General features: G+C 32.1%; 3 protein-coding genes and 1 long non-coding RNA gene across 10 annotated transcripts in view; 3 read left to right on the top strand and 1 right to left on the bottom strand.

Annotated features, from left to right (window-relative positions):
• Positions 1–6,984: 6,984 nt before the first annotated feature.
• Positions 6,985–75,470, top strand: LOC143054058 (extracellular sulfatase Sulf-1-like). 3 transcript variants are annotated; one of them, XM_076226922.1, is made up of 21 exons: positions 6,985–7,051; positions 17,889–17,992; positions 26,127–26,256; positions 28,817–29,013; positions 29,635–29,874; positions 32,394–32,619; positions 37,454–37,549; positions 40,171–40,321; positions 40,747–40,922; positions 43,396–43,524; positions 44,289–44,354; positions 50,995–51,154; positions 58,395–58,578; positions 60,836–60,910; positions 64,976–65,127; positions 65,606–65,745; positions 67,092–67,249; positions 69,701–69,826; positions 70,443–70,585; positions 71,437–71,551; positions 73,132–75,470. In XM_076226922.1, the coding sequence occupies exons 4-21, from the start codon at positions 28,833–28,835 to the stop codon at positions 73,197–73,199; spliced, it is 2,586 nt and encodes an 861-aa protein (XP_076083037.1). In that variant the 5' UTR covers positions 6,985–7,051; positions 17,889–17,992; positions 26,127–26,256; positions 28,817–28,832; the 3' UTR covers positions 73,200–75,470. The 3 variants fall into 3 exon arrangements, with proteins under 3 accessions (XP_076083037.1, XP_076083036.1, XP_076083038.1); XM_076226921.1 differs by lacking the exon at positions 26,127–26,256; XM_076226923.1 differs by lacking the exons at positions 26,127–26,256; positions 69,701–69,826.
• On the top strand, positions 51,855–54,006 carry LOC143054059 (uncharacterized). Its single transcript, XR_012971553.1, has 2 exons — positions 51,855–52,550; positions 53,758–54,006. It is a non-coding gene; the product is annotated as an uncharacterized LOC143054059 (long non-coding RNA).
• Positions 75,471–87,630: 12,160 nt separating the features above from the next.
• LOC143054061 (mediator of RNA polymerase II transcription subunit 30-like) lies at positions 87,631–112,347 on the bottom strand. 4 transcript variants are annotated; one of them, XM_076226928.1, is made up of 6 exons: positions 112,298–112,347; positions 106,347–106,374; positions 96,878–97,114; positions 95,917–96,072; positions 94,852–94,962; positions 87,631–87,904 (listed from the first exon to the last, which is right to left on the bottom strand). In XM_076226928.1, the coding sequence occupies exons 3-6, from the start codon at positions 97,112–97,114 to the stop codon at positions 87,806–87,808; spliced, it is 603 nt and encodes a 200-aa protein (XP_076083043.1). In that variant the 5' UTR covers positions 106,347–106,374; positions 112,298–112,347; the 3' UTR covers positions 87,631–87,805. The 4 variants fall into 4 exon arrangements, with proteins under 4 accessions (XP_076083043.1, XP_076083044.1, XP_076083041.1 ...); XM_076226929.1 differs by having other exon boundaries at positions 112,288–112,336; XM_076226926.1 differs by lacking the exons at positions 106,347–106,374; positions 112,298–112,347 and adding an exon at positions 106,455–106,545.
• A 173-nt stretch (positions 112,348–112,520) lies between these two features.
• LOC143054060 (uncharacterized) overlaps positions 112,521–144,179 on the top strand; it is a 45,893-nt gene continuing 14,234 nt past the window's right edge. Inside the window, exons 1-12 of one of the 2 annotated variants that reach the window (XM_076226925.1) lie at positions 112,521–112,590; positions 122,584–124,295; positions 125,102–125,194; positions 125,928–126,077; positions 132,382–132,563; positions 133,268–133,443; positions 137,750–137,891; positions 138,382–138,506; positions 140,471–140,666; positions 141,295–141,406; positions 142,248–142,318; positions 142,688–142,782. In XM_076226925.1, coding sequence (XP_076083040.1) covers positions 122,625–124,295; positions 125,102–125,194; positions 125,928–126,077; positions 132,382–132,563; positions 133,268–133,443; positions 137,750–137,891; positions 138,382–138,506; positions 140,471–140,666; positions 141,295–141,406; positions 142,248–142,318; positions 142,688–142,782 — 3,013 coding nt within the window. In that variant the 5' untranslated portion in view covers positions 112,521–112,590; positions 122,584–122,624. Of the gene's footprint in view, positions 112,828–122,583; positions 124,296–125,101; positions 125,195–125,927; positions 126,078–132,381; positions 132,564–133,267; positions 133,444–137,749; positions 137,892–138,381; positions 138,507–140,470; positions 140,667–141,294; positions 141,407–142,247; positions 142,319–142,687; positions 142,783–144,179 lie in introns of both variants that reach the window. The other variant, XM_076226924.1, reaches the window with a different exon arrangement.

Here is a 144,179-nt window from a genome sequence, read left to right on the forward strand (position 1 = left end):
TTTTTCTCATTTCAGATTTCATAAATAGAAAGAAAATTTCTTCAAACAATTTTTGAGAGGATTAATATTCAACAGCATAGTGAATTGCTCAAAGGCAAAAAAAAAATATTTTAAGTTCATTAGACCACATTCATTCTGTGTCAGAAACCTATGCTGTGTCAACTATTTAATCACAATCCAAATTTACAGCTGAATCCAGCTTGAATGTTGTGTCCATACTTGCCCCAATCGTTCAGGGTTCAACCTCTGCGGTCGTATAAAGCTGCGCCCTGCGGAGCTACTGGTTATAAAGTACAAGTAGTTAGATATTTCTGTTTCATAATTTCTTCTCTGTTGTATGTTTCTTTTTAGTTTTCTGTATTGTTATAATTGATGTTGATTTTGAACCTGATAGAATAGTACTTTCTGGTTTGAGAACTCGTGGCTTGTATTATTGTACCTGTGTATCATGAGGCAAATTTTGGTAGGTATGTGTTTGTCGTTTGGGTGGTACATGTTTGTTACTAGCTAATGCTATGTGATTAAAATCTTTCATGAATTTGTATGCTGGATCTGATGTACTTATATTATTGCTACTTGAAAAATAAAACATTAGTCAGCAAATTTCATGCGTCTGATGTGTTTTTCTGAATTTACCTTTGTCTGGAATGCTCAAAGCCGAACATTTGAAAGCCGAGGATATCTAAGAACCAAAAACCGTTGAAAGAGTTACATGGCTTAAAGGGGCATAGGAAAATTCATTTGGGAGAATAGAACCTTCGTTTCTTTATAATTTCTAATTTTTTTTTAAGTTCTTTATACTGAAAACAACTGATCTTGGGGACTGATGGTCAACCAGCAATGGTAATAACACAAAACTGTCAAACATGAAAACAACACTTTATAAATAATTTTATGCATCTCAAGTACTTTTATTGATTTACTTTATTAAATTAGGAACGTGCAAACCGAATATTTTTTTAAAAAAGCTACGTTAAACTATCAATATTTCTGGCTAAGTGCATTCTATTGTGATCTTTATGGGAAATATTTAGGTGATTTCCTTATATGAACATGCTTTTATATATTTGATTAGTTGCTTGCCTCAAGGTGGTTACTTACTTATACTGTCTAAAAAATCATATTTTACTGGACTTATTGTACATGTTTGAACGATTTTGAGATACCGTCTGTTGATTTTGATGTACTTTCCATTTTTTATCCTGGAGAAGGTGGTTGGCCGTAAAGTGATTTACGTTGCTTGGTAGACATATTCTGCTGCAATTATAGTCAGTTTTAGGAAATTGATTAGTATTTTAGGTTGCTTTCACTTTCATGATGATTTTGGTGGTACACTATGGATGTTGTCATTGGTAGAGTTCCTTCCACCTAGCTTTCTGGGATTTTACTATAGATGCCCTGTTGTGTACTTGCTGTATGCACATGAACTGGATCATTTGTTAAACCTGTTTCACTTTCATTTCAATCATGTAGATTTCTCATGTCTTAACTTCTCTTTACAGTTGTCTTATATTTTTTCCCATGTCTGCTTGTGGTTTGTACCACAGGATATTGTGTATGCGTCTTATGTAGTTAAAGTCATAGGCTATTTATCACCACTGGATAGTATGCCTTGCAGGTGAAAGGAAAGCCGTGTAGCGTAAGTGTTTCTGTCAGTTAATAGTCTCTACACTATTCAAGACTTCTACCATGTCTAACCGCGACAGCACATGGTAACTAGGATTTAGCATCCTAGGCATTATTGTAGAGGATCTCGGAGCAGCGGCCATAGAGATGCAGTTTGTAGGCCCATTGGCACGTGGACACGCCCATTCACTCATCGACGGACATCAACCTTATCCCAATTATGGGTAAATAGTACTTCTGCATTGTGGTTACATTTGGGAAAATCAAAGGCAATGGGAGCAGACCCAGAAAGAAAAGCCAGGAAGATGGAATTCGTCAGCAATGTCAGGCAATCGTCTACGGGAAAGATCTTAGACAGCACAATTCCATCCTACAGGTAGTAGGTTTCTCGTATAGCTAATCCTGGTACTTTTGATAACTAATCACCAGGCAGAGTGAAAAATGATGAAAACGAAAATCCAAGATACATTTAGAAATCAGCATGAGGATAACACCTCTGCTGTACAACATTGTTTAAGGGATGACGCTGGTAGATGAAAGTCCACAAAAAGTCCTCAAGCTGATACCATTGTATAAAGAGATTGTACACACAACTAATGTCTTTAAAAACTAAACTTTTTAATTTCCAAACTAAAATGACTTCATGTTCATATATATAACGTGACTAAAACATCATCAACATTTTCAAATTGCGAATCTTTATTTTCCAGGAAGTTACCAGACATGTCATTTAATTCTTGCAATGCTTTTGCAAACATAAAGAATTTTCTGCAATCTAGCTGCGAACGTCCCTTAATATATTCTAGTGTTTCCTGCAATCCGAGTTACTGAAAACATACTGATTGTTTTTGCCATCTTGCCACAAGCTTGCAGCAAAAAAAAAAAAAAAAGAACTGCAATGTTTGCATGAGATTTGCTGCTGGCTTGCAAGCTTTTTTTTTTGCACGAATCTGCAGCAAACAATTCAGTTCTGTAAGGCAGATTATATCACTCAGGAACTGACAATACTAATTGAACAGTAATCCACATTTTTAAATCAATAAGGTCAAATGGAAGGACATAACATAATATGGTGGAGTTTTGTATATAGTTTATTTACATTTTACCGTTTAAATATACTGAAAGAAGCAACGGCAACCTGTTTATATATATATAAAAGCAACGGCAACCTGTTTATATATATATATATATATATATATATATATATATATATATATATATATATATATATATATATATATATATATATATATATATATATTACGGATTACAAATGTGTCGAGGTTTGTGATTGGATAACAACACAGAGATGTCAACTATTCAGGAAACTGCCGGGGTATATACGACGTTTTTATTCCCAATTGGAACCTCAAAAACGTCATCATAACACTGGTTACTATGTGACGTAGTCAAAAGCTATCAGACTGTCAGAGGCTCACAGAGGGAAAATAATAACGTGCTTCAGTCAATAATACATGTTTGATACAAAATCATGAATTTACGCTTTTAATTCTTAAATTTAATGTTAAAAGTGTTTTTATAAATTATTACATACACGATAAAATTATGTTCACAGGAAATTAGAAAATCCTTCACGTATGCCGAACATATCAGTTTGGGGTTTTTAATATATGTGTTGTCAACAAATACCTGCACTAAAAAATAACATTAAGTCAGGGGTAATCCGTAATATATGTGTAATTCAGGTCTCAGAAAGGGTATATACTGTGGCATTCCCGGCTTAGAGCTTATATCCCCTTCGCCTTCGGCTCAGGGGATATAAACTCTAAGCCGGGAATGTCACAGTATATACCCTGTCTGAGGCCTGAATAACATATATATATGATACTGATACTGAAGCTTTTAATAGGCAGTGTCTGCGCCTTCGTAGGCTACGCGTACCCGCAACTGATTTTCTAATTAAACTGTCATATGATCGGGAATTCAGTGAAGATAAGAATATTTTTTAATTTGTATTTTATGTATTAGTTAGAAAATAGAAATTAAATGTAAATGCACATTTATTGACATTAAAAGAATCAATAATACTGAATTTGGATAAATATATGTTAAAAATTCGGCGGTGGCCATTTTGCCATGTCTGGCAAAATAGTGATTGATATAGAGTCCAGGGCCGTAACTACATTGAGGCAAATGAGGCAAATGCCTCATGTTTGAAATTAAAAAAAAAAAAAAAAAAAAATGAAACAAAAAGATATTTTGTCAAATTGTTTTGACGGAAAGTGTCTTGCAAGAAGCCAGTTTTCTTCACTCTCTGGTGTAGCCCCTTCATGTTTTTCGTGATCCATGTTTCTATTTTACTTTTAGTTATCAGAGTTGATGGTCTATTGTTTGTACTTCTATGTCCCGGGTTTGTCTTTTGTTAATTTATTGTCCTACTTAATGACTTTAGTCTTAGTGTTGATTTTCATTTGTAAACGTGTGGTTTTGCAATGTTGCATGCCAACCGATGTCCAGACAATGTGCGAGAAAATATTTTAAGAATATACGATGCTACAAGACACAGAAATGAATCGTCGTTTCTGCATGGAGAATTGAACTTGATATAAAAGAGAACAAAACTGGCTTTTTTCGTAGATAAAACTAGAAAGCTGACATGGTTTAAATTGAAATATGGCAACCAATTCCACGGTATCAAAAAAATTGAAAATAACCCAACAACAATGTATTGCCATATGACCTTTTACATTGAAGGGTTACCCTTGCATTAAGTCATGTTCAGACTCTTTTAACAGAAAAAAATGAATATTGAGTACACGTGCACGGAACCTAATCGCACACAAATTCAATGTATAGAAAAATACGAATGATCAATTGTTAAAGTTTAATTCCTGTTCTTCATCTTGATAGTTACTGGATGGTCACCAACAATAAAAGAATCATTAATATCGTAAAACAAGGTCAAGATGGTCCCTAGTGTCGACTTTAACAGTAATAGTACTAGTACGGTGACCTATAGTTGTTAATGTTTGTGTCATGTTGGTCTTTTGTTGATAGTTGTCTCATTGGCAATCATACCACATCTTCTTTTTTTATAGTACTCAAAGTATAATACTGCACTGGCACTATATTTAAATCTAGTCATAAAAAATCACCAAAGTCTAAGTACAAATTGTCAATACAAGACAGGAACAGACAGACAGAACCGGTATTAAGGATTATGATAATTACGATTTTTGCTTTATCCATCATATATATATCGATCTTTTTTTAATGTAATCACTAAAACCTAAAAGTCTTAAAATACAATGAATTTTTGTTATTGCTATGAGACCAGAATATTGTTGAAAAAATAGCTCAGAGTGCATGATCTTACATTATTTTTCTCAGAGCGTCTGGGGGCCTTCAGCCCCCCCAGACCCCTCGCCAAAAATTTTTCGCCTCGCTACGCTCGGCGAATATTTTGCCTCACTTTTAAAAGAGGCTAGTTACGGCCCTGGAGTCTTGCTATTTTGCCGGTCTTATTTCAGAAATTTTAATTAGACTATCTAATCCATGACAAATCGCCCCACTGGCAAATCGCCCCACACCTAATCGCCCCACTTTTTCACAAACTCGCTCCACTTTCTAAGAAAACGCCCCACTCTTGTCTACCAACTCGACCCACTTATGAAAAGGGTAAACTCCCATTGCAAATAGGTATGATAACATACCCCCTTATGAAAAGGGTTAAAATCCCGCTGAAATACGGTCTGTCAACAAGCCCCACTCATGACAAATAGATAAACCACTAATAAAAAAGATGCAATCCCGTTGTATATCTTTGTCCCTGTCCACGTCAATACCTTTGAAAATCTAAGTGAACTTGAAGTGCTATAAAATCAAATTGCTATTAAAAACTCTGTTTTTGCAATAAAGTTATATATATAAATGTTAATCAGGCATCAATTGTATGATTATGATACAATTAACAGGTTTCTTTTCAATTGTTATACAAATAACTAAGCTTACAAGTATAAAGTTATTCTCCAATAATGATACGAAAATGAATTTGCAATTATATTTTAAGAATGTTAAAAAAGTTTAATAAATTTCGTGTAGATTACAAAAATCAAAATAAGTTTTCATTTAAGGATGTCTGCTGGTCATGTTTTTGAATTCTTGTCATATTTTCGATTTTCTCAGGTTTTATCCATACAAATGTATTAAAAAATTTTTTACACGAGACCCCACTTTTGTCTTCATAAATCTGTTCAATAGATCATTTATGACCATTTGAATTTTTGTAATGAAATCCTTGTTATTTTTTCTTGGTTTAAAGGGTAAAAAACAATTCCAATGTTAACAAATAGTAAAGTCTGAAGAAAACCCTTTTCCCGCCATCTTCTAAATGTCTCGTATTTTGAAAACTACACACGAGACTATCGATTTTATTACTTTATTTTGTTTAAATATCAAAGTTGTTTTCATTTTAAGCAATCACATGAAATCCTTGTTATTTTAAATTAGAGCAGCAGACATCCTTAAGTGCGGCTAGTTGGTAGACCTGAAAATTGTATATAGAAGTAGATTTTTCCTTTTTTCAATAAGTGGGGCAAAATTTAACTGGATTTGACCCTTTTCACCAGTTAGGCGTTTTTTTTTTTTTTTTTAAAGTGGGACGAGTTGGTAAACCAGGTTGGGGCGATTTTTTAATTTTTTTAATAGTGGGGCGAGTTTGTGAAAAAGTGGGGCGATTTGGTGTGGGTCGTTTTGCCAGTGGGGCGATTTGTCCTGCTTCCTTTCAGAATCTTTTATTGAAACTATGTATGCACAAATGATATACTAGTATGTTTCTAGATGTCAATAACCTTTTCGACGTTTTGATGTTGTTGAATGTTACTTTTTAAGCTTGCATATTAAAATTGATATTTGTACTTTCATGAGAATTTTCTAAAAACTTGTTTTTTTTAAAAACATTATTAAAAAAAGCATAATATCATAAATTGTTAATACTGAAAAGTTTTTTGATAGGAAGTCTGTAAAAATTATGTTAAAAAAATCATAATAAAAAAATTAGTTATAGAAACTGGATTGTATTATTACATAGCAAATACATTACACAATACATACTAAGCAGAGCGTGCAAACCCATATAAAAAACGACATTCTAACTAAAACTTTTAATAAAAAATATCCTATGATTAATCATAAAATGAAAAAAAAATGTATCCTGAAAAGGGTAAATAAAGGTGAAAAAGTCACATCCCAGAGCAGATAATTAATGTTTCCTTTATAGTTGTAAGAGTTTTACTTTTTAAACTAATCTGGAGGATTTTAATCGAATGAGTGAGTTTACACCGATTCGAAGATTTGTGGTTCTCCTGACATTGGAGGAAGTTGTAGTACAGGTAAACGGGTAAAGAGGTTTCTTTCCCCTTTCTCTTACAGGCCCCGACCAAACAAAGCTGCAACAATCAATAAGGTAAATGTCTCTCTATTCGAATTCATACTATTAAACATTAATTGGAAAGAGTACCATACGGCGCCTCTCGAATAAATAATTAAAATTCATTTGTGTTTGTAGCCTGGAGTGTCCTGTGAAACTCATGTCAATTAATTTATCGAACTATAATCTTTATTTTTTTAAATCAAGCTTTGTTTATTAACGTTTCATTATCAAAGCAGTCAGATTTTGTCTGACCGAAAAAGAAATTTGAACTTTTCGACCATACTTTCAACTTTTGAAAAATCCTAAAAAATTTCTATCTGACCAAATGAATTTTTGTCCGACATTTAGTCAGTCAGACAGAGTTTTGGATACAAATACATGTACATGCGGGTTGGTGGTCTATTAGTTAAGACAGATGGCTGAATATCCTGAGTTCGATTATCACTCGGGTGCTTAAAATATCAGTACATCAGAAGGGCAATTTTCACCCTTTCACACACATCTCTGGTACCCAGACTTGAATTTAAGCTAGAATGGGTACTTTGGCATGTTTGGGGGGCCTCGGTTGGTCAAAGCTGTCCCCTACTTTGACCTGGAGATCAATCTTCTGATATCTCTCTGGTTTGTCTGTTTCCACCAAGTGACCCCGTGCATGGTTCCCTGAGTACTTCAGCTTCCTCCATCAATCATAATAACAGACTTCCTGGTGTCCTACATGTAGCACTCCCTTTGTGTTGGGTGGGGATTGATTGTCCTTGTTAAAATATATACTTCGGATAATGGAGGCATTAACCAGTACATACATACATACATGTACATACAATGACAGAATGCATAGGACTAGATTTTATTAACATGTCAAATAAAAAACTTTGGTGTTCTGACCAAAAGTATGGTTCTCAGTGGCTTCTTCCTAAGGATTTCAGGAGACGATTCCATGGACTAGTGTGAGAAAACCAGGAAGCATAATCATGATAACATGCAATTTTATTGCATTTTACAGTCAAACATGGTTAAACAGAAATCTAACTTAACTGTTTTTATACGACCGCAAAATTTTTTTTTGGATCGTACATATAATGTTGTGGTCATCCTCTTTGACATCGTCTGAAGACACATCGGTTTCCGGACAATTACTTTAGTTTAAGTGAATAGATCTTTATGAATTTTTTTCAGAAGGTTTACATGTAATACCACAATAGAAAGGTTGCAGGGTTGGCAAAGTATTACCCGCCCGGGAATTCCCGGGTGGGAAAACCCGGGTTTTCCCGGGCTGGGCAATACTCTCAGAAATGGGGTTCCTGGGCAATACTGGGCAATATGATTTTTTAAGCTTATTTTAACACATACATGACATAAGCTTAAAATAGTAAAGTCTTGGTGTAGTTTCATACATGTAGTATTACAGCTAAATATATACTTTTTATACAGATAACCATTGACAGTCATTTCTAAAAGAATGAAAAATTCAATTTCATTCCCTTCTATATAGACAAAATACAGGATTTGCACATATTTAAAAGGAAACCTTGTTAATTACCAAGCATTGTTTCAATATTAATCCATACTTTGAAAGAAAAAAAAATATTGCAATGTTTTAGTGAATTGTTCATTTCAAATGTTATACATTCATATTGCTAAATAAACACCCTAAGGGGTCATGCCATTAACACATATAGAATTGAAAGGGCTGATTATTGTTACATAAACAAATCTGCATTCTAATCTGAATAATTATTTACTAATTAGTGACAGTACATAGACATTATGTAAATATAATTTTTCTTACATGTACATTTAATTGTTAATCCTTAAGGCGAAGTGTACGTAATTGCACGCCTCTAGCGGAATACGGGATTAAAAACGTTCGTCGTTAGTTACGCAAGTTATCTCCCTTACTCCAAGACAGGACACACGAAAGAGAAACTACTTTCTGCGGTCTATAATGAATCCAACAAGCACGCCTGTGCTGTCTTAAACCTCATAGAAATTATCTAAATAACTCCAACTAGAAATCATAGCATTCTGTGCGTTGTTCTGTGTGCAGTCTGACTTAAAAACACTGTTTTTTTTTTTGTTTTTTTTTTGGTTTTAGACGCGTAGGAGAAGGCATTTCGTGTTTATGATATCATCAGAAAGAAAAAACGCCTCACAACAAAATTATAAACAAATAAACAAATAAACATGTAACATTTTTTCTTCTATTGATATCAAATTAATTAAAATAAAACCTGAATTGACCCAACAATATCGTTTCAAAAAGCCGTAGTCTTGAACGAAAAACACAGTACTCAACGTAAAGTTTTAAAATAGGTTACAAATAATTAATGAAAGACGTGTGAATTTAATTGTTTAATTAAAAAGACTTTGAAATGTTCGTACTTTGTGCAATTGAAAATTTAAGGACATGATTTATATTCATATAAGATATCAGACGATACCAAGAGAATAATTTGACCACTAGTGCAACACTTACAAGTAGGAAGAATAAAGACGGAAAACAAACAAAAAATAAACAAATTATGCCCCAAAATTACTCAGTAACTTAAAAATTGTCTCACTCTAACATTTATCTTAAAATAAGTAAAAATTATTTCATTCAACTCCCAGTTTTCAACTTTTTCTACATGTGCAGAAAATAAACAGGGTGTCTTCTATTCCGTCCGCAATTTATGGGAAAACTAAATCTAAATTTAGAACCATATTGAAATTGAAAGTACACATGTAAGATAAAATATAACATGTCATTTCTTCTTTCACAAATTCCAATTCGAAGAGATATATAGCGAAATCTGTTTTCTTTTATTGTGCCTGTGTGCAGCATTCAAAATTAGAGAATGTAATTTTGAAGTATCAAGTCTCAATTCAAGATTATGAATGAATAGAATATAGAATTACAGGGGGGGGGGAGGGTAGGACCTTTATCGGAACTCCGGGATCGAGTGTTTTTAAGCTCGGGATTTCGGAATTGATCCTTTCGGGATTTAATTTTTTTCAAATTCGGTACCTCGGGATTTCGTGATTTTAAGCCCTAGATTTCGGGATCTGGATCCATCCTTCCCTCCTCTCTCTATTATAGTTAAAGAAAAGAGGTCAGGGAAGTTTTGTGATACTTGTAACTGCAATTTAATATTTAGAGAAATGAGAAGTGAAATGTGTTCAGACTATTACATTTCGATTTTTTTTAAAAATTTAACCCAAGTTTACTGCAAGGGGTGTTTAACGACCTCGATGATTATCCATGAGGATCTCGCACTGGGTTAGCTCTAGGTTTTCACCTAGTTCATGATCATACAAGAATTGAGAAGACTGTGGTTTACTAGTCTTAAAATATGAGACTTTGGAGTTCATATAATTTACATTCAACGTTTTTATCGAATATTTCAAGGCTTTTTGACTATCAATGTTGACCCCCCTCCAATTGATTGGATAAAATGAATGGATTGCCGCCCCTATTTCAAACTGAGGTCCTATAAACTGACTGGTATTCGAATTTGTTAAAAGAAATAATTGGTAGCTCTGACTCATATTGATTCAATACCGTAATGCGAAAAACAATCATTTGTTTCCGCGAATTCCGAACAGTTAGAAATATATTCCCGAGTTTCAATTTGAGTAACTCGAATAATTCAAGCCCTTTCCGTGTCCGATTTTCTCCCAGACGAGAAATGTAGATTGTAAATCCCGAATGCACATTAAAGTATAGGTCCAGCCCGACTTTCGGAAAAGGACTTGTAGATTTCAGATTGATTTCCAGAAATAAAAATCATACAAAAATGTTTCACGCAAATATTCGTCTTCAGACGTGTAGAGTTATACAACGGTTACTAGCCGGTCTGGGTTGTGATAAAAAGAAGATCATGCAATGCATAAAATATATAATATCGTGGCTCAGGGATGTGTTGAATTATAGAGATGCTTATGCGGCACAAAGATAAGATTAATTTACCCAAATGTACTAAGAATTACCACACAACTTAAATTTACTTAAATATTGATTTGTTATCCTGTGCCAGACAGATGGCTGATATTCTAAGAAGAGACCTTGATGGAATGAAGTTTTATGGGAACAAAGATTTTGAAAACACGTCGCAGTGTTTAGATTTTAACAAAAATAAGGCACCAAGGTCGAAAATAGTTCTAGTTCATAATGAAGAAAATGTCAACCGTTTTCTAGCTTGGCGATCTCCGCATGCACCCGAATATAATAGACAAATACAATACAATAGTACACAAAACGTAACTTAAAGAACTAAAGACCGAGCAATATGAACTCCAACAAAACGGTATATATTTCATACAAGTATAGAACTATATGAAGCGTCGTAACTGTTGCAGCGACGTCAATAACGTTGTCGTTGTTTTTTGTTTTTTTACACGCAAAATTCAACTTTACCAGGGTATAGCTTGAAAAGTAGCACGGTTGCTAAGGACTTTCTTTGCACCAATCGATTCCTCAGAAATTTTAGAATCGTCTCATAAATTTAAAAAAAAATCGATTGTCTAATATAATAGAAAATCTTGGAAATGTAACAATTCCTGCCGAATTTCACGATTTTCCCTATATAGCCTTTGTAATTTTGGTGTATGATGCTGTTAACTTCAACAGCTCGTATCTCAAAAACGAAAACGGTTACCCCCTTTTTTTATTTTATTTTCCGATTTATTTTTACAAGTAAAATCTACATGTAAAATTTTTAAAAAATCCATTGTGTAGTTTAATTACGTACACTTCGCCTTAATAGAAGTTATATTTATTTAAAAAAAAAAATTTTGCTTTATATTTACAGTTTTACCAATCCAAACAAACAAAAAAGGTTATATATATCTTGAATGTATAACATTTGTGTTTTATCACTGAATACTCTATAAAATTCAGACCAGTATTTTATATTACCCAGTATTGCCCAGTATTACCCACTAAAACCCTGAAAGGTTGGGATCGATTTTGTGGATGATGGTCCCATCTGTTTAGAAATTAGGGGCCCAAAAGTGGCCCAAAATAAGCCTTTTTCTAGTTTAAGGATAATTAATTGTGTATAAGTTAATTTCAATTGCTTTGAAATTGTACCATAATGTTTAAAACCACAAGTAGAAGGTTTGGATTCATTTATGAAGTTATGGGTCCAAAGTTTAGGAATTAAGGGCCAAAAAACAAGCATTTTTCTAGTTTCAAGACAAAAACTTGTGTGGAATTGTATGGATTTCTCTAAAATTGTACCACAATGTTTCATTTAACAAAGGGGAGGCTAGGATTTAGTTTTGGATTAATTGCCCAAAATATGTAGAAATTAAGGGCAAAAAAGGGCCAAAAAGAAGAATATGCATGTTTCTAGTTTCCAAACAATAACTTGTGTTTAAGTGTATGGATCTCTCTGAAATTGTACTACAAGTTCCATACTACTAAGGAAAGGATGGGATTGAGTTTAAGGGTTATTGCTTAAAGGGGGGGGGGGGGGGGGGGGTTCAATAACTTGGGGGGATTTTTGTTTTTACTATTTTTTGTAAGGGATTCCTTTTCTTTGAAAATTTTCAAGAAGAAATCTTCAATTATGCAATAGATTTTTTAGATCTTAGACCACATTTATTTTGTGACAAAAACCTTTATTATGTCAAAAATTCGATAACAATCCAAATTCAGACAGTATCAAGCTTGAATATTGTGACCAAATTTGCTGCAACCGTTCAAAGTTCTACCACTGCAGCCGTATAAAGCTGCACCCTGCAGAGCACCTGGTCCTGTGTCTTAGTGAAATAATAATTCATAGATGTTCTGCAATTTCATACCAATTGTGTTGTATTACAGTTTGAGATTTTAGATTGTCCAGTGACATGATTGCTTTCTGTAGTACATGTAGATACTTAGCCAGTCCTAGGTGGTTAAGGCAGGATAGTACTTCTTTAGCTCAGTTGGTTAGAGAGCTGCTTTGTACCACAGAGAAAAATCACATTGTTTCCACTGGTTTCAAGTCCTGGTTGAGACAAAGTGATTTTACAATAGAATCCTCCTCCCAGTAACAGTCCCTTAATTGGTATCATTTGTCTAAAATTTTCAAATAGAGATTATGCCTGATCATCTACATATAAGGCAAAACTTTCTGATAGTATTAGATACAACAAACTCTGGCAATATTTCCCAGTAAGTGAATATATAGAATAATTTTGGCAGTTTTCGGATTTAATTTTTAGCTTGCTAGTGTATTAGAGAAGTTTGCTGATGTTTCCGTCATAGAATTGCCTGTTATCAAGTGCTAATCTGATTGTTATCACATGTGATGAAGTCAATCATTGATCAGGGGAAATAAACATCTATTTCAAGACCTTATTCCATCTGGAGAACTACTTTCACATGTTAAATAGCTTTCAATGTAAAGAGATGACATCATAAAAACATATGCAATAAATGTTAATATTGCACATCTGGTGAAATAGAGAATTTTCAAAAGAGATATTCAGATTTAAAAAAAAAGCAAAAGCTATGGCTGACTTTTGACGCTTTTGAAGTCAACAAGCTAAATGCACATTATATCTATAGATTACAACATGGCAATTATTTGCTGTTGATGCAATTGACATAGGCTTTTAATAGGGTACAAATGGTGTTCAAAATTGTATTTCTTAAAGAATGAAGCTAGAAAATTTTAGAGGCAGTTCCTTTTTACTAACTAAGAAATCCCATGCATTTATGATAAAAGTTAATACCAACAGCCCCCCATACCAGTAACGCAGTGGCCTTCAAAAGACTACCACCCCATCTGATTTTGGCTTATTATCATTTTTTTTTCGATTTTGAACTCTAAAAAGGCCAATTAAGTTGTCAAATTTTTATTAACACACATCTGAGTTTATGGACCATGAAATGCATGTTTAAACTCTCTGCTTTCAAGACAGTTTAGCTTGGGCAATTCTAAAAGTAGTATAGAGGGTCATACAGGCCATCAAAGGATGTTGGTTACCATCATGACTACAGGCAGGATTGGGAATGAAGGGGTTAAAGACAATACTCTGATCAACAATACAAGATCTGTTAAAATGACAATACAACCAAAGCAATTGGATGAGTACTCCTTAAGGAGATACTGAGTCAGCCTTAAAAAATCAACTATTTTTTAATAGTTTTTGTTTTCGACATACACATGTTTTTGCAAAAATGCAAGGTGAGAAAAAATGTTTGAGAAATTCATTATAAAAAAAAGATACAATATGATAGGGGTTGAACAGATGGTTTTAACTACCATTCACAGCATTATAATAGTCTTCCATTAATTTAGGAATATTTTGATAAGTTAGACAATGACTCCTTGATTGAGGATATGTTACTCTAAATATCAGCACAACAATGCTAAATCTGCAAATTGCCAGAAGGAAATATAGATAGATATTAAGTCTCCTTTTTATATTAAATAGGCATTTATTTAAGGATAATATCCTTTTGAGAAATCTGGATATCATTTGAATCAAGCATGCATCCCATCGATCTACACTTACATGTACATCAACATTCTTGTTAGCTTGCATTGAACCCAATCTAATTAAAAACCGATCTCTCATCGCTCCTGTTTCAGACTTTCTGATATGTCGCGTGGGAGATCTAACGAAACCGGCTTTGAGGTCACATGTGAGTGAACTAAAAGTTATGAATTTATAAAGATATGCAAATGAGTTGACGACCTATTAATAAGCCAATCAAAAAAGTTTATGAATTATTTTGACTGACGATTTCGTCTAAAATAAAATGAGTTACATCCCTTTGCCTTACGTTAAACTTCCAAGATAGTGGAAGACTAAATTTCATTGGTCGAAAAAGACACACCTACGAGGTCACTCACATGTGACCTCAAAGCGGGTTTCGTTAGATCTCCCACGCGACATATCAGAAACAGGAGCGATGAGAGATCGGTTTTTAATTAAATTGCATTGAACCTTAATCAGATTATTGTGTTAAGAAATTATTACCTCTAACGAACAGTGTTTTAATTGTAAGTCTACTTCTAATGATATAACATATGTATAGTGACAAAAAATACTAGTTATTGTCATCATAAAATTTAAATTAATGAATAAAAACATTTAATTGTTCATAAAGGTATAAATGTGTTTTTTTCTTGACACACTGTACTTCATGGTTCCTGTTACATATACATATAGTAGAATTGAACAATTAATTCCATTATATACTATAAGTACAATGCATTTTTTTAAAAGCTGATGAGGTCTCATTTTTAGCTCATCTGGCCCGAAGGGCCAAGTGAGCTTTTCTCATCACTTGGCGTCTGTCGTCCGTCGTCGTTGTTAACTTTTTACATTTTGAACTTCTTCTAGAGAACCACTGAATGGAATAAAACCAAACATGGCATGAGTGTTCCTTATGAGGTGCTGATCAAGTGTTGTTACTTTGTAGCCGATCCATCATCAAAAATGGCTGCCAGCAGGGGACTTAGTTTAACATAGGACCCTATGGGAAATGCATAAAAATGACATCTTCTAGAGAATCACTGTATGGAATGAAACCAAACATAGCATGAATCTTCCTTATGAGGTGCTGACCAAGTGTTGTTACTTTGTAGCTGATCCATCATCCAAGATGGCCTCCAGCGGGGACTTAGTTTAACATAGAAATGGGAAATGCATACACATGACTTCTTGTAGAGAACACTTGAATGGAATGAAACCAAACATGGCATGAATGTTCCTTATGAAGTGCTGACCAAGTGTTGTTACTTTGTAGCCGATCCATCATCCAAGATGGCCGCCAGCGGGGGACTTAGTTTAACATAGGACCCTATGGGAAATTCATACAAATGACTTCTTTTAGAGAACCACTGAATGGAATGAAACCAAACATGGCATAAATGTTCCTTATGAGGTGCTGACCAAGTGTTGTTACTTTGTAGCTGATCCATCATCCAAGATAGCAACCAGTGGTGGGACTTAGTTTAACATAGGACCCTATGGGAAATGCATATACATGACATCTTCTAGAGAACCACTGAATGGAATGAAACCAAACATGGCTTAAATGTTCCTTATGAGGTACTGACCAAGTATTGTTACTTTGTAGCTGATCCATCATCCAAGATGGCAGCCAGCGGGGGGACTTAGTTTAACATAGGACCCTATGGAAAATGCATACACATGACATCTTCTAGAGAACCACTGAATGGAATGAAACCAAACATGGCTTAAATGTTCCTTATGAGGTACTGACCAAGTATTGTTACTTTGTAGCTGATCCATCATCCAAGATGGCAGCCAGCGGGGGGACTTAGTTTAACATAGGACCCTATGGAAAATGCATACAAATGACATCTTTTAGAGAACCACGGAATTGAATGAAATCAAACATAGCATGAATAGTCCTTTCCTTATGTCAGAGGTGCTGGCCAAGTGTTGTTACTTTGTAGCCAAATTTTATCTGTTTTTATATGATTTCTAAAACCCAAGGAGAGTCAGGTGAGCAATAGTCTCTTGAGAGCCTCTAGTTTTTTCTTTCTGTAAAGCCGTTATTGTATTTACAAGATGAAACTTTGATTATGAATATAATGATAGAGTGTGTTGATTAAGGCCATGATTGAATTGTGTTTTATTGTTTCTAGCATCATCCAGAGATTTTACTGTTGCAAAATTAATTTGCTAACAATAGTCTGTTAATAAAATAAAATGATTGTTTGTGACCATCTACAACTGTCAATGATGTCTTTACACTAAATACATTTGATGTGTACCAATTGATAATTTTAGTTGGGGAAACACGATTTATTTATTAGTTGTAAATAGTTTGAGCTAGGTTTTAGTAATTGTTAGTACTTATTGTTTGGTACTTTGTGCCTCCTATGCCTTTTTTTTGTGGTTATGTGCTTTGTTCTCATTTTTGTAACTGATAATTAGTTAAAGCATTTTTCAACTGATTTTTAACATGCAGAGTTTCCTCTCCCTGATAGTTTAAATTTCAAAACACTTATTATATAAATTTTCTTGTCTTCTATGTAGGGGTTAATGCTTATACACTACAACTCACTAAAGCATGATCAAGCTGTTTACCAACCCCTACATAGAAGACAAGAAAATTTATATAATAAGTGTTTTAAAATTTAAACTATCAGGGAGAGGAAACTCTGTAAAGTTAAAAATCAGTTGAAAAATGCTTTGACTGATTATCAGAATTAAAAAAAAACGAGAACAAAGCACATAACCACAGAAAAAAGGCTTAGGAGGCACACAGTACCAAACAATGAGTACTAACAATTACTAAAACCTAGCTCAAACTATTTACAACTAATAAATAAATCGTGTTTCCCCAACTAAAATTATCAAGTGGTACACAACAAATGGATTTAGTGTAAAGACATCATTGCATTGACAGTTGTAGATGGTAACAAACAATCATTTTATTTTAGTAACAGACTATTACCACTTCCTGTTTGAAGTTTGTTTGTAATTTGCCATTACTGATTGTATAATTAATTTGTTCATGAAAGTTTTTTATGTTTATATATATATTTGCAAGCTTAAGGTAAGGATTTTATAATTGGTCTGAAACTTCATGATTGCAGATGTTCACATGCAGTATGGTTTATTATAATTGAATTTGGACTATTTCAGACCCCCCCCCCCCCTCTTTTCCATCAAACACTGTAAAACAAAACAGGCTGCATTCATTAAATCAAAATGAGGAAACAATTTATTTGATTATTTAGGTTAAAGATTATTAGACCATACAATTTAACTTGACCTCTTCCAAACAGTAGTCTACATACCAGACATAAAGACGTTTACACAATCCTTTGTATCTATAAACACACAAGTCAATACCCTCGGCCTATCACAAGAGTTCACTTGGTGGTAAATAGATGATGTTATTTTGTTTCAGAAGAAAAGAGTCACAGTGGCTGAATAAAGAATTTAATCAGGAGTGTACAATGATCAAATCTAAATTGTTTACTGTCTGAAGAACAGGATAGTTTACCCTGTGGGGTAAGTTGTTTTAGATTACGTCAATTTATTGTATTTTTATTCTACATTTAACTATACAACAAATATTTAAATTATCAGGAGTGTAAAGAAAAGAAACTTGTGTATTTCTTATTTTTGATTTCCTTTTTTTCTCTTGAAGAACTGGAACATACATTAACATTATTTTTAGATAATGTAAGAATGTTAAAAGCTTTGTTAGTTTTATAGCTTATTATAACCAGACATGATTTGAACATTTTTATGAGTAAAATCATTTCATATATGCCTGTTTAAAATTTGGATTTTGTACATTTTCATATTGTTGTGTATTTACAAATGATTTATGCAGAGAAAATATGGATGTAACTTAAGAAATCCAAACTTTTTTTCTAAATAAACAAAAACCAATAATCAGCTGATGATGATTATAGTCTGCTACTAGTTACAAAACAGAATATAAAGTTTGAACTTTTACATATTTATATAGCATAAATTACAACATAAACAGACCCATATTCAAAACTGATTAAGCAAACTATATTGACACAAGGCCTTCATTTGTAACAGGTACATGTATGTATAAAAGACATGCACTTAGTACTGTCAACACTTGATATATTAAAATGTAATAAGTATTTACCCTCTACTATAAAGGCCAATACAGTACTCATCTTGACTTGTTAGTAATTGTAATATGTTGGTGTTGAAGGGTGCCATTCACTTCGTTGTTCGATTGTCTGACATCAATTTTCACAAGATTGTACTCTAATTTTGGAATGTTCAATCTGAATTTATATTTGCACAGGTAATTTCATTTAGTTTCAAAATTTTTGTGAATTGGTCAGAAAGAAAAGAATTAACACAGATTTTAGTTATCTTTAAAGGGGTTTTCCAAATTTAGAAATCTAATTATTTTGGGTAGAACATTTTGATTTCTCAAAGCCTTCTTAGACTTCTTATGTAGCTTTAAATGATAAATGCCTAAACGTTTACATTGAAGTATCACTCCAAAAATTGGCTTGATCTATGTTCCTGCTTTAACTTGTTTAAGTTTGTTATTACATCATTTTTTGGAAACCACTTGAGGTAGATTAATGGTAATTGGTATGATGTTGTATTAGCATTGGCAGATTTCATTTCCTTGAAAATTATTTGGCTGTTACCTCTCAGTAATGGTCGATTGACTCTTAAAATTTTGCATAGTTCACAAGTTTGTGATGATGTCAGTTTTAGTTGAACCAAATTAGCTTTTGTAAGCTGTTGTATTAACATTGGCATTTCTGTTTTCAAGAAAGGTTAGATAGCCCTGCAATTTCAGTTATGCTTCATTGACTTTTAATGTTTTGCATAGTTTACATGCTACAGTATTATCATTTTAATTTCTACATAAGCTTTATACTATTAGAAATACATTAGAAGAGACATATCTATGTTTCAACAGTTTATAACTTTTGCTGTTAGGAAGTTTTGGTCCTTCATGGAATGAAAAATCATGTTTTTGTATTTTCCATTAAAAAACTTGAGAACCAATCCTTTTGAAATTTCTTATGTTGTTTCTAATGACAAAGTGGAAGTCAAGTTTGATTTTGACAAGTATCAAATTAAATTTTACTTTTAAATTACAGTACACTAACCTATAGTTGTTCATTTCTGTACTATGGTCCCTGGTAGATAGTTGTCTCATTGGCAATCATACCACATCTCATTCTATATAGAAATTTTATTTATTAGCAAAATTACCAGAGTTGTCAATGAAATCAAACAAATTATATGATTTAATGAGAGATAATTTTCCTATACAAAATTGAGAGAAAACAGTGAAAATGTATCTTTGTCTGGTTTGTTTCTGTTTGGTAGAATTTTATGAGGGGCCAATACAATGATTAATAGCTTCTATGTCAAAAATGGTCCTTTTCAAATTACCATTTTTTTTGAATTTTAGAAATACAGTTAGGGAATTAATTCTCATTTAGAGAAACTGTTGTGCCTGACTATAGGAAGCAAATGACATGTGCTTGGTGTATTTTGTTGGATATGATAGTTCTTGAAATTTGAAGTGCAGTGACAATACATACAGCCTGTTCTACTTATAAATTGTCTCCTTTGTCCAAGAGTTATAATAGGAAACAAAGTATATAATTGATCTGGTTACATTGATTTACTTTTCTTGATAACAGAGTTATAGAAGAAAAGATATTCATTTTATCAATAGTACAACTCCTATTGCATGTCTCATTCAATGTGCAGGTCTTGAAATATACAAGAGAAGTTGTATTAAAACTTTTATCTTTTATTCATTTAGCATGAAATTCAATAAGGATTCATAAAAGATGCAAGATGTTCGTGGTGTACACTTTTGTGTTTTCATTATCCCTAGTCGATGGAACAAAACATATTATTTTAGTTCTTTGCCTATTTATGTTTATCCTTAGTTGTTATTTATCTATTTATGTTTATCCTTAGTTGTTCTTTGCCTATTTATGTTTATCCTTAGTTGTTATTTATCTATTTATGTTTATCCTTAGTTGTTCTTTGCCTATTTATGTTTATCCTTAGTTGTTATTTATCTATTTATGTTTATCCTTAGTTGTTATTTATCTATTTATGTTTATCCTTAGTTGTTATTTATCTATTTATGTTTATCCTTAGTTGGTATTTATCTATTTATGTTTATCCTTAGTTGTTATTTATCTATTTATGTTTATCCTTAGTTGTTATTTATCTATTTATGTTTATCCTTAGTTGTTCTTTGCCTATTTATGTTTATCCTTAGTTGTTATTTATCTATTTATGTTTATCCTTAGTTGTTCTTTGCCTATTTATGTTTATCCTTAGTTGTTATTTATCTATTTATGTTTATCCTTAGTTGTTCTTTGCCTATTTATGTTTATCCTTCGTTGTTATTTATCTATTTATGTTTATCCTTAGTTGTTCTTTGCCTATTTATGTTTATCCTTTGTTGTTATTTATCTATTTATGTTTATCCTTAGTTGTTATTTATCTATTTATGTTTATCCTTAGTTGTTATTTATCTATTTATGTTTATCCTTAGTTGGTATTTATCTATTTATGTTTATCCTTAGTTGTTATTTATCTATTTATGTTTATCCTTAGTTGTTTTTTATCCCTTTGCTGGTACTTTGAATGTAAATTTGTTGATTTATTTAGATGTCAGTTTCCTTGTTCATTTGATGTATAATTTGTTATAATGGTGACATGAAGAAATTGGATTATCTAACATATAGATTTACTGTCTATAAAAAATGGACAAGAAGTTTTAAATGCCTCATTTAATTTAAGAAAGAAATGATAAGTGTGTTTTCCTTTTTTGTTTTTTTCTATGAAAATGAGAAGATGTGGTAGTATTTCAATTGAAACAGCCTCCTCCTAATAAAGTAGAAGTTAAACAACTTAAGTTCACTGTATCTACTTCAACAATGAGCAAAACCCATTCAGCATAGCAAGCTATGAAAGGCCCCCTAAAGGACAATTTAAACAAAATCAATTAAGAAAACAGTCTGATTTAGATACAAAACAATAAACAAAAACTAATATGATATGCATCAACAAATGACAACCACTGAATATCAGGCTCCTTACTAGGACAGACACATACAAAAAGACAGGGTTTATCATATTTGTGGGAATGACAACTTTCCCCCTTTTTTCTGGGACAGTTGAGTTACATCACAAGATATGAAATAAAACCTATAAAAAATCAGTTGAAAAGATAAATACAAAGCAACTAATATGGAAATCACTTATCTAAGACTTAAATATCAATCAGTGCTTATAGAACTTCTAATTGATTTAGTGTAAAGACATTATTAGCAATCAATGAAAAATATAAACTTGTGCAATATCAAAATATATGTACATGTATCAACAGTTTGTATGATCTGGATGTACATATATGTAAAGCTATTACATTTAATTTGGTTTTAATTTATTGATAGCAAAATCAAATATTTATATCAATAAAAACAATAATCAAAGATAAAAATATTGAACTGGTAACCTTTATGAAAAAGTTTATATAAGGGATCAATAGTTTTCATAAATCGTGTCTATATTTATTAGCTTTGTGAACAACATCCCTGTAAAAATTAGGGTGTGCTTTCCAGTTTTTAATAGTTTTCTACAGCAACAGCCATGATTTCCAAGTTAAATCTTTAACCAACTTGTATATAGCTAGATAATCCGCTTTTGATCCATAAAACTAGTTAATGTTTCTTCATAAATAAGTTCAGCTTCTTTTGATATTGATTCAGGTATTAGATGGAAGGATGTTTTATATTTATAGATACAAGTTGAAATTATCTGTTTTTACAATGTTTACCTTAAAATATTTGATTCAAAGAGAAATAAATATTGATTTCAGCCCCCATAAATGAAAATAACACAAATAAATTTTGAATGTCTTTAACCTGGGAACAGTATATCTTATAATATTTCTGCTTTAACTAGACTAAATAGTTTCTTTTTTCTTTGGAGTGAAACAAAAATATCAGTTCAAAAGAATATTATAAAGTAGCTCTGAATTAATTAGATTAAGTTGTAAGTAAGAGGAATAATATATAGAAGTATCTGACGTAACTTAAGGGAGTTTACATAATGAGGACATCCTGGCTTTATTCCTCAAAGTTCACTGGAGTAGAAAGTAAGGTAAATAAATTAGATTTTTCATAGTCAGAAACATAGCATATTAACTCAAATAATCACTTGGCACACCCTGTCAGTATTTCATTATATAATTTTACCAAACTTGATAGTATTGCAGATAGGGCAAGCATTTAGATCAGCTAGCTCAGCTAGAGCATTCTTCTAGAATTTTTTTATATGTTCCCAAAATATAGTTTTTACACATTCATCATACTTTTTTTCAAAAAGCTATTGTCAAAAGTATTAAAATTGACACTCACAGTGCTTGATTGTTTTTTATACTACAAGAGGTGAACAATTCTCCAGTATATTTTACGTGGAATTTGACTAAATAAAATATTTAAATACTTATAGAAAAGGAATGTAATTATTTGAATTTACAAAACATTATCTATGTGTTTTAACTAGATTATTTGAGATATATATGTCCTATTATAAATCTGTGTTTAAATTTGTGAATAAATTATTACTTATTACTAAATTCTGATGTAAAATTTGATAAGGTCAATGAGGTGTAAAATGGAGATAACATTGATCATCTTTATGGGAACCTCCTTGTAGCACTTGGAAATACCATTATGTATTCACAGGGTATAACATTTTTGAGATGCTGAAAATGATAATTGCCATGACTTTTTGTTTTTCACAATTGCTCCATTAAAAGTGATACAGAAATGATTAAGGTCAGTTTACCTCTATGTAAATTAAAACCACTTCAAAAGAATATGCAGGTATTTAATCAACAGTAATCAAAATATCTTACACTTTATAATAGCAAATGTGTATAGATAAACTATCTAAGAAACACATAATAAGTTAAGGTTCAATGTTACTACAATTTGGGGAATGAATAACTCCACTTTGTTTAAAAACCATTCACTGTCTACATAATGTTTACCTATAAATATGCTGAAGAAGTATTTTAAAAGTTGGGTTTACAGTACATATAGGTAGGTTACAATGAGGGTTATAAGTTGAGTTGAGACCACACAGATGTCATACCATTCACATCACAAATCATACATTTGACAACTGTGCATCAACTGCAATCTGTATATCTTGTCATTTATTATATTTAGATAAAATTCCCAGACAGGCCAAATATAATTGTATATTTTCACTTCATTATCATTACAAAAACAAGTTTTTACTTTTAACATCAGTCTTTGTGTTACTTGGGAATGATTAAAAAAACCAAACAGAGATAGTTACAAAATCAGCTGGTACATGTAAACATGAACATTCTTTGAATAAAATTAACATAGATTTTAAGATTACTTTTTTTAATGTGCTTTGTTTTGTGCTAACATTTTAATGAAAGTTGATACATAGGTCATTGCTATTTCAAATTTATTCCCGATGTCAATTCTTGTCTGTTGTCCAATATTGTTGGAATGGCTTCCAAAATAAATTAAAAAAAAATTAGTGCTAGGATTTTAACGAAATTTGATATTTACATAAACATATCCTGAATTATTTCCTGGTGTAAAAATTTTGACAATTGATATCCCTTGAACATTTTTTACTCTTTGTTTATAAAATGTAAACAATTATAATAAGAAAATCAACATTTTTAGTGGTTCTTTTCTTATCAGAGTTTAGGTGTATTATCATACAAATATAAGGGTAGAAAAAAATTAAACGCGTTTTGTTTTTATAACGTTACTAAGAATAAACATTCAAAATCCACCAGAAAGTCAGTAAAGTTAACAAGAAACAAGGAGATGTGGTATGATTACCAATAAGAAAACTATCCACATATGTTCAAATGAAGTGTTTGTATATCCACCATGTTTCTCTACAGTTTTCTATTGCAATTGACTTTATACTACTTCCAGAATGTTTGATAGGAATTGCAAGAAAAAAAATCCCTGAAATTATATCATTCTGTTTGAAAGTTGAGTTAAAACAAGTAATATTAAAACTAAAAAAATAAATTATCTCAAAATATGTCATTCATTAAGGTAACTTTTCATTGAATATTTCAATAGTGCATATCAGCAATTGACTTTATGTCAAAAGTTTTTGGAAAAAAATACTTCTTTCTGTATCGTATTCCCTTAATGATGATAAATATTTCAAAGGTTAACAACCGCAATATCTTTTCTGATGTTTTGTAAGTCATTACTGATATCAAAAGCTTTTTTTGTGTTATGAAATGTAAATACTATTTAATGAAATTTTTATCTACAATTACATCAGCAAATTCTCATATGATTTCATAATCAGTGCTGATAGATAATTTCTGTGGTAGTTATGGCTTAGAAATGAAAATAATATGGAAAACCCATATTGGTTTGTGCACGCACATATACTTTCCTCATTGCAGATATTGAAGGTTTATATCACTAATATCTCCAATGGGTGCAGATCAAATATTTTTTGTGGGAGTAATGCCTTTGAAAGTCAATATTGTCTGTGCAACCACACATTTATTTCTTAATTCATGTTTATTGGAGGTTATAAAATTTGTGTAAAAAGTTAACCGAATATATTATATATTATAGCAATATCTTAGATGAGCTTAAAAATCTGTGTCTATCTATGACCTTTATGATAATTTTCCACTTGGAAATGTAAGGTTAGAAAATTAAGTTCCAGTATAGCACTAGGAACTTGATTATTCTGTAGTAATCTTGCTAGTACAACTTCTTGGTACATTTTAACTATTTTATTAAGTTTTACACTTGTCTGTCTGTCCATACTGAATACATCCACACGTCTGAAGGTCTGTAAGTCCTGAAATTGATTTCTGTTCTTTAAATTATGTTTGCCTCACCCAAACATTCTGAATCTTATAAGCAAAACACAAAACACAAAACACAGATCAAGTTTGAATTTGGGTGACGCGACTTTTACCGTAGACAATAGAAGAATGATAAAGTTCATAAAACAGGACACAAAAATAAAACATTAGATGCTCTGAATAGGATGGAACAAATGTTTTGCAAATAATGTATTCATTTTTAAACAGCCTGTAAATAATGTCATTGAATTTCAGGACTGTATCAAAGCACCCAGACAAAGCTGCTGAACAAATCTAAAGATCATTTAACTTTAAATGGAATTTCTTTTGATGTGTGATTTATATATGCAATTGCATAGATGATGATAACACAACCATGAGATAATATGAATCATTAACAGGCCAAGCAAAATTTGTACTCAGCATAACCTAATGGAGATTAGTTAATTTTTTCAAAAATCTTGTATTTTCAGAACAAAAAAACGTAAATAGCAAGCAAATATATGTAGCGTTTACTCCTAAATACAAATGTTGATAGCAGCATATATATATTACTGCTATTTCTTACTGTTTGAATGAATACTGCTATTTTATTTGTGTGATATTACATCAAGGAATTATAAATAATTATAATGTAGTTATAATGAAGCAGCTTGTCAGTTTATATTTGTGCCCAAAGTGAGATGAATATTCTATATGAAGTTTAGAACAGTTTAGAACATACTATTATTGTCGCCTCTTTTGTAGCTATAGGACTAGCATTTTGAAGTAGAGAATTAACCTTCTTTAACATTTAAAATTTGTAAATGGATTCAATATGATGTAATATATGTAACCTCTTAGTACAGCTAGAACTGGTCTTGCATAAAAAACTTGGGTAAGTAGTTTTTGTCATCGATTTTTGTGGAGCCTTCGACTTTAGTCGAAAAAGCGAGACTAAGCGATCCTACATTCCGTCGTCGGCTGCGTCCACAAATATTCACTCTGTGGTTAAAGTTTTTGAAATTTTAATAACTTTCTTAAACTATACTGAATTTCTACCAAACTTGGACAGAAGCTTGTTTATGATCATAAGAAAGTATCCAGAAGTAAATTTTGTAAAAATTAAATTCCATTTTTTCCGTATTTTACTTATAAATGGACTTAGTTTTTCTGTGAGGAAACATTACATTCACTCTGTGGTTAAAGTTTTTAAAATTTTAATAACTTTCACAAACTATCCTTGATTTGTACCAAACTTGGACAGAAGCTTGTTTATGATCATAAGATAGTACCAGTATCAAGAAGAAAATTTTGTAAAAATAATTTTCCACTTTTCCGTATTTAACTTACAAATGGACTTAGTTTTTTTGCCAGAAACAAAACATTCACTCTGTGGTTTAAGTTTTTAAAATTTTTATAATGTTCTTAAACTATCCTGGATTTCTAGCAAACTTAGACAAAAGCTTGTTTCTGATCATAAGATATTATTCAGAAGTAAATTTTATAAAAAAAAAATTCACTTTTTCCGTATTTTACTTATAAATGGACTTAGTTTTTCTTCCAGTTAACATTACATACAGTCTGCAGTTAAAGTTTATAAAACATTTATTAGATTCATAAACTATCCTGGATTTTTAACCAAACTTGGAAGCTTCTTTCAATCAAAAGACAGTATCGAGAGGGAAATTTTTATTTATGTTTTTCCTCATTTTTGTTGAGTCTGCGATTAACAACAAAAGTAGGCAAGACACTGGGTTCCATGGAACCCTTACAAATTTTTGTGAATTATTGCTTTGATAGCTTTTTGCTAAGGATGGATGGAAACCTTGTTCATTTAATATTGATATGTACTAGACCATCATCCTGAGCAGGACTTTTAACAATCTTGTCAATAAGGTTTTACAGCCTGAAAAAAAGCCATCTTACCAGTAGCCATTATTCTAACTACAATATTTGCTCTAACTCCTTAATAAAATTGTTCACCCAACACCCATGCACATGAAGCACACTTTATTCTGTTTCTTAAATATAAACAAAAAGACAAAAATTTTCAGGAAAAAATGTAATTTGGGTAAGCTATAAATACAAAATTGCTCTTTCTAAACTCTAATTATGTAAAGGTATGTGTTTAATTATGTTATTTTTAACAGTAATAATTCTAGTTCTGTATTTTTTTTTGGTAGTTAAAAAGGACTGACAAAATAGGTTACATACATCCATGTTTTGACTGAATGTATAATTATAATTGATACATTATTTTGACAGTAAGTGTCAATATTTTGACAGCTTATCAGATGTATTGCAAGTTTTATTATTAAGTAATTTAACAGATATGTGTACTGATATATTAAAGTAGAAAGTGTATTCACCTTTGTAGCAGACTACTCACCAGGTACTTTACAATCAGTGAGAGATGACTGTCAACAAATTGCTAATCAGATTAAGCTGTTTTCAAATATTAGCTAGTTTCATTCCTACTGAATACCAAGAAACCTTGTGATAATTATCTCAAGTTCCTTTCACTTATCCTCAATTTTATAGTACTATCTATATAAAAATATGATATTGAAGAATATATTTCACAATTCATTACTTAGTGGTATGTTTTGGTGTTTTGGTGTGTTTTTCTAAAACTGTAAGCAATAGGACAACTATATTTGTTGTATCGAAGGATTGTAAAGTCTGGCAAGTATCATCTGACATTGACCTCATTTTCATAGTTAAATGGTAAATGTTAAGTTTTCATGGTCAAGTGTGTTTCTTTGATACTATAAGCAATAAGTCAACTATATTTTATGCATATATTGATTGTAAGGCGAACATGCATGTATGTCTGGCATGGTTCATATGACCTTTACCTCATTTTCATGGTTCATTGGTCAATATTTAGTTCTTGGTTAAGTCAGTTTCATAGAAACTATAAACAATAGGTCAACTGTATTTGATGTTTTAAAAGATTTTAAGGTGTACATGTATTTTTTGTTTTGGTTTATCTGACCTTGACCTCATTTTCTTGGATCATGTAATGTTTATGTGATACTTGTAGTAAAGCTTTATACTTAGGACTCTCAACATAAAATCAATTGTGGGCAATGAAGGTGAGACATTTCACTGTGTATACTCTTGTTATTATTTTATAAAAACTATTGATACATCACAATGACTCCAATAAAGAGGACTGGTATGATATGAACCACAAAGCACACAAAAACAGAATCTCAACACGAGCAACTTAACAACAGCAATCATATCAGCACCAACATATGTTATTAAAGAGATATGCTCTTAAAGATACATGTATTACTGTAACTTCATTTATAAATGTGTAAAGCAGACACATGTATAACACCAAAGAAGAAACGTACATGTTATTTTAAAAAATCAATGAAGAGTTATGAACAGTAGAATTACATTGTTAGAAATACCTGACCAAGTAATTAATTTGTCTATTTGAGGTATAAGATAGGGAAGATGAAAGGATTTAAGTGCTTTCTAATATATGAAATGTGCATATTGACACTGATATGTTCATGCATTGCCCAGCGTTCTCCATACAAAGAGGATATCTATAACAGACGTTCAAACAAGAAGAAGAAAAATGATAAACCAAACATTATTGTGATTATTACTGATGATCAGGATGAACTTTTAGGTATGTTTTTTATTTTCTTTATATTGAAATGAAAAAAGTATGGAATTTAAGGTAGATACTAGCTACCACACAAAATAAACTAGAACTTAAAGGAATGGCAAAGAAACAGTAGCAAGTGCAAGATATGTTTAGTTTCTACTTATTTTTTAGTTGCAGTCTGATGGTTAACTCTTTAATTTATTATTTTTTTCCAAATCAGGAATAAATGTTTCATGTAAAGGAGATTGCTGAAGTAAATATCAAAATTGTTGTCAATTATATGGATTGCCGATGTCAGTTATTTATTTTTTTCACAACTTTTGTCACATTTGATTGATCCTTGTTATAAGCAATCACAAACATGTTAGACTGAAAAATGGTCTCAAAGACTAAAAATTAAAAGCAAATAGGTTTTACCTTTATCTCATTAACCATTAATTATAGATAGAGAAAATAGGGGGCAGAAATGTCACGATGTCAAATATACTTTAGGGTTAAAATGCAAGTATGATCTTGAAAACAGCTTTACATTCAATATTTTTTCAGAACCTCTTGCTCTTTGGATGATACTGAACGGTGTTATTTTCTTTATAGGTTCTCAGTATATAGAGTTATACCATAATGTTGATAATTTCTTTTTAGGTTCTATGCATGTAATGCCAAAGACATTAAAATGGATGAGAGATCAGGGAGTTCATTTCAACAATTCATTTGTCAGCACACCAATGTGTTGTCCTTCTCGTAGTTCTTTTTTAACTGGGATGTACACACATAATCATCATGTATATACAAACAATGAGAATTGCTCTTCGCCATATTGGCAGGCCAACCATGAGTCGAGGAGTTTCGCTACATATTTAAGCAATGCAGGTTATCGTACAGGTAAGTGTTGTCTATTTGTATCGTTTTTATACGACCGCGAAAATTTTAATTTTTTGGTCGTATATTGCTATCACATTGGCGTCGTCGTTGTCGTCGTCGTCCGAATACTTTTAGTTTTCGCACTCTAACTTTAGTAAAAGTAAATAGAAGTCAATGAAATTTTAACACAAGGTTTATGACCACAAAAGGAAGGTTGGGATTGATTTTGGGAGTTTTGGTCCCAACATTTTAGGAATTAGGGGCCAAAAAGGGCCCAAATAAGCATTTTCTTGGTTTTCGCACTATAACTTTAGTTTAAGTGAATAGAAATCTATGAAATTTTGACACAAGGTTTATGACCACAAAAGGAAGGTTGGGATTGATTTTGGGAGTTTTGGTTCCAATAGTTTCGGAATTAAGGGCCAAAAAAGAGCCCAAATAAGCATTATTCTTGGTTTTCGCACAATAACTTTAGTTTAAGTAAATAGAAATCAATGAAATTTTAACACAAGGTTTATGACCACAAAAGGAAGGTTTGGATTGATTTTTTGAGTTGAGGTCACAACAGTTTATGAATTAGGGGCCAAAAAGGGGCCCAAATAAGCATTATTTTTGGTTTTCGCACCATAACTTTAGTATAAGTAAATAGAAATCTATGAAATTTAAACACAAGGTTTATGACCATAAAAGGAAGGTTGGGTTTGATTTTGGGAGTTTTGGTCATAACAGTTTAGGAATAAGGGGCCCAAAGGGTCCAAAATTGAACTTTGTGTGATTTCAACAAAAATTGAATAATTGGGGTTCTTTGATATGCCGAATCTAACTATGTATGTAGATTCTTAATTTTTGGTCCCGTTTTCAAATTGGTCTACATTAAGGTCCAAAGGGTCTTAAATTAAACTTAGTTTGATTTAACAAAAATTGAATCCTTGGGGTTCTTTGATATGCTGAATTTAAAAATGTACTTAGATTTTTAATTATTAGCCTAGTTTTCAAGTTGGTCCAAATGGGGGTTCAAAATTAAACTTTGTTTGATTTCATCAAAAATTGAATAAATGGGTTCTTTGATATGCCAAATCTAACTGTGTATGTAGATTCTTAATTTTTGGTCCAGTTTTCAAATTGGTCTACATTAAGGTCCAAAGGGTCCAAAATTTTTGATTTTAACAAAAATTAAATTCTTGGGCTTATTTGATATGCTTTATCTAAATATGTACTTTGATTTTTGATTATGGGCCCAGTTTTCAAGTTGGTCCAAATCAGGATTCCACATCAAGTATTGTGCAATAGCAAGAAATTTTCAATTGCACAGTATTGCACAATAGCAAGAAATATCTAATTGCACAATATTATGCAATAGCAATTAATTTTCAATTGGAGTTATCTTTCTTTGTATAGAATAGTAGTTGATAATATATGTTGGAAATTTGCCAGACATCACTATGATGTCATTTTCTATTTTTATATGCCAATAACTTTATGTAAATAACTTCATTGGAAATTTGCCAATATAAAATGTTGCTGATGAAGCTTTTTTTCCTTATCTTATATAAAATGTTGCTGATGAAGTTTTTTTTATTGTTTTATACAATAAACAATGTATATTCACTTTTACTACCAACCAATCTTTACCATTCAGTGATAACAAGCACTTTATTTTACATTTTAATATTTTATGATGTATTTAAAAGAGTAGTTATTGTTGCAAACTCTGTTAGAAATTTGAATTGATATCAGTTTTGGAAAAAGGGAAACGGGGATGTGAAATAAAAAGGGGGGGGGGGGTTTAAATTTTTCTCATTTCAGATTTCATAAATAAAAAGAAAATTTCTTCAAACATTTTTTTGAGAGGATTAATATTCAACAGCATAGTGAATTGCTCAAAGGCAAAAAAGAACTTTTAAGTTCATTAGACCACATTCATTCTGTGTCAGAAACCTATGCTGTGTCAACTATTTAATTTTAGATTTAAAAAGTTTGGAGAAGAAATCTTTAATTGATTTGTAAAATCTTGACATTTGTTTTGTGTAAAAAAAAACCCATGTAATGTCAAAAATTTGATCACAATCCAAATTCAGAGCTGTATCACGCTTGAATGTTTTGTCCATACTTGCCCCAACTGTTCAGGGTTCGACCTCTGCGGTCGTATAAAGCTGCGCCCTGCGGAAAACCTTGTTTGAGATTACATGAACTGCATTGTGTAGATGTCATTATGTTAACTCAATTTGCAACAGTACCACTACATTTTACATTGTCCATACTAAAATACAACACATTTAAGTTTGGCTGAACCATACTATAAGTGATTTCTTGTAAACAGTAAGAGTAAAACTGACAAAGGTAAAATGATCAGCAGGCCAAACTTCATAGAATTACAAAACCCTATTTGGAGTTATTGCCCCTGAAATATCAATGTTTAAATTAGATTTTCAAAAACTGAATTTGTAAACAAGATGAAAAATGTATCCTCTTGTAAATTGAAGAAAAGTTGTCCCATTGGAATCATTCATTTATTATATCAAACTTTTTTTATTTTGTAGGTTACTTTGGTAAATATTTAAATGAATATAATGGCACATACATACCAGCTGGCTGGAGAGAATGGTTAGGACTTGTCAAAAATTCTCGCTTTTATAATTATACAGTTAATTTTAATGGACAGAAGATGAAACATGAAGATAACTATTATCAGGATTACTTTACTGATTTGATTGCTAATGACAGTGTGACATTCCTCAAAAGAAGCAAACAGTATTTTCCTAAAAGGTATTTGATTATCCTTCTCTTACTTCAACACAGAAAAGATAATGCTTTGTCACAAAAACTAGTTATCATCTGATGTGACCAAAAATTATTTAGTATGTCCAATCTATCAAGAATCACATAAGTGAACAATTGATCACATGACACAAATCAGAGCCTTCCATTAGAAAATAAGATTTTTGGTTTGTAGGAAAATATATTCAAATTCTTTTTTTATCCTCTAAATTTTCCTGATATTGAATTTAAATTGGGATATGTGTGATTTTAGGCACTAGATATCTTGAAAATACAGTATGAAAAACCATAGAAAAGATATATTCTTTGTTATCGGTGTAGGCAATAGGGAGTGCACATGTTTTTACATGATGATGTCCTAGATATTTACAATAGAAATGATTCATGCAGAAGAATGTAATATCTTTGAAACCAAACAATTATTGAGAATGATGATGATTCTCTTTTCAAAATATTGGAGCTTCATCAGATAATGCAGCAAAACTTAGTGTTATTTCTATGTTTTCTGAGAAAATAAAGAGGGTTCATTATGGACTTTCCGAATTGATTTTCCTCTGAGTTCAGTATTTTTGTGATTTTACTTTTCACTTTAAGCATGCTTTAGTGATTTCCTATATAATCAACCAAATTTTACCTGCAAAAGGGGGGCCGGGCCATATGACAAAACTCTGCTTGTTAGTTTCCTGTTACTACCTGTAACAGTGTCTAAATTAATTCCTAAATGCATTGACAAAGAAAAAAACGTTGATCAATCATTCAGAATTAGCTCTGGGTTATCTCGATAAAGCAGAACTGACTGCTGATTGGTCACCTTTTGTACAGGGCACCAATCAAAATCTAGGATTCATGAAGAGTTGTCAGTGTTTTCTGTACATAACAAAATCATTGGAAAACAGTAATCGTTCAACCAATATTACACCAGTTATGTGCTTGATATTGCTTCTTTTGGTTGCTCTTGCTTAACAGAGTACTAGGATGTCCTACTACAGATTACACTATTTGTTGAAAAATTATATAATCCATATTCAAAAGTCTGTAATTAGAAAATAGTTTATTGAAGCTTATTGAAGCCAAGGGTTATCTTTCTGCCAATGAGACCTGAATTTTTGCTCATGTATCTTGCTTTCGAATCTTTTATTCTTGCTTGAACTTTCATTGCTTCTTTGTCAGACTTCTTTTGTTTAGCTACACCCAAAGTAGTTTTAACATGTTTAACCCCGCTGCAGTTTTGCGCCTGTCCCAAGTCAGGAGCCTCTGAACTTTGTTAGTCTTGTATTATTTTAACTTTTAGTTTATTGTGTACAATTTGGAGTTTAGTATGATGTTCATTATCACTGAACCAGTATATATTTGTTTAAGGGCCAGCTGAAGGATGCCTATGGGTGCGAGAATTTTTCGTTGCATTGAAGACCTGTTGGTGACCTTCTGCTGTTGTCTGCCCTATGGTCGGGTTGTAGTTTCTTTGGCACATTCCCCATTTCCATTCTCAATTTTATTCTCTTAGAAGACGTGACACCAAAGCAAAACAAACTCATGGTTTAGCAGTGTTGAAAACCACATGTGAAATAAGATGAACATGAACCTTGACAAAAGCACCCATGAAAATTGTTATCTAAAACGCTGTACTCTTAATGAACTAGGAAGCAGATCACTAAGTTATAAAATAAATTTAAGCACAGTGTCAGTTACTTATTTCCATATCAATTTACAAGTTATAACAAAATGTTTCATAAAGAAATTCATCATATATATGTTTTCTGAAACAATAAAATTGAAAGTCCATCGGGTGCAGCTAATAACCAAACCAGAAGTATGACAGTAAATCTGATAGGTCCTGGACCTCGGACCACCACTAATTTGAAACACTGATTGGCTTTAGTTAACATGTATTAGTTTGTGATAAGGTCAGTTCAAGAGGAACCATTATTGGTAGGCCAATGTTAATTGGTATTCAGTTTTATAAGCATTAGAACATCTCATTTCCATAGAGATTATTTGGCCCTGCTACCTCAGTCATGGTCTATTCATGACTGAATTTTTTGCTTAGTTTACATGTATTAGTTTGTGATTAGATCAGTTTAAGGTACATTTTTATGCCCCACCTACGATAATAGAGGGGCATTATGTTTTCTGGTCTGTGCGTCCGTTCGTTCGTTCGTCCATCTGTGCGTCCGTCTGTGCGTCCGTTCGCTTCAGGTTAAAGTTTTTGGTCAAGGTAGTTTTTGATGAAGTTGAAGTCCAATCAACTTCAAACTTAGTACACATGTTCCCCATGATATGATCTTTCTAATTTTAATGCCAAATTATAGTTTTGACCCCAATTTCAGGGTCCACTGAACATAGAAAATAATAGTGCGAAATTCAGGATAAAGTTTATGGTCAAGGTAGTTTTTGATGAAGTTAAAGTTACATCAACTTGAAACTTAGTACACATGTTCCATATGATATGATATTTCTAATTTTTATTCCAAATTAAAATTTTTCACCCGATTTCATGGTCCACTGAACATAGAAAATGATAGTGCGAGTGGGGCATCCGTGTACTATGGACACATTCTTGTTTTTTTTTTAAATATGCTTTTGTAAATTGTTTAATATAGGGTACAATAAGAAGTACTTGTGAAGAAGAAAAAAATCACAAATATTGAGATATAATTATCTTGTTGAGATTTCAACAAAAAAATGATATATAGATCTAATATGCATTCAAAATTGTTCCTTACTGTCAGAATTATGGTATAAACTTAGTTTTTGTTAAAAGTTATAGATCTTAAGAAACATTTTCTTTTTGAAGATATTAATAAAAAAAATGATATGTAGGTATGATTTGTTTTTCAAAATTGTTCTCTGAATCAAAGATTGTTGGTTTCTCAGATAAGTTAATGTTATTGGATTTTAACATATCTTGTATTTTTTCAATAGAATTTCCTGAATTTTTTGCTGGTGTCAAAATTTAAAGATATTGACAAGCCATGAACATGAATTGCTTTGTATGCATCAGTTTGATGCTGGGCTCCTGATGATGTGTCAGTTACCTAGTTATAATGTGGTAATTAGTACCTTGAACTAAAAATATATGTTTTGAAAGATTTTAGATAAGATTTCTTAACCATGATAAATTGATGCTTGTTTCATGGGAAAATTTAACCCTCTTAAGATATCAGAATTACAAATAATCAAAGCTATGTGATCTAATTATAATGCTTAATTAAGTATTTTAAATGGAAAGCATATGTTGGAAAAGATTTTACAACACTTTTTCTTAGCCATGGTAAACTAAACCAACTATACCTGTGTCAAAATGGTAATTTATGATAGCATTTACACAATATTTTATGTAATAAGTATAAGTATAGTATGCAATAAGTATCTTAAATGCAAAACAAAACATTTGAAAAGAATTTAAAACATGTTTTCCTTGCCATGGTGTTTTGACTCACCTACCTTGGAAAATAGAACCCTTATAGGTCAAAATTTTGACCATTGACATTCTAAACTTTGAAACAATACTGTAATACATCTATCTCAAATGGAAAACATATTATGTTCAAAAAGATTTTATAATTTTCTTCTTTGGCATGATATTTTGAACTTGGAAAATTGAACTCTATTTCATATTGGGTCAACATTTGAATTTATAACAGTTTTAACACAATTTTTACGTTATTTAAGAATAGAATGCTTCTTTTTGTAAATTTATTGGGGTGTAAAAGTGTTGACCTAAGTGCATTTCGTATGAAGTGCAGAAGCCTTTTGTAGAGTTTTTGCCCAGACTCACCAACACACCCACACTTAAACACACATGTATGTTTTAGTTCAGCCTGCAACTTTTGTTGCAGAAAGCTTGACATAGGGATAGTGATCCGGCGGCGGTAGCTATGGCAGCGGCGGTGTTAGCTAACTTCTTAAAACCTTTATAATTTAGATGGTGGAAGACCTGGATGCTTCATACTTTGTATATGGATGCCTCATGTTACAAAGTTTCTGTCAGTCACATGTCCAATGTCCTTGACCTCATTTCATGGTTCAGTGACTACTTGAAAAAAAAGTTAAGATTTTTTGCAATGTTAAACTTTCTCTTATTATAAGTAATAGGATAACTGTATTTGGTACAAGGTCTGTATGCCAGTCAGACAGTTTTCACTTGACCTTGACCTCATTTCATGGATCAGTGAACAAGGTTAAGTTTTGGTGGTCAAGTCCATATATCTCGGATACTGTAAGCAATAGGTCTAGTATATTAGGTGTATGGAAGCACTGTAAGGTGTACATGTCCAGCTGACAGATGTCATCTGACCTTGACCTCATTTTAATGGTTCAGTGGTTATAGTTAAGTTTTGTGTTTTGGTCTGTTTTTCTTATACTGTATGCAATAGGTTTATATATTTGGTGTATAGAATAATTGTAAGGTGAACATGTATAGCTGGCAGGTGTCATCTGACCTTGGATCATGGATCAGTGGTCAAAGATAAATTTTTGAGTTTTGGTCTTTTTTTCTTATACTTTATGCAATAGGTCAACTATTTTTAGTGTATGGAAATATTTTATGATCTATATGTCAGTCGCCTTGATTTTATTTGACCTTGACCTCAATTTCACGGTTCATTGGTCAATATTTAGATTTTTTGGTTAATGTTAAGTTTATGTGACATTTGTAAAAAAAACTTTATATTTAGGACTATCAACATAATATCAATGATTAGTAAAGAAGGCGAGACATTTCAGCGTGTACACTCTTGTTTTATTCCTGTTTCATATTATAAATCGCCTACATTTTAGTATTTTAATATGTGCTCAAATCTGGATATGTTCTATATTTCAGACCAGTTTTAATGGTACTGAGTACTCCAGCGCCACATGGTCCTGAGGATGCAGCCCCGCAATATCAACATCTCTTTTATAATAATACATTTCATAGGTATGTGTTATACATATAACATCTCTTTTATCATAAGAGATTCTATAGGTAATTGTTGTTTTTCTGAAATTGTTTCAGCATTTCACAGGGGGTATAAATAAAGGCAACAGTAGTATACCACTGTTCAAAATTCATAAACGGAGAACTATGACACAACAGAAACACAATACTAAAATGTAATACACACAGAAACAAATTATAATATAACAATGGCCATTTTCCTGACTTGGTACAGGACATTTTAAGAAAAAAAATGGTGGGTTGAACCTGGTTTTGTGGCTAGCCAAACCTCATGCTTTTACGGCAATGTTAAATATAACATTAAAATGACAACATTACATAACAGGACTACAGTACAAATAAATGCAAGAATATTCAGGACCGAGAAATACACAAATAAACATTACAATAGGACATTTTGACAGTTATCAAAGGTACCAGGCTTATAATCTAATACACCATACATGCGTTTCGTCTACAGTGACGTTCAGATCAAAATAGTAAAGAAAGACAAAAAGTACAAAATCGAAGATCAAAGGTGACCCAAAATTCTAAAAAGTTGTGCCAAATACGGCTAAGGACATCTATAGTTATCTATAGTTTAATACTGTTTCTTTAATTATTCATTCCTTATTTTATTTGATTGATTTTGTATATACATTGTATATAAGATCATATTTATTTGCTCAGTGTATGTTTACTTGTGTTAATATGTCTTTTGATTGAGTTAAGGTGGCTCATGGGTACAAAAATTTTAGCAATATTTTAAACCTTTATTTTTTCATTACAAAATTTATTTATTACACTATCAGTTAATTCTTTATGTTATGGTACAAAATCAACCCATGGGATTCGGTTTGGTCCCAGATGACTTTTAAAATGTTTATATCATTGAAAAAGCTCCAAATTATCTCCCTTAGGTGCAAAAATGCCATTTTTTGGCATAAAATTGGAAATATTTTTTTAACTCATCGGTGACCTATATTTTTTATTATTGTTTTCAAATAAAACGGTGACCCCATTTTTTTATTTCATTTTTCTTTTAAGTATATGATTAAGTTGTACATAAACTAAATAATTGTAAAATTTAAATTGTACATAAACTAAATAATTGTAAAATTTAAGCGATTTCTGTAGTTAGGTTATTTTTTTATTTCGATATAACCTCTATTTCTACTATTAGCTCAACAGAAAAAAAGACATCAACAAAAATGTATGCTTCTTCCGAAGGCAGATTGTGAGCTTAAATGAACGGTGACCCCATTTTTTTATTTCATTTTTTTTTTAAGTATATGATTAAATTCATTTATAAAAAAATATAGCAAAATCCTGTATTAGAAAAGAAATTTTATTTATACCCAGGAGCCCCCTTAAGCCATTCCAATTGATATTTTATAGTGTGTCTTTCTATGTTGTGATGTTACACTATTGTTTCAGTTAAAGGTGATGGTTTGGTACTATTATAACGTTTAAACCCGCTGCAATTGTTTGCATTTGTCCTAAGTCATGAATCTGGTTTATTTTTATAAATCGTGACTTGGATGGAGAGTTGTCTCATTGGCACTCATACCACATCTTCTTATATCTATATAATACATGTTTCATAATAATACATTTAGTAAGTTTGTAATATACATAATGTAACAAATGATTTATCAATGTATTAAAATAATGCATTTCATAGGTTTATGCATTAGCATGTGTAATGAGACCCCAGCTTCCTGTATCCCATGTTGAATTAATGTCATTCTGTTCTGTTTTGTATAATAGATTTGAATCTCAGTATCTACTGTTGCCTCTAATTTATGATCAAACAATTTACTGAAACAAACTAAAGTTTTGTAATATATCAGATAAAAACACTGATAGGTGACCTATACACACAAGTAGAAGATTTTACAACAATCAGTAACTATTGCTATAAATGTGTCAAATTTGTATGAGGACTTTCAAATAAAAATAGGGAAAAAGTATGGAAATGTATTGTTCATACCAGTGCAAAAAATTGTTTATCAACAAACATCTGGTTTTCACAATCATGATGATATTAGATAACAGGGAAAACAAAAATGTTTGTCTGAATTTATGTTGTACAGCCAGTACTATAAATCAAAATAATTCAGACAATGCTAGTTAAGGTGGTACCTAACACTTTAACTAAAATTGATTTGGCTCGTTTAATTTTCTTAAAATTTTAACACAGTATTTACTTTGACCCTTTAACAAAAATATATAAAATTCAAAAATTTTGAACCAACTGTTTTATCAGAAAAATTACACTGGTTATATAGCAGTTTGACAAACGCTTATTTTGATCATTGAGAAGCTTAATATTCCCTTAACAACACAACGTAATTAAAACGTTTAGCTGATTTTACAGAGATCTTCCTGTAGTGTTAGGTACCACCTCAAGGAGATGTTGGACATCAACCCAACAACAACTAAACTGGAAATATCTCCCATCTTAAAGTCAAAATTAAGTCTTCAACATTAGCTTTTTGTATATACTTAAAGCTTAAAATTCCATGAGTTTTTTTTCAAATTTTATTTTTCAGGACACCAAGTTGGAATGTAGCCCAGCTCAAAATTCCATGAGTTTTTTTTCAAATTTTATTTTTCAGGACACCAAGTTGGAATGTAGCCCCAAATTATGATAAACAGTATTTATTAAAAGTAACAGGTAAAATGGAACCTATTGAACAGAGATTCACTGATGTTTTACAACAGAAAAGGCTCCAAACTTTACAGAGTGTTGACGATTTAGTAGATAAGGTATTAGTCTTCAGATACTTAATGTCTTTATTAAACAAATTTCAAAGTTGCCCAGAAAAAAGTAAAAAAATAATAAAAAGTGTTGTTCTGTTTAAATTGCATGTTAGGACCAACCAAGATGGATACTGTTACTATATTTAATATTTTAATTTAAATTCTGTTTGAAACCTTTGTTTCACACCATTATTAACTAAACATCCAAGTTAAACAAATTTACAAAATATATGCCACCAATTTAATTTGCACTTGCTTATTAGAACAAATAAATGCTTTATTACTCCTTTTCATATTCAAAACATTTAAATACATTATTCAGAAATTAATGCAAGGTTTTTATTATTGCGAAAAATGCAACAGAGTTGTAAAGTTGGAAAGTATGAATGGTTTAGAAATAGACTAATCGTCTTATTACTATATTTATACAGGTATGTAATGAGCTATGGATGTTAGGAGAACTTGACAATACTTATATTTTGTACACATCAGATCATGGATATCATTTGGGACAGTATGGGGTGATTAAAGGAAAGGCTTTACCATACGACTTTGACACTAGAGTACCATTGTACATGAGAGGTCCGGGAATATTACCAAGGTCAAAGTAAGTTTGTAATGCTGTGTAATTAATCAGAACAAACCAAAAATGTTAACTAATTTAGAGATAAGAGAGTAAAGAAGATCTTAAGATATATATATTAAAATTAGGTATTCACAACCTTGTTAAATTGCCCATAAAACACACATTTGAAGAAAAAAAAAATTGCATTAAGAAATTCTGTCTGGTAAACCAACCAAGACCTTACAAAAGATATTTTGCTAAAAGATACCCTAAAGGAATATGAGGAAATATCTTATAGGCCCAGACTGATATAATACTTTTAAGCTCACCTGTCCCAAAGATCTTCTCCTCTGAAACTAATTAATGAGCCAAATTAAACCTAACTTGGCCTATATATTCCTTAGGGTATTTAGTTTTAAAAATGTATCTGATGACCCCGCCAATCATCCAAGATGACCACCATGGCTGAAAATAGAACATGGGGGGTAAAATTCAGTTTTTGGGATATATCTCTGAAACTAAAGCATTTAGAGCAAATCTGATATTGGGTAATTATGTTCACCAGGTGAAGTTCTTTCTGCCCTGAAATTTTCATTGTTGGGTTGATGCCTAGAATTTGGTAATTTTAAAGAAATTTTTCAGTTTTTGGTTATTATCTTGAATATTATACTAGATAGAGATAAACTGTAAACAGCAAAATTGTACAGCAAGCTATACATGTTAGTAAGCATGATCAAAAGTGTCAATTGATCCCTTCAGGAGTAAATTTTTATGCCCCACCTACGATAGTAGAGGGGCATTATGTTTTCTGGTCTGTGCCTCCGTTCGTCTGTGCGTCCGTCTGTGCCTCCGTCTGTCCGTCCGCCTGTCCCACTTCGGTTAAAGTTTTTGGTCAAGGTAGTTTTTGATGAAGCTGAAGTCCAATCAACTTGAAACTTAGTACACATGTTCCTTATGATATGATCTTTCTTATTTTAAAACAAAATTAGACTTTTGACACCATTTTCATGGTCCACTGAACATAGAAATTAAAAGTGTCAGTTTCAGGTTAAAGTTTTTGGTCAAGGTAGTTTTTGATGAAGCTGAAGTCCAATCAACTTGAAACTTAGTACACATGATTCTTATGATATGATCTTTCATATTTTTAAACCAAATTAGACTTTTGACCCTATTTTCATGGTCCACTGAACATAGAAATTAAAAGTGTGAGTTTCAGGTTAAAGTTTTAGGTCAAGGTAGTTTTTGATGAAGTTAAAGTCCAATCAACTTGAAACTTAGTACACATGTTCCTTATTAGTTGATCTTTTTACTTTTAAGGCCAAATTAGATTTTTTACCCAATTTCACGGTCCATTGAACATGGAAAATGATAATGCGAGTGGGGCATCCGTGTACTTTGGACACATTCTTGTTTACAATGTTTTTTTAAATTTTTGTAATCTTTTACAAATATCTTCTCCTCTGAAACTACTGAGACAAATTAAACCAAACTCACAATCTATCAAAGATGTGTCTGATGATCCGCCTGCCAACCAACATGGGCGACATGACTAAAAATAGAACACAGGGTTAAAATTCAGTTTTGGTTTATATCTCTGAAACTAAAGCAAAGTATAATGGTTGCATTTTTCGTTTTTGTCCTTTAAAGTCAGTTTACAGTTTTTCGTAAATTTTTGTAATCTTTTACAAAAATCTTTTATGAAACAACTGAGCCAAATCATTATAGATAGAGAATGTTCAGTAAAGTTAGATCTACAAATAAGTGAGCATGACCAAAATTGCCAATTGACCCAATAAAAACAAAAAAACAGAGAATTTTGTCATGAATTCTATTTTTGTCTTTGATATTGAAGTGTGTCCTTTGTTTAATATGCACTGCGGCATATAGATCAAGGTGAGCGACACAGGCTCTTGAGAGCCTCTAGTTCCTGAAAGCTATGAGTAAAAAAACCTTAAGAAGTCAAATATGTCAATTTCAACATGCTCATACACCACATGTATATTTAGTTTTAAAAATGTATCCGATGACCCCGCCAATCATGCAAGATGGCCACCATGTCTAAAAATAGAACATGGGGGGTGGGGGGTAAAATGCAGTTTTTGGGATATATCTCTGAAACTAGAGCATTTAGAGCAAATCTGATATGGGAAAAAAATGCTGAATTTTCCCTTTCTGCTCTCTAACTTTAGTTAACATGAACCAAACGTTATGAAACTTATACACAATGCTTATTACAAATGTACCACAAAATACAGACCAAGTGTGAATTTTGGTGGCATCCTTTTTACTGTTCTAGAGGAATGCCCTTTACAATGTTGAAATTTTGTTTCCATTGTCTAACTTCAGTTTGCCTCAACCAAATATTATGAAACTTATACACAATACTTATTACCACAAAACTCTGATCAAGTACTTAATTGGGTAGCATCACTTTTATTATTTTTCAGTTATGTCATTATTCAGCTTGGTTTATATAATTGCTTGTTATGCTAACTGTTATTATTTATGATTTCAGAATATCTAACATGGTTTCAAATATAGATATAGCAGCAACAATTTTAGATATAGCTGGGTTAGAAATACCACATCATTTTGATGGAAAATCAATTCTGAGACTTATTAAAGCTTACAGGGATCCTCAGAAGTAAGATATATTTCAGAGATAAAAGATTCTACTTCCATTTTAACATTTGTCAGTACAATTTGCTTCCTATACATTTTTTTTTAGTTAATAGTGACATCTTAAAACAAATATATTTATGCCATAAATAATAATATGAGAAGATATGATATGATTGCCAATGAGACAACTGTCCACCAAATAAGGAGAAAGTAAACAACAATATTCACCATAGTGAACAAGACACATACTGTACAGGTATTTTTGAAAGATCCACGACTACCAAAAAGTAGAGCTTATTAAAAGGTACAACTATAAGCCTCATAAAAATCGCATGTTAATCACATTGATTGTTCTAATTATGGTCTCTAGCTTTTAATGATAAAGTGTTAAGAACACATCACTTTCATATATTTATTTGACTATATATACTTTATTAATAATTTCACACTATATACACCTTATCGCTATTTGTCCGCCATTAATGGAGATTACACAGGTTCCCGTACAATTTTGACGTCATGATACAAAATATCTGACGCCACAATGGAAAAGTGATTGTTGTATGACGTCAATAGTTCAAGCAGTACTCTGGTCAGCCGAGAATAGCGATAAGGTTAATTGAAACATTCATACAGATTCTGTTAATAATGGAAATTGATATGACTTAATTTATTTTTATAAAAGCTCATGAATACAATGTATATGTGACGTTTTATCATACATAGGTAAACCAATGAACAAAGCAATATTCTTTTTGTTAAACCTATTCCTATTTTCTATTCTAGTGTTGACAGTAAAGGATTTGTAAAGACGAGGAAGCCATGGGGTGATACAGTCCTGTTAGAAAGAGGGTAACATTTCTAGACAGTTCTCTATTGTTTGTTATTTTACAGCCGATTCCATTGAGTGTGTAGCCAAAGGTAATATCTTTGGTTAGCTTGCTTGCTAGCTGAACCCTGAAGTCATTGATAGGTAAGGTATACTACCCTCCTTTCGAAGTAGCCTAGTCCTTAAGACAGATAGATTGGTTATCTGTCAGACCAGTCATCTTTTAAAGGAAGGTAGTTTACCTGACCTAATAATGACTTCACAGTTCAGCTAGTAAGCAAGCTAACCAAAGATATTACCTTTGCCTACATACTCAAACGGCTGTAAGTTTTTGTAAATGCTAGGTGTTGTTGATGGATTGATGAAAAAACTTTTCTCCAAAAAAATTAAAATATTGGATTGCCAGTACAGAAATTACCTATCTTAGAGTGGTATTATCAGATACTTGTTAGGCACAATAAGAACTACTAGTTGTTTCTTCTTGTTATGATTCTAAACCCATCTTGCACATCAATCTCAACGTCATAAGTAGCGTGACGTTACAATACATACATAGCGGTACCGCGAACGTCTAATGAACACAGTCCTGAACATCCTGGGGGCCCGCGAATGATAATTTAAGTAATAAATAAAGAAAAATTCTTAAAATGAAATAACTATTGTCTCTCAAATGAAATAAAACTTTAACTATTTACACTTTAACAGTCTTTATGTTTTACGGAACGGTTGAATCCAACTTTTGATTTTCTCCTTGGCATCAGTTTTTGCTTTTCTAGTTGAAGTAATAGTATTGTCACTAGAATCACACGGACTATCTGTTGATAAGAGTTCAAGTGGATATAGCTTACTTATCGGTCTAGATGTCGTACCATTTTTAGTGCGTAAAATGGCAGACCTACAAAGTCCATCTCTCCCATAAACTAACTTAACGATAATCGCTATATTCCACACTGTCCTTGGGGTATCATCATGAATCTGTACAATGTCGCCCACTTTAATGATCTGGTTGTTATTTCCGGTGTTTCTATGTTGTTCCCTGAGTGAAGTGAGATATTCTCGTCGCCATCTGTTCCAGAAGTCGTGAATAATGTGTTTTTGAACACTAGATTGTCTATTTGCTGTATAATGTGTTAAGTTTTTTACGTTCTCCTGTTGTAATTATTTGTTCCTGAATACGGTAAAGTTTTAATCCGTCTTCCATAGAGAAGATGAGACGGTGTAAGCGGTTCATCATCGGTAAGGTCCGTTGATACGTGGGTTAACGGACGATCATTTAATATAGCCTCTATCTCGGTCACAATTGTCTCTAGCACTCTAAAAGTAACTAGTGCTCGTCCTAACACTTTCTTTATGCAATTCTTGGTCAAGCCGATCAATCGCTCCCACCAACCACCATACCATGGTGCACGCTTCGGAATAAATTTCCACTGAGTTCCATATATGTTGAGTTGTTCCTGAATAGTAGTAAATTTTGTAAGCATTTCAATTTCCTTCGCTGCTGCGGTATATGTTGTACAATTGTCAGACATCATGATTTTTGGTAACGATTTGCGGCTGGTGAATCTCCTAAACGCTAGAATGAATGTTTGTTCTGTAAGGTCTTCAACGATTTCCAAATGCACAGCTCTAGTGTTAGCGCAGGTGAATAGACAAATATATGCTTTACTAATACCGTTGCTTTTTGTTCTCACATTCAATGCTCCTGTGAAGTCGACACCGGTTACGGTAAACGGTGGTGAATCATTAAGTCTGTCGGACGGCAGTGGTGGTGGTTCGGGTGTAAGATAGGGTCTTCCTGTAATTTTACGGCAAGTAACGCAATTACGGAGTATTGATTTCACACATTGTCGAATCGACGGAATCCAGTAAGACTGGCGAATAAATGTCACTGTACTTTCTAATCCAGAGTAATATTCCTTGCGTGTGCATCCATAACAATTAATTTACAAAGTCTGTCTTTGTTCGGTATTAGTACTGGAAATTTAGCTGATTCATCGAAGTCGAAGCAGTCTGAATTTCATTGACACTAAGATTTCCTGTTAGTTTGTCATTATTTCTACAGTTGTTTATGAATCGGTACATGTATGCTGTTATACGCAAAAGTTTTTGGTATGAGCTGTAGCTTTCTATATCCATAATGTTACTTATTCCTTCATAAGATCTGATTTTCTGTTGCGGTTCACTAGTTGATTGTCCTTGCTCAATTGTAGTGCTAAGAATGTGTGATTCTTTATTCTTCCACTGTGGCCAGTTTGATTTGTCAGTGAGCCATTCGGGTCCTTTCATCCAAAGATCCAATTTTAAAAATTTCATTGCAGTTACTCCTCTCGATAGCATATCTGCCGGATTTGAATCTGTCGGACAGTACTTCCATTGGTATTCTTGAGTAATTTCGTTAATTTCCTTCACTCGATTACTAACGAAAACGGGTAATTGTTTCTCAGTAGTAAGCCAACACAAAGTTATCTGACTGTCACTCCATAATGTGACGCTAGTAACATCCAAGTACGATTTCAAATGCTTGACGAGTCTTGCGCCTATCAAAGCTGCACTGAGTTCTAACTTCTGGATTGTTAACTGTTTAAGAGGTGCTACTCGATTCTTTGACATGATAAGTACGGTTTCTTTTCCACTGACTAAATATGCGCATGCACCATAGGCTTTCAAGCTTGCATCCGTAAAAACATGTAATTCTACATTGTCTGATTTTTCTTTGAAATACGGTCTATTAATCTCCAAATGTGAACATTCATTAATATCTTGTAGTACACACTTCCATTCTGTTGTAATTTCAGATGTAAGAGGTTCATCCCAATTTAATCCTTTCTCCCACAAAGTCTGCATAAGAATCTTACTACGCACAGTAACTGGACCAATAAGTCCGAGTGGATCATAGATTTTCGATGATTGTCTTAAAATCTCTCGTTTTGTCAGACGTGTATCTTCAATATCGGTGTATTCCGGTTTGGCGAAAGTAAGTGTGTCGTTACAAGTGTTCCATCTCAATCCAAGCACTTTTATGAGTTCATCTTTGTCTAATACGTTGTGTGAATTTGCGCGGTCTCGCAAAAGTTGAGAATTTGAAGCCCATGAGCGCAAGTTAAATCCTGCTCTAGTGAATAAGTCTCTTGCTGTATCAAAATATTTCAGTAATGCACTCTCTGTAGGAAAACTCGACAGTATATTATCAACATACAAATCTTTCATTAAAGTGTCAGTATATTCACAACGGTTCTCTCTCAAGTGTTTTTGTAGAACGGAATTCAGTATGAATGGCGATGAAGTGGCTCCAAATAATACAGACTTAAATCGGTAAGTTGATAGTGGAGTTGATGGGTCTGTTGGTGTATCGAACCAAAGGAAACGTGTGACATCTCTATCCTGTGTCTCTAATCCAACGTTCAAGAACGCCTTCTCTATATCAGTAGTAACGGCAAATTGGTGTAAACGAAATCTTAAAAGAATGCCGACTAAGTCATTTAAATTGGGTGGAGTAGTCATCAAACAATCATTAAGACTAGGCGATTCTGGTGTTACTTTACAACTGCAGTCGTATACGACCCTAATTGGTGTTGTAGTTGAATCTTTTCTCACAGCATGATGCGGAATATAGTGTATTTTGCTAGTTTCATCGGTCTCATTAGTAGTATCCACTTTTTCTATGAAGCCCCTTTTCTCCTGCTCTGCCATTATTTCTCCATATTTTTCAAGTAGTTTGGGTTCTTTGCTAAGTCTTCTTACTACATTTTCTGTCCTTCGTTGTGCAATGGCTTTATTTGTCGGTAACGTAGGGTGATCCTCTTTCCATGGTAACGTTACAAAATATCTGATGTCATGGTAACGAATTTGTTTCTCTTCATAAGTCTTTTGAATATCTATCTGTTCTTCTAACTTTGTGGTGTCAATTTTCTCGGTAGCCAGTGACTCTATTTTCCAAAATTTCTCCAAGTCGTACTCATCGGTTTTTGTTGCGATCATCACGTTCATCATTGAAGCTCTCTTGTATCCATCTGTGTCAGAGTTGTGTGAATGTAGCGTTCCAGACAACAAGTATCCGATTTTTGATTGAACAGCTGTCGGTCCTTCGCCTCGGATAATATCATTCTGAACAATTGACCAGAAGTAATCAGCTCCAATTAGAATAGAAATTTCAAAGTTTTCATCTGCTGTTACTGGGTGAGCTAATTTGATTCCTGACAAATATGTAAGTTTTGCTGCTTGGCGTACATAGGTTCTCATCGGTGCTGCTATCTCTGAAACGATCAAGACTCGAATCGGCAGTTTACCATCTGTAGTTATGAGATATACCAATCCTGTTCTCAAATGGCGAATTTTAGTACTATTTGCATTGTCTCCAAATCTGGATAGGTTAACGCTTTCAGTTCCAGTAGGCTTGAGTTTCAATTTCTCGGCTAATTCCTCTGTGATAAATGACCGCTGTGCACCTTCATCAAACAATATTTTTGCATCAAGTATTTCATGTTCTGCACTTACTGGGTTAATTGCTGTCTTCAAAAGTACACGATCTGGCGATTGTGAGTGTAAAACAATGTCTGGTTCCTCCGCGTTGTGTTGAATTGTGCCTACGCTTATATCCCCTGTTGGTTTGTTGTCTTCATTTGTTTTAACATTGTCTTTGCAAATGCTGGTGTGATGACGTTTATGACACTTGTTGCAAGTTTTTGTAGATTTACATGCGGATAAGCTATGGTGTCCTAGACAGTTAAAGCATAAGCGGTCTTTTTTCACGATTGACATTCGGCCATTGTAATCAGATACTTTAGTGCAATTAACAGACGAGTGTGGCTCCTTACAGTACGCACAGTGTGGCTTGGGTTTAGTGTTACTTGCGTTTGTATTCTTGTTACCTCTATTTCGATTACTAGAATTTGTATTTGTCAGAAAGGCGGCGGTAGCTGTAGGGGGTTCTAACTGTTCTGACGTTTTTCCTGCATCCATAATATAAAGTTCATCGAAAATTCCACGGCGTAATTCATTCAGTTGTAAATCTGTAGATCTATATTGTCTGGCAAGATTTCTGCTGATTTCACCTGGTAGTTTGTTCATAATAATGGGCACTAAAAACGCTCCGTATGTGTCTTCACTTTGACCTAATGACTCCAAACCTCTAATGTGTATCTCAATTTCATCGTAGTAGTTTTTCATGCTAGATATCGTGTATTTAGGGGCTGGTATATCAACTAGTGCTTGCATATACTTCTGTCTTATTACATGCGATTGTCCATATCTTTCTTGCAGTAAAGAAATAGCTTTCTCATAATTTGCATGTGTAAGCGCAAACCCTGTGACGGTTTTCAATGCCTCATCATGGAGTAGTGACTTCAAATAATTAAATTTCTGAACATTTCCAAGAGTAGTGTTTTCGTGAACGGATGTCTCGTATGAATCCCAAAATGACTGCCACTGCATAATATTACCATCAAAGGTAGGAAGATTCAATTTGGGCAACTTGTTGTACTCATTTACTCTAGTGTTACTACGTGAAAACTGAGTTTCCGGTTCACGGAAGTTTGAATTACATGTATTCTGTTTAGTGTATCTCCCGGGTTGAGCATAACTTTGTTGATCATGAGCGGGTTGAGCATAACTTTGTTGATCATGAGCGGACTGGGCATAACTTTGTTGATCATGAGCGGGCTGAGCAGGGGCAGAATGAGAAGGGCCGCTATAACTAACGAAATCTTTTGCATTTGTATTGAGTGCGGATGTATTGACAAGAATGAGCTTTTTTATTTGCGTTATTTTTCCATCTAATGTGTAAGCATACTCATCTGAATCGACGATCTCGGCTTCTACTTCTCCTTCATCAAGATTTTCTAGAATGTCCTCATTTAATTTTTGTAGTGTCTCTTGTTTCTTCAACAGATTGTTCACAATTTTAGTTAACTCTTCAGTGTTCACGGGCTCATCTCCGTCGTCTCGGATGTCCTCAAATTTCTTCAAAAGTCGGGAAATAACACTTCTGTGTCCTGCACGTATCGAACGTAGTTTGGAACTCATCTTGGTCCTTCGGCACCAATATCTTAGAGTGGTATTCTCAGACTTGTTAGGCACAATAAGAACTACTAGTTGTTTCTACTTGTAATGATTCTAAACCCATCTTGCACATCAATCTCAACGTCATAAGTAGCGTGACGTTACAATACATACATAGCGGTACCGCGAACGTCTAATGAACACAGTCCTGAACATTACCTTTTACATGGATCATGCGTAATGAAGATAGCTAATTTTTTTTTTAACTATTTTATGTGTATACCTTGACAAAGGCTTTAAACTTAGAAAATCATAAATTAGTTAAATACTCTAATATTATCTCCCCTTGACCACTGACCCTTTCCTCATGCATTTGAACTATTATTATATGTTTCTTTAATCACTCTGTAATGTTTATGTCATGTTGTTATCAATGTTATGCTCTTAATGGGTCTTTTAATTTGGAAAATAAAAATATTGTAGTACCAGAATTTACCAAAGAAAATAAGGTTGCAGTGTGTAATATCTGAGATTTGAGCTTAAAAATACTGTAAAAAAAACAATTATGTTTATAGTATCATATGCTGAAAGATCTTTTTAAGTTTGAATTTATGTATTAATACATACATGTATTTGTATTTTCATCTATGATAAATGTATTTACAGCAAAATAACTGGGAAGAGATATAAAGATATGATGAGGGAACAGAAGAGAACATTTTTAGAAAATCCAGAAACCCGTTTACTATATGCCACACCTAAACAGAAACGAATATACAAAGAATGTGCTAAACCTGAAAACCAACCTCCATGTAAAGTAAATCAGGTGAAGAATATTGTGTGATCAAGTGGACAATATATGACAAGAACTCTATAAAAATTTGGTGTGTCTAAAGCAAGGGTCCAGAAACGGTCATATATGCCAGACATAACCGATTCGGAAACTCAAAAGTCCTAAATCATTATTGGGATTTAAGTCAAATTTTATTTTTCAACAGAAATAATTTCGGTCATTTCGTTGAGATTGAGTTTCAAATCGCCATTTTGAACATATTTTTGTTTTGCTATTGATTTTATGTAATTAAACTGCCACTCCAGTAAAGTGTTATAATCCTGAGGGCCCTCCTAATAACTGTATTAATGCCTTGGGGAGCTATTGGCCTATGATCGCTAATCTCTTTACCTGTGTTTTTAATTCACACCTGGCTATTAATCACAAGCTCCGAACTAATATTATAAGGAAATTAAAATTCCATACCAACTGTCTTCATTATTTAATTACTTTTCAGCTAAGACAATTGTCAATTATGATTTAAAATTAAATTAAAACTTGATTTAATTTACATAGAAAAAAAGATTTTTTTCACTTCTAACGCACGTGCTTTGTTTACTATGTAATATGCATGCCTGAAATTCTCTTCTGCAGATTTGACACTAAATCGTAAATTTAAAATGATTTTTTGCTACATAAAGCAAGTGCAACTATTTTCATTAATATACACTATTAAAGGTAAAAATATTAAAAAAGCTGATGTTTTCCTGTGAATTTGATAAACAAAACTATTCCTGGAAATGAGTCTAGAATTGTTCGTTTTAGTATCGTCACATTACATCCAGTTTGAATTGCGGCTTCAGAATCTAAAGAAACGTAAGCGATGACTGAGAAAATTACCATTTTGAGTCATTAAAATCATTTTATTCTTAAACTGTTGCCTTCCCTTAATTGCTCTTGATCGATTTTAGGAAAATGGTAGGATAAATCATGAAGTAAACGCGATGCAACAGTGAAACAAGTTTGTTGAACTACGAGTATGAGCATACTCATGCAGTAATGAGATTTTGACAATCTGTTTTTGAAAAGGGGCATCAACTTTTAAGTTATATGAAAATAGTCCAAAATTAGGTGAAAAAAATTCCAGATCTTTGGTCTAAAACACTGAATACCTTCATCAGGAACACTTAAATTGAAATATTTAAAAGCCAGTGTTGCATTTAAACCATGAGTATTATTTAATTGGTTTCTACTTCAAATATTACAGGGTATTTTGCCATCTTCAGTTTTTAGGACAGAAATCCTTAACAAGACTGTTTTTTTCAAAAAATAAGGTAAAACAAATGTTAATTGTCACTTTTAAAGGACATTTTTTGTGTTTGTATAAAGCAGTTTAATATTGTTATGGAGAGAAGAATAATCTTAAACTGAGCCCTAAAAAACAAAGGAGGTAGTAATAGTGTTGTTCCGATGATCGGAATAAGTCGGAAATCAGTTGGTTGAGCCTAGCGATGTCGATAATCGATTGGGGTTTTGTTCAATCGATTGTCGTTTAAGTTTCCGGACCTTTAGCTTATCAACTTCCGGTCCGTTTGCGGTTTGCATTTTATATGCGCAGTCAAACAAATAATAACAAAAAATATCAGTCGATGACAATAACAATGTCAAACATCCTATAATTAAAAGACATAACCAATTTCCTTCTTTATAAACGTGACAAAAGCATTGACTATAAATATATACAGATTGATGGAATGTTATTCAAAATTAATAACTTTGTATGAAATACTTTCTTTCAATACCGGCTTGTTACTTGAGAGCGTTCATAAAATCCTTCTGATTTTAGACAAAGTAATTTCTTTGCTTCATTAGAACGTGTTGCAAATTGCCTTTTATTAATGTTTCATCCATTTGTAGCATCAAAAACATCATATTCCTTTCCAAATTGCTTGTCAGACATCGTTTATTTTTGTAAATTTTCTGAAATTTGTCCGCTGTTGAAAAATATAAAAATCACATATCGGATACGGTTCAACTATGTAATAATTCTGCATTCTTGCAATTATAAGTTCAGACTCACGAATGACACAATTTACAGAAAAATAATGATCACAAAAGTGAATAAAAACATTCTACGCGAATTTACAGACATTGGCTTAAACCCCTTTGTTTACTGTATATATTTCAATGCAAATGCATTGTTTTATTTTTTTCTGTTAATTTTAAATTTCTTAAAGTTTAAAACTTTATATATCTTTTCTTAATTAGAAGCATTCAAATGTTTATACAGCTATGTTATTGAAATTGTAATGTGAGTTACACCATTGAAATTTAGAAAAGTTAAGTGTCACTGTTGGTAGTTAATGTTGTAATTATGGGATAAAATATGTTCAATCTGAATCTTGATTCTTATTAATTCATTGTTTTAATTGCTAAATAAAATATGAAAAGGAAACAAAAGATCAAATATGAATATATAAACTCTGCAATGATATGGAATATACAGATAAGACATGTACAATGAGACTAAATGCATGATTTCATTTCAAAAAAGTGCAAGGTATTATGATGCGATTATAACCGATAGTCGGTTGGTTGCTGTCAACCGATTGTAATAGATAATCGGTTGGTGATTTCAACCGATTATCCAACACTAGGTAGTAAAACAGTGTACACTAGGATAAATATGAAAAGAATTTTGCAGGCCTACATTCTTGGAGAATGAATTCAGCACAAACCATTTATACTTTGTGTGTGTTGAGTGGGTGTTGTTCTCAGGACAATCATTTGTTCAACATTAATAACAAGAATGATTTTTTTCCCAATTATATGCAGGAACTATTTTTGAAATCTCAATTTTGTATTTAAAGTCATAAGAAACCTCAAATTAAAAAAAATAATTCATATGTTTTTTTATAACTCAATGAATAGTTTTCATTGTAAAACTTATGTACATATACTTTTTTCTGAATCTTTAATTTGTTCATATTTAGAAGAAGTTTACTTTATTTTAATAGATGCATAGTGACCTCAGTGTGACCCATCTCGTAAAAATCTGGTGATCGCAATACGCATGGATGTCCCTAAAATAAACTATTATCTGATTGAACATGTTATACATGTGCTCAATATCCATGCTTTTTTGTTGATTGTTGACAAACAGGTGACAATAGTTAAACTTTAGCTTCAAAACACGAACTTAAATTACCTGCCATATTTTCACAACAACCATACCAATGGAGAAAAAAATTGACGATTATACGAAATTTATCCGATAAAAAAATGATAAAATCGTGCACAGAAGACTAAGTTTATGATGTTTGTATGCATTGGTTAAGAATTGGAATAACATTATTTTTCACCGGTCACTTGTTTCATATGACTTTGATAACAATTTATTACAAAAAATTCCAAAGCATACCCCCCAGAAGATCATGATGAATGCCTTTATAAAAGATATCATTAATTAAACATTATTGTATGTTTAAAGACTTACAAAATATAACATATACATACATGTTTTTGTTTGTTTCAATAATCAATTAAAGAATAGAAAATAAAGTTTCGCTCAGATATACAGATTATAGAAAAAGGATTGAGAAAAAGGTGACAACTCCACATCCCCCAACAAAAACACCCACGCCCATCCTTTTCATTTCTTGATCATATTCCAGAACAATTAGAAAAATAATTATAAGGTGCCTCCTCAGTCATCAGGTCCTGGTTCAGCTTCTGGGCTCTTACTTGAGGAGTAAGGTTGAACCATTGTTTATATCTCTCATTGTTTTGGACAGGTTATAGGTAATTTAAATATGTACTTCCTAGATCTCTACTTTTTTTTGTGCCTGAATTTTCTGACTCTTTACTTTGTTTGTCCTTTGTATTTCTTCAGTATGGGAAAATTCTATTTAAAATATATAAGTTAAAGCTATAAAAGCTTTGTTTGATAATATTGTAGTACCCTGATGTGTCCAAGTTTGAATTGCAAGTTAGTATGGAAGTGAAAGAAATTAATTTAATTCATAAATACTAAATATTTAAATCTGATGTTTCTATTGTCATCTGAAATGAATTTCCTTAATCAATGAGAGGTTAATAAATTTGTTTGTATAAAATATAAGATGGCATGTAAAATTTATTGTTTGTCAACATCTAATATTGATGCAGATAGATAAATAAAACAAGTCTCTGCTTTTACATACCACGAAACAAGATGCTTTTTTGAAATTGGAAAACATGTTGTTCAGCGACCAGCTAGTGACTTGGAAGGCTCTAATCTTAAATGAGTTGAACAGTTTTGTTGGTTCCAACTACTTCAACTTATTGAGGTTTGACTGTACTTTGAATATTAATGACAAATATACCTAAATGTCACATCTTTCTCCAGTACTATATAACAGGATGACTTTCTATTTAGTTAGCAAGTTGGCAGTGTTAAGCACTTTTCCAATCTATCTGATACCTACTTCCTATTTCCAATAATTTGAATTACAAGTTGGGGTATGCTAAACACAACAAACCCCAACTTATTCCTCCACACTATCTACAGAAAGTTCACTTTTTACCTTGATATCTTTAAAAAGAATCATATTGTATGAACATTTTAAGCAGTGATTAGGTCCTAGTTAAAGTCTCATATGTTTTATGTGTGACTTGACTGTAAGTGTTGCTCTCCAACTGTTGCAATTTGTTTTACCAAATAAAACCATTCAACTGGTGAGAAATTTACACCAACTGCTGTTGAAAACAAGTCAAGTCCTGAAAGTGCAAGGCTTTAAATAAAGCATACTTACAATCCTAAAAGACTTAAACTCAACTTTAATGACATTATGAATATGAATATCAGAATGTCTTTGCATAGGATGGTTGTAATTGCAGTGGCGTAGCTTGCCTTCTGTTTATACCGAGGCAGGGGGTCAGCCCCCCTGAAGCTATAGAGGTTTTTACAATTTGAACAAGAAACAATCGTTAAAAAGTGGCTTTTCAATCACGGTTATTTCATCATAATAATGTTAATTATATGCCTTACTATCTATACACAAAGCTATGAAAATAACAAAATACGTGAAGGTATCACATTATATACAACCAATGAAAAGTCAGTTTCCAGACTTGCTAGCAGTTACAGAAAGCAGAAACATATATATATATATTGACATACTGTTCCCAGCAGAAAGCCAGCTCAAATGCATAATGGCTCCCAATATGTTTCCAATCCGTAGAACACTCTAATATAGTTGGTTGTACCTAACACGTCATATCACAAGAAATCATGACCTTGCTCGGTGGATAGAAGAAACCTGTACAAAATGTTCAATACAGAAAAAAAAAAAACAAACGCAAATATTAAAGTTTATTTGTAATAAGTTTTGTGATGATCATTTATTTGGTTGTAGGTCACGAATCAACTAATTATAGATAATCACCACAAAATGACAGCTGGATTGAACAAACGAATTTCAGGATAAAGTAGGAGAAAAACATATGCTACATGTAAAGTGTAGCACGGCACTTGTTTTAGTGGTGTATTCCTTCGAAGGTCTTGAAATTACATATTGAATGATTTTTAACTTTTTTTTCCTCATGATGAACATGACAACCGGCAAATAACTAACATTTACTTTATTCTGAAGTCTTCATTATAAATGAACAGTATTTGGTTGATTTTTTTTTAAACTGACATATGTATTAACTAACAGACATATTTCTCTGGAATTAGTGATTCCTTTAAATATTTTAAATTCCCTGCTTGTGAAAACGTACTATGAATTTAAAATAGCGAGAATAAAACTTGAGAACCACAACTTATAAATTATTTTCTGTGCACTATAATATATAAATGCATATTTTGTTTTGTTTAGTACCAAAGTCAATGAACATAGTCGTAGGGGAACATGTCAACGGTTATAAATGAGGGTTTGAATGCTTAGAATGGGATTATCAAATATTTATTTTTTAATCATTATCGCCCATAATTTGATTTTCCTTTATTTTATAATTTAGCACCATTTTAAATCCATATTCTTTTAAATTTAAATTAATTTCAGGGCCGACTTTTGTGTTTTCTTAAAACCTCACCCAGGCCCTCATATACTAGAAATTATTCTGATACAAAATTAACTAATTTACCTAATTCAATGGTAAAGTGATTTGATCGGGTGACTCGTGAGTTGCATCCTCATCTATTCTACTCACTGTTTTCGCTTGCAATACGGTAGGACAAAATAAATCTGTTGTTGATTTCTTTTTAATCTGACAAACTTGAATTACAGAAAACTACCGTAAAGGGTATTTCCAAGTAGAGGAGGGAAAATTAATTCAAATGTTCCCATAAGTCTTGCATAATTCGTAAAGGGTATGAATCAATAACCATGCCAACAAGACATAACAAGTTACTACATTATTGTTAAGTAGCCAGTTTGCTGCAATAATCATTTAAAAAAAAAATACAGAGAAGGAAAATATTTTTTTTTCCGAGGCAACTGCCTCGGTTGCCTCAACGTAAGCTACGCCCCTGAATTGTCATTCAAAAGGTAATAGGTAATTATTTTTGAATTGGTAAAAAATGTCAAAATGTAAGTTTTGTAATTATTTCTTTAGAATGGGATTTTTCTATTCATGCTACATAACTCACTTTAGATTAATCTCTTAAATACATTGTGAAATATAATCATAGCTTAAATATGTTCTCTTGTAGCTATAAAGGGAGATAAGATCAATATTTCAAAAGATCATTATAACTTATGGAAACTTATAGGCGATGTATGTAATGTCACATATATTTTTTACTGAATTTATAACCTGTTTAAGTTCAAACTGATGTCCAATTGTAATGAATGTAAAGATTTGAAAAAAATAAGATTGTATGAAAGCTTAGTTGATATTTTTGTAGCAATTAAAAGATACGTACCTATCAGCTTTCAATTGAAAATCACAATAAAACTGTGTATAAAGATTCTGTAAATCATTTCATGTTTAAGGATAATGCAAGATCCTCATGGGGGGTCAATGTTGTTAAAAACCAGCCTCACCATTTTCATTTAATCAATACAGAAGTGTTAAAGTCTAATAGTGCTATGTATAACTTCTATAAGTATGGTTTTTTATATCACCTTGCACTTTCACCACTTGACAGTTAGTTTTAATTTCTATCAGTTTGGTTTGATAGTCAAATTACAATGATGAGAATTTTGATAAACTGCAAAAGGTGAAGAGCATCACTTACTGTCAAGTCACAGTATTATGTAAAACAAAATATCTGAATTAATTATAAAATATTATTTTTGCTCTTCAGAAGTATCAGTGTATAAAAGACCCAAAGAGAAAGCTTCCTCGTCTGATGAAGTGTCGTCCAGGGGATGAAACAAAAGATCTCATGCTGAACGACAATGGACCACCTTGTCATTGTAAAAAAAGGAGGAAAAGAAGGAGGATAGCTCGTCTACAAAGAAAATACCTACAAACACAGATGAAAACCAGTAAGTAAAATAGTGGCTGGAACAGGTCATATGTCTACTTGTTGTCTTATGATCTGACAGGGATTTTTGTTTTGTAGATTTTCATTGATTTATATAGATAAGGAATCCTTCACCCATACTATGTATGGTCCCTCGAAAAGTTAGTATTATTTATATGCCCCAGCCATAGCAGAGGGGGCATTAAGTTTTAACCTTGTTCACCTGTCTTTCCATATGTACATCCCAAAATTGGTTTCGGTTCTCTTACTTTAGTTTGTCTTACGAAATGTTATGAAAGTTTGAATTTGGGTGGCATCACTTTTACTGTTCTAGAGTTATGCCTCTTTCCAATTAAAACAATTACTGAATTTTTCATTTCTGTTTTCTTATTCTCTAACATTAGTTAGCCTCAACTAAACAGTTTGAATAATATACACAATGCTTATTACCATCATACACAGATCATTTTTATACGACCGCAAAATTTGAAAAATTTTTCGTCGTATATTGCTATCACGTTGGCGTCATCGTCTGCGTCGTCGTCGTCGTCGTCCGAATACTTTTAGTTTTCGCACTCTAACTTTAGTAAAAGTGAATGGAAATCTATGAAATTTTAACACAAGGTTTATGACCACAAAAGGAAGGTTGGTATTGATTTTGGGAGTTTTGGTCCCAACATTTTAGGAATTAGGGGCCAAAAAGGGTCCAAATAAGCATTTTCTTGGTTTTCGCACTATAACTTTAGTTTAAGTTAATAGAAATCTATGAAATTTTGACACAAGGTTTATGACCACAAAAGAACGGTTGGGATTGATTTTGGGAGTTTTGGTTTCAACAGTTTAGGAATTAGGGGCCAAAAAAGGGCCCAAATAAGCATTATTCTTGGTTTTCGCACAATAACTTTAGTTTAAGTAAATAGAAATCAATGAAATTTAAACACAATGTTAATGACTACAAAAGGAAGGTTGGTATTGATTTTGGGAGTTTAGGTCCCAACAGTTTAGGAATTAGGGGCCAAAAAGGGACCCAAATAAGCATTTTTCTAGGTTTTCGCACCCTAATGTTAGTATAAGTAAATAGAAATCTATGAAATTTAAACACAAGGTTTATGACCATAAAAGGAAGGTTGGTATTGATTTGGGGAGTTTTGGTCCCAACAGAATAAGGGGCCCAAAGGGTCCAAAATTAAACTTTGTTTGATTTCATCAAAATTGAATAATTGGGGTTCTTTGATATGCCGAATCTAACTGTCATGACTGTATGTAGATTCTTAACTTTTGGTCCCGTTTTCAAATTGGTCTACACTAAAGTCCAAAGGGTCCAAAATTAAACTTAGTCTGATTTTAACAAAAATTGAAATCTTGGGGTTCTTTGATATGCTGAATCCAAAAATGTACTTAGATTTTTTATTATGGGCCCAGTTTTCAAGTTGGTCCAAATCAGGATCTAAAATTATTATATTAAGTATTGTGCAATAGCAAGTCTTTTCAATTGCACAGTATTGCGCAATGGCAAGAAATATCTAATTGCACAATATTGTGAAATAGCAAATTTTTTTTTAATTAGAGTTATCTTTCTTTGTCCAGAATAGTAAGCAAGAAATATCTAATTGCAAAATATTGTGCCATAGCAAGATTTTTTTTAATTGGAGTTATCTTTCTTTGTCCAGAATCAACTTAAATCTTTGTTATATACAATATACAATGTATATTCACTTTTTACTACCAACTGATAAATCAAAATAATCTTTACCATTCAGTGATAACAAGCAGTTTTTTTACATCTTAATATTTTATGATGTATTTAAATGAGTAGTAATTGTTGCAAACTCCATTAGAAATTTTAATTGAGATTAGTTTTGGAATAAGGGAAAGGGGGATGTGATTAAAAAAATTGGGTTCAATTTTTCTCGTTTGAAATTTCATAAATAAAAAAGAAAATTTCTTCAAACATTTTTTTTGAGAGGATTAATATTCAACAGCATAGTGAATTGCTCTAAGAGAAAACAAAAATTTTAAGTTCATTAGAACACATTCATTCTGTGTCAGAAACCTATGCTGTGTCAACTATTTAATCACAATCCAAATTTAGAGCTGAATCCAGCTTGAATGTTAAATGTGTCCATACTTGCCCCAACTGTTCAGGGTTCAACCTCTGCGGTCGTATAAAGATACGCCCTGCGGAGCATCTGGTTTGTCTTGCCTTGACTGAGTTAAAAAGCCCTTATGAATTGAAAGCCAGTGTAAATAATTTCTCTGTATTTTTTTGTATATTTCAGGTAATTTAAGGTCGAGTATTAAGAGAAAGAAAAGATCATACATTAACTCTGTAGATGAAAATAGTGTTCCTCCAGGTACAGTATTTATTATGTTGTCACATCGTAGGTGTCATCATCATGCTATGTCAACTTTCAAACTTTTTCACAGTTTATATGTTAAAGTTTATTATTAGTTCAGTTTAATGGGAAATACTTATGATTACTTAGTGATATTTGATATGCAGTTGTTAAAGCTTTTGCACATATCATTTCCATGGACATTTTTTGGCACAGTTGTAGTCTTTTGAGTTTGTAACTTTTGCATAGTATACATTTTAAAGTTTGTGATTAGATAGGTCTATTGGGAACTCATTGATAACTCAATGATATTTTGTATGCAGTTGTATAAGCTTTGGCATATTTCTTTTCTATGGACTGGACTTTATTTGGCTTTGTCCCCTTAGTCATGATAGTCTATTAAATTTAAAACTTTGGAATTCTTTATACATGTTATAGTTTGTGATTAGGTCAGTTAAAAGGGAACATCTTATGATTAGTCAATGTTGCTTTCTGTGTCATTTGGTATCTTGTGAATAGTTGACTCATTGGTAATCATATCGCATCTTCTAATTTTTAGTTTTATACCTTTTCCTTAATAATTTGTTTTTGATGCCCAATCCATAGCTGAGGGGGGCGTTAAGTTTTATCCTTGTCCATCTGTACGAAGGTAAGTACGCTCAAAAGTTTGTTTCCGTTCTCTAACTTTAGTTTGCTGCAACAGAATGTAAGAAACTTATACCAAATGCTTATTACCACAAAACACAGATCAAATTTGAACTTTACAAATGAAAAATTAGTGAATTACTTTAGTTTGCCTCAACCAAATGTTATTTAACTTATACACAATGTCTATTACCACAAAATACAGACCAAATTTGAATTTTGGTGGTGTCACTTCAACTGGTTGAGACCACAATTATATTGTAGTGCATTTCTTTTAGAACATAAATGAAAATTAAAAAAATCCCACCTGGGCTTTCTCAATGAAATTTTTACAGTGTGTTGTAATACTTTTGGGACAAATTATATCAAAATTATAGAAAACTTCATCGGCTCTAACTTAAAATATGGACAATTTTATGTTTAGGGCGTCTTGAAATCTTTTGACAGCTTCCGAAGTGCTAATTTTTAACCTTTTTCAGCTGAACCAAATCACTACTTTCCTTTAAAATTCTGGACCCAAATTTTTTACAGTGTCATTTCACCCCCTACTTGCAATTTAAGGCATTAAAAATGGAGAAATAAATTTGGAAGGGTATAAAAATGGCAAGTAACCCAATGTCATCACTAGGGACTATATTCATGGACAACAAAAAAATCAAGGGAGGACAATTGTGGTCTCTGACCTAATAGGATAGAAAGAGTAGACCAATCTTAAAAACAATTGGTATTACCAAAGCTTAATAAATTATAACACTACTTACAAAGTTTCATAACAATAGGATATATATCATAGACAATATGTTAAATTCTATACTCATCTTAGTGTGTTAAATTTTGATGTTAAAATTGAAAATTTTTAACTATCAACATTTGGGGCTTTGAAAATTAAAATATTGCAAAAAATACTTTTTAAATGCCTAAATATATAATGTATCATGTACTAAAAGCAATAGAGTACTCATTTGATTTATCAGACTTAGCATAATTATTCAAAAGTCAAATTTATATGAGCCTGCGCCTACAAATTGAGGTTTTTCAATTTTATGTTTAGGGCATCTTGAAATCTTTTGACAGCTTCTGAAGTGCTAATTTTTAACCTTTTTCAGCTGGACCAAATCACTACTTTCCTTTAAAATTCTGGACCCAAATTTTTTTAGTGTAATTTCACCCCCTTACTTGCACTTTGAGGCTTAATGCATGGAGAAATAAATTTGGAAGGGGTATAAAAATTAATGACAGGTAAGGCCAATTAAAATTAATTGATAGATTTTCATCCCCGCCTGCCCCTCTGAAATCTTCCCGCCCTGATTTTTTTTATTTTTGAAAAAAATTCGATTTCCAGCTTTTGTTTATTTCCGTTACCGGTAACCGTCTATAATTTCGTTTCATGTAAAACTTCCTGTTTCAAATTTCGGTTTTCGTATTTCTTAGAGTATTCTTACTGAATGATTAAGTCGATATATTCTGCTGAAATAGGATGACAACAATCACATCATTTACCGAGAATATAGATTGATTACGAGAAGGGCGTGAAATATTCTAGTTACGAGTAATACGCTGTGTCCAAGAACTCAAATCGCCGTATGTCACAAATGACACAAATGTTTCTGAGTAAAACACCTTGGATTTATTTTATTTATGCAATGACTTTGTGTCAAGAAATTTGGACTGTGCATAAAACCCAAAAGCGTGAGAGTCATGGAACACATTTGACTGGAATAAAGAAATTGACACAAACATGAATCTTTTGGTTGGTGACCGTATATTGAGTTCAGAAAATCGACAAATATGTGCATTTTTAATTTATTAATTTATAGCAAGCTCATAGATTTAGATTTAGCCATGCCTTTCTTTTTTTGCAGAAAAAACAGCAAACATCCTCTGTCCCAATATCGATGATAGAGTCATTAAACAACTTTATGTTCTACATTGTAATTATGTTTGCATCTTGCATACATGTGTATTAAGGACCAACCCTATTATTTCAACACTTTTTAAATTTTCATTCTATTCTGTACTTATAGCTCTCCTGTTTCATACAAATGCATAAATTTGCTTCATTTTATTAGGACAACAAAACATTTCTTAGAAAGCAAATTATTTACATATGATGTACGTAGTCCAACTGAAGAGAGAATTTCTCCACATTTCTGCTGTCTACTATAAAATAGGTTTCCAAAGCGGCAATTACATGTAGAACAGTGGTTGCCAATCAGAGATATGTATTTACGAATTTGAAAAAGCGGCATCAGCATATGGAGTATATGTGTCTCAATTGATACGTAACTCTAGAGCTAGATCAAAGTACGTTGATTTTGTTGAACGAGGAATACTGCTTTCTCAAAAGTTGCTAAGACAGGGCTATGAATCAATCAAAAAAAGGTCATCACTCAAGCAATTTTATGGTCGCCATCATGAGCTGATTGGCCATTTTGACAAAAGTGTGTTAGAAATCATATCTCAGTGATATTCTTCCTCAGTCATAACAACCTTCCATCATAATGGAACTGAACAAAGAAATAACATGACGGGTGCCGTATACGGTGCAGGATATGCTTACCCTTCAGGAGCACTAGGATTTCACTCCTGATTTTTAGTGGAGTTCGTGTTGTTTCATACTTATTATTTGTAACTGTTGATGTAAATTTCTTTTGGTTTTGATTGTTATATATATAGATATATTGTCTTATACACAATACCTTATGGATGTATTTACATGATATAAGCCTATTATTACACTTACATATATGAATAACACTTGATAAGAAGGTTTCATATGAAATAAAATTTAAATAATAAAATCCTCCCACCCGCCCCATTTTTTTCAAAAATTTGGATGAAAATCTACTAATTAATTTTAGTTGGCCTAACCCACTGTCAACACTAGGGACTATATTTGTGGACAATTATCATCAAAGGAAGACAATTGTGGTCTCGAACCAACTGTTCTAGTTTGAGTCTATGATATTACAATGAAAGAAAGAGTAGGGAAATCAATTTCAATAGTGAAAACAATTAATTTAGGAGATAACTGTATTGTATTTTAAGCTCCGACGGCATCAATTGGGGATTTGATGGTCGCAAATTAAGTTTACTGGCGATGCTTAAGCAGAGACAGTAAACAGGTATTTGTGACCATCAAATCCCAAATTAATGCCGTCGGAGCTTAAAATACAATATTGTTATCTCCATTCTAATGAAACTGACAGAAAACAACGTTAAAACATGTATTTAAAATCTTTCATATGCTGTCTGCGCTTGCGCGTCATCCAATAGCATCAATTGATGCCATGTAAGAAAGTGACGTTATCCAATCAAAATGAACGTAACGTTGTTGCATTAGAATTATTTTTAGGCTATATTTTTTTTTTTTTTTTTTAGATATATCAAAAATTAAATACATAGTCATTGTTGTCATTAATATTTTGTTACTCGTAGTTTCACCAATAGACAGAAGATGTCGTGTGTTACAAAACAACACGGTTTCATGTGATCAGATTTTGTATCAGGATGCTGATGCCTGGAAAAACCACAAAGACCAACTTGATGATATGATCCAAGAATATCGAAAAATGTTAGAGGATTTGAGGGTAAAGTATTCATTATTTGAAAACTTTTCTGGTGTAGGCAATAAGCTTAGCTTTTTCCATCACTTGTTGTCCATTAGCTTTTGATATCACTTGTTGTCTGTAAGCTTTTGCCATCACTTGTTGTCCGTAAGCTTTTTTCCATCACTTGTTGTCCACAAGCTTTTGACATCACTTGTTGTCCATAACCTTTTTCAAAGATCTTGTTCTTCAAAACTACTGAACCAATTTGATTTAAACTTCACTTTAGGATCTTAAGGTATCAAACTTTGTATATCAGGTGAAAAGTCTGGTCCCAGATAATTTATCGTCAACTTGAAACTTAGAACACATATTATTGTGATGTGAAATTCTATAAATATATGCCAAATTAGGGTTTTGATCCATATGTTGCAGTTGAATAAAGATGTAAATGTGATTGTGGATGCTGACATAGTTTCCTAAGGACATATTGGCATTTACTTGTTTCTTTATCTTTCAGAAATACAGAAGGCATCTTAAAAAGGAAAAACCAAGAGAGACATTTTTATCCCAGTTTGATAAAAGTGATGAGTTTTTAGAAAGTGTTGGTTTGCCTGGCACATCACCAGCTTGTAAATGTGATACCAATCAGACAAATTTGTGAGTTTAATTGTTGCAACTTCATATATTTAGTTCGGCTTAGTATACAATATGTTTCCTAATCCGTTCATCTGTATGTCAGCAACATGCAGGACAACAACTCAAAAACTTTTAAACCAATATTATTGAAGCTGTCATAAAATGTTTATATCTATTGAAATAAGCTCCCTTTTGATTTTGATAAATTTTATATTTTATGTATATGTGTGATATTGGATTTTATTCAAGAAAAACAGAGGATTTACCAGTTTTCTGCTTATAACTCACAAATACTTTGAAGAATGTTTATACTTTGTTGAATTGTTTATATATATTGACATAAGTTCCCTTTCATTTTCTAAAATTTCTGATTTTACATTTTGGAGTATTAGGACTTCATTCATAAAAAAAGGGTGATTTTCCTGTTTTTGGACAAGCACTCAAATATGCTTTCAGCAAACTTTGGGTGTCTGGTTTATATTTATTGATAAGCTCCCTTTATTTTTTTTTTTTTTTTTTATAAATTTCTGAAATTACATAGAGGAATTATTTTACATTATTGTTGAACAGAGCACCAATGGCACAGTTCTTTATTTTTGAAACTTTGAAAAATCACTAAAGTCACCTTTGATAAATTTCATAAATGAATGACTTATATGGATAAGCATTTGAAATGATGCACTAATGATATCACTTTACTCCATTCAATTTTTAGTGGAAAACAAATTGTAAAATCTTCTTCACAGCAGGCAAGACTTTTCAGCATGTGCGCATTCATCAAAGTTTCATCAAATACATGCATGTGTAAACCTTCACATTCAACAAAGTTTCATCCAATACCTGCAAGTGTGAATGATAACATTCACCAAATACATTTGTACCTGCAAGTGCAGGCCCGTAGCCAGGAATTTCCAAGGGGGGGTTCGTTGGACTCATGAACTCGACTTTAACAGTCACAATTTGAACAAAACGTTGGCTTTAACAGTGCTTATTTGATTTCAAGGGGGGGTTCGTCCGAACCCCCCGAACCCCCCCTGGCTACGGGTATGAAGTGTGAACCATAACATTCATCAAATACCTGCAAGTGTGAACCATAACCTTCATCAAAGTTTCATCAAATTCCTTACAAGTGTGAACCATAACATTCATCAAATACCTGCAAGTGTGAACCATAACCTTCATCAAAGTTTCATCAAATTCCTTACAAGTGTGAACCATAACCTTCATCAAAGTTTCATCAAATTCCTTTCAAGTGTGAACCATAAAATTCATCAAAGTTTCAAAAGCAAATATACCATGCAGAGTCAAGAAAATTAACTTTTTATATATTTCATCAGTAGCTCTCAAAATTTATTTTAATTTTATAGTAATGCCCGAAAGGAAGCCATAAAAGAAGCAAGAAAAGAAAGAAGGAAAAGGAAAAGGAAAAACAAGAATAAGAAGAGAAAAAGAGATTGTAACCAAAATGACTTGAAATGTACAATACATAATAATAATCAGTGGAAAACCCCTCCTCTCTGGAATTGTAAGTTAACTTCCTGATGCAGATTGGTGGTTTTATTTGGGCACTCTAATATCTAAATTTTCATAATTTGTAGAAGGTTCGAGGTATAAATATAGTTTGTTAAAGACATATTTGAAATAATATGGGATTTGCCTATGCCAGAATGACAAACAATGATTTACTACTGTGAAAGTGTGCCCTATTTGATAAAAAAAGAAGAAGAAGCAAAGTGAATTTTAAAGGTTGAAGTACATTTGAAAAATTCCAAAACAAAAATCTTAGATAAATAAGATGTCTGCTGGTGTTATAATCCACACATGGTTAAGTATAAAGAAATGAAAAAAAATACAAATATAAGCAGCCAGCTAATGTCAGAAAAAATAACTTTTATGAATGGTATTTATTTTTTGTGAATTATTGTGATATTGAGTGTAACATTACAATTGCATGGTGATGTGGTCTCGTCCAAAATATATAAATAAAAGGATATATGAGGTCAATGAGACATCAAATCAATGATACAAAACACCCAAACTCATCTACAGGAGTATTATCTAAGCATTATTTCAAATGTTTTTTTGGGGGAAAGGTAAACTCTACCAGAGTTCACAAAGTGTCAACTTTCATTATACTGTGGATTCATTTATTTTCGTGGGTATCAATTTTCGTGGATAGAGAAAAAAAGACGTTTCGTGGTATACGTAAATTCGTGGATTGCTGATTACAACACCAAAAAATTAGATACGTAATTCGTGGATTTCCTTTTGATTTAAGAGATCAAATAACCTCCTGGGTTTGATCAATCATAAAACAAAACAAAAAAGAAGGAATTCATTGAATTGTCAAAATCCTCGCTTGGTCATTCTAGGTTAAAGTGCTCATTGATAACTTCGATTACAATAATGGACAGAGACAACTAATTAATTGTTTGTTTTACAATTTATAAATTCTTGTCTGAATTCTATAAGGCATTCAAAACTTTATGATTTAAAGCTCATTTCCCTAATCACGATATAATAAACAGTGATATAAGTATAAGGTGTGAAAATAAATGTTCCTGTCATAAACAATATTACCTACGGGCAATATCTCCGTACTTAATCCTATTGATTTTTAATCACGGGTAAACCAAACTATGACACGGTAATTAACAACTTGCAGTTTTAATCAATTTTAAAAAGAAAATTATCACTGATATTCGATATATTTATTATAGATTTAATCAAATACTTGTATCTTCTTTCAATAAAAAAAAACGTGTTATGTTACAATGTTTATCGCTAGTCAACACCATACTAGAATTGCCTAACATAACCGGAAATAAACATCCGACTCCATGCACATTTCTCGGGATTATTCTTCGTTGAATTCTTAAATTCGTGGTTCGCTGTGACCCACGAAACCCACGAAATTTGGTATACCACGAATAAAAATGAATCCACAGTAAGATGCACTTGGAAATAACAAAAACTCGGGAGACCTTTGATTTTATTGCTATTTTCATTTTAAGTGTGTATGAAAAATATTAAGCAATGATCTTATAAACCTGGGCTTACAAAGAAATGAAAATGGTCCTTAGCATTGACTAAGCACTACTCTTTTATATATTCAAAATGTAGTATTCAACTTTTTTTAAAGCAGAAATGCTGGAGTTATCAATATGCCACTTATTATTAAATTGTTAAGGTTTCTAATCAATATTGCCCATCCTTGCCCAATAACAGCAATTATGTTTTTAATGGAAGGAATATCATTTGTAAAAGTTTAAAAAAGATATTGACTTATAAATTCAGTTTTGAGAAATTTAATGGCATTGCATGGTTAAACATCATTTGCAGTCTTTGAGAGTGTTGCACAAAAGCATAGCTGCTAGCTTCATATTACTGCTGTTAATTTGATGTTTAGTGGTGACTAATGGAGTAATATTTAATATGTTGAGTGTATGCCTAGAACAGTTCTCATGAGCAAAGAAAAGATAAGATTAAGATAAGTTGTGTGCTAAGATCAAAATCTGAATCCATGCAAATTTAGAGTCTGGAGAAATACATGACTGTAAAAGGCAATTATTGATTCAAATGAGATAATTTCGTTTCTTCTGAAATCCTTCTTTAATTTCCATATACTAATGAGTAATTGGAGACCCTGTATAAAGATTTTGCACTGATTGAATATGCATGCCTGCATGCCAACACACTGATTTCGTATTTGAGGAGCTTAAGATATGTTAAAAATAGTACATTCTCATAATATGGGAATCCTCATCTTTTGAAGCATTTTCAAACCTGTTTGCTTATGAAATTTGTTTTGCTTTAAGCATTTTTTTCATGACAGTATAATGCATGCATAGATTTGTTTTTAATTAAGAATTTGTTTTCTTTTAGAAAATTGTGTTCTAAATACAAGTCCTTACTGCTTTGCAGATTTAGTATATTGCAGCATGTGTTGTCACTACTATTTTATTTTTTATGATAGCAAGTTATTGGAATCTCCAATCTGGAGAAAAATTGAGACGTAGGGATCATCCTGCCTGCAAGAGAGATAATATGGATTGTTCTATAATGGACAACTCTCATTGGAAAACACAACCTTACTGGACTAGTAAGTCAAGATTTAGAATAATAAAGGAAACATATGAATAAAGTTGTCAAGGGAGAATTGCATGCACTCACTAGCTTTCCCATATTAAATAAATGAAATGCCAAAAATTAGTCAAATCCTGTGCTTGCTTTTAAATACCATAAGCTATTTTCATTGTGGCAATGTCCATGTGATGTACATCTTATATATGCTTTTATTGCTTGTTTTCAATTTGGATATGTCACATCTAGTCATATATTGTCACAATCGTTTTCAATTTGGATATGTCACATCTAGTCATATATTGTCACAATCGTTTTCAAAATATTTAATCTGTCACCTTTACAACAAACTGGATTCCTCCTATTCATCTCCAACTCCTCTTTGTTGCCATGTTATTACCACTGTTAATTCAGAAATTATTGCAAGGTTTTTATTATTGCAAAAAATGCGCTGTAAATGCAATAACTTAAACTCGCATTTTGATACATATTATATGAATTAAACAGGATTTTCTCAAAATCATAAAAATGAAAACCTCATTTAAGTCTAAAATGACAAAATGGAAATAATAAAGGAACGTAATAATTTCTGAATTTACAGTATACTAAACGGTCTAGTAATCTTTATATTTCAGACGGACCTTTCTGTTTTTGCTCAAACTCAAACAACAATACATACTGGTGTTTACGGACAATTAATAGTACGCATGACTTGTTGTACTGTGAATTCATCAATAATTTTATAAGTTATTATGACCTCACAGAAGATCCCTTTCAGGTAAGGTCTAAAAATGATTAAACAAAGATTGTTTTAGTAAAAAAGATTATACCAATTAAAGATATTAATTTCAACTTTATATCTATTGATGGAAAAAACAGAAAACCAGATCTAACATTAGAATACCAGGATAAATGTGTATGTTTTGATATTGTAGTTTACAACTGAAGCTCAAAATTATAGTAAAATGATTAGATTTAATACTAAATTCTACGATAAAGGACAAGCTCCTTTAAATTTTTTTATTTTTTCTATACTGAGAAAAGTCTTGTCTATGCTGAGACTAATATTATAGAATTTTAAACAAATGTAAGCTAATCTGGCAGCATAAAATATTTGAAATTTGCTAAATATCAGAAAGAAGTGAAGCTGGATACACAACAACAACAACAACAATATTTTACGTTAAGAGGGTAAAACAGTTAGTTAAATAACATATCTACCCTGAGACTCTCATCATAGAGTAGCATATACAAAATGGGTAGAAAAACAAAACTTCAAAAATATACAATACATATATGTATCATTATACTGCATTATTTTAATTGGCTAACAGCAATCTTGTGTCATTCTGAAATTAACCAACATCCATGATAACATGAGCTTCCACAAATAAGTGCACAGGTAAAAGAAAAATTGATGAATCTAGAAAAAAAAATGTTATTAAAAGAACTGAATGCATCTTTTAGTAATTTTATAGGGTTGTAAAAGCTTTGACCCTGCATACAATTTTAGAATAAATTAGTGATTCATACAAAATGTACTTCAGTCAACACTTTTACACCCAAATGAATTTACAATAACACCTATAGTGGTTAATCGATAAGAACTGTTTCTCTTTAAAATTCCAGTTAAAAAATGCAATACATGATGTTAATTATGGAGTGTTACAACAACTACATGAACAACTTAATGAAATTAGAAAATGTGATGGATACAAAGAGTGCTCGAAAGCTTCACAATCAAGTGAGTAGCAATTGTAAAGACCATCTACTTTTTTCCTTGAGAATCTTATTTTTCAGGATAGAGTTCAAAATGTATAACTTTTAAAATTCCTCTATGGTAGAAATTTTTGTGTTTTGCGTGTAATTCAAGATAATCTCATTACTTTTATATATATATATATAAATTGAACTTCAAAGTTGTTTTTTTTTATAAAGGCATAAAATTTAAAAACCGAATGCAGACTTGTTTTAATCTTTTTGGCAAACAAAAATATGATATATACTACAAATTGTGTACAATAAATGCATTTAAACTAAAGTCTTCTTCGGTTTTAACATTATATTGTTTCCCAAAATGGGTGTTTTCAAGTGCACATATGAATCTGTGAAGCTCTTATATCACTTAAAATCAATACTGATATGGTAAAAATAATCAGCAGGTCAAGGTTCCATCAATGAAATTTTCTGAAATATCAAACTATTTAGTATGGAGTTATTGCCCCTGACATGACAATTTTTAGCAATTTCACAGTTTTGGCTTAGATCTCGATAAAACTAACTAAACTGACAATTAAAAAATTATCAACAAGTCAAATTCCATATAGATATCCTATGCAATTTTCTGCTAATCCCTTTTGCAGTTATTGCCCCTTAAAATGTCATATTTTGCTGATTCAAAGTTTTTTATAAAAAAGAAGATGTGGTATGATCGCCAATGAGACAACTCTCCACAAGAGATCAAAATGACACAGAAATTAACAACTATAGGTCACTGTACAGCCTTCAAAAATGAGCAAAGCCCATGCTGCATAGTCAGCTATAAAAGGCCCCGAAATGACAATGTAAAACAATTCAAACGAGAAAACTAATGGTCTTATTTATTTTAAAAAATGAATGTAAAACAAATATGTAACACATAAACAAACGACAACCACTGAATTACAGGCTCCAGACTTGGGACAGACACAAACATACATAATGTGGCGGGGTTAAACATATTAGCGGGATCCCAACCCTTCCCCTAACCTGGTACAGTGGTATAACAGTACAACATAAGAACAAACTACTGTACTTGTACTTTTTTTCGCGGGTACTTATTTTCGCAAATTGGGTTTTTCAACATGTTTGCGGGTATTTATTTTCGCGATTTTATAATTATTGCCTTTCAGTTGAAAGGGTTGATTTAGATTCGCATGTATTTATTTTCGCGATGATAAACCAACAGCGAAATTCGTGAAAATAAATACACCGCGAAAATAAGTACAATTACAGTATAAAAATCAGTTGAAAAAGGCTTAACTCATCAGATGTTAATAATTAATTGTCCATTAGTGTTGAAAGTGATCAATCACTATAATATTTATTGTTCTAACAATGTAATTATTGTCTAAAGTCTATGATTTTGCTATTTAAATTCAAAAATTTTAATAAATAAGTTTAGACTGTTAACTGTAAAATGAATTATTAAGACAAGATCACAAAATCATCTTTCAAATAAGCAAACATACTGATTTCAATGAAAATGAAATAAATGTGCATATTTTATATCTTGTTAGCAATCTCTTTTGTACAATATTTGATTGGTTTGTTTTTTTATTTCAGCCAAAGAACCTAAAAATACCAGACTATTGAGGAATGATTATGACTACAGTTACCTAGATAATACTTGATAGTGGATTTATTTATATATATGGAATAATCATGAACAAACTTTGAGTGTCTCATAATGTTGTAGACTATCCAACTTATTTCTTCTCAAGGTTAAAAAAACAAAACAGTTCAGGTTTTAAAAAACATGCAGACTGGGCCCTGATTCAAATATGATTACAGACATAGTTTATGTATAAAATAAGAGTTTTGATTTCTGTACCACTAATGTCTAACTTGTTGTTGTATTACACAGTACAGATTAACAATTAAAATTTTGTCATGGTTAGAAGTAGAATACAAGTTTTGCCTATTATCTTGAAACTAGAGATAGAAGATATTTAAAGGGGTATGTTCAGAATGTTGAAAATATCTTCTGTATATTTCTGCTAGGTCAGCACATCCATTTCTTACAAAATGTATATCAAGCATGGACAATTGTAAAAATTTTAAAAAGAAAGTGAAGAAATAAGAAAAAAAAAAAAAGTTTAAAAATAATTTACGGATGTGTGCAATTTATGTACTGATCATTACAGCATCTTGTTTGGAAGCAGGTTCAAAACCATTTTTTCAATTATTCAGTATGGATTCAAAACTGTATTTGTGGACACAATAAAGCAATCCAGAAAACATCTACAAAATCAACACAAAATGGAAACTTTTACTGGTTCTGAATAAATGTAAGTGCAAAAACTGTCAAAATAGGTGCAATTTGATCTAACTTATAGATTTTTTATCATATTTTGTACATACCGGTAATGTTCAAACAAATAATGGCCTTCTTAATAAAATTAAAATTTATTTTAGTAATTTGATTTTGGAAATACCTTAGTATATCGACAGCATCTTCCCTTACAGGTTGTCATAAAGTATAAGTTCCTATGCACAGTGGAAGAAATATTCTGTACATTATTTACAATGGAACAAATATTACAGAATGTGTTCCTCATGGAATAAATTGTATAGAATATTTATATCAACAAAACAGAAAGTATGGCATTGTTTATAACAAAGCTTCCATGGAAACTTCTTTAGGGGTTTATCCCAAACAAATATATGTTGATAACGTAGGTAACCTCTGTCTAGTATAAGTTGTAGATTTATTCTTAAATGGAGTAATGTCATTTTACACTATTTTGTTTTTTATTCATAAACATTATAGTAATGTGGGATAGGAATTAACAAGCTTGCCAAGTATTTACCTAATATACTGTGATACTAGTAAAGTAATTTTGTACACATTGTCATTTTATTGTCATTTTATTGTCAAAATTTGTAATCATGTTAAAAATATGTCATCATTTAAAGGGGCATTAGCTATGATCAAGACATCAATTCAAAAATGATGTTTTTTTTTTTTGCTCTAAACATTTCTGAAAAAGCAGACAGTTTGGTTCACTTTGTCAAAATAATCTCCTAAAATAAGGCCAAAATAAAAAATAAGTTTGTTTTCCCTCCCCCACCTAGGTTAGAAATAAGCCCCTGACAAAACTTTTTTTCCACAAAAAAAATTTTAAATTATTTTTATTCCAAATAATTTGTTTTCATTTTTGAAAAGTGCTTGAAAGGATTGATAATCTAAATAAATACACTAAAATTTAACACAAACAAATGATAAGTGGCCTTGAATGGACAAGTTAAACCACTCATGTGACCATGCTATGACATTCAGTTAAAAAAAAAAAAGAATAATCTGCCTTCCTGGACTGTTTACAAAGGGGAGGGGAAACAGACATTCTTTTAAATGTGGCCTAATTGCAGTTGTATTATTGTAAGTCAATAAATCAACCTCATTTGAATCCATATTCATGGAATTTTTAATTTAAGGAAATGACCCAAAAATTGAAATGAGCATTTTCAGTTATTAAAAAGAAATGAATATCAACATTAAAAAGTGAAGCTGAGCCACTTAGAATTAGTAAATAGTAAATACACTTTTGCACATGCTTGTTTTGTATTAAAATTTATCTTTACATTGGTTCATAGACCGCTGCCTTTCTTTCAAGGTCATCTAGATGGTTTCAGGTCTAAAATACACACAAAATTATACATTACTGGCAGTCTTTATATTGTTTATTGTGTTTTTTTTTTTAAATTTTTTGTATTTCTGATATGTGTTTTAGCATATGAGAATTTGAGTTGTATATGTGTTTTAGCATATGAGAATTTGAGTTGAATCCTGGAACGAGAATTTGACAGCTAATGCCTCTTTAACATCTTTCTTAACTTGTTTTTATTGTGTAAATGTTTTTGTAGAAGTTTTAGCAAAATTAAATTTTTATATTGTTAAAATACATATTAGTTTTCTTTGCAATAAAAATACTTGTGATTTAGCTCATACAATGATAAATCCTACATTGTGCTACCCTAAACCCCTTTCTAGATACCTTCTATTTCTGGTGGGGTTCATGTTTCTCAATCTTCAGTATTCTCTTTATAGTTTTTGTTGAGCCTGTGACTTCTGCAGCATCATTGAAGCTCAACACAGGGATATTGATCAGGTCAGCATTTGCTAACTTCATAAAAGTTTTTTTAGAAGGTAAAAGACCTGGATGCTTCATACTTTGTATATAGATGCGTAATGTTATGAAGTTATTGTGCCCTTCACCTCATTTTCATGGTTCATTGACTACTTGCAAACAAAGATTTATTAATGTAATTTTTTTTTTATTATATGTAATATATGATAAGTATTTTTAATATAAAAATATATAACTTGAAATTATTTTTAATTATGGAATTTGCTTAAATTCTTGTTATTTAAATTCTTAATAAATTCCATGTTTATTTTGTACTATAATGTTCTGTGCTGCACACAACACTTTCTATTACAAAGAAAATAGTATATTTTCACTAGAATGTACTGTGCCGCGCACAACACTATCTAACCAAAATACATTGTATGGAAAGTGTTATGAACCGCTCAAAACATCATAAAAACAAATAAACATGGAATTTATTAAAAAATTTAAACACAAGAAGTTATGCAAATTCTATAATTAGAAATAATTCCAAGTTCAAATAATAGCCTGTTCTATGTGCATACCTTGCAAGGTCTTCATGTTTGTCAGCCATTTTTCATCTAAACTTGACCCCATTTTATGAATCAGTGAACAATGTTAAGTTTTCATGGTCAAGTCCATATCTCAGATACTATAAAGGTCAACCATATTTGGTGTATGGAATGATTATAAGGTGTGCATGTCCAATTTGCAGGTCACATCTGACCTTTACCTAATTTTCAGGGTTCAGTGGTCTTAAGTTAAGTTTTTATGTTTTGGTCTTTTTTCTTTATGCAATAGGTCAACTGTATTTCGTGTATGGAAATATTTATCTGACCTTAACCTCATTTTCTTGGATCATGTCACCCAATAATACCTTTCCATAGATTTACCTGATAGTTAGTCCATTTAAACTTTTGGCAGTTCTATTGCTCTCTGTTTAGTTTATTCACTGAGACCTTTAAATTTCTTCCAAGAGAAATCTATCACTCATTGATTAATATTATCTGCTAAATTGATGGAAATAACATGTTTACTATGAATAAATAAACTGTTATCACAGAGATATGTCTCACCTTTTTGTAATTTTGATTATGCAAATGTTGAAATCCAAATAGCAATACTCTAATATTTTACACAAGTTATGCAAATATTCAAAGTCAATGAACCATGACTGAGTTATATGGCTAAACAATCTCCATGTAAATGAAATGTGCCGATGCTAATACAACTGTATACCAAAAAAGTCAATGAACCATAAAGTGGGGGTGGGGGCTATATAATCTCCATGGAAACCATACTTGCAAATGCCAATAAATTTGCATACCAAATATAATTGACTTTACATAAGCATGCAGTTCATCTTAAACTCATCTAATCACCAACTAGTACATTAAAACTAAGATGAGTTAAAGTCAATAGACCATGACTTAGGGGGTTGAGCCAAATTATCTTCATGGAAACGAAATATGCCAATGCTTGTACAACTGCATACCAAATATTACTAATCTACCACTTGTGGTTCCCCATAAACTGACCGTATCACAAACTAATACATATAAAATAAGCAAAAGTTTCGAAGTCAATAGACCAAGACTGAGGGGGCAGGGCCAAAAAATCTCCATGGAAATGAGATGTGCCAATGCTTATACAACTGCATACCAAATATGATTGACCTACCACTTGCTGTTCGACATAAACTAGACCTAATCACAAACTAATACATTGTTGCTGCTGCTGCTGACGGCAGAAACAGCATACCTATGTCTCACTTTTTGACTGTGTCAAGGCGAGTTAAAAACTGCATTGTTGGAGAGTGTGCTAAATGTTTGATATGCCCATAGACCAAGGTGAGCAAAATCGACTTTTTAGAGCCTCTTGTTATGTTTATAAGAGGCATTAATCAGGAACAGTAAAAGAGACTTGACACATTGAGTTAAAGTTTTATAACATTTGGTTAAGGCAATATAAAAAGTTAGAAACAGAAAACAAAAAAAACTGTTATTAAAGATATGTCTCACTTTTCTGTATTTTCGATAATGCAAATGTTGAAATTATAATAGCAATACTTTAACATGCAAGTTTTGCAAATATACAAATGTCAAGGAACAATTATTGAAGATACATGGCTAATCAATCTCCATGGAAATGATATGTACCAATGCTAATACAACTGCATACCAAATAACATTGACTTATAATATAGTAGTTCCCATTAAACAAACCTAAACGCAAACTTATACATGTAAACTAAGCAAAATTTCAAAGTCATTAAACCATAACAGAAGCGTTAGTAATGAGATAGTAATGAGATGTGCCAATGATAATAAAAATGCATACTAAATATCATTGACCAACTACTAGTGGTTTTCCATAAAATGACCTAATCAGAAACTAATACTTGAAAACTAATAAAAAATTTAAAGTCAAAAGACATGACTGAGGGGGCGGGGCCAATTAATCTCAACGGAAATGATATATGCCAATGCTTATACAATTGCATACAAATTATCATTTACTCACCACTAGTGGTTCCCTATTAACTGACCTAATCAAAAACTAATACATGAAAACTAGGCAAAAATTTCAAAGTCAATAGACCATGATTGAGGAGCAGGCAAGGCCAAAAAATCTCTATGGTAATAAGATGTGCCAATGCTAATACAACTGCATATCAAAATAAAATATCTTTGACTTACCACTAGTGGTTTACCATAAACAAGACCTAATCACAAACTAATACATTGTTGATGCTGACACTGACGCTGGAAACAGCATACCTTTGTCTCGCTTTTTGACTCCTTCAAGTGAGACATAAAAAACAGTGTTTATTATGTTTAATAAGTGTCATAACTCAAGAACAGTTAAAGTGATGTCAATCAATTTCATTGATTGATTGATTGATTGTTGGTTGCTTTACGCTGCATTAGCACAACAAGTCTATACCACGGCGAGAAATAATTCGAATATATTTTTACAATTTAAAGCATATTCTTAATTCAGACAAAAGGTCCTTCAATAAACTAAAATTCTAGATCAACCAATTTCAAATTTGATCTGTGTTTTGAGATAATAAGCATTGTGCATTAGTTTCATAGCATTTAGTGAAGGCAAACTAAATTCAGAGAACAGAAAGGAAAATATCAGCAATTTTCATGTTTATAAACAGGCATATCTTATGAACTGTAAAAGTGGCTCCTCACAATTTTGAACTTGATCTGTGTTTTGTGGTAATAAAACTTTGTTTATAAGTTTTATAACATTTGGTTGGTTGCAAAATTTGTTCTTACATATTTTATTCATATCAATACTTGATAATGCATTAAAACTAAATAACAGTTTGAATAGCTATTTTATGAAGTAATGTAATAGTGTGAAGCCAACTCCTCTCAGAACATTTTCGAAGATAGCTTTCATACTAGGTAGGATTGCTTGCCATCATGTGACCAAGTTATTATACAGTCATTTTGACATGACCTATTTTTATAATGACAATTAAGTTCCTAAATTAAATATAGGGGATATTTCTCTACAGCATAGCAATCGTCTTCATTTTAATATACAAAGATATACAGCTATATTTATATACTTCAAGACATTAAATACTTTGTCAGACACAACCTTGTATATTTGAATATGGGGATGTAAATTAAAATAAAATCAAACTTAGTGAACCTGACCTGCAGAGTTATTCCAACGTTATTTGTGACATAGCCTATTTTGTAGAGGTATAATTAATTAAAAAGTTGAAAACTTGATATGACCCATGTGCTCTGCAGGGCACAGCTTTATACAAACGCAGAGGTCCAACCCTGAACAGTTTGGGCAAGTATGGATCCAGGATAAACCAGATGCTCCACAGGGGGCAGCTTTATATGACCGCAGAGTTCGAACCCTGAACAGTTGGGGCAAGTATGGACACTACATTCAAGCTTGATACAGCTCTGAATTTGGATTGTGATTAAATAGTTGACACAACATAGGTTTCTGACACAGAATGAATGTGGTCTAAGAACTTAAATTTAAAAACTTAAAAATTTTAAATTGGACATTTACCCATTATGGTCCAATATCCAAAATCTAAATACATGGTTAGATTCAGCATGTCAAGAACCCCAAGAATTCAATTTTTGATGAAATCAAATAAAGTTCAATTTTAGACCCTTTAGACCTCAATGTGGACCAATTTGATAACCAGGCCCAAATATCAACAAGAGGCTGTCACAACGACAGCAAACCGGATTTATTAATATTTATTTGTGTCCTGGCAATATCACAAGAACCATTACTGATGAATGGTGAAAGTGAAAATCGTCAATATCAAATTTGACCTCCATTTTGTCATCAGTATCAACATCTTAAAATTTGAAAAGCTTAGATTGAATGGTTCATGAGTAAATGCAACAACATGAATGGAAACGCCATTTCACAATCTTTCAAGAACCATAACTCCTGAACAGTAAAAGTCAAAATCGTCATAATTGAACTTGACTTTTAATTTGCCATCAGTAACAACATATAAAAATTTCAAAAGCTTTGGTTGAATGGTTCATGAGAAAATGCACGGACACGACTGGAAACACCATTTTTCAATCTTTCAAGAACCATAACTCCTGAACGGTAAAAGTCAAAATCGTCATTATTGAACTTGACCTCCATTTTGTCATCAGTAACAACATATTAAAATTTGGGAAGCTTAGGTAGAACAGTTCATGCGTAAATGCACGGACACGACTGGAAACTCCATTTTTCAATCTTTCAAGAACCATAACTCCTGATCAGTAAAAGTCAAAATCGCCATTATTGAATTTGACCTCCATTTTGTCATCAGTAACAACATATTAAAATTTGGGAAGCTTAGGTAGAACAGTTCATGCGTAAATGCATGGACACGACTGTAAACTCCATTTTTCAATCTTTCAAGAACCATAACTCCTGAACGGTAAAAGTCAAAATCGTCATTATTGAACTTGACCTCCATTTTGTCATCAGTAACAACATATTAAAATTTTAAAAGCTTTGGTTGAACAGTTCATGCGTAAATGCACGGACACGACTGGAAACTCCATTTTTCAATCTTTCAAGAACCATAACTCCTGAACAGTAAAAGTCAAAATCGCCATTATTGAATTTGACCTCCATTTTGTCATCAGTAACAACATATTAAAATTTGGGAAGCTTAGGTAGAACAGTTCATGCGTAAATGCATGGACACGACTGTAAACTCCATTTTTCAATCTTTCAAGAACCATAACTCCTGAACGGTAAAAGTCAAAATCGCCATTATTGAACTTGACCTTCATTTAGTTGTCAGTAACAACATATTAAAATTTTAAAAGCTTTGGTTGAACGGTTCATGAGTTAATGCACGGACAACATTTGATTCCCGCCCGCCCGCCCGACCGCCCGACCGACCGCCCGCCCGCCGTACATCCCCAAATCAATAACCGACATTTTTGTCACAAAAATCCGGTTAAAAATCTAAATGCATGGTTAGATTCAGCATATATCAAAGAACCCCATATATTCAATTTTTGTTGAAATCAAACAAACTTTAATTTTGGACCCTGATTTGGACCAACTTGAAAACGGGCTATAATCAAAAATCTAAATACATGTTTATATTCAGCATATCAAAGAACCCCAAGGATTCAATTTTTGTTGATATCAGACAAAGTTTAATTTTGGACCACGATTGGGACCAACTTGAAAACTGGCCCCATAAGCAAAAATCTTAATGCATGTTTAGATTCAGCATACCAAAGAACCCCAAGGATTCAATTTTTGTTGAAATCAAATAAAGTTTAATTTTGTACCCTTTTGGCCCCTAATTCCTGTACTAAGTTATGGTGTGAAAACCAAGAAAAATGCTTATTTGGGCCCCTTTTTGACCCCCAATTCCTAAACTGCTGGGACCAAAACTCCCAAAATCAATCCCAACCTTCTTTTTTTGTCGAGCCTGCAACTTTTGTTGCAGAAAGCTCGACATAGGGATAGTGATCCGGCGGCGGCGGCGGTGTTAGCTAACTTCTTAAAAGCTTTATATTTTAGAAGGTGGAAGACCTGGATGCTTCATACTTTGTATATAGATGCCTCATGTTACGAAGTTTCCGTCAGTCACATGTCCAATGTCCTTGACCTCATTTTCATGGGTCAGTGACCACTTGAAAAAAAAGTTCAAATTTTTTGTAATGTTGAATTCTCTCTTATTATAAGTAATAGGATAACTATATTTGATATGTGCATACCTTGCAAGGTCCTCATGTCTGTCAGACAGTTTTCACTTGACCTCGACCTCATTTCATGGATCAGTAAACAAGGTTAAGTTTTGGTGGTCAAGTCCATATCTCAGATACTATAAGCAATAGGGCTAGTATATTCAGTGTATGGAAGGACTGTAAGGTGTACATCTCCAACTGGTAGGTGTCATCTGACCTTGACCTCATTTTCATGGTTCAGTGGTTATAGTTAAATTTTTGCGTTTTGGTCTGTTTTTCTCATACTATATGCAATAGGTCTACTATATTTGTTGTATGGAACGATTGTAAGGTGTACATGTCTATCGGGCAGATGTCATGTGACCTTGACCTCATTTTCATGGTTCAGTGGTCAAAGTTAAATTTTTGTGTTTTGGTCTGTTTTTCTCATACTATATGCAATAGGTCTACTATATTTGTTGTATGGAACGATTGTAAGGTGTACATGTCTATCGGGCAGATGTCATGTGACCTTGACCTCATTTTCATGGTTCAGTGGTCAAAGTTAAATTTTTGTGTTTTGGTCTGTTTTTCTCATAGTATTTACTATATGCAATAGGTCTACTATATTTGTTGTATTGAACGATTGTAAGGTGTACATGTCTAACGGGCAGATGTCATGTGACCTTGACCTCATTTTCATGGTTCAGTGGTTTGAGTTTTGGTCTTTTTATCTAATACCATATGCCATAGGTCAACTGTATTTGGTGTATGGAAATATTTTATGATCTTTATGTTAGTCGCACAGGTTTTATTTGACCGTGACCTCATTTTCACGGTTCATTGCACAGTGTTAAGGTTTTGTGTTTTGGTCTATTTTTCTTAAACTATAAGTAATCGGTCAACTATATATGTTGTATAGAAGCATTGTTAGCTGTACATGTCTGCCTGGCATGGTTCATCTGACCTTGACCTCATTTTCAAGGTTCATTGGTCTATGTTTAGTTATCTTGGTTAATGTTAAGTTTATGTGACAATTGTTATAAAGCTTAGCTTTATACTTAGGACTATCAACATAATATCAATGATTAGTATAGAAGGCGAGACATTTCAGCGTGTGCACTCTTGTTGTTCATAAACCTTGTGTTTAAATTTCATAGATTTCTATTTACTTAAACTTAAGTTATGGTGTGAAAACCAAGAAAAATGCTTATTTGGGCCCCTTTTTGGTCCCCAATTCCTAAATTGCTGGGACCAAAACTCCCAAAATCAATGCCAACCTTCCTTTTGTGGTCATAAACCTTGTCTTTATATTTCATAGATTTCTATTTTCTTGAACTAAAGTTATAGTGCAATAAAGGGCTGCGCTTTAGCGCATGATACGCCCGTTGTTTGAAAGACGACGGGCGTATAAAAATGGCAAAAAAGACTATAATGACAATGAGGAGCAGCAAGAAGATAACAGGGAAAGTGAAGGTGGTGAAAGTGACTCCACTGAAAGTTATGATCTAAATGAGGAAGTAGGTGATGAAAGTAAGGATTTCATTGACGACGGGCGTATAAAAATGGCAAAAAAGACTACAATGACAATGAGGAGCAGCAAGAAGATAACAGGGAAAGTGAAGATGGTGAAAGTGACTGTACTGAAAGTTATGATCTAACTGAGGAAGTAGGTGATGAAAGTAAGGATTTCATTGATGATGAAGATAAAGATTTCATTGATGATGAGGAGGCCTCTTCTGAGAATGAAAATGAGGATTTTTCTGATGATGAGGACAGTGATTACAGTGAAGAAGACACTGATGATTAAACCTAGTTCAGCTTTTCAATATTTAGCATAAAAAACAAATATCATTAACATTGGCATATAACATAGAAGTCTTCAATGCAATATAAGGAAAGTGATATATGATTATGTGTTTTAGTAATTCTATGGCTGATTTCCAAATTTTATAGTAGTTTGAAAGAAGGTAATTTTCTTGGGGTATATTGCTCATAGTTAGATTCTGTTGAACACAGTAAGGAATCCATACTAAATTATACAAAGATGTATGCAAAAGTTGTTCAAATGGTGCTTAATATGGTGGATAATGATTATTACCTTTTTATTGTTTAGAATATTCACAAGATGATCATATTGATAAATGTTTAGGAGACTTGATTTCCTTATTTTTTTCATAAAATGACACCCTTTAACATTTAAGGAATATTTAGTCACATGTTAGGATTTTCATGTTGTCACTTGTTCACTTATTATGTGCTATTGTAGACTAGTTATGTTTTATAACATTTTTTATTGCGCTCCCTTCCACCGAAACCGAACTCTATAAAAAAGCTGCAATGCTAAGGTATCATTTGTGATTTCAATTGCAACCAATTTTAAAAAGAGTAAAACATCCTATATGCAAAAACAGTATTTGATTTTTATCCATAGCTTAGATAGTAAAAATGTTATCATAAAATGATGTATGCCTCAGGGAACAGTTAGTATCTCAGGGACTGCTAATGTGCTTTCATCCTTGCAACCATTCAATAATAGTACAAACGTATGACATTCATGGAACCTATTTTTTACAAGAAATTTAATGTTTTAAATTGAACTAAAGATTTTACAAATTTTATGTTTTCATCAGATTTTATTAAGTATTATTTGTTACATCAATAGATATAAACAATTCACCAAAGTTTCATGGACATTGGTGAAAGCCTTTTTGAGTTATTGTCCGAAGTGTTAAAAATCCCCCTTTTTTTATGAATAAAACCCCATAAATCCAAAACTTAAAATCTGAAATTTATAAAAATTGAAAGGGAGCTTACATCAATAGATATAAACAATTCACCAAAGTTTCATGGACATTGGTGAAAGCCTTTTTGAGTTATTGTCCAAAGTGTTAAAAATCCCCCTTTTTTTATAAATAAAGCCCCATTAATCCAAAACTTAAAATCTGAAATTTATAAAAATTGAAAGGGAGCTTACATCAATAGATATAAACAATTCACCAAAGTTTCATGGACATTGGTGAAAGCCTTTTTGAGTTATTGTCCGAATTGTTGAAAATCCTCCCTTTTTTATGAATAAAGCCCCATAAATCCAAAACTTAAAATCTGAAATTAAAAAAAAACGAAAGGTAGCTTACGTCAATAGATATTAACAATTCACTTAAGTTTCATGGAAATTGGTGAAAGTGTTTTTGAGTTATTGTCCGAAGTGTGGACGACGAACGGACAGACAGACGGACAACGGTATACCATAATACGTCCCGTCTAAAAGACCAATGTGTCTTCGGATGAAGACGACTCCAACATCATACCAATATACGGTCGCAAATTTTTTTTGTGGTTGTATAAAAATTCAAGCTTGATACAGCTCTGAATTTTAATTGTAGTCAAATTTTTTTACATTATATGGGTTTCTGACACAAAACAAATGTCAAGATCTTACAAATCTATTGTACAATATTGTGCAATTAAAGATTTCTTCTTCAAACTTTTCAAAAATTTGAAGAAAAAAAATGAAAATGGAAATATGTGATATAATTTCAGAGAAATTCATACACTTAAACACAAGTTATTGTTTGAAAACTACAAAAATGCTTATTTTGGGCCCCCTTTTTGACCCCTTAATTCCAAAACTATTGAGACCATAACCCCCAAAATCAATCTCAACCTTTCGTTAGTGGTATTGAACCTTCTGGTAAAAATTTATTAAGATCTATTCACTAAAACTAAAGTTATTGTCCGGAAACTAAATCTGTCTTCGGACGACAACGCAGACAACGACGACGACATGATAGCATAATATGACGCAAACATTTTTTTGTGGTTGTATAAAAACCCTTAGTATTTGGCAAAGACATATTGGGTTGACTAAATTATATAATTCTGAATGACTTCTTGTATTAATGGCTATACCGTATCCAATAAAGAAACAGCAAGGTATAACACTCTTACATGTAACAGGCAACAACTAGAGGCTCTAAAGAGCCTGTGTCGCTCACCTTGGTCTATGTGAATATTAAACAATGGACACAGATGGATTCATGACAAAATTGTGTTTTGGTGATGGTGATGTGTTTGTAGATCTTACTTTACTAAACATTCTTGCTGCTTACAATTATCTCTATCTATAACAGTACTTTCTGTGGAAAATGTTATTGAAAATCTTCAAATTTTAAGAAAATTGTTAAAAATTGACTATGAAGGGCAATAACTCCTTAGTGGGTCAATTGACTATTTTGGTCATACTGACTTTTTTTAGTTCTTACTTTGCTGTACATTATTGCTGTTTACAGTTTATCTCTATCTATAATAATATTCAAGATAATAACAAAAAAACAGCAAAATGTCCTCAAAATTACCAATTCAGGGGCAGCAACCTAACAACCGATTATCCGATTCATCTGAAAATTCCAGGGCAGATAGATCATGACCTGATCAACAATTTTACCTCCTCTCAGATTTGCTCTAAATGCTTTGGTTTTGGGGTTATAAGCCAAAAACTGCATTTTACCCCCATGTTCTATTTTTAGCCATGGTGGCCATCTTGGTTTGTTGGCTGAGTTACCGGACACATTTTTTTAACTAGATACCCCAATGATGATTATGGCTAAGTTTGGTTAAATTTGGCCCAGTAGTTTCAGAGGAGAAGATTTTTCTAAAAGATTACTAAGATTTACGAAAAATGGTTAAAAATTGACTATAAAGGGCAATAACTCCTAAAGTGGTCAACTGACCATTTTGGTCATGTTGTCTTATTTGTAGATCTTACTTTGCTGAACATTATTGCTGTTTACAGTTTATCTCTATCTATAATAATATTCAAGATAATAACCAAAAACAGCAAAATTTCTTTAAAATTACCATTTCAGGGGCAGCAACCCAACAACGGAATGTCCGATTCATCTGAAAATTTCAGGGCAGATAGATCTTGACCTGATGAACAATTTTACCCCATGTCAGATTTGCTCTAAATGCTTTGGTTTTTGAGTTATAAGCCAAAAACTGCATTTTACCCCTATGTTCTATTTTTAGCCATGGCGGCCATCTTGGTTGGTTGGGCGGGGCATCGGACACATTTTTTTAACTAGATACCCCAATGATGATTATGGCCAAGTTTGGTTAAATTTGGCCCAGTAGTTTCAGAGGAGAAGATTTTTCTAAAAGATTACTAAGATTTACGAAAAAAATGGTTAAAAATTGACTATAAAGGGCAATAACTCCTAAAGTAGTCAACTGACCATTTTGGTCATGTTGACTTATTTGTAGATCTTACTTTGCTTAACATTATTGCTGTTTACAGTTTATCTCTATCTATAATAATATTCAAGATAATAACCAAAAACAGCAAAATTTCCTTAAAACTACCATTTCAGGGGCAGCAACCCAACAACGAAATATCCGATTCATCTGAAAATTTCAGGGCAGATAGATCTTGACCTGATGAACAATAATACCCCATGTCAGATTTGCTCTAAATGCTTTGGTTTTTGAGTTATAAGCCAAAAACTGCATTTTACCCCTATGTTCTATTTTTAGCCATGGCGGCCATCTTGGTTGGTTGGCCGGGTCACTGGACACATTTTTTAAAATAGATACCCCAATGATGATTGTGGCCAAGTTTGGTTAAATTTGGCCCAGTAGTTTCAGAGGAGAAGATTTTTGTAAAAGTTAACGCAGGACGACGACGACGGACGCCGGACGCCAAGTGATGAGAAAAGCTCACTTGGCCTTTCGGCCAGGTGAGCTAAAAACAAGTATAATACAAAATATTTATTAATTCTCAGCTGACAACCAGATTTTCCTTCCTTTTTGAAAGCAGGCACCATAATGTAAATCTGAAGAGTTTCATAAATAGGATGATATAGACAATGCTGAAATATCCATCAAGTACTGAAATCTAACTATTTACACAATTTGTAGAAAATGGCATTTTCAAGTTTTCCTCATAATCATCATTGTATTAATTTCCCATATAACTGTTCTCATTTGGTCAATAATATCTTTCAGCTGCTTATTCTTCATCTTCAATTGCTGGAATACAAATCAAGATACAAATTAGTCATCACAAATTGATAAAATAATAAAATCTTCAAAATATTTCAACACTCATAACTCTTCCAAAAGTCAATTGATAACAATTTCTTGTTGATATTATGTCCTTATTATATACAAAGATTCAGGTTATACTGTTGTGTGGTTTCAGAGGAGTTGCAATGACCAACAGTATATTTAAGCTGAAATTTTAAGCTCAAAGGGGCATAACTCATAGAAACGTCATCTGATAATAATTTGTTGTGGATATGCACATCTACATATCATGTCCTTATTATCTACAAAGTATCAGGAAATTCTGTGGGGTGGTTTCAGGAGCTGGATGACAAATTTTTGTATTAGTATATAAAGGCACTAACTCCAGGTTCAAATTGGCATGACTCCTAGAAAAAATTGAATCATAATTTTCTGTTGATACACACTTCTACATTGTATGTCATTTCATCACACACTTCTACATTGTATGTCATTTCATCATCATGTCTTTATTATCTACAAAGATTCAGGAAATTATGTTGTGTGGTTTCAGAGTAGTTGCTATAACAAACTGTTGAATCAGCATATCTATAAAATAAACTGTTATCACGGAGAAATGTCTCGTCTTTTTGTAATTTTGATTCTGCAAATGTTGAAATCAAAATTACAATACTTTAACATCTTACACAAGTTCAGTGATCTGGAAGGTTTTTTTCACTATGGGCCCAGGGCCCCGCAAAAATAAATTCAATGGGCCATTTTAAAAAATAATGGGCCATGTTGTCAAATAAGTGGGCCATTTTAACTGACTTCTGTAAAAAAAAATTATCAGTATATTTTGGCAAAGAGATGTTGATACTTACCTTTATGATTTTAAATAAAATCATTGATATTGTTCCTGTGATTTTATAATTTCTATTTCAATGAATATACAATAACTTCTTCCAACCCCAACAATATTTAAGTCAACCTTTATTTACAATGTTTAAACTGGTACTGTTGCCTTGTTCATGTTCATGTTTTTTTCTTGTACATTAAATTTGGGTCTTCGTCGATACCATACTTATTCTAGAGGTTCCGTATCAGAGGACATTTCAGGCATTTCCTCTGCACTTCTTGTATTATTATAACTTCATCACGGTGACAAGAATAACAGTATAGAGTACCATTAATTCATAGAACATAACAACAAATCGCTGAAGTCATGTTTACAAAATGTGAAAACGAGCCAAAGACCAAAAAATGACAAGGACAGTTAGGCGTCTTTTATGGAGACAAAAACTATATTCCTAAAAAGTCTTGGGGTTCTTCAATCGAAATAATAGCAAGCTAAACTAAAAGAGATTATTATTAGAGTTAAATCTCGTCTGTACTAGCCAAATTTCACAAATTTAAAGTTGTTTATAAACAAATATATCATGAATGATGGTTAATTACGTTTTTCGGGTTATCAGTTAGACCGAAAGGTTCTATTATTACAATAGGAAAACACCGAGACGTTAAATCGTGTGGTTCTATTATGATAGGGAAACACCCGAGACGTCCCAAAAATATATAGGTGCTTCTTTTATTGGAGGAACATTACACAGTTGTGAACCCACATATTGTGGCACGGAACACGATCGGAAATTTATTTGACGATATCTAAACATTTCGAAACGAAGTGAAAAATATCGTGCGCCACGTGGGGCGCTTACATTTGTCACTGTATGCGCCATTCTTTGTCAATATGCGCTATAGGCGCAGGGCGCACGTCCTTCCCGATCACTGCAAGTTATGCAAATATTCAAAGTCAATGAACCATGACTGAGTTACATGGCTAAACAATCTCCATATGAATGAGATGTGCCAATGCTAATACAACTGCATACCAAATATCATTGACTTATTATAAGTCGTTCCCAAACCTAAATACAAACATTAACTTATAAACTATGTAAAAGTTTCAGTCAATGAACCATGAAGAGGGGTGGGGCTATATAATCTCCATGGAGATGATACTTGCAAATGCCAATAAATTTGTATACCAAATATCATTGACTTAACATTAGAAGTTCATCTTAAACTCATCTAATCACAAACTAATAATATATGATAACTTAGCAAAATTTTCAAAGTCAATAGACCATGACTCAGGGGTGGAGCCAAATTATCTCCATGAAAATGAGATATGCCAATGCTTATACAACTGCATACTTTAATATCATTGACCTACCACTTGTGGTTCCCTATAAACTGACCTAATCACAAACTAGTACATGTAAAATAAGCAAAAGTTTCAAAGTCAACAGACCATGACTGAGGGGGGCAGGGCCAAATAATCTCCATGGAAATGAAATTTGCCAATGCTAATACAACTCCATACCAAATATCATTGACCTTCCACTTGTGGTTCACCATAAACTAGACCTTATCACAAACTTATTTATTGTTGACGCCGCCGCCGCCATATGTCCAACAACAGCATAGTATGTCTCACATTTTGACTCTGTCAAGGCGAGACAAAAATAAGGAGATCTTGTATGATTGTCAATGAGACAATTATCCAACAAAGTTTAAGTGAAGAGGATGACAGCAATTATGGGCAACCTTACAGCCTTTAACAATTAGAGAAAACCCATATCATATGGACATTTACTCTTAAAAATCAATCTAGATACCTTACATTCTTAACCTTTAACCTTTTTCTTATTGTAGAATTATAAGAAATCTGAGAAACTGACCTTACCTACAAAAATTCAATGTTGACCAAGAACTATGAAGTCAAGGTCAGATAAACACTGCCAGATAACATGAGAACCTTACAATCTGACATTCCATACAACAATTTATTAAACAAAATAGCTCCACTGCTTATAGTATCTAAATAACAGACATAAATAATAGGAACCCTGCTAAACAGACCTGAAAAGTTTACAACCATTTGATCCACCAAATTTTGTTGAGCTAATGCTTATGATATCTGAGATACAGTCTCTACTACAACAAGAGTGCACACGCTGAAATGTCTCGCCTTCTATACTAATCATTGATATTATGTTGATAGTCCAAGAATAAAGCTAAGCTTTAATACAACTGTCACATAAACTTAACAATAACCAAGTCCAAGATAACTAAACAAAGACCAATGAACCTTGAAAATGAGGTCAAGGTCAGATGAACCATGCCAGGCAGACATGTACAGCTAACAATGCTTCTATACAACATATATAGTTGACCTATTACTTATAGTTTAAGAAAAATAGACCAAAACACAACAAGAGTGCACACGCTGAAATGTCTCGCCTTCTGTACTAATCATTGATATTATGTTGATAGTCCTAAGTATAAAGCTAAGCTTTATAACAACTGTCACATAAACTTAACATTAACCAAGATAACTAACTAAAGACCAATGAACCTTGAAAAAGAGGTCCAGGTCAGATGAACCATGCCAGGCAGACAGGTACAGCTAACAATGCTTCTATACAACATATATAGTTGACACATTACTTATAGTTTAAGAAAAATAGACCAAAACACAAAAACTTAACACTGTGCTATGAACCGTGAAAATGAGGTCACAGTTAAATAAAACCTGCTCGACTGACATAAAGATCATAAAATATTTCCATACACCAAATATAGTTGACCTATGGCATATAGCATTAGATAAAAAGACCAAAACTCAAAAACTTAACTTTGACCACTGAACCATGAAAATGAGGTCAAGGTCACATGACATCTGCCCGCTAGACATGTACACTTAACAATCATTCCATACAACAAATATAGTAGACCTATTGAATATGGTATGAGAAAAACAGACCAAAACTCAAAAATTTAACTATAACCACTGAACCATGAAAATGAGGTCAAGGTCAGATGACACCTGCCATCAGATGACATGTACACCTTACTGTCCTTCCATACACCGAATATACAAGCCCTATTGCTTATAGTATCTGAGATACGGACTTGACCACCAAAACTTAACCTTGTTCACTGATCCATGAAATGAGGTCGAGGTCAAGTGAAAACTGTCTGACAGACATGAGGACCTTGCAAGGTACGCACATATCAAATATAGTTATCCTATTACTTATAATAAGAGAGAATTCAACATTACAAAAAATCTGAACTTTTTTTCAAGTGGTCACTGAACCATGAAAATGAGGTCAAGGACATTGGACATGTGACTGACGGAAACTTCGTAACATGAGGCATCTATATACAAAGTATGAAGCATTCAGGTCTTCCACCTTCTAAAATATAAAGCTTTTAAGAAGTTAGCTAACACCGCCGCCGCCGCCGGATCACTATCCCTATGTCGAGCTTTCTGCAACAAAAGTTGCAGGCTCGACAAAAACTTAACACTGTGCAATGAACCTGTGAAAATGAGGTCACGGTCAAATAAAACCTGCGCGACTGACATAAAGATCATAAAATATTTCCATACACCAAATATAGATGACCTATGGCATATAGTATTAGATAAAAAGACCAAAACTCAAAAACTTAACTTCGACCACTGAACCATGAAAATGAGGTCAAGGTCACATGACATCTGCCCGCTAGATAGGTACACCTTACAATCATTCCATACAACAAATATAGTAGACCTATAGCATATAGTATGAGAAAAACAGACCAAAACACAAAAATTTTACTATAACCACTGAACCATGAAAATGAGGTCAAGGTCAGATGACACCTGCCAGTTGGACATGTACACCTTACAGTCCTTCCATACACTGAATATACTAGCCCTATTGCTTGTAGTATCTGAGATATGGACTTGACCACCAAAACTTAACCTTGTTCACTGATCCATGAAATGAGGTCGAGGTCAAGTGAAAACTGTCTGACAGACATGAGGACCTTTCAAGGTATGCACATATCAAATATAGTTATCCTATTACTTATAATAAGACAGAATTCAATATTACAAAAAATCTGAACTTTTTTTTCAAGTGGTCACTGAACCATGAAAATGAGGTCAAGGACATTGGACATGTGACTGACGGAAACTTTGTAACATGAGGCATCTATATACAAAGTATGAAGCATCAAGGTCTTCCACCTTCTAAAATATAAAGCTTTTAAGAAGTTAGCTAACACCGCCGCTGCCGCCGCCGTAGCCACCGGATCACTATCCCTATGTCGAGCTTTCTGCAACAAAAGTTGCAGGCTCGACAAAAACTAAACCTCAATCACTTTGCCATAAAATTTCTGGGGATTCATTTTTATTTGTGGAATACCAATTTTTGTTGATTTCATGGTTACAGGTGTACCAGAAATTTAGTACCAATTATCTATAGACTTGTATGTATACCCAAGTTAAACCGCAAAGTCAAATATCCACAAAAATACAAACTTTCCTCAAACTAGAGGCTCTCAAGAACCTGTGTCGCTCACCTTCGTCTATGTGCATATTAAACAATGGACACAGATAAATTCATGACAAAATTGTGTTTTGGTGATCATGATGTGTTTGTAGATCTTACTTTACTGGACATTCTTCTTGCTACAATTATCTCTATCTATAATGAACTTGGCCCAGTAATTACAGTGGAAAAAAAAAAAAAAAATTTAATGAAAATTGTTTAAAAATGACTATAAAGGGCAATAACTCCTTAAGGGGTAAACTGACAATTTTGGTCATGTTGACTTATTTGTAGTTCTTACTTTGCTGAACATTATTGCTGTTTACAGTTTATCTCTATCTATTATAATATTCAAGATAATAACCAAAAACTGCAAAATTTCCTTATAATAATTTCAGGGGCAGCAACCCAACAACGGGTCGTCCGATTTGTCTGATCTTGACCTAATAGATTATTTTACCCCTTGTCAGATTTGCTCTAAATGCTATTGTTTTAGAGTTATAAGCCAAAATCTACAGTTTACCCCTATGTTCTATTTTTAGCCATGGCGGCCATCTTGATTCGTTGGCAGGGTCACGCCACACATTTTTAAACTAGATACCCCAATGATGATTGTGGCAAAGTTTGGATTAATTTGGCCCAGAAGTTTCAGAGGAGAAGATTTTTGTAAAAGATTACTAAGATTTACGAAAAATGGTTAAAAATTGACTATAAAGAGCAATATTTTTATCTATAATAATATTCAAGATATTAACCAAAAATAGCAAATTTTCCTTAAATTTATCAATTCAGGGGCAGCAACCCAACAACGAGTTGTCCGATTCATCTGCAAATTTCAGGACAGATAGATCTTGACCTGATAAACAATTTTACCCCCATATCAGATTTGCTCTAAATGCTTTGGTTTTTGAGTTATAAGCCAAAAACTGAATTTTTCCCCTATGTTCTATTTTTAGCCATGGCGGCCATCTTGGTTGGTTGGCCGGGTCACCGGACACATTTTTTAAACTAGATACCCAAATGATGATTGTGGCCAAGTTTGGTTTAATTTGGCCCAGTAGTTTCAGAGGAGAAGATTTTTGTAAAAGTTAACGACGACGCCGGACGCCAAGTGATGAGAAAAGCTCACTTGGCCTTTTAGGCCAGGTGAGCTAAAAAGGAAAATTTACACCCACAAAATTATTGAATCCACACAGTAGGTCCTGATCAGGTGATCCCTGTCCAACTTACATGTAGAACTTGCATAGAACTCATATATCAAATTTTTATCTTATTGCCAATCAAATGTCCCCAGATATAAGCCCAGATCAAAGTAGAACACAATGGATGCTATTTCTTGAATTCTTTTACCACATGCAAGACAAACCTGATAAATCTATGTGTGTGCTCTTTTGACAAACAGATGTATTTTAATTTCATTTAATCTTGATTTAACCTATCTGACTGTTTCATAGGCTTGAACAACAAGAACAGAATGTTGTGAATTGGTTTTTAAAAAGAGTAATGGAATGTTAAATGTATGAACAATACATATTGATACAGATCTATACACTACAATACTGTTCTTTTAATGATATTTATTACCTCCACTTGGTCTCTATTCTCTTCTGAATAGAATCTTGATCTGTAGAAGGCTTGTTCTGAATTGGGTGATAGTCTGTCTTCAAATGGTTCACCAGTTATTGGCACTAATGACTGAAGTATAAATGTACAAAGAAATATAGTTTACATCACCCTGATGGTTGACTAGGATACAGAAATATGCTTATCCCGGGATTTCTTCAATTCACCTAAAATGGGTGTATATTTGGCTGAGCATGATGTATAAATATGCAGCCATGTATGTTTAAAAATGGAGACACTTAAATATAAATATGATGTTCCATGGTGGAGGCTTCAAACACTAGCAAATAAGTGCCAGGAAAAATTTCTTCCCCTATCAAACATATCCTTATTTTTCAGTGGCTGTTTAAATTTTCTGCCTTCCATTCCTGGCAATTTTCCTTGAACCTTTCTCATGTATTACTTGTAAACTTGTACTAGTCTTGAATATGATAAATCAATTATCTCTGGTTGTAAAATAAGCAACAATCATCAATTAATTCTGGAAATTGTGCATTCTGCAAACAACAAAAAAGCTGAGGGTTCAATAGATAACATTGAAAAAAAGCTTATACATGTTCCCATTTTATATTCTTGCTAATAACAGAATTATTATTTAAACAGAAATAGTCTATAAAAGACCAATAAAAGTCTTGCCTACATGTATATAGGATTCAATTTCTGCAGAAAATTGTTTTTTTTTTAAATATAACAAGATAAGTTATATAAACCAGAAATGTTTACCTCTCTTCCCAAAGGAATCTTTTTTTAATTAAGAAAATAGCCCTTAAATTATGAATTCTGGGTATGCCACTGTTACACTGAAGTTGACATTTAATATAATTTAATTCATATTCAACTAACAAGTTTTAAAAATACACAGTGTGTATAAATATTTGCATACCAAATATTGAGAAATGTGTTTTACCCAGCCATAGTACATGAAGTAAGTGTGACTAATTTCAACTTATACTGAATGTTATACTACACAACTTATTTTTCTCAGGACTTAAAGACCAAGTTCATTACACAATAATGGAGATATACCTCTTCAGGTGGTTCATCAGGACCTGTTATTTCATTGGCCTTATCATACATTAACCGAAGCTTCATAAAGTTTTGCTGCAGCTGTTGAATTCCTTCCTCAAGTTTGCCTCTCTTCTCCTGGTGCATCTGTGCATTCATAGTAACTCCATTGGGAAGCTATCAAATAAAGTAAAAACAGAAATATTAACACTTTGATAGTAAGGCCATTGGGAAGCTATCAAATAAAGTAACAACAGTAATATTTACACTTTGATAGTAACGCCATTGGGAAGCTATCAAATTAAGGAACAACAGAAATATTAACACTTTGATAGTAAGGCCATTGGGAAGCTATCAAATAAAGTAATAACAGTAATATTTACACTTTGATAGTAACGCCATTGGGAAGCTATCAAATAAAGTAATAACAGTAATATTTTGGATTTTATACTATCAAAGTGTAAACATTACATAATATTTACACTTTGATAGTAACAACATTGGGAAGCTATCAAATAAAGTAATAACAGAAATATTAACACTTTAATAGTTGTTCCATTGGGAAGCTATCAAATAAAGTAATAACAGTATTATTTACACTTTGATAGTAACGCCATTGGGAAGCTATCAAATAAAGTAATAACAGTAATATTCACACATTAATAGTTGCCACATCAGAAAGCTACAATACTACAGTAACACTCATTTTAAATACAAGGGGTGTTAGAAAATTTAGATGATTAGATGAAGAAGTGGACAGAACAGACACCTCTACTTACATGGGGCATACATATTCAAGGTTTTTTTTTACAAAAAAATCTAAATACTAAAATTGATCTCAAGTAAGACTTAAATATTCATGACTAACGAATGGTATTACTCGTAATTTTTTACCGATTAGATGCAGGACCCTACAGTCTTGAGTTGAAGACTATTGACCTTAGAGTAATGAGGTATTTTGATGTATAGAGTTACAACTTACTGGTAAAGACTTTAATTGAAGAAGTTTAAATATTTCTCCAGCTTTCTGTACAACATCTTGAACACATTCTTGACCTTTCTTACAGAGATTGATTGCATTAATTTCTCTGGTAGGGGAGACAATCTGTTGTGGTGGCTGATGAGTAGATGTCTGCTGTGTCATTCCAGATGAACTAAATGGTGGTACTGATGTTTGAGATATCATAGAAGGGTATTGACCACTAGGTGGAGCTGCCATCTACAAAATTAAAATTTTTTTTACATACCCCTTACATACATGTAAAATAAAACAAAACAAAACTAGAGGCTCTAAAGAGCCTGTGTCGCTCACCTTGGTCTATGTGAATATTAAACAAAGGAAGCAGATGGATTCATGACAAAATTGTGTTTTGGTGATGGTGATGTGTTTGTACATCTTACTTTACTAAACAGTCTTGCTGCTTACAATTATCTCTATCTAGAAATGAACTTGGCCCAGTAGTTTCAGGGGAAAATGTTTTACCCCGTCAGATTTGCTCTAAATGCTTTGGTTTTTTGAGTTATAAGCCAAAAACTGCATTTTACCCCTATGTTCTATTTTTAGCCGTGGCGGCCATCTTGATTTGATGACCGGGTCACCGGACATATTTTTTAAACTAGATACCCCAAAGATAATTGTGGCCAAGTTTTGATTAATTTGGCCCAGTAGTTTCAGAGGAGAAGATTTTTGTAAAAGATAACTAAGATTTACGAAAAATGGTTAAAAATTGACTATAAAGAGCAATAACTCCTAAAGGGTTCAACTGACATTTTGGTCATGTTGACTTATTTGTAAATCTTACTTTGCTGAACATTAATGGCAGTTTACAGTTTATCTCTATCTATCACTAGAGGCTCTCAAGAGCCTGTGTCGCTGACCTTGGTCTATGTGCATATTAAACAATGGACACAGATAAATTCATGACAAAATTGTGTTTTGGTGATCATGATGTTTGTAGATCTTACTTTACTGGACATTCTTCTTGCTACAGTTATCTCTATCTATAATGAACTTGGCCCAGTAATTACAGTGGAAAATATATTCTACAAATTTACAAAAATTTATGAAAATTGTTAAAAAATGACTATAAAGGGCAATAACTCCTTAAGGGGTAACTTGATAATTTTAGTCATGTTGACTTATTTGTATCTTACTTTGCTGAACATTATTGCTGGTTACAGTTTATCTCTATATATTATAATATTCAAGATAATAACCAAAAACTGCAAAATTTCCTTAAAATTACTAATTCTGGGGCAGCAACCCAACAACAGGGTGTCTGTTTTGTCTGAAAATTTGAGGGCAGATAGAAATTGACCTGATAAACAATTTGTTCCTGTCAGATTTGCTCTAAATACTTTGGTTTCAGAGATATAAGCCAAAATCTACATTTGACCCCTATGTTCTATTTTTAGCCATGGTGGCCATCTTGGTTGGTTGGCCGGGTCACCGGACACATTTTTAAACTATATACCCCAATGATGATTGTGGCCAAGTTTGGTTTGATTTGGCCCAGTAGTTTCAGAGGAGAAGATTTTTGTAAAAGTTAACGATGACGGACGACGACGCCGGACGCCAAGTGATGAGAAAAGCAGGTGAGCTAATAATATTCAAGATAATAACCAACCAGATGCTCCGCAGGGCGCAGCTTTATACGACCGCAGAGGTTGAACCCTGAACTGTTGGGGCAAGTATGGACACAACATTCAAGCTGGATTCAGCTCTAAATTTGGATTGTGATTAAATAGTTGGCACTGCATAGGTTTCTGACACAGAATGAATGTGGTCAAATGAACTTAAAATATTTTTTTTGCCTTTGAGCAATTCACTATGCTGTTGAATATTAATCCTCTCAAAAAAATGTTTGAAGAAATTTTCTTTTTATTTATGAAATCTGAAATGAGAAAAATTTAACACCCCCTCCCCCCTTTTTATTTCACTTCCCTCTTTCCCTTTTCCCAAAAATGATTCTCAATTCAAATTTCTAATGGAGTTTGCAACAATAACTACTCATTTAAATACATCATCAAATATTAAAATGTAAATAAAGTGCTTGTTATCACTGAATGGTAAAGATTGTTTTAATTTATCAGTTGGTAGTAAAAGTGAATATACATTGTATATTGTATAAAACAATGATTTAAGTTGATTCAACTACTATTCTGGACAAAGAAAGATAACTCCGATTGAAAATTTCTTGCTATTGCACAATATTGTGCAATTAGATATTTCTTGCTATTGCGCAATACTGTGCAATTGAAAATATTTGCTATTGCACAAACTGTGCAATTGAAGATTTCTTGCTATTGCGCAATACTGTGCAATTGAAAATTTCTTGCTATTGCACAATACTGTGCAATTGAAGATTTCTTGCTATTGCTGAATACTGTGCAATTGAAAATTTCTTGCTATTGCACAATACTTAATATAATAACTTTGGATCCTGATTTGAACCAACTTGAAAACTGGGCCCATAATCAAAAATCTAAGTATATGTTTAGATTCAGCATATCAAAGAAGCCCAAGAATTCAATTTTTGTTAAAATCAAACTTAGTTTAATTTTGGACCCTTTGGACTTTAATTTAGACCAATTTGAAAACAGGACCAAAAATTAAGAATCTACATACACAGTTAGACTTGGCATATCAAAGAACCCCAATTATTCATTTTTTGATGAAATCAAACAAATTTTAATTTTGGACCCCGATTTGGACCAACTTGAAAACCGGGCCAATAATCAAAAATCTAAGTACATTTTAAGATTCAGCATTTCAAAGAACCCAAAGGATTCAATTTTTGTTAAAATCAAACTAAGTTAAATTTTGGACCCTTTGGACCTTAATGTAGACAAATTTGAAAACAGGACAAAAAATTAAGAATCTACATACACAGTTAGATTTGGCATATCAAAGAACCCCAATTATTCAATTTTTTATGAAATCAAACAAAGTTCAATTTTGGACCCTTTGGGCCCCTTTTTCCTAAACTGTTGGGACCAAAACTCCCAAAATCAAACCCAACCTTCCTTTTATGGTCATAAGCCTTGTGTTTAAATTTCATAGATTTCTATTTACTTATACTAAAGTTATGGTGCGAAAACCAAGAATAATGCTTATTTGGGCCCCTTTTTGGCCCCTAATTCCTAAACTGTTGGGACCTCAACTCCCAAAATCAATCCCAACCTTCCTTTTGTGGTCATAAACCTTGTGTTTAAATTTCATTGATTTCTATTTACTTATACTAAAGTTATTATGTGCGAAAACCAAGAATAATGTTTATTTGGGCCCTTTTTTGGCCCCTAATTCCTAAACTGTTGGAACCAAAACTCCCAAAATCAATCCCAACCTTCCTTTTGTGGTCATAAACCTTGTGTCAAAATTTCATAGATTTCTATTAACTTAAACTAAAGTTATAGTGTGAAAACCAAGAAAATGCTTATTTGGGCCCTTTTTGGCCCCTAATTCCTAAACTGTTGGGACCAAAACTCCCAAAATCAATCCCAACCTTCCTTTTGTGGTCATAAACCTTGTGTTAAAATTTCATAGATTTCTATTCACTTTTACTAAAGTTACGAGTGCGAAAACTAAAAGTATTCGGACGACGACAACGACGACGCCAATGTGATACCAATATACGACCAAAAAATTTTCTATTTTTGCGGTCGTATAAAAACAGCAAAATTTCCTTAAATTATCAATTCAGGGGCAGCAACCCAAAAACGAGTTGTCCGATTTATCTGAAAATTTCAGGACAGATAGATTTTGACCTGATAAACAATTTTATCAATGCCAGATTTGCCCTTATATAAATGCTTTGGTTTTTAAGTTATAAGCCAAAAACTGCATTTTACCCGTATGTTCTATTTTTAGCCATGGCGGCCATTTTGGTTGGTTGGCCGGGTCACCGGACACATTTTTTAAACTAGATACCCAAATGATGATTGTGGCCAAGTTTGGTTTAATTAGGCCCAGTAGTTTCAGAGGAGAAGATTTTTGTAAAAGATAACTAAGATTTACGAAAAATGGTTAAAAATTGACTATAAAGGGCAATATCTCTATCTATAATATTAATAATATTCAAGATGATAACCAAAAATAGCAAAATTTCCTTAAATTTATCAATTCAGGGGCAGCAACTCAACAACGAGTTGTCCGATTCATCTGCAAATTTCAGGACAGATAGATCTTGACCTGATAAACAATTTTACCCCATGTTAGATTTGCTCTAAATGCTTTGGTTTTTGAGTTATAAGCCAAAAAACTGCATTTTACCCCTATGTTCTATTTTTAGCCATGGCAGCCATCTTGATTGGTTGGCCGGGTCACCGGACACATTTTTTAAACTAGATACCCCAATGATGATTGTGGCCAAGTTTGGTTTAATTAGGCCCAGTAGTTTTAGAGGAGAAGATTTTTGTAAAAGATAACTAAGATTTACGAAATAATGGTTAAAAATTGATTATAAAGGGCAATAACTCCTAAAGGGGTCAACTGACCATTTCGGTCACGTTGACTTATTTGTAAATCTTACTTTGCTTAACATTATTGCAGTTTACAGTTTACAGTTTATCTCTATCTATAATAATATTCAAGATAATAACCAAAAACAGCAAAATTTCCTTAAATTTATCAATTCAGGGGCAGCAACCCAACACAAAAAAGTTGTCTGATTCATCTGAAAATTTCAGGACAGATAGATTTTGACCTGATAAACAATTTTACCAATGTCAGATTTACTCTTAATGCTTTGGTTTTTGAGTTACAAGCCAAAAACTGCATTTTACCCCTATGTTCTATTTTTTGCCATGGCGGCCATCTTGGTTGGTTGGCCGGGTCACCGGACACATTTTTACCCGATACTAGATACCCGAATTATTATGTGGCCAAGTTTGGTTTAATTTGGCCCAGTAGTTTCAGAGGAGAAGATTTTTGTAAAAGTTAACGACGACAGATGACGACGGACGCAAAGTGATGGGAAAAGCTCACTTCGCCCTTCGGGCCAGGTGAGCTAAAAACATTATTATCAATCGTATGAAATTAAAATAATCTTTACATACCCATTTCATGTACAAAAATAAAGAAGACATTATTATCTGATAATATATCAATCATATGAAGAAGACAACTATGTTTGTGGAAAACTTTGATTAGAATTGATTATTTCAACTTGAAAAGTGTAAACTTTTTATCTTGCAAAAAAATATTTGTCACAGTGGGCACGGCATAGAAGTCAGGATTCCATTACAATGCATATCAGATCTAACTTAAGATACACTAAATAATCATAATTACTCTGTTTTTAATTACAAATATATAAGAAGACATGGTATGAGTGCCAATGAGACAACTCTCCATCCAAGTCACAATGTGTAAGAAGCAAACAATCATATGTCAAAGTACAGCCTTCAACACAGAGCCTTGGCTTACAACTGACAGAAAGCTATAAAGGGCCTCAAGAATACTAGGTTACCACTGAACAACAGGCTCCTTAGAAAAGGTGAATAGAAATGCAGCCAGTTTAAAAGTTTTAATTGTCTAATCTTCACCCATATATGAAACAGTAGTGTTACAACATAAAAAGACTCACTATAAAATATAAATTAAAATTGCTTAACTCAATAAAAAAAAACCAGCATATTAAAAATAGTTTTTTTCTTAAATATCCTGAGTGTAAAAAGAAACACAACATAATATATCCTAAGCCCCTTTAATTTCCTTTTTGAATAACAATACAGCATTTATATTTACATGTTATTATAACAGTTAAGTCAGGTCTGTCACAAGATTTTTTGGTTCATTCTCATTTATCCAACTTTTTAAAATTATAGGTAGGGGCGTATGACATTTGCGCCGATTTTGAAAATTTTCATTCTTGCATTTGCGCCGATTTCATTTTTTCATTTGCGCCGATTTTATATTTGCTCCTAATTAGATTTACAGGTAAGTTAAAACTTGTACATGTACTGTGCTATACCATTGGTAAAATCTGGTTATAATTGTTTTTCATCCATGTTTAAGTTAATTTTGATTCATATTGTTCTGGAACTTCGTTGTAACTTGATGGTCATATTGCACATTGAAACGGATCGAGAAGTAAATTCTTTAATCATCGAGGGTCATACATATCGGAAGGTCAGTGTTCTCAAACATAACTACATATCTTACTAATGTACCATAAAATCGTGTAAAGCCAGAGTTACCATGGATTCTATTGTCAAAACACAGATCGAGCATAACCATGTGGTAAATGTCCGAAAGACAGATGCTAAAGAACTATGGATACGGTCAACAAGGAAAAAAGTCTAGAGATGTATCTTGTAGGCCTTCTTCCACCTCCCAGTGGTGAGCAGGGGACAACAGTTATATACATGTTGTGATTGACAATTCATTACATTTGTACAAGTGGCAAATGGAAGAGGTCTATAATGATAAATGAAAAATAACATGACTTGGATGGAGAGTTCTCTCATTGACACTCACATCTTCTTATATCTATTCACCTGTAATTTACCTGTAATAAAATCGGCGCAAATGAAAACAAAAATCAGCGCAAATGAAAGAAAAAATCGGCGCAAATGAAATGCAGATCGGCGCAAATGCAAACGCCGATAGGTAGTACAGGTACAAAAAAGTTGGATAAATGAGATCAAAGGTAATCAAGAACAAAGGGTTTTTCAATCACTGATTTTTTCAGTTCAAGTTTTAATCACATTGGGTCAAATTGAAACCTCGAAACCTTTAATCAAAATATTTTCACACTGGACCAAATGCAAAGAAAAATTGATTCAATCTGCATACTATTTCTTAACCTTTCCTATACGGGTTCATTATGATTGAAATTTCTCCTTTTTTGTTTATTTTTTGTTTGTCAAACTTGTGTGGAAGTTGTAATGTTAAAATAAAAATTTGAAAAAGCTGTGATAAATCTACTTATGTAACGGTTTATTTCTTCCTCTGTGATATTTTATCCTGAAGATAATTTGTCCCGGTAATTTTTTTCCAGGCATGGTATTTCACAGGTTGATTTTTTCCAGAGGAGTGAAAATCTATCTGTGTTATGCAGATAGTTTGTACCGGTCTATATTTGCCGTACTATATTTCACAGAACCGTGTGAAATAGAGTCCCATTAACTACTATGTAAGTTACTCACAATCAATATATACCTGACTATAATTATAAAATACTTCACAAAGGTAGACCAAATTTGCATAATTTATCAAAGGGAGGTAATTATGAGCAATTTATATTTTAAAGATATTAATATAATATATTTCTGAATCTATTTTGTAGTGAAATTTTTCCTTCAATCTTATTTTTTATATATTCATTTATATAAAAAGATGACTTACAACTTGATTTTATAAGACAGATAACATTTCACAGGTAAAAACTATCCAGCTGTTAAACATGCTTTTGTTCCAATATATTATTATGCTATGATTTATCTGATTTCCATATAATCAACAACTACATCTCTGTCTCCAGACAAAACTATTTATATAGTTAAAAATATCATCATAATCAAATGCTTCTATTACTGTTAACAGTAGTAATGCAACTATATTTCTACCTTACTTTTAAATGTATATTTGTACTGAGATCTGAAAACAACTCACTTTTACATCATCGGTATTTCACTAACCTTATTTAATCATGATATTATTTCATCGGTATTTCACTAACCTTATTTAATCATGATATTATTTTCACAATTACGATCTTTGAAATTACTTCTGGTTTTCTTCCCTATGTTTCATGATAATTTTCTTTTTTAAAAGGATGATATTGACTTGAATATTTAAGGAAATTTTTTCAAGGATAATTTGTGAAATTATTTCTCATTATAATACATTTTTTTTTGTAACAATTTCGCTTTATTTCAAATACACTATTATTATTTCATAGTATTTTGAAGGATAAGTTTTTTTCTAATAACTATTCAATAAGTTAACTACCCAGATAGAATTTCACGGCAAAGGAAAAAATATCCCAGGGAAATATTTTCCTCCGGATAAAAAAATAACAACAACTACTGTGACATTTTTTCCTCCGGATCAAATTTCACCTGGATATAATTTTGCTTTACACTTACAGCTTTGTTGTTGTGAGTCTGTGTGTGTGTGTGTGTCCGTCTTATTTGTTTTAAAAAAATATTATGTTACAAATTAAGCTGTTTCGAATTGTTTCACATTGATATGGGGACAAAGTCCCCTATTACAGTAGAAAAATCAATAAAAAAAAAAAGAAAAATCTGGAAATTTTCTTTGTACTAATCATGCTAATGAACTCAAAATTGTTCAAACTTTTTTTTGTCCTTTTTTTTAATTTACGTATTTGCGAAGAACACATAAATGTACTTCTTTCTTCCGGTCTCGTTGTCGTGAGACTTTGAGTAGTCTAGTAAAATATAGGAACTCAAGGAACACAAAACTAATATTTCAATTTTAATAATTCTTTGTCTTTGATATGAATTGAAGTTACCTGATGCATTGCGTTTCTTTGCTTACATTGAACATGGCGTCATAACTTAAATAACGTCACAAGTAAAATCCCTATCCAAAATCAGAAACGTTATTACGGTATTTCCGTTTCTTTTTTTTTTAACAAATATTCAAGTTACAAAAAAATAATTCATACAGACTTCGTTGTCCACATTCACAGGTAATGCCTGCCTCATATTATTTTTTAAGGTTTTCATCGCTGGCTAAAGTTTTTCTCATTGTTGTGAAGGCTATACAATGTTTTTTTTGAGAAACAGGGTTGACAGAGAGATTTTTGTCTTTTTGTGATTCAAATTAACTTCCTGTCCTGTTTTAAATTAATTTGACCCTCTGTGGCCCTAAACAACTTAAGATGTAGGAATATATATTTGTTATTGTATTCGACTAAATAAGGGTGATGGCATTACTTTTAGTTTTAAATTCATTGCATAAAGCATAAAAGATTTATTTAAAGTCGGATATACATATAAGCTCTGTAGAGCTTTTATCCAACATACATATAAGACAAGCACAATACATAAAACACATAAAACATAAAGCAAATCATGCTAAATAAATAATGTTATCAAGCACAGCAAATAATAAGCACAATTAAAGCATATAAGCAAACATAAAATGCAGATAAACTAACATTCATGCAATAGCTATTATAAAGCACTTAAACATGTTAAAGTAATTCAAGCATTAAGAACACAAATAAAAAAAATAGAAAATAAAAAAATATGCCTAATAATTTAAAAGCCAGAGTATACAAGATAAATAAATAAACTGATCTACAGCTCATTGAGATCTGCAGGAGGAACATTGACACGAACTGCCCTCTAAATTACCAACCAAACTTTTAAACTGACAAAATGGCATTTCTTCCCTCATCTTATTTGGCAGTTCGTTCCAGAGTTTGGTTCCTGCATATCTAAATGAGTGTAGCCCATGGGTTAGTTGTCCTTACCCTGGGAACATCTGCTATGTTGTTATTTCTAAAAGAGTAATTACATGTTTTAATTTCAATAAGTTCAAGTTGATATAACGGACATTGTTTATTAATAATTTTATATACCTCTATTGCTATCATTCTAATTCTTCTGATTTCTAAGCTTGGTAATTTTGATTTAATTAACAGTTGTTGATAGGTGCTACAATAGTCTTCATATATAAGCTGGTTAACATAATTTATATGGCAAATAATACAGACGAATCTGGGTCATGTAAAATAAACACAACCCAGAGTGGAAGTGCAACTGACTTAAGTGAACAAACAAATATTAAACAAATATCAACATTGATTGACAGTAATAATAACAAAGATTTAGCATCTCATAACGACAGGACAGTTTCCAAAGACAAATCAGGTCAGGTGCATGAAACAAACATTTTCAACCCGACCAGATGTTTAGTAGGATGGAGGCCAGTTTCACATTGGCGCTTGACAAAATTTGTACACAGCAATCTGATTTATTCAATTCGAAATTTCAATTGATGGAGCATTATTACAATCAATCTATAGAAACAAACAACAACAATTTAAAAATGTTGCAAGATACTATCACTACCATACTTAAACCTACAAGTGATAATGACAAACTCGCTGCTCGTATAGTCTCTCTTGAAAAAGAAAATATCATCTTAAAGTCATCTGTTAATGAATTTAAAAACACATCTGCCATTAATATTGAATGTTGGAAATCTAAAATTGAAACTCAAAAGTCCCAAATGGAGCTACAAAAAAATTCTCAGGACACGAGAATTAAAGACCTACAAAGTGACATTTCTGATCTACAAACTAAGTTAAACAATAAGATCAGTAAAATTGAAGAGATGGCTTCAGCTTATAATTCAGTATCTGAAAATTTGAAACATAAAGAAGATGAAGTACTTAGTTTAAAATTACATTTGAGTCAAGACAATACAAACGATTTTCAGGAAGTGAAACTAAAACATCCTAAAACAAGAAATACAAAACATGTTGTTCTAATTGGTACATCCAACATTAAGGGGATTGACCCAAATAAACTTTCGTCCAAATACTCTGCAGAAAAACATGAGGCATTCACATTAGAGCAAACTGATCATGTTATACAGGAGCTAGAAGTTACACCGGATATTTTAGTTTTGCATTCTTTATCAAATGCTGTTCGATCTACCCCAAATGAAAAGAGCATTGAATATCTACATACAATTATTGATAGTGCTAAAGAGAAATTTAATGATACCAAAATAGTAATTTCTCTCCCAACTCCAAGAGCCGACGAGGAGTCCTTAAATAATAAGGCACAAATTTTGAGTTTAATGGCAAAGGAAGATCTCAGGAATGAACCAAATGTAGAGATATGCGACAACAGTAATATGGCATTTAAAGGCAGTGCTCTCCAAAAATATTTGGATCCTAAGGACAATTATCATCTTTCGTTAAATGGCACTAAAATGTTGGCATCTAACATTAGAGACACAACAGACCGGATTCTTGGCCTCCCCCCGAGAACTCCCATGAAGCGCAACGTTAACCAATACAATTATACACCGCCTAGAGTCCAACGTGACAATACAAATGATTTTGTGCCAGATGATGATTCACAACAGTATATGTACAACAGAGGCCGAGGCCAGAGATATAGAGTCGGAAGAGGGAACAATCATCAGTTTCGAGGCAATCGTGGTTATCACCGCAGGGGATATTAACATTTAAAGGCAAAGCAACTTTTTTGCGTTAATTTCTGCCAAATATATACAAACATTTATATTAATATTGTATTGTATTATTAATTTGAATTTAGTTTTGAACTTAACATATCTGTTTGGGAATTTTTAATTTTTTTTGTGTGTTTATATTTCATATAACATCTTGTGAATTACACAAGGTTGATTTTATTTTTTTCGCCCAAATTACTTGAATATTTTAGTACACATTTTAACAACACTATTTCTTAACATTAAATTGAAGTAATGAATAAGCACAAGAATATTCTATTATCTAATTTATCTTTTTGTGTTTGGAATGTTGGGGGCTTAATTTCTAAATCCTACAATAAATTACATGACCCCTCATTTCTAAAACAGATCATTCATTATGATATTATACTATTGACAGAAACACATTTGGGATATAACACCCCTATTAGTGTTGAGGGATACAATTTTTTCCCAGTTTGTAGAGTACAGTCCTCTAATTCAAGATTTTATGGGGGCCTTGGTATACTAATAAAGAATATTATCCGTCCAGGCATAAACATTTTGCAAAATACCAGTAAAGATTATCAGTGGATTAAACTGAATAAGAACTTTTTTAATCTAACAAATGATATATATCTGTGTCTAGCCTATATAATTCCAAGTATGTCAAGTTATTTACATCAGTCTGATGATGATGTATTAGATAGTATTGAAAGGGATATGACATGCACTTATAAACAGTTAGGAGATATTATATTATGTGGTGATTTGAATGCTCGGTCAGGATCAGAGCCAGACTTTATACAAAATGATGTTTATGATACTCATTTACCTATATATAATGATTATGATTGTGATACTATTCAAGATATAAGACACAGTTATGATAGTAAGGTTGATGTTAGAGGTAGACAGTTATTAGATTTATGTATATCTACAAAAATGAGAATTTTAAATGGAAGAGTATTGGGAGATTTGTATGGTAAATTTACATGCCATAAACCCACAGGATCTAGTGTTGTAGATTATGTTATTGTTTCAGAGGCACTTTTACCTAAAATTTTCTTTCAAAATATCAGATTTCATCCCAAATTTTTCAGATTGTCATTGTAAGTTGTCTTTTGGAATTTTAGCAACTTATTCTTCACATTTATCTATTAATAAATTTAAAATGAATGCATTTCCAGGTGGTTATAAGTGGACAAAATCATCAACAAGTCAATTTCAAGATGCACTTTGCCACCCTGTTTGCAAATCTCTTTTAAATAATTTCATGAATCATGAATATGACAATGAAGGTTCAGAGAGAGCAGTTCCTGATTTTTTAAACATAATAAATGTTGCTGCTACAAAGGCAAATATTTTTCGCCATAAATCATCTAAAAAAAGAAAACCTAATTGTAAATGGTTTGATTCTGATTTAGGTGTAAAGAGGAAAATTCTAGTATCTAAAGGAGAATTATTGTCAAAATTTCCGTATGATCCTATTGTCAGAGGTTCATATTATAAATGCTACAGAGAGTATAATAAATGGCGTAAATATAAAATGCGCACATTTAAACAGTCCATCCTGAATAGCCTTGACAATTTAAAAGATTCTGATCCAAAACAATACTGGAAACTTATTAATTCTTTAAAGGAGTCTACAGATGATAGTAAAGGAAAGTCAGTAGAACCAGAAGTCTGGTTTAATCATTTTTCAGATTTGAATAAATCTCCTTCAATTAGTGAGACAAGAATTAAAGAAATTAACTCTAAAATAGAAAATATGGAAAAAAATAAAACTTTTTGTGAATTAGATTATAGATTCTCTACTAAAGAAATATTTGAATCAATATCTAAACTCAAAAGTGGTAAAGCCTCTGGTCTGGATGGTATACCTAACGAGATGCTAAAGGCAGGAAGTTTAGTTCTAAATCCTTTAATTCAGAAACTGTTTAATCATGTTTTTTCATCTGGTATTTATCCAATGCAATGGTCATCAGTCTATTTATCTGCTGTTTATAAGTCTGGTGATCCAAGTAAACCAGATAATTATCGTGGCATTGCCATTAACTCTTGTGTTGGTAAATTGTTTAACTCTGTTTTGAATAACAGACTAGATAAATTTTTGGTAAAAGAATCAGTGATTAATCCATGTCAAATTGGATTTTCAAAAAAATGTAGACCATCTGATCATGTTTTTGTTTTAAAAACCATTATCGATAAATATATAAGTAAAAAGGGGGGTAAATTATTTGCCTGTTTTGTAGATTTTAAACAGGCTTTTGATAAAGTAATCCATGAGGGTATCAGATATAAGCTTTTAACAAACAATATTACTGGAAAGTTTTATTCTATCATTAAAGATATGTATAATAAAAGTGACCTCTGTGTTAAAATTGATAATGAAATGACTCCATGTTTTAAATCATTTATAGGGGTTAGACAAGGTGATGTTTTAAGCCCAAATATTTTTAAAATATTTATCAATGATCTACCTGACAAGTTTTTATCTTGTCCTGATCCAGTAAATATTAATAACCGTAGAGTAGATTGTCTTATGTATGCTGATGATGTAGTAATTTTTTCAGAAACACAGGAAGGCTTGCAAAAGAGAATTAATATGTTACATGAATATTGTTTAGAATGGTGTTTTGATGTAAATTTAAAAAAGACAAAAAGTATAATTTTTAACAAGCCAGGAAAATTTTTAAAATGCAGTTTACATTTTGGAGGTAAAGAGATTGAAAGTGCAAAATTATATAGATATCTTGGAATCACATTTACTTCTAGTGGTATATTTAAGCAGTGTAAAGATGAATTATACAACAAATCTTTAAAAGCTTGTTTTAAGCTACAGAGATGCTTGTCATCATCTAACCCTAGTATTGCCACTTTTTTACATCTTTATGATCATACAATTAAACCCATACTATTATATGGCAGTGAAATATGGGGAGTGTTTAGAACGGATTCAGCTGCTTGTAAAAAAGATAATGATTATATATTAGAAAAAGTCTTTGGTCAGGATTCTTCTGAAAAAGCTCATACCAAATTTATGAAATATATTCTTGGTGTAAACAGAAAGTCAAGTAATATTGCTGTAATGTCAGAGCTTGGTAGATTTCCTATGTATTTTACTATAATTTTATCAATGTTAAAATATTGTCATAGACTGGAACATTTGAAAGAAGGATTACTATTTGATGCATTTATATGTTGTAAACAGTTACATAGCTCTAATGTAAATACATGGTATTCTAGTATAGATTATATTCAGAGAGAGATTGAATTACCAAATTTTGACCAATCAATTGGTTCTTTATGTCAGTATGTTAAAAATAAACTATGTAAAAGTTATTTCACATTTTGGAATAAACTTAAGTATCAAACAATTAGCTCCCAAAAAGGGAAGCTTGGTACTTATTTTTCTATAAAAAATTGTTTTAAAAAAGAAAAATATTTAGAATTGCAGGACTTCAAAAAAAGACAGTCAATTTGTAAATTAAGAATAAGTGCTCACTCTTTAAAAATTGAGACAGACAGATATTCAAAAAAGCATATAGAAAGATCTCAGCGTCTTTGTTCTAATTGCTCACTTGGTAAAGTTGAAGATGAGCTTCATTTCTTATTAGAATGCCCTCTTTATGATATTCAAAGGGATGATTTTTTTAAAGACATTTCTAACAATTGTTGTAATTTTATAAATTTAAATAAATCTTCTAAATTTTTATGGCTCTTGACCCAAGAAAATGTTACTCTTATGGAAAAACTGGGCTGTTATATTTGTGACTGTTTTGAATTAAGGAGATCAGGTATGAACACTGACACTAAGTCAAGTAAATAATTTGCGAATAAATACATATATATACATGTATAATGTAATTTTATTATTGTCATTATTCTTTTATTCACAATATATACAATGTATGTGGTTTTTAGCTTGATTCTGACCAATGCTTATATTCCAAATATATATGTATATGCCTCTATTGTTGTTGTTACCAATTATGTAAATCAATTGTATCTGATTTTATGCCCTTTTAATATGGGCCCTGTAATTTGGGAAATAAAAATATTCTATTCTATTCTATTCTATATAAATCTTAGGGCATGAATATTCTTCATCCTAATCGATTATGGAAGAGGCTTGAAAATCATTTCCTCTAGGATGTACCATGATAAGTACATTTTGTAAATGCTTTGTATTGTAAAGTTTGAGATCTTTTGGGGTTACTTACTACCTTCATGCTTAGCCTAGGACCTCATTTGTCAAAATGAAACCGAAAGAAAGTCCTAACTTTTGAATGACGGGTCCCGTGTTCCTTTTTGTGATAAACTTTCAGTGCTACAATAAGTATTCACCAGAATCATTATTTCTTTATGTTGGAACAATTTAGTTGTAAATTATTTAGTGGATACTGTTGATTTTTTTCTGTATATCTATTTGACGATATCCATAATTACAAAGATGTATGGATCGGAAATGAAAGTGTTATTTTAGATCAACCGACACCATGCGCAAAGCCAAAATGGTGAACTATGTAAGTTCAAATCCTGAAGTGCCCTGCAATTTTGTAATGGTTATCTAAAGAAGCATTCAAACATATTTTTGTGCAATTTTTCCCTCAACAATCGGATTTATTGAACAAATTTTTATGTCAAAAAAGAAAAATACTTCGTAAATAGTGTAAAGAGACAACATATTTTCACAAGCGCTTGGGGCATTTCACCATTTTGAAAATTTGTGTTTCTTGTTCTTCGGCTTGTAACATATTTTTGTAAGTATATCTTTCTTTTATTGTAACATTTTATTTCTAATACCCCAGAAAAATTACTACCAGCAGCTTACATAATAAATGTATTGAACTTCAATAATTATATTTTAAGATGCTGTAATCCAGTTTCATCATTCATGTCATTAGAACCTCTGTTTAAACAGTTTGATGGATAACAGACTATCATACATTGTCATACCTTAAATATAATTTGATGCATACATTTTAATGCCTTAAAATAAAAACCCTGTATACATGGTATATTTAACTGAAAAATTGAGAGAAAAAAAAATGCAGAAAAAAAACGGGAAGGTCTAAAAACAGGACAGATAAAACCAGGACAGTTATTTTCGATACGTTTTTATCTGTAACTTTTGTTTTACTCAACATATTGATAAAATTTAAATTGCATAATAAAGATCATGGTATTTACTTACATTATTTGCAAAAAATATAAAAATAAATAATTTCTAAGTTAAAAAAAATCTGCCAGGACAGTTTAATTTTATCAAAAAAATGGTTGAAATTGCCGAGAAAAGTTTACTTATAATTGAAATATTTTTCCCAAAACAACTGTCTGGCATAATATTTTTGTACGATTATAAAGATTATGAAATATTCATTCTAAAAATCTATAATTTAATATTTTTTTCAGCTTTTAAAGGTAAAAAAATATGCCAGGACAGTAGCCTTTCACGTTGGAAATTTTGTTGAAATTATTTCAAAATACAAAAACAAAGTTAAATATCTTCTTCAAAATAAATGTCTGGTAAACAAATGTTAGTTCATTGGAAAGTTTAGAATATAAGCTTTATGAAAATATAAAATTATATGAACTTTTATGTCATTAACACCAAAAAAATCTGCCAGGACAGTAGCCTACTCCGCTAAATTTTAAGAAACAAATGGCTGAAATTGTCGAGAAGAGTTTACCTATATTTGTTATATTTTCTTCAGTACAACTGTCTGGCATAATATTTGTGTACGATTATAAAGATTATGAAATATTCATTCTAAAAACCTATGATTTAATATTTTTTTCGTCTTTTAAAGGTAAAAAAATCTGACAGGACAGAACCTTTTACGTTAGAAATTTTGTTGAAATATGTTCAAAATCAAAATATAAAGTTTAATATGTTCTTCAAAATAAATTTGTGGTAAACACATGTTAGTTCATTTAAAAGTTTAGAACATAAGCTTTGAAAAAATATAAAATGATATGGGCATTTATTTCATTAACTACAAAAAAATCTGCCAGGACAGTAGCCTACTCCGTTTGAATTATCAGCTGGACATTAGCCTAATATGCTACATGTTTTATAAATGGCAGAAATAAACATTGTTTTTACTCATAAATAAAATAGTATATTTATTAACTTATCTGGCTTTTTTAAGTGATAATTAGGACAAAATCATTAAAAATAAAACTACAAATTAAAAACAAATTTTGCCAGGACAGTACTATTACATAGGAAGAAGTGAAAAATTCTCAAAGATTTTTTTAATTCTATTCAAAGTTTTCAGTTTGAAATTTATCCGTGATAGAGTCATTAAAGTGAATATTTCTAGATAACATAATTATATTGGTGTGGTTATTAAAACACTATTTGTTGATTTAATTCGATTTCTATTCATTGTATCAAAGGCAGAAGATATATATCGGAATTATGTTTTGACAGTAATAAAAACTTCAAAGTCACTGATTGGTGTCAAATACTCAAAAGGTGTTTATTCACTAATAAGTAATGTGTTTCAGAGCACAGGAAAGTGTCACTTTTTTATCCTCTTACATAAAACTGAAGAGTTTCCAAATGTTGCATTTTTTAACTACTTTTTGCAATTTACACCTTTACATGTTTTCTAATGAATCAAATTTGCCATGCACAGTCACAATTTAGTACATTCCACAACACTAGTTAACCTTTTTCAAAAAAAAAAAAATCACGAGATAATCTATACTAGTTCTAGTTGTTCTACATGTACCCAACCTGAAAAAACTTGTAAAAACAAAATTATAGAGCATTTGCAATTGCGAATATCCCACAATCTATTGCATTAAATTTTATCTTTAAATATAAAATCAATTAGTTTTCCTAAAATTAAAGCTAAATATCTTCATTACCACACACTCACTTTACGGTTGACATGACAGAGTATACAAATACACAGATTCGATGACAGATCGTTAAGTTTAGCAAGTGCCAACTAAATATTTAGCTATAGGACGACTCATGGGACACTTTTTATGAAATTCATCTATTACCGAATGATTATTTTTATCTTTTCCCAAAATTTAATGCTAAAACTTAACAACGAATTATAACAACAAAACGTAATAATCTATTCAACTTTCGATTTTGATTTGAAACAAATTTGTCCACAAGTTGAGACATAATAAGTAACTGTTCTGGCAAATTTTTTTATTCACTTTTTTTTTTTTTAATTTTATGATTGGGTGTAGCTTTTACTTAATGGTAGTATCAAAATTGTACTTTAGACAATCGCAAAAAAGAAACTATTCCAATATTATATTTAAAAAAAAAATAATTGCGTTGTTAATTTCTGCAATTAATTCAGAAATTTAACGGAGTAGGCTACTGTCCTGGCAATTTTTTTTGGCGTTAAGGAAATAAATGTCCATATTATTTTATATTTTCAAAAAGCTTATATTTCAAACTTTTAAATGAACTAAAATTTGTTTACCGGACTTTTATTTTAAAGAAGATATTAAACTTTATATTTTGATTTTGAACATATTTCAACAAAATTTCTAACGTAAAAGGTTCTGTCCTGGCAGATTTTTTTACCTTTAAAAGACGAAAAAAATATTAAATCATAGGTTTTTAGAATGAATATTTCATAATCTTTATAATCGTACAAAAATATTATGCCAGACAGTTGTTTTGGGAAAAATATTTCAATTATAAGTAAACTTTTCTCGGCAATTTCAGCCATTTTTTTGATAAAATTAAACTGTCCTGGCAGATTTTTTTTAACTTAGCTATTATTTATTTTTATATTTTTTGCAAATAATATAAGTAAATACCATGATCTTTATTATGCAATTTAAATTTTATCAATATGTTGAGTAAAACAAAAGTTACAGATAAAAACGTATCGAAAATAACTGTCCTGGTTTTATCTGTCCTGTTAATAGACCTTCCCAAAAAAAACAATATTGTTTGCATGAGGAGGATTCATCTTACAAAAAATTACAAGTTACAAAAGCCAAATCAGATCTGTATGAGAAATATTTTATTTATAATAGTTTGCTTCAAATGGTCTGTGTTGATTGATTATCAATGTAACTTTACTGTAATTTGTCAGTAATGCCAAGGAGGTTAAATGAGAAGGAGAGAGGACGAAAGACGATATTAAAAAAAAAATGTCACCGACTTTTCTGTAAGTGGGTGTTAATTAGTTAAGATCGACTCTGTCACAGAAGGAGATTTTGTCCTAATTACATACCTGAGTAATACCAGCGTCACACATCAGCGTATAGCTCCGACGTACGCCAGGCGTGTTAAAAAATCATGTACGCTGCCAATACACTAGTAATTGTGGATGCATTCAACCTGTCAATCATATCTGTAACGTGTGCAGAACGATCTTTAAGCGTGTCTCAATCTTATCTGTAGTGCGTTAAATGCGCTTGTAGCATATGTATAACGTGCTTGTAGCGTACAGGTATACGCTACAAAGATGCCAACCATTACGATTTTTCCATAGTTTTTCTGATTTTTCGATCAAAACTACGCTTTTACGGTCCAAGTCGAATAGTTACGGATTCCCTGTCATCGCTGTTCAATATTGTAAAACACAGATTTTTATCATTGCTTTTCCAGCCTGGTCCGGTATTTAGAAAACGCCAATGTAATGCTTCCGGTTTCTCGGGTGTTATCGACCTTTCACTTGGTAACTAACTGACTTCCGAAGAGGCAAACTTGCATTTTATGAAGAAGCTTTCCCCTTTTCTCTACTTCTGCTTGACAAAATAAATATGTATGAGTCGAGGCTGTCTGAACAACTAATGAATGGAATACATACTACAGATAACATGTTTAATGAAACATGTTATTGCACATCACTTTGCAACCATTAGTCAGTATTTTTTGGTAAATGCACGTTTTTTGAATGATTACTGAAAAGTTTTCAAAATTACTGAAAATAATTGTTACTGAATATGTCAAAAGGGGGTTGGCATCTATGACGCTAGACACACGCTTAAGCTGGATAAAAAATTTTTTGCTGCATAAAAATTTCCAGGAGTCGTAGCGTTCACCAAGCGTATACGTTTGTAGGGGGAGCTCAGACATAAATAAGTCTGAATCTGCTTTTGACTAATAGAGGTCTAGATTTGTAAGTTTTAGGATTTGTCATCCTTTAATGCAAGACAAAATACGACTTTAATAAGTCAAATATTGTTAAGCAAGAAATAATAGGTTGCAGATTTCGACTCCTACAAGTCGATAAGTTATCAAAATTGGTTAACTTCAACACCCATGCATATTTATAAAAAGGTCATGCATCTAAATCAAATAATGACCACATTGAAGGACAATGCTTTGCCTTCTAAAGAAAAATATGAATGAGAGTCTAAAGAATCGGAGATAATGTTAATTAACCTTACAATGCAACCACCTGGAACCACACTAATTTAATGAGGTAAAACATCTGTGTTTAGTAAGGATGTTCAATTAGATAATTAAAAATAGATAGCTCAAGTACTTGTGAACTCTCAGACAGGTTTTTGCTGTCATAGGTGGTGTACTTAGGCTACCAAGTAAAATTAAGTTTTTTCATCAACATAAATAGACCTTAACAAGTCTGTCATTTTCTGACTTAGATAAGTTTAAAATTGAAAATGCATTTTTATAATACATGTAAATACATGTTTTGACTTTTCAAAGTCAAAAACAGAAATCGAAGTCTTAGTTCTGACTGATATACAATAATTGGATTGCTAAAAAGATTTTTTGTGATATTTTTATACGACCGCAAAAATTTTAATTTTTTGGTCGTATATTGCTATCACGTTGGCGTCGTCGTCGTCGTCGTCGTCCGAATACTTTTAGTTTTCGCACTCTAACTTTAGTAAAAGTGAATAGAAATCAATGAAATTTTAACACAAGGTTTATGACCACAAAAGGAAGGTTGGGATTGATTTTGGGAGTTTTGGTCCCAACATTTTAGGAATTAGGGGCCAAAAAGGGCCCAAATAAGCATTTTCTTGGTTTTCGCACTATAACTTTAGTTTAAGTGAATAGAAATCTATGAAATTTTGACACAAGGTTTATGACCACAAAAGGAAGGTTGGGATTGATTTTGGGAGTTTTGGTTCCAACAGTTTAGGAATTAAGGGCCAAAAAAGGGCCCAAATAAGCATTATTCTTGGTTTTCGCACAATAACTTTAGTATAAGTAAATAGAAATCAATGAAATTTTAACACAAGGTTTATGACCACAAAAGGAAGGTTGGGATTGATTTTTGGAGTTGAAGTCACAACAGTTTATGAATTAGGGGCCAAAAAGGGGCCCAAATAAGCATTATTTTTGGTTTTTGCACCATAACTTTAATATAAGTAAATAGAAATCTATGAAATTTAAACACAAGGTTTATGACCATAAAAGGAAGGTTGGGTTTGATTTTGGGAGTTTTGGTCCTAACAGTTTAGGAATAAGGGGCCCAAAGGGTCCAAAATTGAACTTTGTGTGATTTCATCAAAAATTGAATAATTGGGGTTCTTTGATATGCCGAATCTAACTATGTATGTAGATTCTTAATTTTTGGTCCCGTTTTCAAATTGGTCTACATTAAGGTCCAAAGGGTCCAAAATTAAACTTAGTTTGATTTTAACAAAAATTGAATCCTTGGGGTTCTTTGATATGCTGAATTTAAAAATGTACTTAGATTTTTAATTATTGGCCTAGTTTTCAAGTTGGTCCAAATGGGGGTCCAAAATTAAACTTTGTTTGATTTCATCAAAAATTGAATAAATGGGTTCTTTGATATGCCAAATCTAACTGTGTATGTAGATTCTTAATTTTTGGTCCAGTTTTCAAATTGGTCTACATTAAGGTCCAAAGGGTCCAAAATTAAACTAAGTTTGATTTTAACAAAAATTAAATTCTTGGGCTTATTTGATATGCTTTATCTAAATATGTACTTTGATTTTTGATTATGGGCCCAGTTTTCAAGTTGGTCCAAATCAGGATTCCATATCAAGTATTGTGCAATAGCAAGAAATTTTCAATTGCACAGTATTGCACAATAGCAAGAAATATCTAATTGCACAATATTGTGCAATAGCAATTAATTTTCAATTGGAGTTATCTTTCTTTGTATAGAATAGTAGTTGATAATATATGTTGGAAATTTGCCAGACATGACTATGATGTCATTTTCTATTTTTATTTGCCAATAACTTTATGTAAATAACTTCATTGGAAATTTGCCAATATAAAATGTTGCTGATGAAGCTTTTTTTCCTTATCTTATCTAAAATGTTTTTAGATAATGTATGTTGGACATTTGCCAGACATGACTATGATGTCATTTTCTATTTTTATTTGCCAATAACTTTATGTAAATAACTTCATTGGAAATTTGCCAATATAAAATGTTGCTGATGAAGTTTTTTTTATTGTTTTATACAATAAACAATGTATATTCACTTTTACTACCAACCAATCTTTACCATTCAGTGATAACAAGCACTTTATTTTACATTTTAATATTTTATGATGTATTTAAAAGAGTAGTTATTGTTGCAAACTCCATTAGAAATTTGAATTGATATCAGTTTTGGAAAAAGGGAAACGGGGATGTGAAAAAAAGGGGGGGGGGTTAAATTTTTCTCATTTCAGATTTCATAAATAAAAAGAAAATTTCTTCAAACATTTTTTTGAGAGGATTAATATTCAACAGCATAGTGAATTGCTCAAAGGCAAAAAAAAACTTTTAAGTTCATTAGACCACATTCATTCTGTGTCAGAAACCTATGCTGTGTCAACTATTTAATTTTAGATTTAAAAAGTTTGAAGAAATCTTTAATTGATTTGTAAAATCTTGACATTTGTTTTGTGTAAAAAAAACCCATGTTATGTCAAAAATTTGATCACAATCCAAATTCAGAGCTGTATCACGCTTGAATGTTTTGTCCATACTTGCCCCAACTGTTCAGGGTTCGACCTCTGCGGTCGTATAAAGCTGCGCCCTGCGGAGCACCTGGTTTATTTAGTAATTAAAAATTAAAATTTTATGTTAAAAGAAAACTTATTACCAATAATGAAACGAATATCAGTCTCATTGCCGTCATTGTTAATATCAACCGAAAGTCACTTTTATGTTGTTCCCGATAAATTTCTCTATGTTTCAATTGCAAATATTCCTTCCGGTTGTTATCCGTCACCATAACTAAAGTACTTTGCATATTCGTATATTTTTATGCCCCACCTACGATAGTAGAGGGGCATTATGTTTTCTGGTCTGTGCCTCCGTTCGTCCGTCCGTCTGTTCCTCCGTCCGTCCGTCCGCTTCAGGTTAAAGTTTTTGGTCAAGGTAGTTTTTGAAGAAGTTGAAGTCCAATCAACTTGAAACTTAGTACACTTGTTCCCCATGATATGATCTTTCTTATTTTAATGCCAAATTATAGTTTTGACCCCAATTTCATGGTCCACTGAACATAGAAAATGATAGTGCGAAGTTCAGGTTAAAGTTTTTGGTCAAGGTAGTTTTTGATGAAGTTAAAGTTACATCAACTTGAAACTTAGTACACATGTTCCCTATGATATGATCTTTCTAATTTTAATTCCAAATTAAAGTTTTGACCCCAATTTCACAGTCAACTGAACATAGAAAATGATAGTGCGAGTGGGGCATTCGTGTACTATGGACACATTCTTGTTTATGATTATTACATGCCAATTCTCATAAACAGAAATTGAAAGGTGAAGCGAAAATCTTTGTTTAAAGCAATGTAGTGTTGAATAAAAATCACACAATAACTTTCCTTTAAACCCTCATAACTTTGTCCTTTCTTTATTTGTTTTCACCGTAGACAGACGTTTGATTTTGAAATCATCAAATCTTTTTCCATATCATTATGTTGATCATAAACACCTATAAACTGCATTGTTACCAAAAATACACCCCAACTTTAATGACAATCATGTGACATATATGCGATTTATCTAATAGACCGAACTGCTCGCTGCTCGCGGTAACAGCTCGGTACATCTGAGGGCCGTGTCAAGTGGGTGATAAACATGTCGGTTTCTTTATAATTTTATCATTTTTCTCTGATCGAACTGCTATCCTGTGGATGCTAATTTTGTATCAAGCAGAGTGTTCACTCTCCTTCTCATATAACCTCCTTGGTAATACATTTTAAATTACTAATAAATATAAAAAAGAGCATACAGGACTTATTTTAGTATATATAAGAAGATATTTTATTTCCAATTTATATGTATAAACCATGCATTGCCATGTAGACTGAGCCAAAAAAGTTTTGCAACAACATATAGTTTTAATAGTAACAAAATGGAATTTAATGACATGGCAGAAGCAACATGCATGTTTATCACTCATTCACTAGGAATTTCTTTGTATGGAGCGCAGTAGGGTCAAAATGCGGAAATGAGTATAGTGTTATTCAAAATTGATTTCTCGTCCATGCTCCTTGTGCATCAATAACGGATTGGCAAGCACTCCAGTACCAGCTCTTAGTCTATGCACTACATGTGTGTCCTGAATAAACTTGTCACATGATGATGTTAAGTGAAGGTAGCGCTCCTCCCTTGATGTCAGTTTTTTGGGTCTACCAAATCTTGTCCTGTCCTGTGCAGTTGCAATTCGTTGATATCTGCTTGTTAGTCTTTAAACTGTTAAGTGATGCACATTCAATCGAGATGCAATGTGGGCAACACTCATTCCAGCATCAACCATTCCAAGAGCTTTCTGATTTTCATGGAGAACTGGTTGATGCCACATCCATTTTTTTCCAATTTTCATGTGTTTTTATTATCAATGAGGGGGGGTCGGAGGGGTCCTGATCCCGAAATCCCTGGCTAAAAAACATGAAATCCTAATGTCCCGAAATTTAAAAAAAATTCAATCCCGACATCACGAAATTCCAAAAAAGAAATCCTGGATCCTGAAAGGGTCAATACCCAAATCCCGAGCTTAAAGCACCAATGGTGTGTCTCTGAACGTTAGTGAAAAATAAATTTCAAGTTTCGTTTAAAAGTACATGTACAGAGGTATAACATCAATTACATGTACATGTCCAAAGCTTAAATGATGCGCAATCAATCACCTGAAAAAAAATACGACTGTTTAAAATTACAGGTAGACCTAAGGATTATATCAATGATGTTTAAAAAAAAATTTCAGAAACAACAAAAAACAAAAACTTGAAAAAAAAAGTGTTGCTAAACTTTTTTGGCTCAGTATGTCATGTTTGTATATGCTTTCATTGGTTGATAAGATTAAAATTACAGGACACTTGTTTCATATGACCTAAAGATTTAAGTCTTCACCATGCTCACTGTAATAGTGAATTATATTTTAATCAAAATTTCACAAGATGAAGTACATGTAGTGCCTTCTGCATGTTCTGAACCATGTGATATAATTTCTGCCTTTCAACCTCCCGAGTCCTCCTCAGATTTTACTAGAATGAGAGTATGCATACATTTTTTAGAATTGATAATAAATAAAGAGAGTGTTTGAGGAATATATATTTATATTTTGTAGATAATGAGTACATTGTATAAGGTTAGACTGCATTAAAAGATATGGAGAAGAAAAAGACTAAATTGAGTAAAAGTTTTAAAACATCAACTCCACAAAATAAAAAGGTTCCAGCATTGAGTTGCAGTCCCAGCAGTAATGTTGATAAAACTTCCTTTATTAAATCATTACACCTGATAACAAGTGATGGATCTACAGATGATGACAAGATAAATTCCAGTAACATTTCCTGTGATAGTGATAATGATTTGACATCTCCAAACTCTGAAAGTAATATAGCAATAGAAGAATATTATTGGAAGAATCCATGGAATAATACACCAGTTCATGCACATGGATTGACAGATGGAAACAGTTCTAAATCCAGAATAAGCAGTAAAACCTTAAACATTAAGTTGAAAGAAAAAAAACTAACCAAAATGTCGTCTGAAATTGTATATAGTCATGATAAAAGATCAGCAAATTCTGTTTCTAAGAAAAGAAAAATGAATAAATCTGAATCAGAAAAAAATACAGTATTAGAAAACAAAAAGCATTCAAAGCAAAAGCTTGATGAGCATAATTTACATTCAAAACTGCAAAGAAGGTCAGATATAGTAAGTCAGGATAAGAAGTCGTTGCCAAAGAGAGAGAAAAAGATTTCCCAAAAACTAAAAGATTTTTTTGATGAACCTAAAAGTGAATTTACCTCAGATTCTGCCTCAGATGTTGATATTGTAACAGTTTCTAAAGAAGGTGTAAAGTTTTCTAGTGAAAAGAAAAAGGGAAAAAAGAATTGTTTGAGGAAGGAAGGGAATACTCCTTCACCTTCGGAAAAGAATTCTTTGAGAAACAAAGGGATTACTCCTTCATCGTCAGAAAAGAAACGTAAAACATTATATTCTTTTAAAGAAAAATTTTCTGAGGAAGTAGATCCAAACAATATGTCTAGCAGTGTTAGTAATACATTAGATGAAATTGGAGATGCTTTGTTAAACATCGCAGAAAGTATTGAAAAAAAAATAACACCCGGTAAAAGAGCAAAGAGTATTAAGAATTTAAATTCAAAAAACACATCCATCGCTAAATCTTTTCTTGAATCTGAAGAACAAAACTCAGAATATGTAACATGTAATAAACAAATGTCTGATAATCTTAATGATAAACTGAACGAACATTCTCCAGAATCAAAAAAAGATGTTTGTCTGATAGGAAAAGGTAGTAACTCTGGTAGTAAATCAAAGAAGAAACGACTGTCAGAAATTTTACCTGTGCCTCGTAGAGGTAAAGCCAAAAGAAAAATATTAGATGAAAGTGAAAAAGAGATTATGGATTTTGAAAATGAAAGTGACACAACCTCTGAAGTTTCTTTTAAAATGGCTAGAGTTGAAGCTGATGAAAGGGAGGTAATTACACCTACTTTAGAAAACTTTCCAAAAGAGACAAATATAAGCCATGCATATAAAGACAGAGATTCAGAATTACTTAAAATTGGCAAAAAAACTGGAAATAAAAACAGCACTGATTTGATAGAAATGAGGTCACAAATGATGAGTAATATGGAGTCTTCTTCGAAACCTAACATTGAAACTGAAGGTAACAGTACCTCAGTACAAGGGAGATCACTGCGAAATAGAAGAAGCAATGTTGTTTTGAATGACTTTGTCCAACCTAAAAGGAGAATTTATAATAAAAAAACTGCCAAGAAGTCTGTGATTTCTGAAGATAAAATTAAGGTAGGTTGAAGATTTCAGATTATACATGTAATGTTATGATTATAGTGAATTCAGATTAATTGTTGTTTGCTTTAAGATGGTTTGTATTTATACATAATTCAAAGACGTTACAAACAAACAAACCAATGTTTTATTGGCCAATTACAGTGTCCAAATAAAATGAGCAGAATAATTACAATATAATTTTTCAACATAATATAAAAGTAAATTACAAATAACATGAATAGGTTAAACAAATTACATACCCATGATTAAATTTGATTTAATTGATTAACATTAGATATCAAAGTAATTGAAATAAGAAATTTTACAGAGTGTTTGAAGAATAAATTTCATGACCCCAGCAATTAAAGGTCAATGTATGAACTTCCCATTATATACATAATTGAAGACAAGTAAAAGTAAACTCAATTTGCAACAGTAAAATCTACCTTTTACGAAGGCTAAGCTAAATATACAATACAGTTATCTTGTAAGTTTCTTGTACAGTTGTTAAAACATGCTTTAATACTGGATTATTGGTAAACAGAATGTATCATGTGTATAGGACAAAATTGAGAATCAATAAAAGTATTGATATTGTAGCAAGCAAACATTAAATTGCTGTAAGCAAACAAAGAAAAACTTACTTCTTCCAATGATGCTGAATAAGTGTGAGCACTGTATGCTTTATGCATGGTAAGAATCTTGTTTTTGATCATGATATGAGGTTGCACTTACAAACAGATATTACTAAACATGCAAAAAGGTTGCATTAATTTATTTTCAGCATGATGCATGTTATTTTCACTTATATGTTTTTATAGGATACAGAAATTCATACTTGTCTGAGGTGTCAACTTATATGCAGTAGTATTGGTCATTTGAAACATCATCTAATGTCCTTCCATAACGCTTTAGTAAGTATATTTAAATCCCTAACAGTAACAGTTGAAATTCTCTCATCAAACATTGATGATACATCATGTACATATAAACATGATAACTTAATGTTGTTGGGTTTTTTTTAGGAATTTTTTATTTGATCTTATTAACTGATAATTTCCTTTCTCAGCACAGTAGAGTGATATGAACAAATATTGTTGGAAACTAAGGGCCCATGTGCCTGTTGTCAATGAAATTAACAACATCGTCATAGGTCAAAAAAACAAACTATCATTGGTCATCTCACATTACTAGCTCAAAGAAAAAAATCAATCTTGTTGAGATATCCAAAGATAATCTATATATACCTATTTGTATGTTAGCCTCAATATATTGAGATCATCAGCAAAAAGAGATAAAACATGATCAAAGAAGATCTTTGGTGATTCCTTTCATTAAAAATGTTCTGAATTACAACCTAATGTCTGTTTTAAAATACTGTATCCTACACAATAAAACCATTCAACTTTAGTTGTCAACATGTTGTTATACATGTATCATTTAGTTCTTTATTTTGGTTAACTGTGGATTCTTGGATTTTTTATTTCCTCGTTCTGCCAATCTCTGCATACAAAGCCTAGAGAAAATTTGCAATTCGTTTAACATTTGAATTCGTGGTTCACCTCCGCACATGAAACCTACAAAAATTGGTATCCAAAGATTAATAATGAATCTACAGTAATTTTGTTTAAATTTATATTTTTTCAGTGGGATAAATCTTGTCCTAAAGGACTAACAGATGAAAAGTCATTATCCATCATTGTAAAAAAAATTGGTAAACTCTGTTGTCCAAAGTGTGGAAAAGAATTGAAACATATGCATTATTACAGAAAACATGTGCAGTGGTGTGGAAGAGAGGTAGATATGACTAATGTTTGTATATAGCATTTATACTCTATAATAAGGTTTCAATAGTACAATTAGAAGAGAAGAAGGTTGATGCAAGAGAGATTAGTAAGTAAAAGGTTGGATAATTAAGGCACATTTGTTTAGAAATTTGAATAAAGGATTGAGGCAGTATAAGTTTATATACAAAAGACTGTCTAAAGGTATTCTCAGTATTAGTGAAGTTGACTTTTTAAGGAACCCGGTAATGTCTGTTTTCTCACAGTTAAGCCTACATTGTCAGTGATCGAGAAGGATGTGCCCCCTGCGCCTATAGCGCATATCGACCAGAAATGGCGCATAGAGTGACCAATGTAAGGGGCAACGTGGCTCACAATATTTTTCACTTCATTTCTAATCGTTTAGATTATAGATATCGTCAAATGGATTTCCGATCATCCTATATTGTGTTCCGTGCCGCCATTTGTGTGTACACAACTGTGTAATGTTTCTCCAATGATAGGAGCACCTATATATTTTTTGGACATCTCTGGTGTTTTCTATGGTAATAATAGAACCATGCGGTATAACTGATTACCCAAAAAACGTAATTAATCATCATTCATGATCTATTTTTTATAAACAACTTTAAATTTGAAATTTGGCTACTACAGACGAGATTTTTTCTCTAATCATAATCTTATAAGTTAGCTTAGCTTACTATTATTTCGATTGAAAACCCGAAAGCCTTTTCATGAATATAGTTTTTGTCTCCATAAAAGGCTTGTCATTTTTGGGTCTTTGGCTCATTTTGACATTTTGTAAACATGCCTTCAGCGAATTATTGTTTTGTTCTATCAATTAATGATACTCTCTACTGTTATTTTTGTCATCGTGATGAAGTAATAATAATACAAGAAGTGCAGAGGAAATGCCAGAAACGTCCTCTAAATGCAACTGAAAGCGTCTGGAATAAGTATGGTATCGACGAAGATCCAAATTTAATGTAAAAAAACAAGAACATGAACAAGGCAACAGTACCAGTTTTAACATTGTAAACAAAGGTTATCTTAAATGTTCAGTGGCGGATCCAGCCATTTTAAAAAGGGGGGTTCCCAACCCAGAGTAAAGGGGGGTTCCAACTATATGCTCCCATTCAAATGCATTGATCGGCCAAAAAAAGGGGGGGTTCCAACCCCCGGAACCCCCCTGGATCCGCCACTGAATGTTGTCCGGTTTGGAAGAAGTTATGGTATATTCATTAAAATTGAAATCAATAAAATCACAGGAATAATATCATGAATATCCAAAATATTAATTAGAATCATAAAGTATTTAGTAACACCACATCTTAGCTGAAATATACACTCTTTTTTTTTTACTGTAGTCAATTCAAATGGCCTCTCATTTGACAACATGGCCCATCATTTTTTAAAATGGCCCATTGAATTTATTTTTGGGGGGCCTTGGGCCCATTGTGAAAAAATCCTTCCAGATCACTGATTGTCCATCTCAACGCAAGGAGGTAACAGTTTAGAACTCATACATTTGAATAACTTATCTCTGCAGACATTATCATGATTATATCCATCACAATTATCTTTCTTAAAATAAGTTTTAGATGTACACTAATTATAGATAGATCCCACATGTGACAGGTCTCATCAGGAGAATATGGTGTGGATGGCAGCTTTTGGAAAATTTCTATTTACAGTCTTAACATTGGGAAATTAATAGAAACTTGTCCATTTTGTTTTTAGCTCACCTGGCCCGAAGGGCCAAGTGAGCTTTTCCCATCACTTTGCGTCCGTCGGCGTCCGGCGTCCGTCGTCGTCGTCCGTCGTTGTTAACTTTTACAAAAATCTTCTCCTCTGAAACTACAGAGCCAAATTAATCCAAACTTGGCCACAATCATCTTTGGGGTATCTAGTTTAAAAAATGTGTGGCGTGACCCGGCCAACTAACCAAGATGGCCGCCATGGCTAAAAATAGAACATAGGGGTAAAATGCAGTTTTTGGCTTGTAACTCAAAAACCAAAGCATTTAGAGCAAATCTGACGGGGTAAAATTTATCAGGTCAAGATCTATCGGCCCTGAAATTTTCAAAAGAATCGAACAACCCGTTGTTGGGTTGCTGCCCCTGAATTGATAATTTTAAGGAAATTTTGCTGTTTTTAGCTCACCTGGCCCAAAGGGCCAAGTGAGCTTTTCCCATCACTTGGCGTCCGTCGTCCGTCGTCCGTCGTCGTCTGGCGTCGTTAACTTTTACAAAAATCTTCTCCTCTGAAACTACTGGGCCAAATTACACCAAACTTGGCCAAAATCATCATTGGGGTATCTAGTTTAAAAAATGTGTCCGGTGACCTGGCAGTGATATTGTTTGCCTCAAATAACAGCCGAAATTCGGCCTTTTCCCCTAGAGAAAATTCCCAATTGCTAAAAAAAATGGCTTAAAATTCCTCCCAAAAAGGTCTACATTTTCCCTAAACAGTGATGGCATTGGTAGTAATGTTTGTAAATATCGTATTCATGTTATTATTTTGATATTATAAAGCACTTTTGAGATCCGGTTTTCTGATCAGAATCATCATGGTGTTTGTAACACATGTGGTTTTCAATGCATTAAGTACCATCATTGCTTCTGTTTCTTTCCCCTCTCCTAAAACTACCTTCCAGGTTGAAAATGTCTGACAACCAAAATGTACATGAAAAAACAGTGCAAAAAAATCAGCAAAGGTCAGTAAAAAATCGGAGATGTGTTTAGAATAATATTTCCCAATTTCAACAAAAATGTGCATTTTTCCCAATAAAAAACGGTAGAGGTAGTTTTGAAAAAAGACAACAATATCACTGCCCGGCCAACCATCCAAGATGGCCACCATGGCTAAAAATAGAACATAGGGGTAAAATGCAGTTTTTGGCTTATAACTCAAAAACCAAAGCATTTAGAGCAAATCTGACAAGGGGTAAACTTGTGTAACAGGTCAAGATCTATCTGCCCTGAAATTTTCAGATAAATCGGATAACCTGTTGTTGGGTTGCTGCCCCTGAATTAGTAATTTTAAGGAAATTTTGCTGTTTTTGGTTATTATCTTGAATATTATTATAGATAGAGATAAACTGTAAACAGCAATAATGTTCAGCAAAGTAATATTTACAAATAAGTCAACACGACCGAAATGGTCAGTTGACCCCTTTAGGAGTTATTGCCCTTTATAGTCAATTTTTAACCATTTTTCGTAAATCTTAGTAATCTTTTACAAAAATCTTCTCCTCTGAAACTACTTGGCCAAATCAATCCAAACTTGGCCACAACCATCTTTGGGGTATGTAGTTTGAAAAATGTGTCCAGTGACCCAGCCATCCAATCAAGATGGCCATCATGGCTAAAAATAGAACCTTGGGTAAAATGCAGTTTTTGGCTTATAACTCAAAAACCAAAGCATTTAGAGTAAATCTGACATGAGGTAAATTTGTTTATCAGGTCAAGATCTACCTGCCCTGAAATTTTCAGATGAATTGGACAACCCGGTTTTGGGTTGCTGCCCCAAAATAAGTAATTTAAATGAAATTTTGCTGTTTTTGGTTATTATCTTGAATATTATTATAGATAGAGATAAACTGTAAACAGCAATAATGTTCAGCAAAAAAAGATTTACAAATAAGTCAACATACCGAAATGGTCAGTTGACCCCTTTAGGAGTTATTGCCCTTAATAGTCAATTTTTAACCATTTTTCGTAAATCTTAGTAATCTTTTACATCATCTCCTCTGAAACTACTTGGCCAAATTACACCAAACTTGGCCAAAATCATCATTGGGGTATCTTGTTTAAAAAATGTGTCTGGTGACCCGGCCAACCATCCAAGATGGCCGCCATGGCTAAAAATAGAACATAGGGGTAAAATGCAGTTTTGGGCTTATAACTCAAAAACCAAAGCATTTAGAGCAAATCTGACAAGGGGTAAAATTGTGTAACAGGTCAAGATCTATCTGCCTTGAAATTTTCAGATAAATCGGATAACCTGTTGTTGGGTTGCTGCCCCTGAATTAGTAATTTTAAGGAAATTTTGCTGTTTTTGGTTATTATCTTGAATATTGTTATAGATAGAGATAACTTGTAAACAGCAATAATGTTCAGCTAAATAAGATCTAGAAATAAGTCAACATGACCAAAATCGTCAGTTGACCCCTTAAGGAGTTTTTGCCCATTTTATTCAATTTTTAACAATTTTCACTAATTTGGTAAATTTTTGTAAATTTTTACAAAATATTTTTCACTGTATCTAAAGGTCCAAGTTTATTATAGATAGAGAAAATTCTAAGTACCAAGAATGTTCAGTAAAGTAAGATCTACAAACACATCACTATCAGCAAAACACAATTTTGTCATGAATCCATCTGTGTCCTTTGTTTAATATGAACATAGACCAAGGTGAGCGACACAGGCTCTTTAGAGCCTCTAGTTTGTTATTATCTTGAATATTATTATAGATAGAGACAAACTGTAAACAGCAATAATGTTCAGCAAAGTAAGATTTACAAATAAGTCAACGTGACCGAAATGGTCAGTTGACCACTTTAGGAGTTATTGCCCTTTATAGTCAATTTTTAACCATTTTTCGTAAATCTTAGTTATCTTTTACAAAAATCTTCTCCTCTGAAACTACTGGACCAAATTTAACCAAACTTGGCCATAATCATCATTGGGGTATCTAGTTTTAAAAATGTGTCCGGTGACCCGGCCAACCAACCAAGATGGCTACCATGGCTAAAAATAGAACATAGGGGTAAAATGCAGTTTTTGGCTTATAACTCAAAAACCAAAGCATTGAGATCAAATCTGACTGTGTAAAATTGTTTATCAGGTCAAGATCTATCTGCCCTGAAATTTTCAGATGAATCGGACATTCCATTGTTGGGTTACTGCCCCTGAAATGGTAATTTTAAGGAATTTTTGCTGTTTTTGGTTATTATCTTGAATATTATTATAGATAGAGATAAACTGTAAACAGCAATAATGTTCAGCAAAGTAAGATCTACAAATAAGTCAACATGACCAAAATGGTCAGTTGACCACTTTAGGAGTTATTGCCCTTTATAGTCAATTTTGAACCATTTTTCGTAAATCTTAGTAATCTTTTAGAAAAATCTTCTCCTCTGAAACTACTGGGCCAAATTTAAACAAACTTAGCCATAATTGGGGTATCTAGTTAAAAAAATGTGTCCGGTAACTTGGCCAACAAACCAAGATGGCCGCCATGGCTAAAAATAGAACATGAGGGTAAATTGCAGTTTTTGGCTTATAACTCAAAAACCAAAGCATTAAGAGCAAATCTGACAGGAAGTAAAATTGTTGATCAGGTCACGATCTATCTGCCCTGGAATTTTCAGATGAATCGAATAATTGGTTGTTAGGTTGCTGCCCCTGAATTGGTAATTTTGAGGAAATTTTGCTGTTTTTTTTTGTTATCTTGAATATTATTATAGATAGAGATAAACTGTTAACAGCAATAAAGTACAGCAAAGTAAGAACTAAAAATAAGTCACTATGACCAAAATAGTCAATTGACCCCCTAAGGAGTTATTGCCCTTCATAGTCAATTTTTAACAATTTTCTTAAAATTTGAAGATTTTCAATAACATTTTCCACAGAAAGTACTGTTATAGATAGAGATAATTGAAAGCAGCAAGAATGTTTAGTAAAGTAAGATCTACAAACACATCACCATCACCAAAACACAATTTTGTCATGAATCCATCTGTGTCCATTGTTTAATATGCACATAGACCAAGGTGAGCGACACAGGCTCTTTAGAGCCTCTAGTTTTACTTCTTAGGATTCTGTCTTCTTGATATTTGTTTTTGTTTATCTACAGAAGATGCCTTGCTGTTGAATCTATTACTCAATTATTATGTAGGGTTTTTTACTTTGATTAGTTTTATGAATGGTCTATGATTGTAGCAGGCATTTTGTTTTCTGATCATTTGCTCTGTGTCTGTTCATATGTTCTGTATTTGGTTAAAGTTTGGATTGAAAATATTTGAAATTAAATTTATTAATTGTTTTGAGCTTGAGCTTAGTTGCAATGTCATTTTCCTTTGAAAAAGGCAGTAAAGACATGTTATTTTGTCAATTCTTTGTATGGCCATCATACCAATGTAGATGGATTTCTTATACTAATCTATTCACAACATTCACATAGCAATAAAATTATAATATGATAAGTCGATTATGTTTTGTAAACTGTCATATAAATGTTATATAAATTAGTGAAACTTTTTTGGTTTTTAAAAATGCAAGATATTTATATGAAATGCATGTTATGTTTTGTAGCATGAGAAGTACTTCTGTGATCTCTGTGAAAAGTTTATCATGATAATGTGGCAACATGAGCATGAGTTGATGCATGTAAGGAAAGACAAGATGGAGGAAATAGATAAGGAGAATGCATCAATTCTGGCAGAAAAGGAAGTTGTTACCGATTCCAATGATAGGAAAAGATTGGCTGCTAAAAAGTAAGACTTTACCAGCAGATATCTTAGTTGTGTATTGCTTTGATAAAGCGTGACTAAGGCATGCTGTTTCCAGCAAGAATTTATTGGTTTTAGTTTTTATGGAACCATTAATGGTAGGTCTGTGATATTTGGAGTGCAATTGAATTAGCATTTGAAATCTCATTCATATGGGGATCTACCCCCTTCCCTCAGTCATGGTTGACTTTATGCTAAGTAAGTCATGTGCTACATTATATATACACTTGAAAATTGTATTTACTATCAAATGTTCACTGCTAGAATGAAAACTTTTAATACAAGCCTATACTTTTGGACACAAATAGTAAAACCTTCTTCTTTTGCCATTCAAAAACTCCTATCAAATGTACACTGCTAGCTAGGTAGAATAAAAACTTTTAATACAAGACTTAATTTTTAGCCACAAATAATAAAACCTTGTTCTTCAGCCATTCAAAAACTTACTGTGTAGTATGGCAATTGAGCAAAACAATATTTTTCTGCTAAACATGTGTTTGATGAAATGCAGAAAAAGATTCTATAGTTAATAATACCTTTTAACAGTAATCAGTTAAAATAAACTCAAAAGCAGTTTTCAGAATTGATTTAAGTGTTTATTATGAAGAATAGTAGTATAAATAATTGTTTAAAATTGCAAGGAATTTATGAAACAGTTCTCTTGTTTAAAATTGTTGTTTATTGTACAGAGCTGAGAAGTTATTGATAGCTATCAATAAAAGTTATGAAGGAGCTGTGGATTTAACATCAGACGACAAAGATCCAGATGCTGAAGTTTTATCTGAATCATCAGATGAAGATGTTATAATTAGTGGAAGTTATATTGACGAAGAGGAATTGGAAGAAATTAAAGTAGCAAATGACTGTATGTAAAATATTATAAGACTTGTGGTAAATGTTCCTTATAGTGTCTTAGTATAAATATTTTGTTCTTTATTCCAGTCTGGTAACAAACATGGCTCTCATTGCCAAAAATAGAACATCAGGGTAAAATGCAGTTATTGTTTTATATCTGGAAAACCCTTAAGAATAAAAAAAGTCTGACAAGGACAAAAATATTCATTTAAGTTGATTAATAGTTCCTAATGAATTCAGATTTACAATACATGGCGGCGTAGCAGCTGGTACGGCAGGTACGGCAAGTGCTGTACCTAAAATTTTTATAATTTATTTTAAAAAACACGGTTTTTGCACGGGAATAATGAAAACAAGATTTATTGATACTGGTTCAATAGAAATTGGAGATGTGGTAGACACGTAGACAATTAATTAGACAAGTTGAACTCTAAATCCAGGTCTCACAATGTGTAAAAAGTAAACAATTATCATAGGTTAAACTGAGAACGGCCTTGGGCACGGAGCCTAGGCTAACACGAATCAGTAAGCTAAGAAAAAGGGAACCGAAAATGAAAAATTATTTAAATGCCCCAAATTGTGCAAGCAAGGGCTGTATAGCCATTCAAGGTCGTTAAAAACTTCCATCTGCGTTCTGTAAAACAATTCAAAAAGGGAATTATAAAAAGGTTTGTATTTCAAAGTTTGTTTCATGACGTAAAATTGGTTTAATTCTCAATCAAACCTGTTCAAATTTGCAAAAGTTCTGTGAGGCACTTCGTTCAGTGTATATTATTTTCAGTAATATCAGAGTTTCACCCTCTACAAATTTACAATCTACTGTGCGATGTCGAATAAAAGGCTGAAAGTAAACATTCCATGACGCTAAAATCTAAAACCAAGCGTTATGAATATACGCTGTGGATGTCACGATTAGTACAACAATCACATACAAGTAGTCAAATTGCACTGTGACCCTTACCCCTGATCCTTAGAATGGTACATAAAGCTAGACCAGCCCTAGTCTCTGTGGCTCATTTCAATTCTATTTATCATGTTTATTATTTTTTGTTTGGTTATTTCAAAAATTAAAAAAAATAATATTATCGAATCTTTTTTTTTTTTATTATTATTATTTTTTTATGTAGATAATGCAACCTTAGCCTTCTTATTTTAGCTGAACTTTATATGAATGCATTTTTTTTTTATACTAATCACCATGTCTTTAAAAATAAATGTCCCCGTCAGAATCACCTGAAAATGTACTATTTTAGTTTTATTTATACATTGTCACAAAAATGTTAGTATTCACCTCAAAAGCTGACAAAACCTTTAACAATTTATAATGGAATAATACTAATAATACTTTCAATCAGTTTAATTGAGGTCTGGAGCTGGCATGTCAGTAACTGCTAGTAGTCCTTTGTTAATTTATTTTATTATTGTCATTTTGTTAAGTTTCTTTTGTTACCTATTCTGACATCAGACTTAGACTTCTCTTAAACTGAGTTTTACTGTGCGTAGTGTTGTGTGTTTGTTTTTTTCTACATTGACTAGAGGTATAGGGTGAGGGTTGAGATCTAAAAAATATGTTTAACAAACCATTGGTTGACTTTGGCTGTCGTCTGCTCTTTGGTCTGGTTGTTGTCTCTTTAAAACATTCCCAGTTTCCATTCTCAATTTCATATGCACTCTATTATTTCTTTCTGTGATTTTGGAATATCCACAACATTCATTCATTTATTAAAATAAGAAACAACAGATTTTTTTCATCATATTTTTTCCGTCTACACCTTTTTTTATATATATATAAAATGAGAGTCACAGATATTTATGAGATTCTGGCCCTGATTTTTGACCAATTTTTTGCTATTAGAAAAAAAATTTCCCACATTATTATTTATCATCAATGTATCAAATAGTTATCAAAAGTACCAGGATTATAATTTAGTACGCCAGACGCGTGTTTAGTCTACATAAGACTCATCAGTGACGCTCTTATCAAAATATTTATAAAGCCAAACAAGTACAAAGTTGAAGAGCATTGAAGATCCAAAATTCCAAAAAGTTGTGCCAAATACGGCTAAGGTAATCTATGCCTAGGATAAGAAAATCCTTAGTTTTACGAAAAATTCAAAGTTTTGTAAACAGGAAATTCATAAAAATGACCACATTATTGATATTCATGTTAATACCGGTGTTAACTACTGGGCTGGTGATACCCTCGGGGACGAAACGTCCACCAGCAGTGGCATCGACCTAGTGGTGTAAATAGTCCAAAAGTACCAGGATTATAATTTAGTACGCCAGACACGCTTTTCGTCTACATAAGACTCATCAGTGACGCTCTTATCAAAATATTTATAAAGCCAAACAAGTACAAAGTTGAAGAGCATTGAGGATTCAAAATTCCAAAAAGTTGTGCCAAATATGGCTTAGGTAATCTATGCCTGGGATAAGAAAATCCTTAGTTGATATTCAAAAACATGTGTATTTTTTAACGCTTAAATGCCCTTTTACTTTTGTATCTCCATAACAAATTATTGAACTTGACTATGACAGAATCATTGACGATTTTCTCGACGAAATCAGAGGAATATGCTTCTGGTGAGGTTGAACCCTATGGCTTTGATGCAAAATTTGTACAGAAGTGATCACCAGAAAACTCTCAATAAATGTTAATATGAAATTCGCAATGCATTCCTCGGTTACTAGTTATGACCTATTTCAGTAACTCAATTTACAAATCCCACATCATATATTGGTATATAGTTTAGATCCATCTAATCAATTTAGAATAGAAATTCAATTGGGGGAGAATACGGCATCCCAAATTTTTAACCCGTCCACATTAACTAATAATTTATACATGCCCCACGTCAGGAACTGTTTAATTAGTTCATTTTATACCTATTTTATTTTATTGTTACTTAAAAAAATGATGTTTTCATGAGTAAAATTTAAGTTTCAGGAGAGGCTCAGAATGCATGATTTTGCACCATTTATACTAAAATTTCCCCAACCCCTGTCAAATATCCGCCTCGTTGAGGCAGTTTGGGTCGCTGTGCGACCCATAAAACTTCCTGCCGTTCCAATATAAAATTAAGTGCTACATCTCTGATACAGGGTTGCCTTTCTTTTAAAACAGACATTTGAAATTCTTTTAATATCATAGTATTAATGAATGGGTGTTTTTATAATGGTCCTGTTATATGTCCAAGGTCTGTAATAATGGTCAAGGAAGTCAGTAATGGCCCGAGGCAACGCCGAGGGCTATAACAGACATCCGAGGCCAGTATTACTGACCGAGGACATATAACAAGGCCATTATAAAAACACCCATTTCTTAAAACATTTATTAACCAACTAAACAAAGGTGTATGTGTTGCTGCCAACTTGATGTACTCTCTACTCTTTTAATAAAAGTTTAGTTTGAAAAAAATAAGTTGTACTTCACCATCAAAAAGCTTTTAATATACCAAAGATCCAGAATATTAAGTTGACAGAAGTTACATGCGTTATGTGTTGAAAAACAGGATGAACAGTGATCCCTTAATTTGAAAATCAGCGGTTGTGTTAAATTTTCTATATTTGATATTAACACTGTTTTTCTGTAATGGCTCTGTTTTTCTGTAATGGCCCTGTTTTTTCTGTAATGGCCCTGTTTTTCTGTAATGGCCCTGTTTTGCTGTATTAATGCCCAGTTTGTCTGTATTAAGCCCAGTTAGGGTTTATAATAAACAGTCATTTTTGGCAATAATGTACTTAGTTGGTTAGTATTACTGATTTATTGTCTTACTGATGTAAGTTAGCATGAATAATTGTGATTTGCCTTTTGTAGGTGTCAAAACATTGACATGCTTGGAGATTAGAAATAAAATGTAAATAAATGAAAAGTTTTAGTTATTACATCTAAATTCAAGCTAGTCTTTGTTGATAAAAATATTTGACAATGAAGTAAATTGTCTGAACTTGGTCAATATATTCAGTCAGTTGTCAAAACTAATACAGTGATAAGCAATCTTTAGCAAAGTGTTTTAAAATGTAAGTTGTTGTCTTAAAAAATGTATGACATGAAAAAAAATTAACTGAAATCTCTACAAATTCTGCTAATTCTCAGAATATTTAAATTTACGTGTATCTATGAAATAAAAAAAAAACTTATATACTGAAATCTAGTAACTTAAGAATATTTTTAGCCCTTTTCCTAGTATAAAACCTGTAGTAATTTTTATGTATATATACTAATAATAGTTATTGACTTTGTGAAAAAGTACATTTGTAGTACCAGGTTTTAATCAACAGTTGATTGATTTGTCAATCTTATTTATTTATAGCCAAACATATGTATACTGGCAGTCATTTTGCTAACACGTTTAACAAGAATTTAGAACATTGTAAAGAAATGGATGATTGCAACAATGTACAGTTTCCACAGTTTTGTCCCAGGGTACCAGAATGGAATCCATTAGCAGAAGAGTGAGTTATAATAATAAGTAACATATGTCTGTATGTCTCTGCTTTCTAAAGGGGGTTGTGTATTGAAATGTAGTACGTCATGTCATGTTCTCTTCATCCTACCTTTCATTTTTCCATTTGTTTGTTCTTTTGGTTCTGCATTATTAGTGCCTCGACAGTATTATAGACATACTGCCCTTGGGTGAAGGTGTTAGTGCAGATGAACACACAAGGGGGAAAATTATCATCCTAGACGAAGACCAGTGGTCTAGTTTATATAAATAATGAAAATTTAATAGTTGCATACATTTTAACCTTACTTTTGATGCATTATTGCATTTCTTTTTGTTGATCAGATATCTTGTTTAGTTTTTCCCTCAATATCATTGGCTTGCATTTTTTTTTTGAAAATTGTTCAAATGAATGAAATTTTACATCAATTGCAAAAGCTGGACAGAACAATGAATAGAAAAGTTGACAAAAACTGATGTTGTCTTTAATTATTTTTCAGTGATATTAAACCTTATCTTCCATCAGCCAATGTAAGTCCAGAGTTTCTAATAAAAAGTAGTAAAAAGACCAACGTGAGACAAGATCTACAACAGATAAAGGTGTTTGAAGCTTTAAATCTAAAAGGTAGGAACTACTGGGTATAATCCTGATTTAAACTAACTATAGTTGTTGCTTTCTGATAACATCCTTTCACCAATGACCAGCCACTCAATAAGGACATAAAGGTTAACGTTAAGACTTAGATCATTACTATCCGATTGGTTGTTAACCAGATTTCCAAAGGAAAATATTAGTTATTAGTTTGTTGATGTACGGCAGTCAGGCGGTAGGGTAGCTGTCAATCAGTGTCCTATCAATAACTTGAAAACGCTTCCATAAAATATTTTCAAATTTTGAAATGTTGTTTTCTGTGACTAAATGTAGGTCAAGTTGGATTTTCATGATTTAATTCCCCATCATTGTTGAGTTGTAGACCTTTAAGTAGGGAAAAATGATACTAAGATTGATTTAGCCTTTCCATTTCTGAACCCAACAAAATTAATTCAGTTATTTTTATGCCCCATTTATGGGCATTATGTTTTCTTGTCTGTGTGTCCGTTCGTCTGCCCGTTTGTCCGTCTGTTCGTTCGTTCGTCTGTCCCGCTTTAGGGAAAAGTTTTTGGTCAAGGTAGTTTTTGATGAAGTTGAAGTCCAATCAACTTGAAACTTAGTAAACATGTTCACTATGATACATTTTTATATGCCTGCTTGCAGGACGTATTACACAGGCAACTTTATTCACATCAATTTCAAGTGAATTTGAATTCATGTGAATCTCACCTCAAACATGCTTATACATGAAACTCATGTAAAATCAGTTTATGTGAGTTTCACATAAATCTCATGTAAAACTCACATTTTGTTCACGTGAACTTCACATAAATTTTTATGCCCCACCTACGATAGTAGAGGGGCATTATGTTTTCTGGTCTGTGCGTCCGTTCGTTCGTCCGTCCGTCTGTCCCGCCTCAGGTTAAAGTTTTTGGTCAAGGTAGTTTTTGATGAAGTTGAAGTCCAATCGACTTCAAACTTGGTACACATGTTCCTTGTGATATGATCTTTCTAATTTTAATGCCAAATTAGAGATTTTACTCCAATTTCACGGTCCAATGAACATAGAAAATGATAGTGCGAGTGGGGCATTCGTGTACTGAGGACACATTCTTGTTAAAATTAAGTAATTCAAACAACATCTTAATTTTCAAATTTAATTACAATCATAAAAAATACCAATATTTTTTTTTTGGAAAAGTTCACGTGAAATTCATGTGAAATATTTCACATGAGAATCGGGTGAATCTCAATTTTCATGTGAGTTTCATGTATAAGCTCATTTGAGGTGAATCTCACGTGAGGTTTTTCATGTGAATTTCATGTGAGATTTATGTGAAATTCACGTGGGAACATTTTGCCTGTGTATGGTTTTAAGTCTGTTGAACTGCATAGTATGAACCTTTCAGTACTGTCCATATAAGTATATATATAGAAAAGAAGTTTTAGTTTGATTGCAAATAAGAAGAATATCCACCAGATCAAAATTATGTGGATGTAAGTGAAAATAGTTCATTGTATATATAACCTTCAACAATGAGCAAAACTTATACCATATAGTCATCAAGAAAGTAGCCTCTACATGATAGAATGTGAAACAATTCAAACCAGAAAAACAAATAGTTAAATGACCATAACTGAAGAACACATTTTATTCTTCTTATGATATTTGTATGATAACCTAAGTATAGTATGTATTAGAAACACATCATTGGTTTAAACCTCTCTTGTCACTTGGTTAGAATTTTTGCTTAAGCTGTTAGCAAAATCCAATAAACTGAACTGAAAAATATGGAAATGCCTTTTGATATTGTTGTCTCTTTCTAAAACCTTTTTTGTTGGCTTATTCTTAGCAAAATGTATAAAAGTCAGTTTTGAATTGATTAAATACAACTACTCCAGTAGACTTTATGTAATTAAATGATTTTGTGTAATTCTAGTGAAGTGAAAAACATCATGAACATGGAAGTCTGAATACATATTTTGTTGCATTGTAGATTATGGGTTAATATTTACTGGAGGGCCTGTCTGGGGATTAGCCTGGTGCCCATATCCACATAATGTTAGACAGCAGTACCAGTACCTGGCAGTCTCCTGTCACCCTGACATGGATACAATACACCAGGTAACAGATACCAATGAGGGACCTGGACTGATTCAGATCTGGAATACAGGCAAACTGAATCATGCAGTGTAAGTACAAATATAATTTTCCTTCATTATACATGTCTAATATATGGTACTATAGGGTTATTGCATAAATATTGGGGAATATTGTCCCGAGTAGAATTTTATATTGCGAGTGCAATATATGATCTACGAGGGACAATATTCCCCAATATTCATGCAATAACCCTTTTATTGTATAGCAATATAATATTTGAAATTAAAAATTGGTTTAAACTAAGATTTTGTCGTTGATGACGTCATGAATTTTGAAGATTTATTGCACTAGTGCAATATTGGAATTTATTGCACGCTAACTTTTGGTTACTTTCTGTGGGAAATATTCTATTGCTTTGCAATAAATTATATATTCTACACTTTTCAAACTGGAAAATTAAATATTCAACTCGTGACCGAACAACACTGATAGTTAACTCATGCGCTGCGCACATTGGTGAATTAATGTGTTGTTTGGTCACTCGTTGAATATTTTTCTCTATTTGAATTCTTGGATTAGTTATTCTATAAATATTAATTCAGATTTAATTAAAAACATCTGAACATAATTTATCTAATTAAATTTAATTGATGTACAGGTACATAATACATGTATGTTTATCAAAGTTTCAGTTTGTTTTTTGTTTATTTTTCATAGGGAATGTATGCCCACACCTAAGTTAGAGTTCTGTATTGCTCATGACTATGGTGTTGTGAGAAAAATGTCTTGGTGTCCACATAGATGTTGGCAGAAGAAAGATACCATTCTAGTAAGACTATGAATATCATTTGAGTTTACAAATGCTTCCACAAATTTCAAACATTATTACTATATCATAAGGTTTTTTTTTGCATAATGAGAATGCTTTTTTAGATGACATAATATTGCTCAAGTAAAGTTTATTGTCTTCTAATGAAATAATTAGTGTGTCCTTGTCTTGTCTATACACAATTGTTGTGTATTAATTTTATTTCGGGATGCTACTTTAGATGTAAAATTTACAAATACCTTACTATCTTATCCTTTCCTTGACTTTAATCCACCAAAATGTGTTTTATTATGAAATGACAACCACTAACGATATGTTCCTGGCTTTTGGTAAGGGACAGAAAGATGTGGCAGGATAACACAAGTTTTTATGAGAACTTAACCTTGTTATTTCAATTTTGCTGAAGAAATATGGCTCTTGTACCTAAACACTTTAAAAAAAAAAAACGTTTTCAATGCATTTTTTGTAAGAGAAATGGGTTTTGTAATGAAGTGGTAAGGGTTTGTCATAAAGATTGAGTTCAATTCTGGTTATTCAATGTATCTATTAATTATCACAGAATTATGCCCCTTTTATCTTAATAATGTTATAATGCATGACCATCTTCAGATATTGCTAGGTTTAGTAGGTGACATTATATCCATTTTTTATATATTTCCTTCTGACAAAAATATCAGTGGCTCTTTATCTTATGTAGATATTCAAGTGTGTCTAAAGGAATAAAATTCCAAAATCTTTTTTTTTAATTAAAGTCTTCATTTTGTTGGTTTTTCTTTTGAAAATATGTCAGAATACAAAGTACAAAGATGTGGCAAAACTTTTCCTACTTTTATATTTTCAGGAAGAGAACAGATTACAACAGATAGGATTGTTAGCAATAGCTTGTGGGGATGGATCCATCAGAATTTTCAGGTAAATACATAAAAAGAGAACTGTAAACATATTTTATTAATGAATATGTAATGTATAACGGCCAAAAATAATAAATAGGTATAAAAAAGTATTTCAAAAATGGGATATACATTGTAATTGTAAAATTTTGTTGAAAAGGGTTTGACCCATCAGATTGATACAAAGCAAAGAAACAACTTCCTAAAATCGACTAATGACACAAAATACCAATTTAGAATTATTATAGTTACTGAAAGCATTTTTATTTTACAAAGATACAATCACAGATCTGCCATCTATATTATAGTCAAGTTGGGATTTACAGATACAAGAACAATTCTCATAGGAGTAAAATTGTGTATAGATATCTGATGAATTTTCCCTTTCCAGTGTATCAAATCCAGAACAGCTGAATAACAGTTCATCACCAACATTTTATAGACCTACACCAGAAGTCACTTTAGTGGGACATAAAATCAGACGTAGTAAGTACAAATGTTCATAATAGAGTTATCTCCCATAAGACACACACATTGACATGCTCACTGTTCACATTTTACTGTATACAACAACAACGATACAAAGTTTGACATAGTAACTTGGACCGTTTATAATCTACCAGACACAACAACAACAGAGTTATCCCCCATTAGACACAAAGTTTGGCAAAGTAACTTGGACTGTTCACAATCTACCATACACAGCACCAATAGAGTTATCTCCCTTTAGATTCAAAGTTTGACATAGTAATTGGGACTGTTAACAATCTACCATACACAACATCAATAGTTATCTCCCATTAGACACAAAGATTGACTTAGTAACTTGGACTGTTCAAAATCTACCATACACAACAACAATAGAGTTATCTCCCATTAGACACAAAGTTTGGCGTAGTAACTTGGACTGTTCACAATCTACCATACACAACACCAATAGAGTTATCTCCCATTAGACTCAAAGTTTGACCTAGTAACTTGGACTGTTCACAATCTACCATACACAACACCAATAGAGTTATCTCCCATTAGACAAAGTTTGGCATAGTAAGTGGGACTGTTCACAATCTACCATACACAACGCCAATAGGGTTATCTTCCATTAGACACAAAGTTTGGCATAGTAACTTGGACTGTTCAAAATCTACCATACACAACACCAATAGGGTTATCTCCCATTAGACCCAAAGTTTGACATAGTAACTTGGACTGTTCACAATCTACCATACACAACACCAATAGAGTTATCTCCCATTAGACACAAAGTTTGGCATAGTAAGTGGGACTGTTCACAATCTACCTTACACAACAACAATAGAGTTATCTTCCATTAGACACAAAGTTTGGCATAGTAAGTGGGACTGTTCACAATCTACCATACACAACACCAATAGGGTTATCTCTCATTAGACCCAAAGTTTGACATAGTTAGTAGGACTGATGACAATCTACCATACACAACACCAATAGAGTTATCTCCCATTAGACACAAAGTTTGACATAGTAGGTTACAAGAGCGCAATTATTTGTTTGCATTTTACCGGCAGGTTTTTTACCCCAAGATGGTACTCAGAATAGAATCCTATACGGCTTCTGATTGGTTGATACAGGATTGGAATTATATTTAATCGAAAGCTTATCCAATTAGGTTTAAAAATTGCCGAAAATCATATTCACATTTTACGAAGTATAGAAAATATCTTCAATTTCTGCACGTCGGAGCCATTAAAAATATGCCTTTTTCATTAAGCGAAAAAAGTAGAGGATTTTTTTCAACTGCATTTTAAGTCAATTTGAGCCGCATGACCCTGTATTTTTTTTTGGTTGTAATGCAACACTGGCATTTGTACTAACAGGAACTGCCACCCGTTTTTCCCTAGTTT

This window comes from Mytilus galloprovincialis, chromosome 12, assembly GCF_965363235.1.
Source record: "Mytilus galloprovincialis chromosome 12, xbMytGall1.hap1.1, whole genome shotgun sequence".
In the NCBI taxonomy this organism is placed as follows: domain Eukaryota; kingdom Metazoa; phylum Mollusca; class Bivalvia; order Mytilida; family Mytilidae; genus Mytilus; species Mytilus galloprovincialis.

Bases quoted from the DNA above. Each gene is read 5' to 3' on its own strand.
- LOC143054061 (XM_076226927.1), bottom strand. From the start codon at position 106,270: ATGAGGGAAGAAATGCCATTTTGTCAGTTTAAAAGTTTG. The intron at 97,115-106,231 runs GTTGGTAATTTA...TTAATTTTGTAG, and splicing joins TTTGTCAGTTTAAAAGTTTG to ATGGCAGCTCCACCTAGTGG. The intron at 87,905-94,851 runs GTAATAAATATC...TTTGTATTCCAG, and splicing joins AGAATAGAGACCAAGTGGAG to CAATTGAAGATGAAGAATAA.
- LOC143054058 (XM_076226922.1), top strand. From the start codon at position 28,833: ATGAAAGGATTTAAGTGCTTTCTAATATATGAAATGTGCATATTGACA. The intron at 32,620-37,453 runs GTATTTGATTAT...TCTATATTTCAG, and splicing joins AAACAGTATTTTCCTAAAAG to ACCAGTTTTAATGGTACTGA. The intron at 43,525-44,288 runs GTAAGATATATT...TTTCTATTCTAG, and splicing joins GCTTACAGGGATCCTCAGAA to TGTTGACAGTAAAGGATTTG.